The 122,913-nt window shown below is 35.4% G+C and overlaps 6 protein-coding genes and 1 long non-coding RNA gene across 7 annotated transcripts; 2 read left to right on the top strand and 5 right to left on the bottom strand.

The window, feature by feature from the left end:
• Window positions 1–8,471: 8,471 nt before the first annotated feature.
• Window positions 8,472–68,727, bottom strand: LOC131850296 (ATP-citrate synthase). The gene is made up of 23 exons (XM_059200505.1): window positions 68,543–68,727; window positions 26,545–26,660; window positions 25,189–25,294; window positions 24,392–24,577; window positions 24,046–24,159; window positions 23,427–23,506; window positions 22,605–22,863; window positions 21,737–21,949; window positions 21,038–21,195; window positions 20,535–20,697; window positions 20,012–20,179; window positions 19,039–19,162; window positions 18,409–18,506; window positions 16,967–17,065; window positions 16,262–16,377; window positions 15,440–15,580; window positions 14,459–14,598; window positions 13,576–13,814; window positions 12,647–12,789; window positions 11,348–11,510; window positions 10,671–10,804; window positions 9,832–10,038; window positions 8,472–9,008 (listed from the first exon to the last, which is right to left on the bottom strand). Exons 2-23 carry the CDS (start codon window positions 26,592–26,594, stop codon window positions 8,846–8,848), a joined length of 3,264 nt encoding a protein of 1,087 aa, XP_059056488.1. The 5' UTR covers window positions 26,595–26,660; window positions 68,543–68,727; the 3' UTR covers window positions 8,472–8,845.
• A 440-nt stretch (window positions 68,728–69,167) lies between these two features.
• LOC131850219 (zinc finger and SCAN domain-containing protein 21-like) lies at window positions 69,168–77,771 on the top strand. The gene is made up of 6 exons (XM_059200389.1): window positions 69,168–69,491; window positions 70,450–70,721; window positions 71,441–71,639; window positions 72,719–72,860; window positions 73,436–73,616; window positions 77,486–77,771. The coding sequence occupies exons 1-6, from the start codon at window positions 69,327–69,329 to the stop codon at window positions 77,652–77,654; spliced, it is 1,128 nt and encodes a 375-aa protein (XP_059056372.1). The 5' UTR covers window positions 69,168–69,326; the 3' UTR covers window positions 77,655–77,771.
• A 4,272-nt stretch (window positions 77,772–82,043) lies between these two features.
• Window positions 82,044–92,639, bottom strand: LOC131850237 (uncharacterized). Its single transcript, XM_059200407.1, has 9 exons — window positions 92,553–92,639; window positions 92,359–92,424; window positions 90,376–90,510; window positions 88,061–88,126; window positions 86,560–86,691; window positions 85,896–86,011; window positions 83,769–83,950; window positions 83,076–83,259; window positions 82,044–82,179 (listed from the first exon to the last, which is right to left on the bottom strand). The coding sequence occupies exons 1-9, from the start codon at window positions 92,637–92,639 to the stop codon at window positions 82,044–82,046; spliced, it is 1,104 nt and encodes a 367-aa protein (XP_059056390.1).
• Window positions 92,640–93,428: 789 nt separating this feature from the next.
• LOC131850216 (uncharacterized) lies at window positions 93,429–96,626 on the bottom strand. The gene is made up of 3 exons (XR_009357825.1): window positions 96,609–96,626; window positions 95,468–95,933; window positions 93,429–93,495 (listed from the first exon to the last, which is right to left on the bottom strand). It is a non-coding gene; the product is annotated as an uncharacterized LOC131850216 (long non-coding RNA).
• A 3,413-nt stretch (window positions 96,627–100,039) lies between these two features.
• Window positions 100,040–105,090, top strand: LOC131850215 (V-type proton ATPase subunit S1). Its single transcript, XM_059200385.1, has 3 exons — window positions 100,040–101,014; window positions 102,082–102,248; window positions 103,462–105,090. Exons 1-3 carry the CDS (start codon window positions 100,174–100,176, stop codon window positions 103,681–103,683), a joined length of 1,230 nt encoding a protein of 409 aa, XP_059056368.1. The 5' UTR covers window positions 100,040–100,173; the 3' UTR covers window positions 103,684–105,090.
• A 2,632-nt stretch (window positions 105,091–107,722) lies between these two features.
• On the bottom strand, window positions 107,723–111,631 carry LOC131850274 (uncharacterized). The gene is made up of 4 exons (XM_059200467.1): window positions 110,897–111,631; window positions 110,166–110,324; window positions 109,604–109,752; window positions 107,723–108,552 (listed from the first exon to the last, which is right to left on the bottom strand). The coding sequence occupies exons 1-4, from the start codon at window positions 111,567–111,569 to the stop codon at window positions 108,196–108,198; spliced, it is 1,338 nt and encodes a 445-aa protein (XP_059056450.1). The 5' UTR covers window positions 111,570–111,631; the 3' UTR covers window positions 107,723–108,195.
• A 2,477-nt stretch (window positions 111,632–114,108) lies between these two features.
• On the bottom strand, window positions 114,109–122,508 carry LOC131850275 (nuclear factor interleukin-3-regulated protein-like). The gene is made up of 4 exons (XM_059200468.1): window positions 122,341–122,508; window positions 117,288–117,389; window positions 115,939–116,099; window positions 114,109–114,314 (listed from the first exon to the last, which is right to left on the bottom strand). Exons 1-4 carry the CDS (start codon window positions 122,459–122,461, stop codon window positions 114,135–114,137), a joined length of 564 nt encoding a protein of 187 aa, XP_059056451.1. The 5' UTR covers window positions 122,462–122,508; the 3' UTR covers window positions 114,109–114,134.
• Between the last annotated feature and the right edge of the window lie 405 nt (window positions 122,509–122,913).

Genomic DNA, 122,913 nt, shown 5'->3' with positions numbered 1-122,913 from the left:
TAAATAGTTTAGCAGTTTTAAATAAATATAGTCTAAACTATAGAAAGACTGTTGTTTTTATATTTGCCATATGGCATAGGGAGGCAAAAGTTTGTTTAGTAGAAATTAAATAGTATATTGCATAGCAATGGGACTATTATACTTCGTCCTCCAAATTCGCTAGTAGGGTCCTCTCAGGATAGTTAGGTTTCCAGAGGGGACCGCGTGGAGGTCGACCAAGCATGGTGCAATGCTAGCAATGGGGCAGTATTCTCTATTATTACATCCCCAATCCTCATTCACTTGGCGTGTAAAATGTTTAGAATGTCCTAATGTCATATGGATGTATATGACCATTTCCTTCGCCTGTAAAAAGAACGAAATTATTATTATTTAAGTATGCCACATGTAGCTATAATATAAAAATAGGAATAATTTGTTTTATAGTAACTTTACACTCGTTGACAGAGACGGATTGTGTTTGATGCAGTAAGTGAGAGTGAGACAGTTATATCTTTCATTGTTGCTCCCGTTTCATTGTAAATAGTTAGTGTTAAATTAGATATAAGCATGTTAGAAGACCAAATTATACCGTACTAATATAAAAAAAATATTGTTTGTATGTGCTTAGAGTTAAAGAAATTGTGTATAAAAAAATATGTCATTTTTTACTGACACGCGTATTAAATATCGAAAAATATATTTTTAGTTATATAAAAATAGTATAGAATCAAGCCACATTTCCATAGATTCTAAACGAGTATTTTACTTTTTAGTATTAATAAATATTATATATATAAATATAATAAAAAACTCATTGTATATTTATCAATAATTGTAATATTTTAATTTAAAATGTTATATATTAGAATGTAATTCTTGCAGGTAATAATTTATATGAACTGATCTTATAAAATCAAACCAATAGTGAACTGATTATGTATATAAAATTATAATCAACACCCGAATCAAAACAGAGACTGTAATAAATTATTACTAAAAGTCACCTCGATTACGTTTAAAAAAAACGCATCATAATCGGTTTATTTAACAGCTACGATGACACGACATATTTTTTATTGGGTTGTTTGGACTATTGTTGGTGCTTGGACCTGTAGTACTGCAACCTACTATATATAGATCTATAGTGCTCGCCGTTTTTTAGAATACGTTGTCAAGGCCCGTCAGGGATAAGGATATATGACGCGTTTTTTTGAGTCGGGTGTTAAAACAAACATATAAAAAACTACATAAATTATTTTAAAAACAAGATATTTTTATGTTTCAATCCGAATTATATTGCGTGGCGTTAACTAAATCGTCATTATATATAACTTTAGTATAATATATATATATATTTGTATATTAACTATAGCGCTATAAAAATGTATAAGAACCGTCGTAAATATAAGTTATATAGGCTAATGTATAAAAAATGAATTATATTTATACATTCACTTGTTCCTCGGATGTCTTTTCTCAATTTTCTGATAGATCTAAGTGATATAACGGAACAACTTGCAGAATTGTATGTTTTTGTTCTGTTTTACAAGTTATTTTTGACGGCCTCGGTGGTCTAGCGGTTTAGCTCACCGCTTTATTTCCGATGGTCGCAGGTACAATACAAACATTTGTATTCATGAGTATGAACGTTTGTATCGGTCTGCGAGTTTTCTATGTATATTATGTATGCATTTACAAAATATATATTTAAGTATTTGTATCAGTTGTCTAGTACCCATACAGGCTCTACTTAGCTTAAGACTAGACGACGCTGTGTGAATTGTCAGGGTTATTTTTATTGTTATTTTTGAAAATAACTAAACGACTAATAACTACATCTTGACAGCAACCTACCTATTTTATAAATTGTCACTAAGACTCTGATTCCCAAAAATAATCTTTCGGGGACACGAGAAGAAACGAAAACTCTGACTCCAAAAACGAACAGTGATTTTGTGTTGCAAAGATTCTTTGCAGATCTTTGTCATACAATGTCACGGTTGGTCAGTACCCTCCTCTCCCTTAAAGTGTGACGATATTTATCAATGACACCTTATCTGTCCGTCTATTATAACATATATATAAAAACAAATAATTTTGTGAGTTGTACCGCTGTAAACAGAGTTCATAGTTATTCTTATATTTAAATAATAAATAACGGTTTTTATATAATTTCGGTCACAATATTAACTATAACTATTGCTTCCTTTCCGAAGTCGGTTAAACTCAATCGTCCAGTTCAATGTTTTGTAAAATTGAATTAATTTAATTCAATCTTATATGTTTATATATACCCTGTTAGCATAATAATAGAGTTCATACTTCATTGTATAAGAACGCTAAAAATAAATGCCATACATCGAAATGGTGAAATATGACTTCTATTATTTTGTGCATAAGGTATATAGTTTAATTTAAATGTTACACAAAGAAATGTAGAACTAAATTATTTACCAAAATAGGTGGACCTTCTCTGTTACATTGTATTTCTTTTTATAATTAATACGATAAAAAAATCAAAATTTTTAAGAATAATTTTTTTAATACTTTCGCTTACTGTGACCCAATTTTAACTTTTTTCATTTCCGTTAAGATATTTCAAGGAATATATTTGTTTCAATTATTAATTAAAAAATAATTTCTTTTTATACATATAATTAATAACAATCTCCTTTTTTTAGACGAAAATTAATAATCTTGTTCCATTTTACATTTATTGGAGAGTAAAATGTAATTGTATGAGGAGTCCATCTATCATACAACATTTTACTCTACTTAATTACGATAAAATCGTACGACATTATGACGTGCGATAAAACGTTTTAGAAGCGACCGATATTTCCTTTAATTACCTCGGTATTGCAATGGTCCATTTTATATGAAATTCATATATATATTGAAGTTTTTAGCCACATGACTAATTTCTACTATACTACTATATTTTTTCTAGAGGGTAGTCTGTACGCAGGTGAGGTGCGACCCCTAAAACCCACCCTGACCAATGTATTGTAAACATTATGAAACTATCCAACAATTGGATGTCTTGTACCAAATTGTCATATAAATTTAAGGTATACTTTCTAGTTGTTAAGTTCACTTGATATCGGTGGAGTGTGCTGCAGATATCATAAACAGCATTATTATATAATATTATTGCTAACAATGCTCAATTGTAACATTAAAATCGATCCAGTCGGTCCAGTTCAGCTAGCTATTTCACTTGAGAAGAACTATCAAGAAACTGACGAACGGAATATTTGTTTTTAATCAGTTTTTCTTATTATTTATGGATGGTTTCTTTTAATATAGAATTTTTGGTATATTCATAAAGTTATACTGAACTCTTTTGTACTATTATTTCGTGTATCGAAATAGGCTTTATTGTAATTAAAAAGGAAAATATGTAGTCGGGTCTTAACACAAATAATTTATGGTCAATAAATGTAGTTATCACAATGTTAGGTCCCGAGCTAACTACGGCAAGTGCAACCTAGTCGAAACATCGACTGATGTAAATAGTTTATTTAACATTATATTTGTATTAAGACCCGATGTTAATAAAAATAAATGAAATGTCAAGTCGGTCCATATGTTTTGTTTATTAATATGATATGTTATACTAAATTTATATATTATACTAAAAATTCTATTATGTAATAAAAAGAAATTAATTATAGTGTTAGTCCGCTGCAAGTGCACCGCCACCGAATCGAAATTATATTATAATTTTGTTATCGACTCATAGGCTATTATTATGATTGTTTTATTTATGAAAGTGATCGGCGACTATTCAATCGTTAGTATTTTTTATCGCTACAGGTAACTCATGTTAGTTTTATAATATTTTAAGTGGTGCCGCCATATTGTTGTCAGTAAAATGGCGGACGCAGAGTTTATGGTAATGGAACGTAATTTTAAATTGTTGTAGCTGTCCGTGTCAGATTTGCGCGCGAAACTTGGAGGCTCATAAAAGTATAGCTTTTGTTTATGTTTTATATATAAAATTAATTGAGAATTATGTAAAAATGTAGTTTTGTATTAAAATCTGCAATACTAATTATTAGAATTGCTTATATTGTGATCATAAAATGTTGGTCATGAATAATTTATTTTTGCCGAAGATAACCCTGAATTAAATTCACATTTTAGTTAGGATTGTCTCTAGATGTGTGGCAAAACTGTTCATTAATTAAGATTGAGTTTATGAGAATACGTTTTTTTTTATGATTAACCCATATAAACTACATTACATATGTTATATGATATACAAACGTAGATTAAAAGTTTAGTAATATAGAATTATTTATGAGGCTTTTAACAAAGATTATAAGTTCAACGAAGCCTTAAAAACCTAAAATGTATTTAATATCTTCACATCAGATCCGTTATGGGCTATGCAATGAGGCTTATAATAAAGTAGTATAATGGAAGTCCAAAAAACTTATAAAATTATATATATATGTCATGCGAAGTCCCTTACGGCGTAGATAGAGGTCTTATTATGCAAATTAAATATACTTTTAAAGGTTTTATTAAGGTATGAATGAGCCAAAGTATTTTTATAGCAATAAGTGGTACTGGAAGTCTGCGTCCGCCGTTCAGCGAGGCGTCACCTTAATTACCTGTTAGGAAATTTAAAAATAAAACTTTAATCAACATCTGTGTTTTATTTGTTCGTCAATTTCATGGTGCTGTTCATGATAATCGAATCTATACATATAAATAAAATGGGAGTGTCTGTTTGTTATATTGAAATAACCGTTTTTTACTACGTGCATATGAATATAAATACGGAACATACACCAAACTAACATTTTTTAAAATTGTTGTCTGTTTGTTTTTTCCGGCTGATCTCTGAAATGGTTGGACCGATTTTGACGAGACTTTTATTGGCAGGTAGCTGATGTAATAAGAATTAACTTAGGCAACTATTATTTTGCAAAAATAAAGTTAAATTCCACACAGACAAAGTCGCGGGTACAGCTAATATATTATAAAATTTACCTACATGCATCAAATATCTGCGTATTTATTATTCCAATTCTATAAAAGTTGACTACGAAGTTATGCGGGACACCTCAATCTCACCTATTTCAGCCGCTAGACAGCTAGCTTTGTAAGCTGTTTCGGCTGAAGGGTAAGTGAGATAGGAATGTCATCTTACTGTAACATGGTGATGTCATATCCATATATAGGCGATAACCTACAAGTGGACAGCTTGCATATAATTTCAATTACATAAAACATAGGTTTTAAAATATTATTAATGTATGTATTAGCTACAAGTTACTATAAATCTTCATAGTATATTGCTATAAAATAAAGAGACCGAATGCAGTAAATAAAAAAATATATTTCAAATAAGTTGACAAATTTCAAATATTTACAAATACCAACCATTTTCACAAATATACCAATAAATTAAGAGATAAAATACAAATATATAGAAACGTAACAACCGGGTCAACTACTTGTCTACATGTTTTTAAAATTGAAAATAACCAGTAATATTGACATTCTTGTGTTGAAATATAGTATAATTTTAATAGGCACTTTCTTAGCAGCCTGTGGGGCTAGATAGTACGTGATATTTGTTTTTATTACTTCAGCTCTACTATCTATGGTAATATAAATATTCTATAACGGTTTTCGAATATCTAACCAGCATGGTATTAAAGATTATATTTTTATCGTATACTGTATAACACAACGAATTTATAATTATTTAAAGTACGAAGTAAGAACGCAATCTATGAAGTTGGATGGTGTTCATGCTTCGTACTTGATAAAAAATAATATTTGAATATATTTGAATGAATATTTACATATTAATTTTTGGAGGGAAGAGTGTTACATTAATTTATTCTTTAGCTATCTAATTACTTTTTAAATTCGTTATAAAATATTTTCGAAAATATGTATTGTATAATGACGAGGAAATATTACAAAAATATATATAATTCTTGCTACAATCATATATAGTGATATAATGCATCAATAATTTAGCATAATTTCGAAGAGATATAGTATTTAGTATCGCTGTTTACACTACAAATATTCAGTGATATAATTTTTTTACATTTTCCATAGTTATATAAAATTCTATATTCATTTGCGATTTCTACAATTTAGATATTCAACTATTAGGCCACGCGTATAATATATCACATAGGCTAATGTTACGTCAAATTTCGTGATCGTATTTGTAATATGTTTTTATTTTTATATTTTGAGAATAATATTCTAAGCTCAGATATCACATATTATAATATGAATTTTATATTCAATTTAATTTGAAAAGGGATAAGAGCAGAGTTTGAATAGGTCTGGATGTTTTATATATCTGTATTCACAAAAAATCTAAGTATTTATATCAGCTGTCTAGTACCCATAACATACGCTGCTTACCTTGGCATTGTATAGTGGTGTGTGAATTGTACTGAGATATTATTATTAATAATATTTATTATGAAATAATATAGATAAAAAAAAGTAATAATACATTATTAGGAACAGTTGATATAATCGTGGTAGACTTGAATACATATTGATTTAATATAATATTACATACATTATGAGCGTTTACTGTACGACTAACAACGTCTGACTTCTTAGTAAAATTTTAACATACATTTTTTTATAACACAACGGTGGCAAACAAGCATACGGCCCGTCTGATAATAAACGATTTCAGTCACGTTGCCGATCATTAAGAAACCGTAAGGTATAAATACATCCTTTCATTCTGGGATGATTTTTGTTTGTAATAGCTACTCTAAAAAAACATTAATAGGTTATAAGGTCTTCACCTATAGAAAACTGCATTATCAGCGGGGCAGATAGAATTCCATACGTACGATGTGAACATAAATATTTGAATTGCATTTGCCACCACTTTGGTATAAAAAAAACATATATTTATATTGACTGCTAACCTTTTCTAGTAATCTTAATGTTTTATACACAATTACAAAGATAAAGGAACAAAGCTATACAGCCTAATCGTATGTAACTTTTTAAATTTAGCCAAGCAACAGACGTTGTCAGTCTCACATTACATTTTTCTATTCTATTAACAACTTTTGTCTACCAAATGACCAGTAACAATTATTCTACATTACAAACACACAATTCAACCCTAACATGCGATATCTCATTTTGTTCCTAAGAAAAAAACAACAAAATCCACCTTAATTATCCCTTGTGAGAAACGTACACAATATTCGCCGTCTCGCTCGCACATATAGGACAACCACATATATATTTAAGCTTAACAGATCTTTGTCGTACTTATAATAATTGACATATATATATATAAGACACATAAAGATTAGACGTAATAACATATCTTAGGCCAGTATTAGGGGTATACTACACTATCACAAATATAAGGGCCATCAGTTTAGGGTCCTACAGGTCCCAGTGATCAACGTCACATACGCCGAGTTACAAATGTTTTCCACGATGTTAAAAAGCACAATACGTATATTAATTTATAGGAAAAAATTCAACCCCTTGTAAGCACAGATTATTATATTAGAGCCCGTTAGTTTCTGTCCCCCCAGTTTCGTCCTTTACCTGTGACAGCACGGACCAGCAACAGTCTCGCGCGCGCACGTTCTCTAATTATAATAAAATTTAATTACAAACTGAGTGGAAAAGTGTGTAAAAGCTAGTAAAAACTTCACCTGGTCATCACCAGACTCGTATTAAGAAGATCCCAGGAATCCCGATCAGGAGTATACAGGTACGAGGCAGACGCTTTTACAATACAGTATTTTCCCTAACAGAAATTATAATCCTATACGTGTGATAATATAATACATCTAATAGTTTTTTTTCGTCCACAGTAAACTGTGATAGGTATTAATTTATTAATATTTTCTGTTATAATACGCAATTATATTATAATTTACGGGATATTTCGTACAAACAAATTATTCTCGTCTCGCACGCCATACAATACTTTCAATAAATAAATGAAATGGAATGAATTATGTTGTACATACACCCGTTTTTTATACAATGCTTAGAGCACAGTCTAGTGAATCTGCGGCTTACTTTTTAATTTGAGGATTGATAGACATCAATACCATACTTTATGAACGTAGTGTCTATGACAAATTTAATATTTTTTATATAAAATGCTATTTTCGATGCATGTTACAAAGCGTGGCAAATAGAACTCAAACACAACCTATTAAATATTTATCATCTGTAGTTATTATTAAATAATGAATTCGATTTTTAAAATTACACGTCTATAGCTCAACAATAACAATATATTTTATCTGTTTTCTTAACATCTGTGGAGACAATAAAAAACATAGTTTCATTATAGTGGGAAATGACATTCCTTTTTCGAAATTCAAAATTATAATTCAACGCTTACAATTTTTATCTGTACAGTTGAAAGAACTGTCAGCTGTCAAAATGACATTACCGCTCCGTCTGTGAGACCAATTACAGGGCTTCTCACAGATGGGGCTATAGTGTCCGACTACAATAATTGGCTCCTTCGCAGATGAGAGGTCAAAAACGACTGTGGTGACAAAAAAGCATAATTTTATTAATGACGGATATAACATTCTAAATTCGATTTTTAAACTTTATACAGCTGAAACCTTTCTGCACAGATAATATAGCTGTATGGCAGTGGCAAAACTTACATGCATGCAAATATCATTTACAGAATTTCATTTAAAATTACAATAGTCACATAAAAGCCCTACACAATTACTTATATTATAATAAAATTAAATAGTGTTATTTATCTACAGTCACGTAACCTAATATGAACTATATGAAACGGCGGCCTGCTAACCAAACCTGGGGCCGCCCGGTGCGCGTAACATGTCGCCGCTCAGTTGAGAGGCGACATGTAGGTGATATCGTCCCACGGATGGCGGTACAGTGGCTGCTTCATCCTCTTCTGGTCTAGATAGTGGCCCACGAGACCGATGGTGCGGCCAAGCACGAACAGCGCGTTGATTGTTCCCATGTTGATGTAATTGTTGCCTTCCTCACTGAAAATAAAGTTTATTTTATCAATTTACTGACAACTAAAAACTACATTTTAATTACGACCGCCTCGGTGGTCTAGGGGGTTTAACACACCGCCTTACTTCCGATGGTCGCGGGTTCGATTCCAGTGAGCGAGGAATCTAACCTGCACCTTATTCATCAATTACAAACACATAGCATACGTGAAATATAGAAAAATTAATTGTATGAATAAAAAAAACTGCAGCGCTGATATTTTGTTGTTCAAATATATTCAAGTATTTTTTATAAAACTAGAAAATGTTTCTGTGTAAACAAAGAAATGTTTTATTTTATTTTAAAAAAGCTTTTATTATTTAGTATATTAGATACTGAATAATACTTATAACTGACCTGTAAATAAAGAAGCGACATCATCATCATCTCGTTAACAGTCACAGTTATAGAAAAAACAGTAGTTATGAAATTGACTACAAAAAACATATTACTTTTTTTCGTAAAACTAATAGTTTGAATAGGCGGGGAAAAATGTTGGGGCACTTAATACGACACGACGAACTAATTAACAATATTATAGAAGGAAAAATAGATGGAAAGAGAGGAAGGGGAAGACCGAGACACAGCTATATCAAGCAAGTTAAAGAAAAAGATGGAGTCGTGTCGTATCACCAGCTAAAGGGACTGATAGAAGATCGTGGAAGGTGGCGGGAGCTCCACCGACAAGAGCACAGCTCTTAAATTATGAATGAATGAATTGTTTAAAAAAAAAATATTAAAAAATCCATCCTTTCCCCTAATTTTTCCATAGTACAACGTCTTCATTCCCTGTACTACATATAGACTCACGTGGTGAACAGCTGGCAGTGCCGGAACATGTCGACCATGGCTGCGGCCACGATCCCGTCCACGTTGAGGATGAGGTTGGGCTTCTTGCGCGTGGTGATGGCCTCCACGTCCAGCGCGTACCGCGTCACCGGCCAGGCCGGCCAGCGTGACGTCACGAACGACTTCAGCTCGCGCACGCGGGAGTCGGGGTTGTTGATCGACTTCACCCTGTATTGTTATGTCAGATTTAAAATTAGACTTATGTAATTTTGAAAATTATTTTTACGTAATTTTCAATCAATGATATGCCGGCCGATAGAGATCAGTGGAAGAGAGTGACATACTGGGCCGGCCCCAAATAATAGGGTAAATTAGTTTTTATGTTACTTTCAATTTATTTTTTATATACGTTCCAACAGGATTAGCGCGAAATCACGAACGACTTCAGGTCGCACACGAGCGAGTCAGGAGACTCACCCTGCATCATTATGTCTCAAAATGTATTTTATGTAATTTAAAAATTATTATAACATAATTTTCAATCAATATTTTTTTGCAATTTCTACACGGGCTATCGCGACGCCCTTAGTCGCGCGTCTGAGTTGTTGACTCTTATCTACATTTTTATACAATTTTAAAAATTGAATTGCAAACAGGCTTACGGCCCACCACGTGTCACATTCACCACGATAGTCGGACAAGGCCTGTGCTCGATGCCCTCACTCTCTCTCTATATATATATATGTAGTGTGTGTGTGAGTGTGTGTGTGAGTGTGTGTGTGTGTGTGTGTGATATATATATGTAGTGTGTGTGTGTGTGTGAGTGTGTGTGTGTGTGAGTGTGTGTGTGTGTGTGGTACCTGTGTCCGATGCCCATGATGAGTTCCCCGCGCGCGCGCTTGTCGTTGACGAACTCCTGCGGATGTAGTCCGCGGTCGTGCGCGGCGCAGAAGTCAGCCGCGGCGCGGTCCAACGCGCCTCCGAACCGGTCGCCCTGCACACACACATTCACATTTCATTCTTTACGAAAAGCACAAAATATATTTTCGTGCTATATAATACGACGACAGTAATGGAAACACTAGTTAGTATATGTCCGTAAATGTTGAAAATATCTTGTGGAAACTTCGTGTAAAAATTTAAACTAATATTTTGAAACGATAATTTACAATAACAAATCGGTATAACAGATACAGCACTACCCCACTATAGGTGGTAACGTTATATGGGAATTTGAAATTGACATATGTCTAATTTAGTCTCCGGGATTAAATAACAGAGTATAGATATTGTTTTTGGAAAATATATATTATACATAATATACATACCAGACCGATACAAACAATCATACTCATGAATACAAATGTTTGCACCGTGCGAAGAATCTAACCCGCGGCCATCGGAAACAAAACAATGTGCTAAACCGCTAGACCACCGAGCCCGTTATTTATTTAAACTTTATTGACTAATAAATTACAGTACAAAAGGCGGACTTGATTCGCGATGGCGAACAGATTTGTGTGTATGTTGTACTGACTATGGTGAGGAGTCCACTGACGACGGAGGAGATGAGGTCCTTCCCTGCGCGCGCGGTGACCATGGTGTTGTGTGCGCCGGACACGGCCGGCCCGTGGTCCGCCGTCACCATCAGCACCAGCTCGAAGAACTTGCACGCCCACTCCGGCAGCTCGCGCTGGAACCTGTGCACCGCCACCGTATATTTGTAAGGGGGCAGAACTCGCACGCTTCCACGCTGATAAATTTCTCGTGAACTTGGCCCGATTGGCTAACTGACCTGACCTCATGCTCAACTGGTGCCCCGCCAGCGTATACCATTAGGCGCAGGCGGGTGCACCATTCCATTATCATCCATAAGAAAATTTAATCACAGACTGTTTGCGATCGCAAATAGCTATATAATTACATTTAAAAAAAAATTATAAAATTCAAATTTGAAACGTCACGCATAGAACATCGATATTATCTTATATATAAAATTCTCGTGTCACAGTTTTCGTTCCCATACTCCTCCGAAACGGCTTGACCGATTCTCATGAAATTTTGTGAGCGTATTGAGTAGGTCTGAGAATCGGGCCAACATCTATTTTTCATCCCCCTAAATGTTAGGGGTAGTCCACCCCTAATTTTTTTTTTATTTTAAAGCTAAACAACGTTTGCCGGGACAGCTAGTTTTATATACATTTTGCAATTCTCGAACATTCCGTGGCGTCACTATTAAAATCAGTATACAATATATTTTCAATATTTTTTTATTTCAATTAAAACAAATTAAACATTGCAATATTCCTCCAGTAAACAGACTTACGCGGGTCTATATTATTCTGCCTGATTGTAAGCGGTAACCGTCGCCTATATACATGGTATAACGTGTCAGCCGTTGTAACTTTCTTAAAATAAAATTATTTATTGCAATAAACATGGCAATTATACAATGTTTTAAATTTGACGCGGTCATTATATATACGTATACTGACAGGATCTTACCACTTTATATTTTTATTGAGTTCCCGATATTTCAGCAGTGTTTCAACCGCCATGATCACGGGTAAACTGAAGAGCAGCGGGTAGACGGTAAATAAAATCTTTTTTATGTGCAGACATATGCGTCTACCTTCACACGTCTTCGTTTGTTGCTACTATTGAAATATCCTAAGTGATCCTGTGATTTTTAATAATCATACGTACATTAAATGTGTTTGTCTCGTCTGTAAACGACCAGTCGTCGTGGAAAGAGCTACCACTGCTTAACCTATTTGATGGAAAAAGGGTGATGTGATAATTATTATACATATTATGATGATGATATGATACTCACCACAGCAAACTGATAACACCGCCGACACCCAGCTGCCTCTCCAGCACCTGGCTGATGGGCACGCCGCAGTAGCTCAGCTCCTGGCCGCGCTCGTCGCATATCGTGCTGATGAACGCCGCTGGTTTGCGAATAATGCCTAATTTCTGTAAATCAAAAACATATCACTATAACACCATACATATACAAGATGGACATGGGATGAAAACAATATGTCAATGACTACTATAAAAGAAACTAGGCTATACGAGATGTTTATACGGTTACATGTTGATGGCATTAAAATAATATGTCAATTCTTTTGTGTGGTAAACGATTTACAAATTATTTTTTAAATGGAAGACAAAAAAAATAGCAAATCTGTTTTACTAGTGGTCGCCGCTTTTTATGTCTTCTACAATAATAATTTGTAGAATTTTTACAAAAAATTGCAGACAATTCTATAGACTTATAATATTAAAGACAAACGATATTGATCTACCAAAATTAATTTAACATTCAGTAACAATAAACAAATGATATTAAAGACCAATATTAATCTATCTCTCAATGATGGAACAGGTAAAGATCTGTAATCGTAATAAAAAAAGAGCACATATGCGTGTGTCAAATTTCTTTTTAATTGATTTCATGTATTTAGACCGTGGGAAATTGCCGTCACCAGTGGCGTGACCAAAGAGACAATTTTATATTAGTATTAAAATATTAATTCATATGTATGTTAGTATATACGGTATTTATAATATAGGTCATTTAGTATATAAAATAAATTAAAAATAATAAAAAAATAGCAATTTGCACTCCTTCTGTATATAAACAATGCAATTTTCGTAAAAAGGGGTACAAAATTTTTGCATCATGTATTAACTTAATAATCCTTATAGAGCCAAGCCTGATCGCCCAGATACTAATCAGTAGATTGACAAACTCACCCTCGCCCAGTCATAGTCCATGGGCACCTTCGGCGGTTCCACCTCCTCCTTGACGATGATCTTGCCGGCGTTCACCAGACTCTTGTACACGCTGTTGACTGCGTTGCCGAGACTGTCGAATGATTCCGGCACCGTGACGCCGTACGCTCGCAGGCCGGCGTTCTTGGCGGCGGCCTTCTCGAGTGCCGAGCCGGCGAGCGAACCCGCGTGCCCGAACTGTACCTCCGATGTGAACATATCTGAGGAAAGTTTACTTATTTTTAATTCTCCTCCGATTGACTCCTCATCAAATTCAAACGGGTATCGAAAGTACTACCTTAGTACTACTTTGAAAAGGTGGTAGGGTAGAAACGCCCACCCGTTACGACCCTACCACGCTTTCAAACATACACGACACCGTCCTCGTCGGCAAAGACAACGACCTCAACCACACTATACCGCGCAAACAGCCGGTCGCCCTTCCGATCCATCCCCCGTCCAATTCAAACGGGGATCGAAATTATGACAAATTATGGCTTGAGCTCGAACCACCAGAGTTGTTGGCTAAAGTCGTATATATGTGGGAGTTGGCCGATTCTCAGCCGCTCCATAAGTCCTTCCGCAAATTTCATGATTTGTATCGTCAAGTCTATTCGGAAGTACATATATCACGAAAACCAGCACACAGCGAATTTTATATATAAGATAGACGAACCCACGCTGACGACTTTGACCAAAGTCGCACCCACGCTGACAAAGTCAATTTGACCAAAGTTTACCTCGAAAACTCATCACTATGACGTTTTGTCAAAGTAACACTTTGGTCAAAGTCGCTTTGACCAAAGTCTCCCTCGAAAACTCATTACTATGACGTTTTGTGACTAGTAGTGAACATGTAACATACCGGAACAGGTGCCGATACACCAGGCCACCATGGGCTTGGTGATGAGTCCGTCGCGGATGGCCCTGCACACGTGATACTCTTCAACACCGCCCACCTCTCCCAGCAGAACCAGCATCTTCACCGCCGGGTCTGCTTCGAATCTACGGGACCACACATTCAAATATATTTTACTAGCTGTGCCCGCTACATCGACCACGTGGAATTCGTGACCTTGGACAGCATTTTTAATTATTTAAGCTTTATAAGAAGCCAAGGAAAAAAGTCTCATCTCTCTAGATTAAAAAAAGGACACAAATTTCTATACAAACTTTCATCCGCTATTTTATATTACCCCCATTAAAGGTAAATTTTTACAACCTCATCTCCCTTTTCAACCCTTTTTTCGCCATAAAACGTAGCGCCTATATCCTTTCTCAGGGTGACTATCTATGTACCAAATATCATTTCAATCTGTTTAGTAGTTTTGGCGTGAAAGCGCGACAGACAGGCAGACAGGCAGAATTACTTTCGCATTTATAATATTAATAAGGATTCGTGGTCCCGGGAAAAATACAAATTCAAAATAACTTTGTTCATGTAGGTCTATTACAGACTCTTATGATATGTCAACTTTACCGTCAGTTCGGAATGATTTCGAGATGAAAAGAACTGACAAGAAACTCAGCTCGTATTTTTATTTAAATAAATGTTGTACATATTTACAATAATACAGATTCCTTTAAATTCAAATTTGGGAGAATAGAGTGACCACCAGCATATTGCAAAAAGCAAAAAATCTAATCAGTGTTCGCAACCTGAACTGACCAGTCCCCACAAGCAGTACTCGTTCACGAGTATGACGGATGAGCCAGCCATCATTGCACTCAACCATATTAGAGGGAGCACATCGACCCGGTCCACCACGCATTTTACCTAACATTTGTACAACTATATAAAACAATATGAAATCAAAATTGTAATCTACCCATCTAAACTACTCACCTGAGCAGATGGTCGATGAAGGTCGTCCCTGGGTATCTGTCGCCGCCGATGGCGACCCCCTCGCAGACGCCGTCCGCATTCTTAGAAAGTATATTGTTGAGTTCGTTACTCATACCTCCCGAACGGGACACATATGCCACGCTGTAAATATATTTAAAAAAATCACTTCACTGCACTATCAATTACATTAAAAAAAGTACACATATAATAATTACAATAAAAATTTTACAAAATTTGAATAATAATAATAATAATCTCAAGACAATTCACACAGCGCCGTCTAGACCCAAGTTAAGCTAGCTAAAGCTTGTGTTATGGGTACTAGATAACTGATACAAATACATAGATTTTTTTTTTCGTAAATACATACATATTATACATAGAAAACACCCAGACCGACACAAACAAACTCATGAATACAAATGTTTGTGCCGTGCGAGGAATCGAACCCGCGACCATCGGACGTAATGCGGTGTGCTAAACCACTAGACCACCGAGGTCGTCAATGACGTCATGAATGTCATATTTATTTATATTTAATCAACAGCCCAAAAGATAAGTTTCAAGTTTCGAGTTTTAAAAATGATCATATCTCCATACAATGTTTCATCTTTCCTTTCAACTCCTTACATCCATTTTTTCGCATTAAAAAGTAGCCTATATCCTTTGTTAGGGTCTAGACTATGTGTGTAGCAAATTTCATTTAAATCGGTTCATTAGTTTCAGACACAGTTACATTATATATACAAATATAAGTAAGGAAGTAAGGAGTATATTTTCTCCCAAAATGCATGAAAGAAAATATAAGTCACGCTAGCGTACCTGCCGGCCCTGTACAGTTTGCTCTCCACAATGTTGTCGATCATTCCTGCTGTGTTACCGATCTTGAAACATCCCGGTTTGATGCCGCCCACAGTCGCCGGTCCTATTATGTTCACCTGAAAAACGTGAATAGTCACACTTTTATTTAGGCAACAGAAACGTTGGTTTGCATGTTGATTATTATTAAAAATAGTAATAATAATAATACAAATGAGTTATTTTTTCATTTTTTCACGCTCTTATTTACTGTTAAGAATTGGGTTAACGATTAAAAAATATCTGATAAATTATTTCGACCTTTTATGCAATTAGAAAGAAAGAGAAAACTTTTTCATGAATAACGGGTGTACAATTTTACCTATAAGAAGTATTTATTTATAATTTACATCAACGGTTATGGACAAAATATTTTAACAGCAAACTCTGCACTAAGCTCAAGGCTAGTGTCGCAGGAATCAGAAATATTTAATTACAGGAACTTTAACTTAAAACAGGCTCCAGTTTAACTAGTTATAAAATTAACCAATATTATATATTTAAGTAAGTAAGTAAGTAATTTACAAAGAATAATAAAAAATAAAATAACGGTATAGTATGTTATATTTTAACAAAATAATTTCAAATTCAAAAATAATATATATATTTTTTATATTATAATATTTTCCCTACCCTCCAGTTCAGTATATAGATACAATACCAACTCACCCCTCTGGCGTCTGCGAGTTTGATGAGCTTCCTCGTCATGTTCTCAGGTATACCTTCAGCTATGATCACCACCGTGTTGATCTGTGGATGCTGCATTGCCTAATTATAGAAAAGAAAAATACTTATAAAAATGATATACGAAAATTTTATTCCAAAACAATTTTTAAACATTGATAAGGAAGTAGACTTCAATAACATCAAATAATAATATATTTAGTCATGCAGGTATATTACAGACTTATGATATGTCTAATCTACCGTCAGTATTCCAATGCTCTCAAGCCTAAGAACTGATAAGAAACTCAGCTTTTATTCTTTTCAAATGAGCTTGTACACGATTACAAAAATTGAGATTTATTTTTAAATGTTGGCGCCACTGTGTATCTGTACCTGTATATATGCTGCCAATTTAATTTAATCTATGCTATTTGAAATGATGCTAATGTTAATCATTACATAGTATAAAAAAAAGTAGCTGTCGCTGTCTGTCATTCCCTATGTATGCTTAAATCTTTAAAACTACGCAACGGATTTTGAAGTGATTTTTTTCAATAGATAGAGTGATTCTAGACGAAGGTTTATATATATAATACATATACCCGAGCAAAGACGGGGCGAGTAGTTAGTTAAAAATATGTCATTTTGTATGGACAGTGACAGAGTCTTATCGAAAAAGAACAATATAAATCGGTTCATATCTAGTCTTATTTATAAAATTCTCGTCTCACAATATTAGTTATCCACTGAAACGGTTTAAACGATTTTTATTAAATTTTATATGCATATTCAGTAGGTTATTGCCTATAGATTGAGAATCGGCTACTCTCTACTTTTCACTCCTAAATGATAAGGGTTATATAATATATTGCCTATAGATTGAGAATCGGCTACTCTCTACTTTTCACCCCTAAATGATAAGGGTTATATAATATATTGCCTGTAGATTTAAAAAGTTTATCATATACGGATGATTTTAAACGCAAACTAAATGATTTTGTATTGAAGAAGTGTTATTATACAATTAATGAATTATAAAATAAGTGTAATAATGCACATGACATTTAAATTTATTATTATGAAATTGACATTTTTCCTTATTAGACGTGTATCTATTTTAGACATATAATGCATTAATTAAAATTATGACATGTAATAAAATTCAACACAATGTAAATTGTTATGAATAAATGAAATGAAGGGTTGTCCGTCCACCCGTAACGTTTAATTTTTATTTTTTGGACATTTTCTTTTTTTTTTAATTTTTTTATAACGTGGTATTAAAAATACATATAGCCCTAAATTTTCACCCTACCTTACCATCAACCCCGATTTAATTTATATGGCAAAACAACATTTGCGGGGTCAGCTAGTCACCATGTCACCATGTCAGTCAGTAGTCGGCATGTCACCATATACCATAACCATTCTCAATCACCAATTACCTGCAGCGTGGAGTCGTAGGCGGAACGCAGGGACGCGAAGTTAACAAGCACGGTGGCTTCTTGATGTTTACGCATTGCCACGTCCATATCCGAGAATACTATAAAACAATAAAATTACATCAATAGGCTAGGTTTTGGAACAAAATTATCTCATCATCGCCTTGTCTTCATCCCCATAGACAGCCTCGGTGGTTTATTGGTTTAACACAACACTTTACTTCCCACGGTCGTGGGTTGGTTTCCTCGCACAATTTTTGTGTGTTTTCTTGTCCATCTCTATAACGGGTGGACCGATTTTGACGGGACTTTCACTGGCAAATAGCTAATGTTATAAGGAGTAACCTAATTATATTTTAAAAATTGGTTTATTTTAATAAAAAAAAAAACTGTTCAAGTCGTCGATAACAGCTAGTTACAAAAAAATAGGCACTATTTATATTATTAAACGGATCTTAACTCGAATAACTTTAAGGTAAACATGTGCTAGTGCAACCTAGTCGAAATGTCGACAGGTAAATACCTTTATTTACCATAAAATTATACGTGTTAAAACCTTACTACAACAATATAAATAATGTATAATAAACATATAATAAAGTTTAAAAATAGCTAAAAACAATTGGTTCGTACCTGGTATGAAGACCTCTTTGTTCCCAAAGTAATACTTTTGTTTATGGTCAGCTGTGAATGGGTACACTATGGCCACGACGGACGGCTCCGACCGCCGGCATATGTAGTCGAAGTCGAGCATACCCTGGTCATTAAACAGATGGTAAGCGGTCACCGTCGAAGGTCAACATCACAGATATCATTTTTTTTCTACTACTCTAAGGCTGTTGGCCGCAGCTGGCCTTTACAGCTCCACTGGACGATAGGGGACGAGTGCAGATGGCACTTTAAACCCGCGGAAAAGAGGTAATGATGTGAAATGATTATCATACAAATATATGCAGTACACCATACTTTCAAGCCTAAGAACTGACAAGAAACTCAGCTCTTATTCTTTTTAAATGAGCTTGTACAAAAATTGAGATTTTTTTTAAAATGTTGGCGCGCATATATACCTGTAAATATACACACAGATATTTACATGTATATATGCTGCCAATTTAATTTAATCTATGCTATTTAAAATGATGCTAATGTCAATCATTACATAGTATAAAAGAAAGTCGCTGTCGCTGTCTTTCAGTCCCTATGTATGCTTAAATCTTTAAAACTACGCAACGGATTTTGAAGTGTTTTTTTTTTAATAGATAGAGTGATTCTAGACGAAAGTTTATATATATAATACATACACCCGAGCGAAGGCGGGGCGAGTAGTTAGTTAAAAATATGTTATTTTGTATGGAAAGTGGCAGAGCCTTATCGAAAAAGAACAATATAAATCTGTTCATGTCTCCAACCAAACCCACTCCAAACCTGCGGAAGGACTTATGGAGCGGCTGAAGGACAAATCCTATATTTTTCAACGCTCATATATTTTTCAACATCCTTGCTCGTACCCCTTCCGATCGATCCCCCGTTCAACGTTCTGACGGATACGACTTTAGTCTCAGTGTACCGCTAGGGTTTCGAGCCCCGACTCAGGCCGTCGTCTCACCTGTATGGCCCTGTTCTGCATGCCCCATATGATGGCCTTGGTGCGGTCCGAGAACAGCGGCTTAGCAGTGGAGGTCTGCTGGCCGAGGTCCATCTTGGTGGGCGCCTGCGAGCACACCAGGTCCAACAGCTTGTGCGTCAGTTCCGGGATCTCCAATTTCGGTTTGGGCTGCAATTACAATTGTTATATTAATTCAAATTCACAGTTCAAAATATCTTTATTCATGTAGGTCTATTCCAGACTTATATGTCAAATCTACTGTCAGTTCGAAATGATTTCGAGATGAGAAGAACTGACAAGAAACAGCTCGTATTATTTTCAAATAAATGTTGTACTTATTTACAATAATCAAGTAGTCGTTTATTTTATAATAAGCTTTATACTAACTCTATATATAAGGCATGTAAGTAAAGTGTACGTACGTGGGACTGCTGTCGCGTAGTCGAGCTGGTGCTCCTTAGGTATGGGTGAATAAAGCAGATGGCAATAGGGCAAACTCCTCAATAAAACAAAGTGTACGTACGTGGGGCTGCGGCCTGGGCAGCTGCTTGGGCGCGTAGTCGAGCTGGTGCTCCTTGGGTATGGGCGAGTGTCCGAGCGCGAGCCCCACGATGGCCGTCATGTTGCTCTCCGGGCCGAACACATACAGCGGGATGCGCAGCCGCTGGCCCACCTCGCGCATTTGTCTGCAACCGAAACAGAGGGGTGATTACATATTCAATTAAAATAATAAATAAATTAGAATATTTATGCATATGCAGTTGTAAATACTTTTTTTTTCGGACTACTCTAATGCTGTCGGCCGCAGCTGGCCTTTACAGCTTCACTGAACGATAAGGAGCGAGTGCAAACGGCACTCCAAGTCCCTGGAAGGACTTGTGAAGCGGCTGAAGCCCAACTCCTGCCTGACGGATACGACTTTAGACTGAGGGCACTGTTGGTGGTTCGAACCTCGGCTCAGGCTGTAGTAATTTCAATCCCCCTTTGAATTGGACAGGGGATCGATCGGAAGGGAGTCGTAAATACCTGAGTCCCTCCTGATAGTTGGGCCCCCCTCTCCTCACGAATATGGTGACATTGTACTGTATGAGCGCGTCCTTGTACGTCTCTATGGCCGTGATGATGCCGCGGAACGTATCCGCCACGTTCGTGAAGTTGGCAATACCGCCGCCTATTATTAGCACCTGAAAATATATTATTATTTTATTAGACATATGACATTTGCGTATTATTAACGGTATGCTCGCTATGTTTTACATTTATTTTTCAAACACATTTTGTATTGTATAATAAAAAAAACACAACTAAATTAAAATTAAAATAAATCCATAAATATAACTCTAGTACATTTAAATATAATAAATCTTACTTCTTTGTTGAGTCTTTGGACTTATTTTTTTATTCTACCACTCATTCGAAATTCAGTTTTGTCACAAGAAGAATGAGCAAGAAACTTGTTTTTATATGAAATTTCAAACACAAATTATTTGTGAAAAGCAGGTAATAAATTGTTGAATTGTTGGTGTAGAATGTTCATAAAAATTACAATGTGATGTACCTTGCCGTTGGGATGCTTTTCCCGGCACATAAGGATGAAGATGGTCAATGTATATCTCTATAATAACATCAGGAAGAGGTGTTCCTGATGGGGTGCTTCTCCCGGTACATGATACTGAGGATTGTCTACATATATATGGTACACTATGATGAGATGAGGTGTTGTACCTTCCCGTTGGGATGCTTCTCCCGGCACATGAGACTGAAGATGGTCTTGGCGTAGTCTGCGGTCTGCGTCTCCGTGGGCGCGCCCGAGTACTCGCCGTAGTTGGCGAGCTCTGCCGCGCCGCCCAGCTCGCACACCGTGTCCGTGTACACCACGGATGCGCCGCCGCCCGCCACCATCGTCCAGATCCGCCCGCACTTGTTGAGTACCGTCAGCTGAAATCCGGGGCAATAACAATTATAATAAGCAATCAAAATTATAAGGTCGGAAACGCGCACATGACACCCCTGGTGTTTCAGGCGTCCATAGGCTATGGTAAACGTTTACCATCAGATTCAAATTCATTTATAAAATAAATAATTTATTCATGCAGGACATTTTAGCCGCTTATGAATGGAATTATTTTTATATTATAATTTTCTCCCTACCGTCCAGTTCAGTAAACAGATCCAATTGAGAAGTACTGGCTAGAAACTCAATTGAATTACTAATTTTTTCAAAATCTTTTATAGCTTTATTTTTTATTTTAATAGTAAGTTTTTTTCAGATGGGCCGTATGCTTATTTGCCACATATGTGGTAAAAAAAATTAACATAACTGTACATATACAATGTTGAAAGTAATAATAATAATTATATCTCGGGACAATTCACACACTACCATCTAGACCCACGGTAAGTAGAGCTTGTGTTAAATATCTAGATACTTTTTTTTTGTAAATACATACATAACATATAGAAAACCCCAGACCGATAAAAACAATCATAGTCAAGAATACAAAATCTTTGCATCGTGCGAGGAATCGAACCCGCGACCATCGGATTTTTGGCCAAGGTAAAAATACTATACAACTTTTAGCCATCAACTGACCTTCAAACTGGCCCCACTCTTCGCATCCAGATCCGCTATATGCGCTTCCTCAGGGTACGCGTCCCGTCCGAACGGCGGCGGGAACACCACCGAGCCCCAACTCTTGGCGCATATGAAGTCTGCGGTCTGGTCCAGCTTTGCCGCCAGGTCTAGGAGGTAGATCCGCTCGTTGGTCACCACGATGGGATTTATCTCCATATATGTGAAGTACAGGTCCACATACACCCGGTATAGTGAATGTATGAACAGGGTTAGTATTCTGAAAGAAAAAAAAACAATAGAAAGAAATGTGACGACTGTACTGTGTATGTATGTGTACTATTTTATTAAACTTAGCAAGTATAGTCTGTTTCTTAAATGAGGAGACAAATTTGTCATTTACAATGTTGCTAGGTTTTTGCATTTTTAGAACAGAAAGATATACAGATTATTTTGAGGGTTATTGTTTACAAATAGTTTTTTTTATAAAACGCATGACCTTCGTATGGCATCATCTGTACATATAAATAAAATTGGAGTGTCTGTTTGTAATATTGAAATAACCGTTTTTTACTACATGCATGGTGTATATATACACCAAAATAATATTTTTAACATTAACATTTTTTACAATTTTTGTCTGTCTGTTTGTTCTGGCTAATCTCTGAAATGACTGGACCGATTCTGACGGGATTTGTTTTGGCAGGTAGCTAATGTAATAAGGAGTAACTTACGCTACTTTTATTTTAGAAAAATAAAGCTAAAAACCACACGATACGCGAAGTCGCGGGTACAGCTAGTAAATAAATAAAAATCGTATAAAAAATCATAATCTCGTCTCACCTTCTGACTGTTTGTGACTTGACGTTCTTGAGTAGGATCTGGTCGATCTCCTCGCCGGTAGGGAATGTGTCCACGGGCACCTGCGGAACACCAGCACCATTGTCTTAATTTGTGAATATTTATAATGCTACTTATTTTTAATCTACCACTCATTTGAAAGAAAGAAAGAAGAAAGAGAAATATTTATTTAGAGCTTTTCAACAATGTTATAATACAAAAAACAACAAACGAAAAAATATTAAATAAAATGTATATAAAATTAAAATGAATTCAACTTAATGGATTGGAAATCTATTTTTATATTAAACGTTTTTAAAATAAAATTAATATTTAAAAATGTTTCAATAGTCATACTTTTTTTAAATCTACCATTTATTTCAAAGAAAGAAAAAATATTTATTCAGTAAAAAGTTTAAAAAATGTATATATAATTAAACTTAATGGATTGGAAACATATTGTTATATTAAACGTTTTTAAAATAAAATATTGTTTACATAAAATATCACTTTGAGATATCAATAGAATGTCAGCTTTTATTCTATTGTATTCAATTCATCATTATGAATGTGACAGAGAGAAACAGAGTGACAAAACAAGCTAGAAGAAAGAGAGTGTCACCTCTAGCCTGACAGCGAGCGCGTCCACATCTCCTACGTCGACGCCTCCCTGATGGTGAAACAGAATGGTGTCCGACCGCCGCCCCGACTGGATGCACAGGTACATCTCCTCGTTCTGTGGGAATAATATATTTTATAATACGATAATAATAACAATAATCTCAGGACAATTCACACAGCGCCATCTAGACCCAAGTTAAGGTAGCTAAAGCATGTATTAGCTAACTGATAGAAACAAAATCTTGGCTGTCTGTCGTTGTTACTGTATTATTATACAACAATTTTAGAACCCATTTCTGTCAATAAACATATATTGTATTAAAAAAAGGTACGCTAGCCGTCCTCACCTGGTCATGTCTGACGAATGGCTCCACGATGAAGTGTCTCAGCTTGCCGACGGCGGCGCCCACCTGCTGCTCCCGGCCCATGAACTCTCCCAGCCACTTGCGGACCTCTGCCGCCGTCTTGTTCACACCCACCAGGCCCAACTTGCCGCGCCTCTTTATTAACTGGTCCGGCTTCACTACCAGTTGCTGTAATCGATTAATTCCTTTATATATAGATGACTAGCTATGCCCACGGTTTCATCCGTGTAAAATTTCAATAAAAATATAGTCTATGTGTTATTCTCATAAACTATATTACTGTGAAGTTTGAGGGTAAGTCTCAAGATAAGCAAAGCTTTTATTTTAATTACATTTTAGTGCGATCGACCGCAATCTCACTCGATTTTAAGTGAAGATACGGTTTAAGCTAGTATACGCAAATTAAAATAGTGCTCATTTACTCTTGAAAGATCCAATGTTGTAAGAAGGGGGATTGTTACTAATGTAGACTCATGACGCCATTACTAGCAATGTACATGTCAGGTTGACCTCTACGCAATTTCCCCTGGTAACCATCGTGATAAATTCCTCTTAAATGTGACACGATGGGCTAACTAACCTCACCTGTCATTGTAAACCTGATGTTCAGCTTATCATCCTCCACTGGTGCCCCACCTGCGTAGGCCGTTAGCGCAGGGTGGTGCACCATTATCATCCATAAAAAAAAATTGGAAGGGGCAGTAAACACTAACGCTGGGAGAGAGTTCCACTCCTTAGCTGCTGGCATAATAATAATACAAGTAGTACACAACGCTTACCTCCTTAGCGAGCCACGGGTTCTTCCCGAGTTCATCCTCCCACACGGTGCTCTGTTCGAAGGTGGCGAACCGGCTCGGCACCAGCGCTGTACCAGCCGCTATATGCCTATAATTGATAGAACCACAGATAAATAAAACACTATTAACAAAAAATGCTCCCGACGACCTCATAACGGCGGGAAACCTCCTACGAGTCCACCCGTTCTGTCCCTACCACGCTATCACACACACACACGACACCGTCCTCGTCGGTGAGGACGACGACCTCAACCACACCACTGCCTGCGTACGCTCGGGCGCCTCTCCGATCGATCCTCTGTCCAATTCGAACCTCTAGCAGTGCTCGCAGACTATAGACGTATCCGTTAGGCAGGGGTGACTTTCAGCGCTACATAAGTCCTTCCGCGGGTTTCGAGTACCATCTGCACTCGCCCCATATCATCGGGTGAAGCTGTAAAGGCCAGCTGCGGCCAACAGCACTAGAGTAGTTTGAAAAAATAAACAAATAATGCGTAGAACCTTAAAGGAAGCTCCAGCTTGACAGCCTTTTCTAGTTTTTATGTCATTGAAATGATAAACAAGCTATATACATGAACAGTAACAAGTGGCATCACGTTATCAGGAGACAGCCGTGATATCACTATTGCGTTACCATTTCAGAGCACTAAGATGTCAATGCATACGTTCTTAAAATGGAAACATCTACAAAGCAAGCTGATTCGCGACAGAGATACCTCACGTAAACGACTTTTGTCCAAAGTCTACTTCAGTAACGTGCGAACAATAATAATAATAAAAATATCACTGGACAATCTACACAGCGCCATCTAGTCCTAAGTTAAGCAGAGCCTGTATTATGGGTACTATATAGTATCCTTAACACAAGCTCTGCTTACAATACTATTAGATAACGCTAAATTGTCCTGAATTATTGTTATTATTATTATATCTTCACGGCAGAGCTTTTAAGGATAGGCAGAGTTACATGCCTCATCATTATTACATAGTATAAAACAAAGTCGCTGTCGCTGTCTGTCCCTATGTATGCTCATATCTTTAAACCTACGCAACGGATTTTGTAGCGAGTTTTTTTAACATATATTAATTTGTATAGATTTGACTCGGTTTCAAAAAGGTTTTCGTTTCGTGTAGGTATCATTACAGAGTATAAAACAAAGTCGCTGTCGCTGTTTGTCCCTATGTATGCTCATATCTTTAAAGCTACGCAACGGATTTTGAAGCGGTTTTTTTTAATAGATAGAGTGATTCAAGAGGAAGGTTTATAAATATAATACATGTACACCCGTGCGAAGCCGGCGCGAGTAGCTAGTATAATATATGTAGTGTAATATTTACCTGTTTATAAGGTCCTTGCCGGTTGCTTCGTGTATGGCCTTCGAGGACATGTTGTCTGTATTTGTTACTAGTTAGCAGATGTTACTGGCCTCGCGTCATATGGCTGTTGTTATTGTCTGCAAAAAAAAAGAAATATATGATTTTTTTTTATTATTATAGTAAAAACATGCCTGTACTTTGAACACGTGGGTTACGGTTTACGTAAATATTTGTTATTGTAAATACTCAAACAATTTGCGTATATTTAACGTCAAATAATTTATTAATGTATTTCTTTTAATGGATGATAATGGAAAGGTAGATCTGAATGTACTGCTGTCGGGGCATTATTGAAGGATGATAGGATGAGCATGAGCTCAGGTGTAGTGGCGAATTAGCAGGAACCAAAGACAATGGCTTTCAGGAGAGACCACGTGGAGGTCGACTTGTCATTATACAATGTTATCATTGGGGCCATTTGGTTACTAAGAATCCTCATCTTTTAGTGGCAAAGTGATACATTAATAAGGGATAGGAGATATCATTTCATCTTTGTGAAGGACAATACTATTACAAAAGGAATCAACAAAATTGAAGATGTAGAATAGACGAAGATATCACGTAAAAGAAATAGAAGTAGAAAAAAAACCATGTTTAAAACATCGTTCTGCAAACAATCTTTTTTGTTCTGCAAACTTATATCAAAAGGCCAGTAACTTTTGATATAAGTTTTCAGAACATAAAAGATAGTAAACTAAATAAAAATGCGATCTTTTTTGTAATACATTAAAAATTTTATTGCAATTTGAAGATGTTTCAGAACAATAACAAAAATATGTCAGAAAAAAACATGCAAACACAAAACCTCCTTTTATTAAATCAGCAAAATACCTATCCATACGGCTCGCAGTATTGAGAACACCTGAGCTTCTAGTATAGAGTCCAATTTTGAGAACAGTTAAGAAGTCTGAGACCTTCTCAGAGAATTCAAAAGAAGCAAACTTTTAAATCTGCTAATATTCTGGTTGTATTTGGGACAAATTTCGAGAAATAAAAAAAATAAAACACAGAACCTCCATATTTTGACATCGGCTAACTGCCTATGCATACGGCTCGCAGTTTCGAGAACGGCTGAGCTTGAGATACTCGGTAGTAATGGCGTCGGGGCGCCGTGATTGGCGGACGCGGATGGTGCAAAATAAATAAAACATCGTCATAATCAATACTCCCATTTTCCAAATTGGCTAAAATGGTCAGTTGCGTTTTATAGAAAGTTTAAGAACTCAAACCATTTTTAAATCCGTTAAAATTCTGGTTGCAATTAGAACAAGTTTTGAGGGCAGATACAGACAATAACGAATGAAATAAAAAATTAAAACTAAACCGTTTTTTCAAATCTGCTAATGGGTAAAATCAAAGATAAGATAAGCAAACTTGCTTCTTACTAAATTGGCTAAAAAGGCCGTTTGTGTTTGTAATAAGTTTCGCGAAAAAAACAGTGTTCAAACACAATCCCTCTCCTTTAAAATCGGCCAAATGCCTATTGCATACGGCTCGCAGTTTTGAGAACAGCTGAGCTTGAGGTAACCGGTAGTAATGGCGTCGGGGCGCCGTGATTGGCGGACGCGGATGGCGCGTCTCGTCGCGTGATCCCACCGGCCCAGTGTATCGACTGTACAGGCATTTAAGTAATAGGTTTGCCATTCTACAATTTTGTTTTATGACCCAAGCTGAGCTCGCGACTTCGTTCGTGTGAGACGACGAATAACGAATTTCCATACCAACTTTCATCCTCTATTTTATTTTAAGAAAGAAAGAAAAATATTTTATTCAGTGTAATGTAAAAAATACAATATAAACAACAAACGGAAAAAAAAGAGCAAATAAAATGTACATATAATTAAACTTAATTTACCATAATTAAAAAATAAACATTTTTTACATCCAATAATGCACTGAAATGGCTCCACTCAGCTTTAATGTATGTAAAGGGTAAAATTTTTATGACAAACTTTGAAAGTCATGTTTATTGATATTGAATCAACAGCCTAAATTTCTAGCTTTAAAAATAACGATACTCCCATACAACCTTTCATCTCCCTTTTCAACCCCTAACAACCCTTTTTCGCATTAAATGTCCTATGTACTCGGGATATAGACTGTATATCAAATTTCATTAGTATTCAGTAGTTTTGGAAGGAAATAAATCAAAATTCAAAATATCTTTATTCATGTAGGTCTATTACAGACTTATTATGTGTCAAATCTACCGTCAGTTCGGTATGATTTCGAGGTAAGAAGAACTGACAAGAAACTCAGCTCGTATTCTTTTCAAATAAATGTAGTACAAAGCGAGACAGACAGTCACACAGACTGAGGTACTTTTGCATTTATAATATTAGTAAGTATTATTAACCTAAAGGCCTCTGTTGAAAATTAGTGGTGTTTATTTGTTTTGCTATGTTGGTATGGCTGTGTGTATATGTACATATGTTGTTTATATATATACATGCTGCAAATTTAATTTAATATATGCTAATATCAATAATATTTGATAAATAAATATATATTATTATTATTCGTCCCGTTTTCTGTGCATTTGTCCTCTCTTGAAGGACTTTCCAAGTAGAAAGTTTTTTTTTTAATAATGGTATGGAGCACTTGCCTGCGCTACGGTTTACGCATGGTGGGGCACCAGTGGAGGATGATAAGATGAGTATGACATCAGGTCAGTTAGCCCATCATGGAAAATTCACCAGGAATTTAACATGTTGGTTTCCAGGGGGACGGGTTATTCATTTAATGTTAGACATATACACCAATATAAAAATAAATTGGCTTTAAAAAAAAAAGTAATTCAATTGAGTTTCTTGCCAGTTCCTCTCAATTGTATTTATATACTGAACTGGAAGGTAGGGAAAAAATATAAAAAAAAATGATGTTCATAAGCGGCTAAAATGTGCTACATGAATAAATCATTTTTTAATTTAAATTTAATACCATCTAGACACATAAATAAAATTGGAGTGTCTGTTTGTAATATTGAAATAACCGTTTTTTACTACATACATATGAATATAAATAAGGTACATACACCAAAATAACATTTTTTTACAATTTTGTCTGTCTGTCTGTTAGTTCCGGCTAATCTCTGAAATGGCTGGACCGATTTTGACGAACTTTTATTGGCAGATAGCTGGTGTAATAAGGAGTAACTTAGGCTACTTTTATTTTAGAAAAAATCTCTAATTAACCTTTTTGTTAAATTCCACGCGGACAAAGTCGCGGGTACAACTATAGAGTATCCATATAACAGCGTAGTCCGTCATAAAACCCGTCGGAGTACCGTACGCGGGCCGTGCGTCACGTCACGGCTAGCGGGATGAACGACCGGCCTACATACGGGCCGGCCGGCCTTGATCTTCACTGTTACACCACGGCCATGCTGGCAGGCAGAGACGTCTTTGTAAAGTCTGCCTCTTCTAAATTATTATAATGACCCCGCAAACGTTTTGCCATATAAATTAAAATTGCTATTAAAAAATAGGGGTTGATTGATTGAGGGTAGAAGTGTGAAAATTTAGGGTTGTATGTATTTTTTAATGTCACATTGTCAACCTTAACACTTAGGGGTATAAAAATTAGTTATAAACCCATTCTCAGATTTATTGAATATACATATAAAATTTCATCAAAATCGGTCAAGCCGTTTCGGAGGAGTATGGTAACTAACATTGTGACACGAGAATTTTGTATATAAGATTTAAAAAGGGGTACGGAATTGTCAATAACGGGAGCTAGGACTCCGTTGCTAGCAATGTATTAAAAAAAACATCACTATAACGGGCCGGCTTTGATTACACGGCCGTATGCAGGCCAGCAGCGGAAAGCAAGCAAACCTACGGTTTTGGATGGTTATTGAAAAGTCTGTGTTCCGTATTCCGAACCTCCCTAGTCTAAGCAGGTTGTATCACCGGCTTGCTTACTGAAACAAAGGGCGCTTGCTAATACTGGCCACAAATAAATACATGTGGTCACTCAAATTTCGAATTTAGAAAAAAAAACAATTGAAAATAAGAATTGGAATAAAAAGGACGCTCCGTAATTAAAACTATAAAAAACAAAAAATTATCGATTTAATTATTGCAATATAATTGTTTCTATGAAAATATACACTGCGTGGCCACTAAACAATACTACACTTTGGGACTTTCCTGAGCAAATGTGAGTAAGTTTGGTGTTACATTGCTTACTTTGAAATCGTATTTCTCCTGTCCTTTCCATTTTCAATAAATACATCCCGATCTCTATTTTATTTATTACTTTATAAGGATTCGTAATCCCTGTGGAATTTCGTTGAGAACGTTTTAGCTCTTTTGAACCAGTAAATACATGTGTAAAATTTTAATTTTAAATTAGGAATTCCGTACTAACACAAATAAAAGATTCCTACGCAAAACGGAGGTAAGCAGATATTAAAAAAAAAAAATTCTTACTGAATACAGGTCGCAGTGTTACAGCACCTGACAATAGCCCAAACTCCAAATAAAAATTAAAAAAAAAACTGAATAGTGTTTGCCAGACTATCAAAAAGAATAGTTCTGGCGTTAAAAATTAAAGCCTCCAAACAAATTTTCTCCTTAGTAACATATACTATACCACTTTCGATCAGGTGGGCCGTAAACTTGACTTACCAGTATTATAAAAAAAACGGGACCGACCAGTTCCATTGAGATTCGATAATAGTTTTTTTTAAGTAACTGGAATCTCGATGTGGCTACCGTCACGTATTATTTTTATACATAAAAAAATTACATGTCACGTTGTTTGTCCGCGATGGACTCCTAAACTGCTACTGAAACGATTGCAAATTTGATTTGCACATTGTGTGCAATTTCATCCAAGTTGAAAGATAGGATAAATTACATTTCAATTTATAGTCGTAATATTATTTTATTCAAGAACCTTAGCCTCAGCATCTTGTGGAAGAGTCTGCTAGTACTGGTATATAATACTTACTAATATCATATATATGAAAGTAACTCTGTCTGCCTGTCTATCTATCTCGCTTTCGCCAAAACTACTGAACCGATTTAAATGAAATTTGATAGACAGATAGTCTAGACCATGAGAAAGGACATACTTTTTAATGCATAAAAATGGGTTATAAGAAGTTGAAAAATAGGACTTAAAATGTATGGAATTATCGTTATTTTTTAGACCGTTGATTAAATATAAATAAAAATCTTGCCCTTAAGCGGGTAAAATAAAATAGGGGATGAAAGTTATTGTTGCTGCAGTTCTTTGGTTATTTGAGTTAGATTTTGAGATTATTGAATATTTTTTCTTTATTTGATCAAGGTCACTATAACACGTGGAGGAAGTCGCGTCTGTAAATGACATAACTATAATTTTAAAACTGTTTAATTGGGTCGATGTGCTCCCTCAAATATGGTTGAGTACAATGATGGCTGGCTCATACGTCATACTCGTGAACGGGTGCTGCTTGGGGACTGGTCTGTTCAGGTTGTGAACACTGATTAATTTTTTGTTCTTTGCGATAGCATATGCTGGTGGTCATTCTATTCTCCCAAATTTGAATTTTAATGACTGTATATTATTATAAACATGTTCCACTATTATTTGAAAAAAATACGAGCTGAGTTTCTTGTCAGTTCTTCTCATCTCGATATCATTCCGAACTGACGGTAGATTTGACATATCATAAGAGTCTGTAATAGACCTACATGAATAAAGATATTTTGAATTTGAATTTGGAAAACCGCTTAAGGGAAACCCTTAGATTAATAATTCGTGGTCCCTTGAGATCCCAATTAACCAGATTTCACAGTAATTTCAATTATAATTGAACCTGTATGAAGCCGGGAAGGCTAGCTGGTTATTTTTACATATCTGTGACGCTTCTGTTGTAACATATAATAATGTCACGTCACACTGTTAGTTCTACGTAATGTCACAAGTTCATGGGTCATTGTCACTCGCTGTGTAGAAAATATCTAGTGACGTCACACGAACGTCGCTCGTGTAGTACCTACATATAGGTACAGTTTATTTTTTCATTATAAATAAATCCTTAATCCTTAATAATGTTATAAATATGAAAAAAACAAACATACCTTATGTTTGTTACGGATTCAAGCAAAAACTATTGAACCGATCATCATAAAATTTTGTACACATGTTCTTGGAGGTTTTAAAATAAACATAGGATACTTTTTATTAAAAAAAAAATTGTTTGATACAATGCGAGCGAAGCCGCGTGTAAAAGCTAGTATTAAATAAAATAGAGGTCCACTTGACAATTAATAAAATAGCTATATAGTTAATTTATATGCGGTCGAAGTAGGATCGAGAATCCTAGCGAAATCTCTATAATCTTCTAAAAGATATTTTACAAGATTATGGATTCTAAAGGATGTTACGACGGCCTCGATGGTCTACTGGTTTAGCACACCGCCTTACTTTCGGTGGTCGCGGGTTCGATTCCGCACAAAAAATATATCTATGTATTTGTATCAGTTAACTAGTACCCATAACACAAATTTTAGCTAGCTTAACTTGGGTCTAGATGGCGTTGTTGATTGTCCTAAAAAAAGATCTTGACCTATCCAGAACTGCAGTGATTTCTATAGTACAAGTGTGTCTATAGCTGCACTAGCAGGCTCCTACCATATTTGGCTAGGCAGGGAGAGAAACGCGAGCAGTGAAAGTGAGTTTTGACATACGTCCGCAAGGGCCCCTTAAACTCCTTATCCTATAGCAAGTTCTGGAAACTGCTCGGAGTTTCTCACACTACCACACGATGGACCGGTGCCAACATGGTGAATCCAAGGTATGATAAGAAGTTCGTCTCTTTATAACCATCGTTTGAACCAGTCATTTTGTTTCAGTCGACGGGTGAGACATGGTCGTCAAATTTAAGGTCTCCTTTCATTTCAATGGCAACTAAATGTACTTTCTCCAGAATTGCCGTATTTTAATCGCATAGACAATAGACAAAGCAGATCCCCAATATCATGTAATTCGTCGGTTATTTTTTTTTGTATCCAAGTTGCATTTTACATTTTTTTTTATTTATATATGCCGCAACGCAATAAATGCTTTATAATGCAATGCACAATGCAAACATAATAATTAGCCTATCTATATTTGTTTATATGAATCTGAAGTGATAAAAACGTAGTAGATAGTGATAATTAAATTATTGAACACTGATTATTGGTTTATATTTATAGACCAATAACAATAAAAAATAACTGATAAACAAATTAAATTTAAGGACCGTCCATAAATTTGGTCACACGTTATTTCTTTATGTATGAAAATGGAACAGTGTACCCACCTGCGGTAACGGTGTACGCTGGCGGGGCACCAGTGAAGCAAAATAAGATGAGCATGAGCTCAGGTCAGTTAGCCCATCCTGACAAATTCACAAAGACTATAAATTCTTTGTGAATTTGTCAAGATGGGCTAACTATTGTGATAACACAATAGTTTCTAGGGGGAATCGCGTGAGGTCAACTTGACATGGTACATTGCTAGTAATAAGATCATCAGTCCACATTACTAACAATCCCCTTACAAAGTGTGACAAAATGTGACATAGTATGACAAGGGGGTAGGATGTGTTACAAAAATCATGTAAAAAATCATAAACTCTAGGGCCTCCCCAATCCTATCCTCCTGGGAAGAGCCGTTACTTGCTGTAATGGGGTATCGCTAACCAGAAGCTAAACCTTGTCCTATCACCTATAGTGCTTAGTGTCTTGCACGAAGATTTGGACAAGGCAACTAATAGTGCCATTCAAGTTTCTAAGTTCTATTCTAAACATACATACTTAGGTTTACCATTGACAGGAAAGAAGAATGGAGACTTCTTCTTCGTCTTAGATTTTGTGCCAACATATTTTAATTTCAGTAAGAAATCACAAAATGTTAACAATTAAAATGTGACCAGATGTGACAGAAAAACTGTTAACCCAAATAACAGACGAGGGAAGAAGGATGTTGTCAGTAATGTGGATTAATATTGCAAGCAATTTATCAAGTCAAGTTGATCACCACGCAGTTTTCCCTGGGAAACATCGTGGTAAATTAGCCAGGGTGGGCTAAACGCCTGACATCTTGCTCATCCTATTATCCTCCACTGGTGCCTTGCCAGGGTAAACCGTTAGCGCAGGCGACATTTCATAATTATCAACCAAAAACAAACTATTCAAAAGTTACCAGCTGTGACAGAAAAATGACTGTTATTGTTATGGATGCCCCAAATAACAGATGAGGTCATATACGTTTTTTTTACGGACTACTCAAATGCTGTTGGCCGCAGGTGGCCTTTACAGCTTCACTGGACGACCGGAGGTGAGGCGAGTGGCACTCCAAATCACGGAAAAACTTATGGAGCGGCTGAATGCCAACTCCCGCCGGACGTATACGACTTTAGTCCGAGGGCACCGCTAGGGTTTCGAACCTCGGCTCAAGCTGTCATAATTTCGATCCTCGTTTGAAGTGGACGGGTCATATACGTGTATATACAGGTATTCCATACGCCGTATCTCCTACTATTATGCAAATTTGAGCATCCTTGACACTGTTGACGTGGAATTTACGAAGATGACTGTCACGCAGTACACATCATACACTTAACAACGAACTGCATTAACTCAATAACAAATACATTTCAAAATCGACTTTGAAGAGTTAACGTTAAAGTCATTATCCAATATTTTTAAGTTAACGCATTTAGTTAGGCGGTGATCAAGTATTGCGAACTTTAATGAACCACAGTTTGCACGTGTGATTTACAAACGCCATGTTTGCACTTCGTACTGTTTGTAGAGAAACAACGATTTTCCTCTCAAACAGTGGCTTGATTGCGTAACGAAGTCACATAGTTAGTAGATGGGGAAGGTGATAATAAGGCCCTTTTTTCAGGGGCGATAATGTAATGGTGCACTCGCTTGCGCTAACGGTGTTCCCGGACCAGTGAAGGATGACAGGATGAGAATGAAGTCACATCAACTTGCTTGCAGTAAGATCCAAATTTAACCATGTAGGAATAAAATAAATAAATGATTATGGTGGCAAATTTACCAGAAATTTACCACCACGATGTAGACCAAATGTCCAAGAGGGGACATCGACCAGACATAGTACATTGCTAGCAATGGGGTCATTAGTCCACATTACTAACAATCCTTTCCCCCCTTTTATTTGATGCTGGACATACTTCATCTAAATAAGTAAATTATGTTAAGAAAGTATATTAAGAAAAAGGATATTCATATTCAATTCTGAACTGGATGGCAGGGAAAAAGTATTAATAACAAAATCTTGACTTGCTTGAATAAGTGACTAAAAAGTCCTACATGAATGAAATATTTTTGATTTGATTTTCAGAATGTCTTTAAACGTAGATTAACATGTACTCATAGGATACGAGAAGCTGAGAAAAATACTCATCGAAGATATTAAATATTTAAAAAGTAATTTATTGAGGAACTTGAATAAAAAAAAATACAGTGGAATTGCGAGATGATTTTTTTGAAGTTGGTTTAGTAACTTAAATTTTAAAAAAACTGTCGAATTGAGAGATTACATTTTTTTTAAGTTGGTTGAAAAGAGCGGTGCGCGTGCGCATAACAACGTGACTGTACGTTTTTGAACGCTGCTGGGTAAGTGTCGCGTCGGTGTGTACGATAGGGTTGCCAGATGGTCGCGTAATTCGGGGCTATAAGTTTATATATTTATTTTTTAATGTCATTTATTTTATTTTAATATCGTATATTCACTCATGTGCCGCCTACTTTATTTTTATTAATACTCTCTTTCATAAGGTTGTCTAAGAGAGGTTGCGTTAGCGATAAGACCGCCATTGTTCTTCTTCTTTCTTTTATGTATTGTTATATATATTGGTGCAATAAAGAATTATAAATAAATTGTCCCGGAATTTCGCGTCTTGTCCCGTGTCCAGTAATTAGACCAATATGTCCCGAATTTTGAAGTTATTTGTTTATTTCAAGTTCGTACGCGAATTAAGTTTGAGTAATTAGGCTCTTGTTTTTAACTTATTTCAATTTTGTTATACCTATCTAATAAAAGTATGTATTTGAAAATATATGGCATTTTCCCTTTCAAATCTATATAAATAAAATTGGAGTGTCTGTTTGTAATATTGAAATAACCGTTTTTTATTACATGGATATTAATATAAATAGTAACTTAGGCTACTTTAATTTTTAGAAAAAAAAAATATTTTAGATCAATGTAGTCAAATTCTACACGGACAAAGTCGCAGGAAAAGCTAGCACAAATATAAATCCTTTCAAAATAAAAAAAAAACAAAACACTTTTTACTATGGCCACGAGTCGACACCGTTGTCCTAGAATTGTACAGGATAAGTTTCTATCTGGCAACCCTAGTGTACGAGTACATGTAGTGTGCCGTGTAGTGGCAGTTTTAAATGTCACCTTTGACACTGACGCACCTAACGCACCTAATGTTCACGTGACGCGACGGAGGCGTATGTGATTTTTTTTTATTCGACGGCCTCGGTGGTCTAATACCACACCGGTTTACCTCCAATAGTCGCGGGTTCGATTTCTCGCTCGGTGCAAACATTAGTGCCCCGCCAGCATAAAGCGTTAGCATAGGCGGGTGCATTATTCCCTTATCCTTAAAAAAAACATCAAATGACAATAAACGTGGAGGAACAACTATTAATAATAATAATAATAACCTATCCTGGGTTATCGAATGTACAAAATCGTCTGCGTGTGTGTACCTCAGTCTCACATATTTCAGCTATCAACCAGCTTGCTTTGTAAGTTGTGTTTCGGTTGAAGCAGGGCCGTCTTTCATATATTAGAGGCCCTCGGCACATTAAGATAATGGGGTCTCTATGACCACAGTAATAAAGCACTATTTTGTTAGAACAAACAAAGTAATTTTTGAACATGCCTCTTTAGAGATGTATATGGGGATGCTCTACCTTCAAAACAAACCAGGCAAAAATAATTATAAAAGTCGTTAAGCGATGAGGGTTTCAAGGTCTTGCTAGACATTTATAATTTTTTTTACAAAAACGAACATAGCGTCGGTAAGCATTTGTTAAGACGTACTTTCAGGCGAAAGTAGAGTAGTTATCGGTTGTCGTTTGGTAATGGAGTAGGGACTAGACTAGACTAGGAGGACCCAATTCATCGCGGGGCCCTAGGCACGTGCCTAGTGTGCCCAGTGGGGAAGAGGGGCCTGGGTTGAAGGTCTGGGTTGAACACCTTTTCTTCAGTCCTTCGGAATGGCAACACAAGACTACCACGGACCTTAAATGATAACGTGATATCCATAGTTCTAATAACGCATCAACATTCAAATCATATCAAAACAAAATTCATTTATCCATATAGTGTAGTGCTAATAACGTATCGAAATTCAAATTTGAAGCCCTCGGTCTATCGGTTTAGCACACCGCCTTCGCACAAGCACCAAGCACAAGTTCGATTCCGCGGGTTCGATTCCAAGCACGGCACACACATTTGTATTCATGAGTACGATTGTTTGTATCGTTCTGGGTGTTTTCTATATATAATATATATGTATTTACGAAAAAACACATATCTATGTATTTGTATCAGTTATCTAGTACCTATTACAAAAGCTTTAGCTAGCTTAACTTGGGATTAGATGGAGCTGGGTGAATTGTCCTGAGATTATTACTATTGAATCCAATCAATAATCATTAATTCATGTAGAGGACATGATTCAAAGGCTAAAATGTTTAGCCGCTTATGAACGTCAAGTTATTTGTCTTAATATTTCTTCCACGTCTAGTTCAGTATATAGATTCCATTGAGAACTAGTATTTGTAAATAGCTAAACTGTTATCAGTTACAAAAAAATAACATTGGAAGATCACGGGTTGCTTAGTGGACAATTGTCAGTTTGCGTGCTTGCGGGAAATATCCATTGTTGAATAGTTATGGTGTAATTGTTTATAATACTGTTAGTTGTATAAATAAACGACTCCTATTATTACGCTGTTGATTTATAATATGATATATTCTATTTATAACGGCAATTTGTTTTTATATTCTAAGAAAACTTGCTATTTATGTCAACTATGCTATTTGGCAGTTTTTATTCACACAAAATTCTTAATAGTATAAATCTGGACAATATTTATTTCAATGAGCAACACGCAAGTTTTTTGCTTGTTCTTGTGATGAGTCTGCGTTCCGAAAGAATAGTCATATAAAAAAATATGACTATTCAAAAGTGCTTATATCAAGTTTATTTATTACGGCAGCTTCACTGAACGAAAGTAGTGGCAAGTGTAGAGGGCTCTCCAAACCCGCGGAAGGACTTAGGAAGGGGCAGAAGGCCGTGTTTTCAAATCAAAATATCTTTATTCATGTAGGTCTAATACAGACTCTTGGGGGGAAAGGAGACTGTTAGTAATGTGGACTGATGATTTTATTGCTTGCAATGATTTGGGTACCATGTCAGGTTGACCTCCATTCGGTTCCTCCTGGAAACCATCGTGATCAATTCTTGGTGAATTTGTCACGATGGGCTAACTGACCTGACCTCATGCTCATCTTACCATGCTCCACTGGTGCTCCACCAGCGTAAACCGTTAGGGCAGGTAGGAGCACCATTCCATTATCATCAATAAAAAACAGACTTCAAATCTACCGTCGGTCCAGTGCTTTCGAGGAAAGAAGAAATGGAGAGTAGAAATCAAATCAAATCGACACAAAAAAAGTGTATATTTATATTTCTCAAGATTTCCCAGTGAGATATATAAATTGACATATAAATATAAATAGAAAGAAAAGAAGAAAGAAAGAATGGGTAAATATAATGGGTACACCAATAAAAATGTCCCAAGCCACAAATACCTTATTTTGTCTGAAAAATTACATTCATTAAATTCATTTTAGTCAAGTTCAAGAAACACGTGTTTTGAATTTTTATTACTCGTACCTTACGGGGATGAAAGTTGACATGGAAATATGCTATTTTTAAACTTCACCCGTATGAAGCCGGGCGAAACATGTAAACTAGTATAGAATACAATTACTAAATATACTTTCGTATTACGACTATTTTTATTCTGTTTAGCTAACACTGTATGCATTTGAAATCATTTTTGAATAATGCATGGCGTTGTGCTTCTGAAAGAAACCTATATAGATTTATAACAAAAACGTGCCAAGGTCGACTTTGTTCATTTTTTTTTATAAATTATATGTATAATGGTAATAACTCAGAAAAGTTCACCTAACGTCGTCTATAACCTAAGCAAAGCTTATGTTATGGATACTAGATAATTAATAGAAATATTTAACTACTAGAAATAATAGAAATTTCATAATCTTCCGGCCGCGAAATTTTCTTAAAAAGGGGTAAAAATTGTTGCTTTAAGTGTTAATACTATGATACCCCTGGATGATAATCATTTAGTCTAACAACGCCATCTAGTACCAAGAGGGGACAGTTCTTGCTAAAAATATTAATATAATGATAATAATGTCACCCCTGGAAAATTAACACAGCGCCATCCAGACCCACGGTAAGTAGAACTCTACTTAGCGTGGGTCTGGATGGCGCTGTGTTAATGTGCTAGACGACTGATATAAAAACTTAGATTTTTTGCTAATACATACGTAATAATCATAGAAAGTGTTTTCTATGATTATGAGACCGATACAAACAATAATACGATCGATATAGACCAACCATGTATAAAGAACAAAGTAGTTACTATAAAAAAACTATAGAAATAATTTATTTTTATATCGCAATATTCAACATAAACATGTAAAGTTACAAATATTTAAAATAGCAACACACCAATTAGGTTCTTTCTCGTTCTTCTTATGATAAGACACCTTTCCGAATGAGCAGTAGATAAAAAAAAATAAGTTTATTACAATAAAGAATTTTCTATTCTATTTTCAGCTCTACCAATGTACGGATATAATATAATAATATTTTGTGACGATCAAAAGTATTTAAATTTATATTTATTTGAATAACGATTTTTCTATTCTATTCTGTTCTATTCTCAGCTCTACCAACATATGGACAAAATCTTACGCAACGATCAAATCTGTTTAAATATATATTTATTTGAATAACGAATTTTCTATTCTATTCTCAGCTCTACCAACGTATGGACAAAATGTTATGTGACGATTAAAAGTGCTTAAATTTATATTTATTTGAATAACGAATTTTCTATTCTATTCTCAGCTCTACCAACATATGGACAAAATCTTATGTAACGATCAAAAGTGCTTAAATTTATATTTATTTGAATAACGAATTTTCTATTCTATTCTCAGCTCTACCAACACATGGACAAAATCTTATGTGACGATCAAAACTGCTGAAATTTATATTTATTTGAATAACGAATTTTCTATTCTATTCTATTCTATTCTCAGCTCTACCAACATATGGACAAAATCTTATGTGACGATCAAAACTGCTGAAATTTATATTTATTTGAATAACGAATTTTCTATTCTATTCTATTCTATTCTCAGCTCTACCAGTATATGGATAAAATCTTTTATGACGTATTCACGTCCGTGTTCTTGTTTTGTCAATGAACAATGATGCAATTTAATAATTATCATTACATTTATGATCATTAATGATTAATGTACATCATTATTTAATGATAAGGTGCAGTGAGTCTGACCACGTTGCGGCGGTCACGTCTTCATTCCTCGTACCAATCGACACTTACCGAAGCATACTTTGTATCTATAAAGTTATAGCGAATTAATTACGATCGTCCGGCAACACTGTTGCATAGTTTCCCCTCCGATCGATCCTCGTTCAATTCCAATAGTGATTGAAATTACGACGGCCTGAGCCGAGGTTCGAACCCCTAGCGGTGCCCTCAGACTAAAGTCGTATCCGTCAGGCGGGACTTGGCCTTCAGCCGCTCCATAAGTCCTTCCACGAGTTTGGAGTGCCATCTGTGCTCGCCCCCTATCCTCCGGTAAAGCTGTAAATGTCACCTGCAGCCAACAGCATTAGAGTAGTCCGAAAAAAAATGTTGCTAGTATCGACGCGAATAAGAAAAACAAAGTTAGATAGATAGGTAAAATGTTTATTGCCAAAATTAAACAAATTACAGAGAATACAGGAAACAAAAAAAAACATATAAAGTTGGCAATAGGATTGATTAGCAATAGCTGTTGCTGGTATAAGCACAACTTCAATGAGGAGCAACTTATACAGAACTGGTTTTCAGGCAGCCCCCATTACTCATTATAAACGACATTACAGACCTGCAGGGTTTATTAATTTCACAGTCACTATACATATACATTTAAGATATTCACAAAAAAAAATATTAAATAAGACCTGGGATATATACACAACTAGCTGTCCCCGCGGTTTCGCCCGCATGAAATTTGTAGCTTATATGTTATTCTGATGTATAAGCAATATTACTGTAAAGTTTCATCTAAATCCATTCAGTAGTTTTTGCGTGAAAGAGTAACAGACATCCATACTCATAAACTTTCGTATTTATAATATTAATAAGATATATATTATGAGCATAAATAAATCAGTTGTTATTCGTTACCGAATCTCTTTCTTTCGAGATATAATCTGGACAGCCTCGGTGGTATAGTTATTTAGCACACCGTCTTACTTCCGTCATCCGATTCCTCGCAAAACAAACATTTGTATTCATAAGTATGACCGTTTGTATCGGTCTGAGTGTTTTCTATGTATGTTAGGTATGTATTTACAAAAATATCTAAGTATGTGTATCAGTTGTCTAGTACCTATAACACAAGCAGAGCTGCTTGCCTTGGGACTAGGTAACGTTGTGTGAATTGTCCAGGGGTATAATTATTATTTTTCTCTTTTATTTGTTATAGAAGAAGCTAATACTCTCCCATAGAGAGGAAAGGGGATTGTTAGTAATGTGGACTGATGATCTTATTGCTAGCAATGTAACATGTCAGGTTGACCTCCAAGCGGTTCCCCCTGGAAACTATCATGACAAATTCCTGGAGAATTTTTCATGATGGGCCAACTAATGATCTCATATTCATCTTATCATCCTCCACTGGTGCCCCGCCAGCATAAACCGTTAACGCACCATTTCATTATTATCAATAAAAAATTAAATTAAAAAAATACTCACCCACACGGGCCTTAGCCAAGTGTGAGAGAGGTTGCGAATTATTACTACATCTTTGTTCTCTGGAACGAACCGCATGAGTCATGAGCGTCACCAGTAGATGTCTTAAGTCCTTCATATATACAGGTGACGGTTACCACTCACCATCAAATGGTACGTGAGCTCGTTGCATTTGCGGTATTGCACCAAAAATTGCCGCAACGCATAACAAAATATATCTACCGTTCCAGGGAGGATATGTGAAAACGAATATTGTCGGCAATTCATTTGAAACATTCAGTGCTATGTTGCAATCATTTACGCAGTCACGCCACTATCATTGCCGTGATTATTGAACGATTTACCGTAGATCCGGCTCAGAATTTTGTACCTTTATTTGCTTCGTATTTTATTTATTTTTAAATACCTTTATGTATTTAAAAATAAATTAAAGAGGTTGTTGATTGACAAACGTTATTATAGTATATCGGAATTTTTAGATGATAAATTTGACGAAATGTTGTATTAGTTTTATATTATTGTACATATACTTAAGTTGTAGTTTTTGTATTATTATATCATCATTCTTTTTTATTATTGTTTAACATTTAAATTTAATATTTTATTGTAGCATTTAAATATATGGTATGCCATCTAGGCTACACATGTCGGACAAATTCCTTATATGTATATCATCTCTTTATGTAATCACGCATGTTTTACAAATAAAGAATCTTGAATCTTGAATCTTCTTAAAGTACGTACGTAGAACCTTCTATACTATACATCGTAAAAGCCATTTGCTAATAGCAGAAGACAACTTGAATTCGGTTCATACTATTTACTTCTATTTTTGCTTTGTAGTTCGTAGGTTTACGATTATTATTTTTACTGAGTAAAAGTACTAGAGGACAACCCTTAGGACAATTCACACAGCGCCATCTAGTCCCAAGTTAAGCTAACAAAAGCTTATGTTATGGGTACTAGATAACTAAGACAAATACATAAATATACTTTTCTTCGTAAATACATACATACAATACATAGAAAACACCGAGACCGATACAAACAATCATAGTCATGAATACAAATGTTTGCATCGTGCGAGGAATCGAACCCGCGACCATCGGAAGTAAAGCGGTGTAATAACAATTTGCTTAACAGAAAACAAATTGATCCCATTTAATACAATTTACTTCTTTACATATAAGAGCAAGTCGCTTCCGCTGTCTATTCACTTAGATCTTTTAAACTGCGCAACGGATTTTAATGCAGATTTTTTATTGTTAGAATATACTTTACTTGTAACATACAGAAAAGAAAACAATATATTAAAGAACAATGGTATAGTGGTAAATTTTAGGAATAGGTAGAGTGATTCAAGGTAGGTTTATATGTATAAGACGGAGCGGGTCGCTAGTCAATTCAATAAATCATTTACTTAAAGCAACTTGCATTAGCTAGTTTTGTTCACTATAGCTAGCTGTTTTTAAATCTGGTGATCAAAGCTGAAATTATCACCTCGGATAAACAATTAGTGCAATGGACACTAAACCCGCGGAGAAGCTAAGCAAAGCTGGAGAACCGAAGCTAACTCCATCCTGACGGATACGACTGCACCGCTAGTCCGAGTGCACCGCTAGAGGTTCGAACCGCGGCACAGGCCGCCGTAATTTTTATTTCTCTTTAGAATGGTACAGGTTATAAATCGAAGGGGTCCTTGTTTTTAAGGTCCTTGTTCTACCAAGGTAGTGGTAGATATAAAAATCATATTCTAACCTTTAAAAAATAGCTACTGACTTCATAGAACCGTTTTCACTATCCTAACTAATAATAAATGTGAAAGTGAGTTTGTTACGCTTTCATGCCTTAAACAATCATCATGAAATCTGACAAGGTATAGCATTTGGAATTGAGAAGGATATAGGCATTTTTTATTCGAACGAAGACGCGGGATGTATGCTAGTTGGTTACAAATATATTACAATTGCTAATAGAGTTCCAAATCCGCCTTCCTTTGTTTTTATCTCACGCATTTCAACTTAAAAATGTAAAGATACAAAAGGTACAAATATTTAAAAGAGCATCAAGCTAGTTTCTTTCCTGTTCGTCTTGTGATAAGGCACCTTTCCGAATGAGCAGTAGATAAAAAAAAAAATAAGTAAAATGACTATTCTAAAGTGCTTAATTTAAGTTTATTTGAATAAAGAATTTTCTATTCTATTCTAAAATCTTGTGACGAAGTCACGTCAATGATGCAATAGTATAATTATCATTACTTTTATGATCATTAATGATTATTCATTCATCATTAGTGATTATATTTATTTATGATTATTCCAAATCCTCCTTCCAATCACTCCAAGACGCAATGTTCTTGATTCAGATTGGATTCAAATATACCGAGCGAAATGTGGTCGAGTGGTGCTTTCACCAAAACATAGACAGTTAACAATAATAATAATATCTCAGGACAATTCACACAGCGCCATCTAGTCTCAAGCTAAGCAGATCTTGTATTATGGGTACAAGACAACTGATATAAATAGTTATATACGTTTTTCTAGACCGCCAGACCGATACGAACAACTTTACTCTTGTTTTCAGCGTGTGAGGAATCGAATGACCATCGAAAGTAAAGCGATGTGCTAAATTGCTAGACAACAATGGAAAACAGTAGCATCGGTACCTCTGCTTTTATTTTCTAAAATCAAATTCATTACATGGGACATTTTAGTTGACTTATGTAAGTCAAGCTTTTTGTATTATCACCACCTTCATAATGGTGGATGGTGTATCGGCGTTACCGTGACAGATTGCCGTCATCACCGTCGCGACCACACAGACACTTTATATTTTATAACTATTTCAGACTAGCCGTGCCCTAGGGCACATCCGCGTGAAATTTATAGTCTATACGTTACTGATGTAGCTATATTACTGTAAGTTTTATCAAAATCCGTTCAGTAGTTTTTGCATGAAAGAGTAACAAACATCCATAGTAATCCATACATACAAACTTTCGTGTTTATAATAGTAATAAGATACATACATATATACTACGTTATTTCTTTTCGTTACAGTGTTATATATCTACAAGTAAATAATTATTATGTATATATTACTTTGTAGCTAGGGGGGGAAGAATGGCATATATGTGGGTACATTGTTATTAATATTTTATGTTCACCGTCAATATAATAAAGAATCAGTCTCGTAAAGTGTCTTGTCATTATAACATCCTAGTTAACAGTTGTGCACTATAATATAATACATACCAATTAGTCTATAATGAATTTATAATACTGGCCATTAGTAGCCTGAACTAAATAAATAAAATATTTTTCCCTACTTTCAGTTCAGTTTACAGCCGTAAATAAATTGTTTGTTCAAATCTGAAATAATCTCCGTAACTTATGACAAATACTCTATATGTTATCGACTCCACTATCACAGAGAATTAGGGTATTGTTATTTGACACTGTTATCTAAACACCTCTTAAGAATATTGGCATTTGAGATGGATGTGCGCCGTGACAAGAATAGACAAGATTAAGGAACGTATATTTTTTATCATAATTATGCAATAGTGTTACAAATAAACAAAACAAGTATATTTAGAACATTTTTTTAAATGTTTTATCCTGTTTTACGGTTTTTGTATTGATATTATATATACATTTTTTTTTTTAATAACCAGAAAATACCATAGGCATTTTGGTAGGCGGGATGTTTCGTCGCGAACTTTCTAGATTAATTTTATCGTTAGTTTTTTTTTTATATATACCCTCAATATCGATGTTTATTACTCGCAACGCATAGCAATAGCAGTCGTACAAGCTGCCATGCACCACGCCCAGTTGTATCTGTGACTACGGCGCGAGTGTATGTCTATCGTTTCGAAAATTATCTCTGCATTCAACCTCACCTCACGTCTTCAAAGACCGGATCTACCGAAGGTGGATGTTCATCGAAGGCATTAGCAGAACAAGGTACGTGTGTGCATTATATTTGCTATTGTCAACGAGTTTTTAGAACATCGATTTATTCGTATACGTAATAGTCCCTATGTAGCATAAAGCCACCGCTATTTCGGATTGGTGCGAATGCTACATATGTATTTACATCATACTAAGCTGTACAGAAATAGAAATATTCTGTATTCAAATAAAATAAATAAAAGCACTTTTGAATAGTCATATTTTTTTGTTCCACCATTCATTAGGAACACAGTCATCACAAGAAGAATGAGCAAGAAACTTGTGTGTTGCTCTTTTGAATAACTGTTAAATAATTTTAAATGAATTAACTCAATAACAAGTAAGAGGCTTGCGACAATCAACATAGAAACCGCTACGCAACGTTCTTAATGCAATCAGATAATATTGTTCAGCGCTATGAATTTTAAGTTTTTTCTATAAAATTATCATTCATAAACTCATCAATTTTATAACAAGGATTTTTGGGGAGAAAGTATTTTATATGACATTTTAATCTTTTTTCAGTCAGATCCAGAACGGATTCTGGTAGTTTGTTGTAAAACCTTACGCAATTATCATAAAACTTTGTGGTCTAGCGATTTACGCTGGTCCTAATGGAGAAGGGGATAGGACTAAACTACCATATGTACTGCCCCATTGACGTTGATTTACATTAACATCATTCGCACAGCCTTACGAGTGTTATACAACGTGTTTACAAAAAATCTATGACTTGAACGAATCCTTGAAAAGCAAAAATGAACTTTGGATTAGTAATGCCATGATCTATTCTTATTTGGCTAAATAATTATGTTCATATTATGAAAAAAACCGGTGACGTCAATCGACTTGTTCGATTGCTTCTCGTGGTTATAACAAATAAGATTACGGTTCATCTTTTGTTGTTAAAATTAAATTTCCGATTAATTTATATGTTAATCGCTATTATAGTTTCAGGTGAACAAACAGATACATTTCCTATTTCCTATATGTACATTCATTTCTTCATCATTTATATTATAATTATGTATTCAAGTGTTAATAGTAAAATAAATAACTCTGGACAATTAACACAGCGCCATCTAGGCCCGCGGTAAGCAGATCTTAAGTTATAGGTACTGGACAACTGATATAAATACTTAATTTTTTTTTAACATATATATAATATACATTAGAAAACACCCAAACTGATACAAACAACCATACTTATGAATACAAATATTTGCACCGTGCGAGGAATCGAACGCGCAACCATCGCAAGTAAAGCACATTGCTTCACTTTCGATTCTTACTAAACAGCTAGACCGCCAGTAAATTTCATATATTTAATTTATGTACGTGAATTTGATTATATTTATTTAATTAGGCATATTTATTTAGTATTTCTACGTGTATGTATTTAGTATAGATAGAGCCAACATTGTTTGTTGCAATGGTTTGCGATTTTATGAATTTCATAATTACAGATGCAAATTGTAGGGTTTGCAATTGAAACTGAAGTGGTAATTTATTTATAATGGGAATTTGTATCCTTTGTTTATGTAATTCTATTAATAACTCCTATGACATGTCACATCTATCAGTTCGGAAGGATTTCGATCTTAGAAGAACTGTAAAACTCGACTTTTATTCTTTTAAAATAAGCTTGTACATGATTATAAAAATATAGATTATTTTTTTAATTTCATTAGGGAGAATGTAGTTACCACCAGCATATGCTATTGCATATTTATTAAGGAAAAGATCTAAGCAGTGGCGTTAACCCTTACGGACATGTCCCCATAAGAATAATGAAGCCCATAAGTGGGAAATAGCGATCATAATAGACTTGTATTCTTGGTGTAACAAGAATGGATAAAATAAAGAATGAATACATTAGAGGAAGTATGAAAGTGGCACGGTGTCAGAGAGGTTACAAATGAATGTGGATGGTTATAAAGGCAGAGGAAGGCCGAAAAAGAGATGGATGGACTGTGTGAAATATGATATGGTAAGAAAGGAAGTAAATAACGAGATGACTGCGAACAGAGATGAATGGAAGCGAAAAACATATTACGCCGACTCCAAATAAATGGGATAAGGAAGAAGCAGATGATGATGAATAGACTTATATTCTTGTATTAATACTTTTAATAATTAATAGATTATTACTAATACAGGGAGGGAACATCCTAATCCTAATCCTAACATCCTCCACTGGTGCCCCGTCAGCGTAAACCGTTAGCGCAGGCTGGTGCACAATTTCATTATCTTTCCTAAAAAAATTGCAAAATGATGTTTGTGATTTTTTTTCTTCGCAGTTTAGTATTGCAGTAAAATATACATTTATAATAGGTTTATCATTTTTCTTACTGTTAATAGATTCATCAGAAGAAATGGCTATCTAATAGGATGATAGAGATAGTAAAATTTAGGATGTGCAAAAAATATTGACTTATGACTGAACGGTCCTATGTGAAAAAATGATTTTGAGTTTGGGTCCTAATAAATAGAATATAACCCAGGCATCTTTATTATTTTATTACTCTTTTTTAAGCAATTCCAAAAAAGTAGGATCACGAGGAGGTACTCAATACGGCTGTATCTGTTAATATATTTAGGTATACTTCATAACTCCGTCTTCTAAAAATCGATAAGAATTTATTTTTATATTTTAATTGGACAGTGTGTATTTTGAGATGGGTCCCTATTTTTAGTGTTTGGAATTGGTTTCTTTTAGGAAAAATATTTTTTATTCAATTTGGACACATTTGAACTTAAGGTTATTTTAGATATTATATTATGTTTGAGATGGATATAATTTTTTTAAAGTAATATCTGTCGCTTCCTCTGTATCGACATCCTTTTGACCTGTCTTATTATTATAACAGGATAATATGTGTATTCCGAATTTTTTTAAATTATTTTTAAGATGGATTTTATTCTTTTGATACGATCTAGTTTAAGGTCCAGTATTTCTAAATTTTTTTAAATATCATAATTGCACATAAGAAGTATAAAACTTTATGTGAAATTTGTGGAGAAATAAATATTCATTTATTCATTCAATATATGTACATAGGTAATAATAGAAAGAGAGAACAGAGTATGTAAGGTTATCGATAAATACATAATTAATAAAATAATATAATCATTACATAATTGAAGCATTTCCTATATTTAAAACTAGCTTTTTCTCGCGACTTCGTCCACGACAAATGTAAATTTTGTTTTTATATTATAGTCTTGTCAAAATCGGACCAATCATTTCATACATTAGTAAGAACAAACAAACTTTTATAATTGATTTTTTGATGCAAGCACCGTACATACTTTCATATGCATTTATTGAAAAGATGTTAGTTTGAAATTAGAAAAGACACTTTAATTTTAGTTTTTTGTATAGATATCCAAAAATGACAAGATTAAGAATGTATAAAATCCTTAATTCTTTTGATTAAGTTGTAGATTAGAATGTATATATTAAACACACATTTTAATAAATGAAATGTACTTGAACGGTGTTTATTACTTTCACTGGCATTATTCTCTAACCATTTAGTATAAATTAGCGAAAAGACCGCAACAGTCAGCTACGTACGTAAACCGTACAAACTCCACTGCGCATTCATTTAAATATATTAATTGAAATTCTTTACTTCATAGATAAACATAACGGTCCGCTAAATAGAGCATAGAACGGAGGAACGGCACAAACCTGACCAAAGACAATAAACAGAAAATCAAAGACAAACTTCACCGATGCCCCAGCTTGGCAACACTAGCCACAAAACCCGCCGGAGCACACTTTCGCCTGAACCACGCAAACTCATTTACATACAAAATATTATAAAATAAAATGGCCTTAATATAAGGTGACACTCACTTCGGAGCGTTGGCGGCTGCTTTATGCAAATTCCTGATAAAGTAACAGATAGAGACCACGCGCGTTTTAACACTCGCGAATATCGATTCGAGAATCGAATTTGTGAATGAACGCGTGCAGTAACGGCGGCACTCGGCGAATGACTGATTAGCTGTGGCACTTCGTAATCGGTCTGACACAGGTTGACTGTTACACTCGTTTCCGAGTGGTAGCGATGTCACAGCGAAATCGAGTTATCGCTTTTTTAAAATCACATTTACATGCGATATATATAAGGATGTACATGTTTGATTAATACTTAGATTGCTGTTTAATCACTATTAGCTACATATCATTAAACGTAACCACTGACCGTTTAAGAGATGATGATAAAGAAAACATATATTTTAGACAAAACCATTCTCTATGCCGAGCCTATATGCTTGGAGTATTTTGCGAGGGTTTTCTTTATCATCACCATCATCAGGCCACTGCTGGACATAGGCCTCTCCCAAGGCCCGTCACTGGGCACGATCGTCAGCCGGTCTCATCCAGTCACTATCCGCTACCCTACGTATGTTCTCGCTTCACCTAGCTGCGGGGCGTCCTACACTACGTTTGCCAATTCGCGGTCTCCACTCTAGAATATGTCTACTCCAGCGAGTATCATTTCTGCGACAGGTTTTATTTATGCATAATTAAATGTTGCCATAACGTAAATATATAAAAATTTAAATTAAAAAAAAAGATTAATAACATTTAATTTTATTTAAAAAACAGAATAGATGTTAGTTTGTATAAAATATGTAGTTTGAAATAATGCAAATACAGGCGTACTTCAAGGCTCGATATTGGGTCTTTTGCTTATTGTTATAAAAATATTAGTTACATTAAAAACTTCATTCACACCGACTTTCAAACTGATTACTAACAATACTTAGGTCATTAATCTTTAAACTTCAGCAACAAATACAGAAACAGAACACCAAACGATAATAAAGTTTGTAAATGAGAAGCTTAGCGTTTCTGCTATAAGAAGATTAACATAATCGAATTCACAAGATTTTAAATTATATTTACAAGAAAACAATAGTGCTATATATACATATTTTAATAATTAATAGATTTATATTATTTTTTTTGTTTAATTCGTTAATGACTTCCGTAAAATAACACGTAATTCGATTGCAGTCTCTTCCAGACAACCTTTGGGTAGAGGAGAGAAAACAGAAGGTAGATGTCGCAAGAATGGGCTAGAGAAATAAAATGACATAGCAATACTAAATAATTAATTTAGATATATTACTTGCATATATATACTTACATTTTATACATAAATACACAACCCACACTTAAATGAAAGGAATGCAAAAATATTTGCACATTACAATCTATAATTACAATGTAATTATAATAATGACTAGATTCGAACAAATTACTATAAGTGAGTTTGTGGAAATTTTAAATTACTGGAGGTCTGTATCACTTTCAAAAGCGCAACACACAAGTTTCTTACTCATTCTTCTTATGATGAATCTGCGTTCCGAATGAGTGGTAGAATAAAAAATATGACTATTCAAAAGTGTTTGTATTGAGTTTATTTGAATAAAGATTATGTCTATTTTTATTACAGTACTAATTTATTTTTCTGTTGTGCTGTTTAAATGTTTTTGGTAACAGCTTTACATCTTCACCAGACTAATATAGCGAGCGTAGAGGGTACTTCAAACTCGCAGCAAGACTTATGGCTGAAGGCCAATTACTCCCCGACACTACGTCCCATCCATGCTGATTTTAAAATAAATAACCATGGACAATTAACACAGCGCCATCTAGTCCCATGGTAAGAAGAGCTTGTGTTATGGACAACTGATATAATTACTTAGATTTTTTATTTGTAAATACAAGACCGATACAAACAATTCTACTCGGATATACAGCGGAATATATAAAAATAAATAAATATATAAAATGCATAATCATACAATGGAATCGAACCCCGACCATCGGAAGTAAAGCGGTGTGGTTAACCGTTAGACCGAGGCCGTCATTTAAAAGTTTATTAACTTTCAGGCGCCTTTTCAATCGACTTTAAAAACCTTCTTATAAGCTTGTATTTTGTGAGTAGCTCTTTAGAGGTTCGACCCTCAGCACAACTTTTGTAATCTCGATCTACATTAAAGTGGGGATTGTTAGGAATAGGAACTAAACAGTTACCATCTATTGTTAACAATATACTTAGTAACAATAGCCGATGGTCATAGTATAATAAATTATGATAAAAACATAGTGTAATAAAGTTTTTTTTTTCCAATTATTATTAACTATCTGACCCGAGCATCACTAAGGAGATAAGGCGCATCTAAGCGAGTGTAATGTTGACCATTTTTTCTTTACTCGAACTATTGTTATGCTGTTGAGCGTAGCTGGACTTTACAGCTTCACTGAGCGATATGAGGCGAGTAAAAATGACACGTAACGGGTAATAATAACGGGTGAAGGGGTCTATTAGTAACGTGGACTGCTAACCCCATTGCTAGCAATGAACCATGTCAGGTTGACCTCCTGCAGTTCCCCCCTGCATTCCTGGTGAATTTGTCGCGATTAGGGTTCATGATTTCTCGAGCTTTTCAATTTCTCGGGTCTCGAGAATTCTCGAGGTCAATTTCTCGGGTCTTCTCGGGTTGTCGAGATATTTACATTTATGTACGTTTTCTCATATTATTTGGTTCCAATAACGTCAAAAAATTCAGTGGTTTTCCTCTCAAATAAAAGTATCAAATTAAACTTTTATTGAGTATATTTAAAAACATTAATATTTTTTTTTAAATAGAGAAATAATATTAGATCCTTACATATGAAATTGGCGTTTTGTCGTACTGGTCACTTTGATCTCAAATATCTCCTCTTTGGTTAGGAATTCCATTTCCAAATTTATACAGCTATTCACTTTGGGTCACTCACAGCATACAAAATGAAAAAACTTCAAATATCGCGTTATTTACGAGTACGAGTTCCGCTGTGGCACCAGTGCTACACGGTGCTAAACGGCTCGAAGTATTAATGATGTGTATGGCAGTGGTCTCGCAAAAGAAAACACGTGCATTTTTGGTTCCAACGTTTTCGTTCTGGAAATTTCGACGAACCAACCAAATCCTGCCCCAAGCGAAATATGGCTCAAAAAATGTTACTTGTGAACGTTTGGTGGACTATTTCCGATGTTGTTCACTTCGGCTTTCTTAAATCTGGTCAGACGATTACGGCAAATGTGTATTGTCAGCAATTGAGAAACCATGATGGAAAAGCTAGCTGCTAAACAACCGAGGCTGGTCAATCGCCAAGAACGCTTAACCATATAGTGCACAACAGACAGTTACCAAATTAAAAGAGCTTCAATTGGAATGTCTAAGACAACCACCGTACTTCCCGGACCTTGCACCAACAGATTACCATTTTTTTTCGAAATTTGGATAACTTCTTGCAAGGGAAAAAATTACATTCCGATGGGACAGTCCAAAGTGCAAAAACAAAAGGCAAAAGTGCATAAATAGAAATGGTACATACTTTGATTAAATAAATATATATTATATATTATTTACTTTTAATTATAATACTTTAATTTTATTCCCTTACAAAACGCCAATTTCAATTTTTTAGGACCTAATTATTCAGACTTATATTTATAATGATAGCACCATTTTTGGCTGCTTATTTAGATAAAAAAAAAACAATGTAAACAAATATAGTTTCTACAAAATAAAAAAATAACACGAAAGAAAACAAAAACGTTAATATCTTAAGTTATTGCGCCGCCACGCAACAAAACAAAGGGCAATTTAATTTCTATTTAGGTACATGATTTCTCGAGTTCTCGACTTTTCTCGAGCTTGATTTCCCGGGAACAAAACCCATGAATTTCCCGGGAATGAACCCTAGTCGCGATGGGCTAACTGACCCTGAGCTCATGCTCATTCTATACCCTTCACTGCGCCTTTTTTCGGACTACTCTAATGCTGTTGGCCGCAGCTGGCCTTTACAGCTTCTCCGGACGATAGGGGGCGAGTGCAGATGGCACTCCAAACTAAAGGAAGGACTAATGGAGCGGCTGAAGGCTAACTCCCGTCTGAGGGATACGACTTTAGTCTGAGGGCACCGGTAGGGAAACCTGAACCTCGGCTCAGGCCGTCGTAATATCGATCTTCGGTTGAATTGGACGGGGGATCGATCGGAGAGGCACTGGTGCGCCGCAAGCATAAACCAAGCGCAGACGGGAGCACCAATACCAGCCGAAAAAAAGCCACGAAAAATCACGTTATTATACTTACTTATGTATACTAGTGTAGTACAAATTTTTAATTTACATAAACGATCTCCCTAAAATTGTACAAGAGCCCTGTGTTCTTTTCGCGGATGATGTCTCTCAGCTTACATCGTGCCAAAGTGGTACAGACTTAGATGCCCAACTTAATTCGATTCTTGATAGAACGTCTAATTGGATGCGCGACCATAACTTAGATATTAACTATAATAAAACTAAATTAATGACCTTCCACCCATGTCAAAGAAGACCACTTGACGTTGACTTCGTGTATAACGGAATGCAATTGGAAGTGGTCAATGAATTCACGCTCCTCGGTATATCCATTGACTCACAAATAAATTGGAAATCGCATATCAAGAAAATAAAAAGTAAAGTGTCTAGGTTTGTATATGCATTTCGGGAAGTTAAAAGAACCACTAACTTGCAAACCGCTCTCACCACTTACTATGCATATGCGTACGCATGGTTGAGTTATGGGATAATAATGTGGGGAAACAGTACCGATGCACCTACTCTCTTTACCTTACAAAAGAAACTAATTAGAATACTGGTAAATATTGACAATCGTAAAAGCTGTAAACCATATTTCCAAAAACATAATATTCTTACTTTGACTTGCATTTATATTTTAGAAACCAGTAAATTCGTCCGAAAATACCCCAATTTCTATAAAACACGCGAAGAAAGGTGTGAAAAATATAATTTACGACACAGAAACAGGCTCCTTCTTCCATCCTCCACGTTAGCACTACATTCAAGTGGTCCTCTGGTGTCATCCATAAACATATATAACCACCTACCACTTTCTTTAAAAGAGATAAAAAATAATAAAATATTTATAAGAAATCTCAAGACATTATTGATTAAAAAATGTTATTATACAATTTTAGAATATAAAAATGACATATTGAATTAAATATTATACAATTTTAGTAATTAAATATATACAATCTCAAATTATTAATTATTATTACTATTTTTTTATTATTATTATATATTATAAAAAAAAAAAAAAATATTCGTCCTCCTCTCCTCTCTTCCGCTTGCTGTGCCCAACAGGGTCCATAATTAACCTACCTTGAAATGTACCTGTCTATCTATTTACTGTAAAATTATGGAATGCAAAGCTTAAATAAATAAATAAATAAATAAATAAAATTTGAATAATCAAATTTAGACCACCGACTGACCATTAGTTATTATTACATAGTACAGGCAATATAGTAAATATACGCAATATATCACTGAATATACACAAACAATATTATATCTATTTTCAGTTTTCTAAGTAGTAACTTGAACTCGTTTACAGTCCTACAATGTCACAATCTCATAGACGTAATTATGTGGCAAATATTGCAAGCATTTCATATTGTATACAGTATACAATATGAAACCGAACCGACTTCGCTCGCATTACAAATCTTTGCTATAAGCTATACATATAAAATTAAAGTGTCTGTTTGTAATATTGAAATAACCGTTTTTTACTAACATGCATATGAATTACGAATACGGAACATACACCAAACTAACATTTTTAAAATTTTTGTCTATCTATCTGAAATGGCTGAAAACGATTTTGACGGGACTTTTATTGGCAGGTAGCTGATGTAATAATAAGAGTAACTTAGGCTACTTTTATTTAAGCAAAATAAAGTTAAATTCCACGCGAAGTCGCGAGAACATTTTTTTTGTAAGAAAACACCCAGACAAACAATCATACTCATGATAAGGATTATATATTTTTTTATATAGCTGACTAACTCGGTCGAAATGACAATTGACTTCTAGTATTACTATGTATGTATGTGTGACATTCACTTGTAATATTGCAAATGGCTTTGCAATGGTATTGTAGCATGATTGTCTCGGGGTCGCGGCTCGGACCTTACGGACGGCGTGCTGACCCAATATCAGCCGCGTTAGACCACTGAAGGTCATCAAATACAATACTAATGCAATGCATGTACCAATGTTATCATAGATAACAACTTAGGCGAATTACGGACTAATAACATTGCTAGCAATTGTTAACTATCGTGTGACGCACCATTAATTAAAAAATGGTAAAGTCAATAATCATGTAACCTGAAACGGAACGTCAGAGGTCAGACCCAAAATAATCTGTGTGACATTGACAAGTAGACGGACGGATGATTGAACGTAGACAGCGGGAGTTTTGGAGCGAAAAAGTTGGAGTGTATATATATTATTATAAAAACAAATAAGAGATAGGTAATTGTGAATATTGTAGGCATTGAGGTGTTTCTCTCCCTGACCAACCGGCATTACGTAAGTCGTCTGTTTAACGGATCCAATAAAATAATACCACTTCCTTTCATCCACTAGTGTTTAATATTAAGTAATTTACAAAATAAAAAATGAATTATTAATACGCCATGTTATGGTATCAAACTTTTTTTATAATAATTTTCAAATTTCGAATTTCGAATCATTACGTAAATAAAAAGTAAAATATACTTAGATGGCCAAGGAGGTTTTATATTCATACTTAATCACGTCAGGATACTAGTGATTTTAATACAATGTAGCTAGAACCTCCACTTAGTTCCCCCTGGAACCATCTTGGTAAAATCTTGTTAAATTTACCACACTGACCTGACTCATCTTATCATCCTCCACTAGTTTCCCACCAGCGAAATCCCTTAGCGCAAGCGGTTGCACCATTCCATTATCATCAAATAAAAAATAATAAACCAAATAATATCAAATAAATAACTTAGTGGGATTGTTAGTAATGTGAACTAATAAGCACATTGCTGCCAATCAACCTTTCAGGGTTGACCTCCACTTCATCTTATCATCTTCCACTGGTGCCCTGCCAGCGTAAACGCAGCGCAGGCGGGAGCACTATTCCATTATCATTCACTCAAAAAAAAGTTAGGGAACGTATGAATTATAGATTACATTCAACCTGTTCTGAGACTTGAAGGTGGGAACGGGCTGGAATGGAATGGGTTTTATACGCCTTTCGCAATTTTCTGTATTAATTTATACAAATGTTCTAATACAATTGTTCTAATAACAAGCGGACATACAGACAAGCGAACAACACTATTTAGAAAAACAATTAATCAATAAAAATAAATATCTCCTATCACCGTGTTTATCATAGTACTCCTCCGAAACGGCTTAACAGATTTATGACAATAGGTCGTAGAATATTATTCATATGTGTTAAGAGTATTAAGAAGTAATCCATCTGGCAAAACAGCATTTGCCTGGTTACCTAGTAAAAAAATATAATTAAAGATACCCGATAACCTCGTGTTAAACGGTCGCTGATAACCTGAACCGAGATGATCAACGCGTGACCGTGATCATCAAATATTCTTGCATGCTCTGATAAGATTGTAATATTGGTTTATTTGTTGGGTTACGAAATCATAGGTCAAAACTCAAAGGTCGTAAAGTCTAATTTAGCAAACACAAATACTTTATAAATCATTTTATATTACAAATCCCGTGCATGAACTACTATTGCCTGCTTGGCATTTTCATTTAATGTTAGACATAGACACCTACATAAGTACAGAATGTCAAATTGGAAATATACTAAAAAAAAGAAATTCAGTTGAGTTTCTAGCCAGTTCTTCTCAATTGATTCTGTATACCGAACTGGACGCTAGTGAAAAAATATGAATACAAAAAATTTTACGTTCAGAAGCGGCTAAAATGTCCTAAAAGAATAGATGATTTTTGATTTCATTTGTTTTGATATATTTTTACTAACTCTACGGTGATGCAAATAGCAAACAAAATTAATCCTAGAGACGGTGGTACGGTCAACATCTGACAAATTGAATTCAAGTATATAGGGCGGAATATGGGCAAGTTAAGGGTTGAATTTACCACGACATCGACAGTCGAGAATGCTAATACCCCAATTGCTAGGTCTAGTACGCGCCCTTCACCATTTACAGGGCGGCTTAAGGCCGCAGGAGGCACGGTAGTTACTGTAGCGTGATCTCGCGACTCCGGCACTGGCGCTCGTAGGTACACCGTGTGGTTTTTTAGTGGGTCAAAATCCTACACACCCCTTAGTCCTCTCCGGTGGGAGGACGATCTTTTAAAGATTTTTCTACAAAGGTCTAATAATTCCTGGCAAATTTTCTATGATAGGCTAACTAACTCGAATTTATCACCGTCCTAAAACCGCTATTGTTATCTCGCCAGTATATAAGGTTAGCATTTTTATGTCATTTTCATATATGTAAAACAAAATGTGTGGTCTAGCTGATCAGTACACACACATCAGGCCTCAGTATCCAGACGATTCTGCATATACCTCTTCGGTTATAATAATAATCCCAGTTAATTTAGGCAGTGCCATCTAGGCCCAAACTAAGCAAAGCTTGTGTTATGGATACTAAACAACTGTGCGAGGAATCGTACATCGATACAGGCGATCACCATCGAAAGGCGGTGTGGCAAACCGCTAGACCACTGTGGCCGTCATAGAAAAAGTAAACGTGTAAAGGACCTTTAGCCGCTAATATCGTGACAATAGTGATTTTTATTAAGGTCAGGAGTCACAATGGGACATGATAGTGAGTAGGTCGTACCATTCACACTTGTGATTGGTAGTACTGTGAATACTTTTTAACGCGTGGTAAATTTTAGCTTAAATCATGAGCCGCGGAGAGAAGTTTTAATATGTGGCAGTTTAATTTAAAAAAAAACCTCACACCCAAACACAGGCATGTGTCTACATAAAGGTAAGATACATTGAAGAGCTACATTTTCACCTGGATTATAACCTAGGTAAAAATGTACATTTTCGTATATTATAAACGCAAAAGTTTGTGAGTATGGATGTTTGTTACTCTTTCACGCAAAAACTACTGAACGGATTTTGAAGAACCTTTACAACATAGCTTATGCATCAGAATAACACATAGGATATATTTTTTATTGAAACTTGTATATTTAAATTCAACGCAAGTAAAACCGCGGACACAGCTAGTAATCCATATCTGTCATTTTTATTCAATAAAAACCACCCATATATATCTTTGGCCGCAGTCAGAGTTATGAGGGGTTATAGTGTTAGAGCAGTGATTCCCAAAGTAATCTATATCGACCCGCAGGGGTCATATGCAGGGGTATGACAAACTGCAAGGGGTCTGTAACAGCGGTCATCTTGTTTTTACTTGTTTTTAACACTAAACTTTTATGTTTTTACATTAACCTTAACTACAGTTAGAAATTTACAAAAAATTAATACCAGGTAAGAATGGGGGGTCTACCCAAAACCGAAAGTTATGGCAAGGAGTCTACGAAACAAAAAGGTTGGGGTTAGAGGGTAGAGTCAGAGCTACAGTTAGTAATGGAGACTGGTGACACCACTGCCAACGTTAGGTTGACTTCCGCGCGGTCCCATATGAAAATCCTTCTTGTTAATTCCCGATGAATTCAACATGATGGGCTAACTGCCCTGAGCTCATGCTATGCTCATATTATCATCCTCCACTGGTGCCCCGCCAGCGTGCATCGTTAGAGCAGGTCGGTGTACCATTTCATTATCATCTATTCCAAAAAACTAAATAACAAAGATAATATAATAATAGAATACCAAAAAACTTAGACAATGCACCGTCTATATCTAAATTAGAAATTATTTTTTAAATGTATATAACAGTTAGATAATGGTAATATGTCTAGGTAATAATATTATTAACAATGTTTAACTGACCATATTTATGGGCATGCAAATGAAAATGTTAAAATTAAATAATATATTATGTATACTATAATATAATTTAAAATTAATGTTTATGCACTATGATAATTATATATAGAAAATAAGTAAACAGCAACGTTTGTACTATGGAGACTACACAACTGATAGACATACAATATGTTTTTAAAATAAATTACGCAATATATGTACATAAAAACACTGAAGACCAATGCAAACAGATATATGTTGAATATACGTATTTGTATATATTTATTTATATCACTGGAATGACAAACAAGCTGACGGTCAACCTGATGGTAAATGGTTACCATTTACCATCAGGTTGATCGTCGCGTATATATTTATTAACAGCAGTACGAACATCACGTTATTATGTGACACCAGTGAGACTCATCACTATCATGTCACTGCATAATCTGCACACTACAACAGCTTACAAAGTATCCTGCTTGGAGGCTGAATATGTGAGAGAGACGCATGGGTGGTTCATGCGTTACCTTTCTAGAAGACTAAAAGGTCATGGGCTCTAGACAGTAAAAAGTTGTCTGTCAGCTGCCAAGGAGCTTGGTTTGTAACGTCTGTTTCGGCTGCATGTTGCGATAAGAGATCAAGAGATACCTTAGTGGCATGACATCTTAGTCCGCTGCAATAGCAATGCTTGATGATAATATCTGTAGTGCTGTCACATAACAAAAAAAAACTATATTTACAAAGCCAGCTGCTTGGTTACATTAGGCGAGACCGAACTTTTCATTCTAACTATGCATAATTACATTTTGTATTGTAAAAGGATCCAAACCACGATCGGAAGTAAGCCAGTTAAAAATACACATGGCCTGTTGTGCTTAATAAAAAAATACAAATTTTGCCAAGCTGAAGAGGAAATGCTATTACACATCCTATGTTGGTTGCCCAATCATGTATAAACGAAATATCTCCTTTGGAAAGTATCCGCCATCCTGAGGAGATAAAAATCATCGCGCCTAAGAATATCCTTCAAATCTTGCGTCTGACAGGTCTAGCGAACTTTGAAAAAGGGCGAGCACAATATATTTCTGCTGGTTGCAGTGTTACAGATCTAACACACACCACACACACCACCTGGCTATAGCCCAAATCCCTCAATAAAAAAGAATAATTAAAAGCTAGTTAGACCACTACACCGAGGTCATCAGAGAATCACAGCAGAGATAAACGAGTGTGCAACCCATGCGGCCACAGTCGTAAGAAACTGCATGACTATCATTCAGATCGATGTGTTCACATTAACCCTGTGACTTAAGAAAAGGACGGACCGTCATTGAAGCGACATTGACAAGTCGGAGGCTATCTCGCTCGGGTCAGTCGGGGTTAGAAGAGTGGCTATCAGGAAGCGTTGCTAGCTGCTTTCAGATGAACGATTTTTACTGAAGTCTGACCAATTTTCCAGAGCAATATAATTTTTTTTAATATTTAACAACTAGCTGAGCTTACAAAATAAAACAAACACAATTTTTTAGTAATAATAATCTAGACCCAAGTTAAGCTAAATCTTATGTTATGGGTATCCACGACTTTGTATAAGTTGTGGATACCTCTTTCTATCTGTCGCCAATCAGCTTGCTTTGTAAGCTATGATAAAGATTGTAGGACAGTGAAATTACCAGGTATGGATGCATCGCGCCTTAGTCCACAGGAATGTCAAGGAATAAGCACATAGTAAAGGCGTCACCCGCTGACGCAACGTCCGTAATGCTGTTCATATTTATAAGAGAGGGTTACTATGCGTTAAAAAAGAAGGAATTGCAGGCAATAATAAAACATTCTTTTATATTGGTTATGGGTACCAGCTTTAAAGCGTGATAATGGAATGATATTCCGGTGACTCACAGGCCAATAAAAAAGTATATATATATATTATATAAATGTGAAACTAGGGTTGTTTGTTACGCTTTCATGCAAAAACTACTGAACCGATCATCATGAAATTTTGTACACATGTTCTTGGAGCTATTAGAATGAACATAGGATACTTTTTATTAAAAAACAAATATTTTTTATTCAATGCGAGTGAAGCCGCGGGTAAAAACTAGTAATTATAAAAAAAACATTCTGCACTTCTGCATGCTGTCAGACTTCACAGGATTATGTGCACGTAACTGGCCGTTAACATGTTGTAACAAAAAAACATTGGTTTGTTTATTATCGTACAGACTATAAATATCGAATCATCTATTTTAAATATCAGCCACAGTTCGCGACTTATAAAGATAAGACGAGTGATTCTAATTTTTTACAAAGTAAACAAAAATATTTTTATAAGTATTTATTTACAAAACAACAAATGCTGATTCAATAACTGATATTTACCATGTGGCATGTAAATAAACAAATAAATATAGTGGAGCTAGACTTTGTTCAAAGTTGTTTTTGGTTTTTTTCGGACTACTCCAGTGGTGGTGACCGCAACTGGCCTTTTAGCTTCACCGAACGATAACGAGTGCAGATAATAATAATAATAATCTCAGGACAATTCACACAGCGCCATCTAGTTAAGCTAGCTAAAGCTTGTGTTACGGGTACTAGATAACTGATACGATTCGATTCCTCGCACGGTACAAACATTTGTATTCATGAGTATGATTGTTTGTATCGGTCTGGGTGTTTTCTATGTATAATATGTATCTATTTAAAAAAAAAATCCATGAATATATACCAGTTGTCTAGTACCCATACGCTCTGCTTAGCTTGGGACTAGATGGCACTGTGTGAATTGTCGTGAGATATTATTATTATAAATAATTTTTTTTTCGTAAATACATACATATTATATATAGAAAATACCTAGACCGATTCAAACAATCATACTCATGAATACAAATGTTTGTGCCGCGCGAGGAATCGAACCCGCGACCATCGGCCGTAAAGAGGTGTGCTAGACCGCTAGACCACCGAGGTAGTCAAACTCTCCAAAGATCTCCTCTCAAAAGATGACACTCCAAACCAAACGAAGAACTTATGGAGTGGCTGACGGATACGACTTTTGCTTGAGGGTACCGCTAGGGATTCGCATCTCGGCTCAGGCCGTCGTAATTTTGAACCCCGTATGAATTGGACGGGGGATCGATAGGAGGGAACCAGAGAGAGAGGGGATCGGAGGGGGATTTTATTAAAAATATCATTAACAATATTATTATAAATATCACACTATTTTTATTTTAACAATCATTCTCTGATCTACCTATGGTTGATATTGTTGTAAGTTCGACAAATGTATTGTTATATTTTGTACCGTGGCCATAAATAAAAAAATACATATACTAAATAACCCGGCAAACGTTGCTATATAAATAAAAAAACACCACTATTGAAAAATAGGGAACGATTGTAGAAGGGTGAAAATTTAGTGAAAAATTAGGGCCCGCTATCCACCATCACTATCAAAGCGCTAGTTTGTCTGAAAGAGATCTCTTTCAGAGATAAGTCCACTAGTGTAGCGGCGCGGCGTGTAAATAGCTAGCACACGTGCGAACTTATCCGAACCTATTACATGGCGTCCTTCCACAAAGTTATATGGTCTTTGAATACCCTACAGCAAATACCCAAACAATAACGGTAAGTATCCACTGACTTGCAATCCTATCCAGAGTACTGTTAAAAAACAATGCGCAAATTGGGTCCAGGCAGAAGACGTCCGGATAGCAGGAAGAACAGAGAAGATAATTATTTAATATAGAAAAAGGGGAACACCATGTATAATTCACACATATAGTTTTTTCTTATGACTACCTGTCTCGGTGACTTCGTCCGGAATTTTATTTCATTTTTCTAAAATAAAAGTAGCCTAAGTTACTCCTTATTACAACAGCTACCTGCCAAAAAAAGTTCCGTCAAAATAGGTCCAGCCATTTCAGAGATTAGCCGGAACAAATAGACAGACAGACAAAAATTGGAGAAAATGATATTTTGGTGTATGTACCGTATTTATATTCATCTGCATGTAGTAAAAAAACTGTTATTTTAATATTACAAACAGACACTCCAAGTTCATTTATATGTATAGATAATGGAACGGTGCACCCGCCTTCGCTAACGGTTTACGCTGGAGGGGCATCAGTGGAGGATAATAAGATGAGTATGAGGTCAGGTCACTTAGCCTATCGTGACAAATTCAACAAGAATCTATCAAGTTGGTTGGACATCAACCTAACATGGTACATTGTAGCAATAAGATCATCATTCCACATTACTAACGATCCTCCTTCCCCCCACATGTATAGTTTATACCGTGAGAAAGGACATAGATAGTCTATGTTTATGTTTTGGGTTAGAATTTAGATTAAATAATATTTTTTCTTTATTTGGTCAAGGTCACTATTCCACGTGTATGAAGTCGTGAGCACGGCTGGTAACAATATATAGATATATATATAGGAGGAATACTAAACAATTACTGCGTCATAATATGCAAATTAATTAGTATTTTTTGGGACAGACTGTAAAACAATCGTGTATATAAAAGGTCGAACTTGTATAATGTAACAAAACTAATGAAATGTGATGACCTAGTCTCAAACTAAGCAGAGCTTGTAAAAAAAGAAATAAATTGGGGTATTGTCAGGTGCTAAAACCTGTAATAATGCAACCTGTATAGATCTATTGTGCTCGTCCTTATCAAAGTTCGCTACCTAGACCCGTGAGGTAGAAGAATTGAAGGATATTCTCAGGAGCGATGGTTTTTATATCTTCAGGATAGAGTGTGTACTTTCCAAAGGAGATATTTCGTTTATGCATGAATGGGGTACAACCACATAAAATGTGTAGATTCGTTTCCTCTTCAGCTTGGCAAAATTTGGAGATTGATGTTAAACTAAGGCCTAACTTCGCCATGTGTTTATTCAATTTGCAGTGTCTAGTGAGGGGCCTAGTCATAGTGGATATATTGTACTATTAGAATTAAAAAAAAAACAATCTTTATTCAAATTTCTTTTTCTTATTCTACCACTCATACACATAAACAAACATGCGTGTTGCTATTTTCCCTCTGTATACATCTATAGTTACAAATAACTAAAAACGGTGATGTGGTTAATATATCGGACCGAAGTGGGGGCGAGAGGTATACCAGTGAAATCTCTCTACAATCTACTAAGTTCTAAAAGATCTTGGTCTGTTTAAAACTATAATGTGTATGGAAAGCAGTACAAGCAGGCTCCTATCAGATTCGACTCGGCAGGGGGGAGCACGAGTGGTGAAGGTGAGTGTTGACGTATGTTGGGTTACAAGTCCCGGGAACTGCTCTGAGTTTCCCTCTCTGGCCAAAACTTCTGGGGCTTACCCAGAAATTTTGGATCAATCAAGAATCATCTGGCAACCCTGACCCATATAGGAAATTGTTGAATTGTATGTGGACTGATGATCCCATTGCTAGCAATGTACCATGCCAGTTTGATTTCCACGCGGAAATCATCGTGATAAATTCTTGGTGAATATGTCACTATAAACACACACACCTTATCATTGTCCACTGGTGCCCCGCCAGCGTAAACCGTTAGTGCAGGCGGGTGAACCATTATCATCCATTAAAAAATCTCTGACCCGAGGCCATCGTAAGATGCACTATCAAGTTCATAAAAAAAATTTATAAAAACAATCAAGAAGTCATTGATATGACTCTGTGGACTTTGCCTGTTCTTCTTTGAACATAAATGTAAGTTCGTCATAATAATAAACAAATTTACTTATGTATCACCACCATTGCAAAGTCTAAATGTATTTTTAACCTCTGGTAAAAAAGGTTCTCTGTTCGTTTAATGTTCGAAAAATGAGCATTATTTGTATATCAACTCTATTGCTTTATATAAAAAATATACTTCTAGACTCGTGCGATTCAAATTATATTTTTTTTATTGTAAACGGTCAATGGTAGGGAAAAAATTATACTATAATATAAAAATTTTGATATTTATATAAAAATTTTGAGCGGTTAAAATGTCCTACATGAATACATTATTTTTGTATTTGAATTTGCTATTAGCCTGTGTTAAAAAAGAAGGATCTTCATTGATTTACATACATAATATACATACATACATACATAGCAAACACCCAGACCTATGCCAACATTCATACTCATGAATAGAAATGTTTGTATCATGCACGGAATCAAACCAGCAACCATCGGAAGAAAAGCAGTATCCTATACCGCTAGATCACTGAGGCCATTCTAATAATAAAAATAATGTTAATTACTCATTACTCAATACTTATTGCATTTCATAATATTACAGTGAAAGATGTTCATAATAGGTATTAGATCATTATAGACCCTGATACGGCTCGCAAACAACAAAATTATTATTATTATAACTAATTATAATATATAATTTAATATTATTCGTTATTATATGTTTACCTATAATAATATGATATTAATTAAATATTATAATATTACATAAAAACTATAGAATATAAATTAAATATTAGCTTATAATATAATACTGTTTATTAAATAGTAAATCTTTTATAAATAGGCTATGCTCATTATGTATGGACAGCCACTATCTAGTACTATGTACCACATTTAAAATTAATTCCATCAGTAGTTTTTGCTATATAAGGGGGTATGATAAACAAATGGACAAGAAAAGTCCACACATTTTATATTTCTGGTTCTAAATTGTATTGGTTAAAATGTACATTAACTAAGTACTGTGATTAATCTGTTTAATAATGTAATTTAATACCAACCTATTTTTAATCACAAACCCTAAAAGTGGTGGCAGCAATTTAAGATAAAGAAGAACAACAACCCAAATGGGTCGGGGTCCGTTCAAGTATTATGTAAGCACTATGTGGGGCTGGGGGTCTTTGCTTTGCCTATTTTGGATGACATGGGGGGTAAGGGTCTAGATGATAATTATCTCATTGGTAGTTATTTACTTTTTTACATGAATGGCAACACTCACATTGTCTTTGCTAAAAAAACAATATATGATTGATGAATTGAAAAATGTTTACGTAAGCATGGGGAGAGGGGGTAAGAGCTTTACTTACTTTTACTGACAAGTGGGATGGGGGGTAAATAATCGTAAAAAATCTGCTTATGTAATACTTGGACGGCCCCTTGTGGGTAAGTTTATTATCACTAAAATTTTAAATGGAGATTTTTGGAGGAGGCCTATGTCTTAGGGGAAGCTGATGAACCTAGACAGAGAAATAAAAATATACAAAACCAACTCTAATTTTATAAAATAAAATAAATAAAATTTTAAATAAAATGAGCCAGTTTTCATTGTTATTCTTCTAAATGGATGAATATGGAATGGCACCCTGCCTGTGCCAATGGTATTCTCTGGTGGGTCACCAGTAGAGGATGATATGATAAAGATGAAGATAGGCCACTTCACCAGGAATTAAGTATGACAGTTTCCAGTTAAGGCAGCATGGAGGTCAACCTGTCATGACATGACAGCTTGGAGTCACTTCATCTATTACTAACAACCCCTTATCCTTAAGAGCAGTATGTCACTTTCACTCAGATTAACAAACCAGTTTTTAAAAAAAATAAAAAATAGTATAAAATCTAAAATATTATTTGAAATTTTTACATATTAAAATAATTTTTGTTACATTTTTATTTATAGGTCAGGCCTATTTATGTATGTTGTTTCTTTAAGAAAGTATTGGAAAACTGGACAATTTACAGGTCCTTATATCAAGTAAATTGTAATAAGTATATATTATATAAACACTGCTTTAAGGTTTAATTAAAATAAATAAAAATTTCACAAAAATGAAAATAATTGCGGCACGCTAGAAATCATATTCTTAACACGTCAACGTCAATCAATAAGCCGCAATCAGTGAATGAAGCACATATTATTAGTAATAACACGCTGATATGTTCAAATCAATTGAAATCAATAGTATAAATTGATAATCTTTATCTTAAGCTATGTTTGTAATTAAATGTAGAAAATAACTCACAGTAATAATTCGCCGCTGCACTGAAGAGCTTGACGAGTATAATGCACCGATTGTCCGATATAATCTTTAGCGATAAGATTATTTTCAATGGATAAAATTAACAAAACTGAATAGACTATAGTCACAAAACGTTATAGAACAATAATTGAATCTGTGGAAGTGAACGATACGAGAAATAAGAAATATTGAACATTAAAAGAAAAACGATGGAATACAGAATTCCGAATCGCGTGAATTGGCAAATGTGACATTTGATTGACAACTTGACAATTGACATTTGGCGTAACTCTTTACAATTTTTGTATGATAGATGGCTGTATAGACGTAGTGCCCTTTGTCTTTTATTTAAAGGATATATGTGCCAAAAAAAATTTTTGTACCTTTTTATTTTTTGTTCTGTGATTTACCGCAAATTTATTAAAATGGAATTATTTAAACTTGGTTTCACTGACTTTACATACTGAAATAACTGAAATAAACTTAAATACTTATGCTTTTAATAAAAACACATGATATTGTAAGTTTGGCTCTTATTCATATATTTTTTTCTAGTGGCAATATTGATAATTGCCAATTTTGACAGATTAATTGAGGAAAACACAGATAACACACATTTTACATTGAAAATGAAACAAAACACAATGAAAATAATAAATAAATTTATATTAAGATATTTTTATTAAAACTTGAAATATTTACAATGCGTATATTATTCCTAATTTAATGTTAAGAATATTAATTAATGCACTTTCAATAGTAGTCATTGTATAAAGTGCTAAATAAAATGGAATCTTCGGAATCAACAAGTGTTATTTCTACCTCGGTGCCAGAGGTTGACGAAATTAAACAGTCTTGTAGAGTTTGTATGGCTAAAAAGGTTAATATGAGTCGAATTTTCGATACGGAATCGAATCTTATCGCTCAAATTGAATTCTGCACTGGAATTCAGGTAAGTCTATATTAGAGTGAGCGCCAGGAGTTCTATGATAAACAGATAAAAACTACATCTCTTTATATAAAGATCGCAATTTAACTCTTTTATGATACATATAAAGATCAAAATCTTCATATATCAGTTTACAAACCCTGCAACCTTCAAATCTGATTAGTGTGCAGTGTTAAACCACTACGCCGGGGGGAAAGGGGATTGTTAGTAATGTGGACTGATGGTCTTATTACTAGCAATGTACCATGTCAGGTTAACCTCCACGCGGTTCCCCCTGAAAACAATCGTGATAAATTTTGGTGAATTTGTCACAATGGGTTAACTAATCTGACCTCATGCTAATCTTATCGTCCTCCATTCCATTATCATCCATAAAAAAAACACTACATCACCAAGACAACCAAGGTAGGGGGAGGAGGGTCAACAATGTAGAACAAGAGGTTCATATACTTTATTTAAAAATCATGAACTCTACTTTGCCATTATCCAATGGCTGGGGTTTCAGTTTTTGTATTACATAAGTTCCATATTTGTATTAAAACATAAAACTTTAACTGTTTAACTGTAATCAGCCAAGACAGGGGGTTAAAATTATAGATATTGGTCACAATAATCTCATCTTTTGTTTAAATAAATATTGACCTTGCACAATTAACACAGCGCCAAAATACAATCTCTGCTTACTGTGGGTCTGCTTACTAGTCCCATGATAAGCAGAGATTGTGTTATGGGTGCTAGACTACTGGTATTAATACTTATATAATTTGTTTAATAACATAATATACATAGAGAACACCCAGACCAATACCAACAATCATACTCATGAATACAAATGTTTGCATCATGTGAGGAATCAAACCCACAACCATTGGCAGACAATCAGGTTGCTAAACGGCTAGACCAAAGGCTTGTTAAAGCGAAAGCTTTTATTTTAATTAAAATCATGTCTATTTATCCACAGCTTACAAAAGAAGATGATCTGCCATCACAAATATGCAATGTATGCATCACAGATCTCTCTGTTGCACACAAGTTCAAAACTAGGTACATACATGCAGACAATATGTTCCGGAAACTCCTAGCTAATGTAAAGATTGAAGCCAGCGATGATGAAACCAACAATGAATCTTATAATATAAATGATGACGATGTAAAAGAAGAAACTCTGGACAATCAGATTGGTGATGAAGCAATAAAAAGTGATGTAAAAGTGATGACAAATGTTGATAAAAGGTATTATTTTTAGCCCATTATCCCAATACTGGGTATTGCTTTTAAAAGGCCTACAATTATAAGTATTTTTTAACTGACACAATATGGATGTAATCTGAATTAAAATTAAATAAATAAATTACAATGGCAGTCAGATATCTGAACTTTTCAGTTGAGGGGAACTTAAAAATTCCAAAAATTAGTTATAGTTGTGTGTAGATATGTTTCAAACTGAAATATTTGCACAGATAAATATAGAAAAACTTACAAAAGTATAAGTCATCAAACATCAAATGCTATACAAACTAAACAAGACTGTTTAATTTGAATTTGTATCTATAGCCCTTTTTGACCTGAGGATTTTGTCTGCTGCTCATTTCAGAAACAGCTTGACCTATTTGGATGTAGTTTTCACTAATGTGTTGTAGTGAGCTTCACTTAAAATTAACATTTATTTTATTATAATCTCTTTGTAAACAAAAAATATGTGGTTCACACTTATGTTTGTGTCCCATCCAATTCAATGGGGGTCAACAGTGCCCTCAGATTAGAGACATATCCTTTAGGCAGGAGTTAGCTGTCAGCTGCTCCATAATAATATGCAATAATTCTTCCACGGATTTCAAGTGCCATCTGTCCTCTCGATAAAGCTGTAAAGGCCACCTGCAACCAACAGCATTAGAATGGTTTAAAAAAACTCAACTAAATAAAAATGACTGAAGTAGTTTTTTCTTTTGCAGTAAGATAGTTATACAAAATATACCACAAGTGCGGAAAACGCGTGGTCCATATAGAAAGAGTGAACAACCAAAGCGACTTCGGAAGTATAAGTTCAAAAGGCTGCAATGTGAACCATGTGGTATCAAGTTCGCATCCAGAGAACTGTCGGATGAACACAAAAGGAACATACATAAAGAGAATGAGAGTTGGGTGTGTGAAGTAAGTATAATAATAATGTAAGAATAGTCACCATTCAAATAAACTTAATATAAGCAATTTTGAATAATCATATTTTATTCTACCACTCATTCGGAAGGCAGACTCATCACAAGAAGAATGAGAAAGAAACTTGCATGTTGCTGTTTTAAATAAATATTGTTTTATCTAATTAGACATTAATAGTGTAAGATGTAGACAGCAGAATGGGCCACCTGATGCTGCCCCGGATCTTCAACTTTTCGAGGCTGGGCAAAAATTAATAAATTGCATTACACAATTTTAAACAATTCATAACAAACAACTTAGTTCAGTCTATAAGTACTAGATGGCGCTATATACAATATTTGTAATAATCGTTACATTTAATACTTCATTATGTTAAATATTAAATAACAGTGATTTGATCAATATAGGCCGAATATAATTAAATTAATCAATTAACAATTAAAATAGTCATTGTATTGAACTTGCGCTATCATATATATACATACCGCCACTTCAACATAGTAAAATTATAATTAAAACTAATGTTTTTAATTTTTGCTGAAAATCTAATCATTTGCAGCAGAGACCTTAAAGTAAGATTATTAATTCCAGTCAGTAAAATGACATTTCCAGTGTTGCAGGTTTTTAGTCCCAAATAAATAGTGATGTGGTAGAATCGAGTTTTTACAATTAAAAGTTAGTCGAGATTACGTTTTTTTTATTCAATATCAAATTGCCTTTATATAAATAAAAATTCTAGTATTAATTCCTCTGAATCTCTGTTTACATTTTTTCCCAGCTTTTATAATAATGTTATAGTGAGAAATTTTAATATGCTGGTAAGGTCCATATTTCTAAATTCGTATTATTTAATACGATATGTATTAAATATTTAAAATTAAAAAAAAGTCTTCCATACCTAATAAAAGGAAGCATGACTAAATGTCTAAGTCTATTGATTGCCGAACATCACTATTGTAGCGGGTCACCCTTTTTTGTATCAGTGACAGTTGCACTTGTCATTTCACTGACTGGAATTAATAATGGTACTTTAGGTTAAATAATAGCACATAATTTGTCACATGTTTCTGTAGATATGCGGTAAGATGTTCATCCACCGGGCGTCGCTGTATACCCACACGCGGTCGCACCTACCACCGCAGTACGGCTGCGAGAAGTGCGACTACCGCACCTGGCACAAACACGATCTCGTCAAACACTTGAGGATACACACTGGTAATATAACTTGATTAAAGCTATCATTCACAACACAAATCGACGGCCTCGGTAGTCTAGTAGTTTACTTCAGATGGTCGTGGGTTCGATTCCTCCCACAGCACAAACATTTGTATTCATGACTATGATTGAATCAGTCTGAGTGTTTGCTATGTATAATATGTGTAATTGTATCAATTGTCTAGTACCCATGACACAAGCTTTAGCTAGCTGAACTTGGGTCTAGATGGCGCTGTTTGAAATATACTATGATTATTATTATACGGTATCATACGGCCTATCTGATGGTAAACAGTTACTGTAGCCCATGGACGCCTGAAACACCAGGAGTGTCACGTGCGCGTTGCCGACCCTTTGGATAGAGGACCTTAATATATTCTTGAAAAACCCCATGCTGTAATCTCATGAGAAAACCTCAACAGGAATTTCTTCCGCAATCTAAGTGTACGCGGAAGTCAAGCAAGTTTAACAGTCAAATTAGCATTGGTACGGCGACCAGAGAGATGATAATAATATTATGTTGATAGGTTCCAAAATAGATTATAGGTTTTCAAAACTGAATTAACCTATTGCAGGGGAGAAGCAGTACCAATGTCATTTCTGTACATCATCATACCACACGTCTTCGAACCTGACGGGCCACATCCGCCGGTTCCACGAGGGCCTGAAGAGGTTCCAATGTCACCTGTGCGACCGGAAGTTCTTCGACCGCACCAAACTCAACAGACACGTCGATTCGCACAATGAAATAAGACGGTTAGTTATTTAGAATTAGTAAGAGGAAATGTCTGAAATAGAGGTATATAATAGGTTGAAGAGTAATCGTTTGTCGTGGTATGGGCATGTAATGCATAGGAATGAAGATCATATCTTAAGAAAGTTGTTATATATGAATGTGGATGGTTATAAGGACAGAGGAAGGCCGAAAAAGAGATGGATGGACTGTGTGAAAGATGATATGGTAAGAAAGGGAGTAAATAATGAATGGAAAAGAAACATATTACGCCGACCACAAATAAATGGGACAAGGAAGAAGCAGATGATGAAGAGGAAACGCCACTACACATCCTATGCGGTTATAGCCCAGCCAAGCATATAGGAAATATCTCCCGAGGAGAATTTACACTCTATATATAAAATTAGTATATATAAATTTCATTACTTTTTAGTTTGTTTTTGTTTCTATTGTAAATAATGAATAAAGATTTTTCCTTTCTTAATCTTAAGAGGCCTTTCACATTTTTTGGCCTAAAAGCAGGGTCTTTGGGGTTCTGGTTCTAAGAAATTAAGAGTCGGATATACATTTTGATTCCTGAATTATATAGATAGATATCTAATCTTAAAAACAACATCTTTGAAATGTTAATTTTCTCTTTGTTAGTCTTCATAATTTCTAAAATAGTTTATTCAAAAACGCTAAATGACAGAAGTTTGGGGTCGTCGTTCATTAATAAACAAACATAAATTGATATGATATCTTTACTAAAACTTGATAATTACTTTATAAATTGAGACAGCATCGTCCTTTTTTTCATTTTCAACTTAAATATCTAAAAAATTGATCATAATTAAACCCGAAATTTCAACAAAACTTTGCCATAATCATTTCTAATTTTCTCATAAATACAACGAAATTTTTGCATAAAAAAAACATAATAATAAAGTTAATATACTTGTAAATTAGAAATATGAAAAAAAAATATAAGTTTCTAAGAAAAAAATAAACAATAATAATAATTTAAAGTTGTATAAATTCCGTTGCGCCAAAAGTAAATTCTCAGTGCTGCGCTAGCGCTCGTCGAGGTAGGACCTATGCCATTTTTTACAACACCGCTACGATAAGACATTCGTCAGTGAACATTAGTATAGAGCGACTAAACAATTTTGATAATTTAAGTAATATTTAATTAATTTTGCTAATATATACTTATTTCTACGAATATTAATTTAAAGTTGTTGTTAAATATATATATATAGATATATAATATTTATTTTAGCATGCCAAGACAAAAGTACAGTTATGCTACAAATAAAACCTACCTACCCTGCTGGACTATGAAAAGCACAAGAGCATGGTATTTCGTCACACTAATGGCAATTAATTGTTAAAATTAAAAAAGTATGGCGTTATTTTTAAAATTTAACAATTAGTTGCCATTGTTAAATTTTAAAAATAACGCTTATCTGAGAGAAAAATGTAAGTAAAATGTAAACCAATTTTACTTTATGTTTATTTTGTAGTTTTTTTCTAAATTAAAATAGGGTTATTGTTTATAAAAATACCATTATTATTTTTACGTACATTTGTCTTGTGTTATATAGTGTATATCATCTAGTATGCAATGTGGATTGTAAATAAATTACCAAATTATATGTAAATTATATTCCTTAATGTTTAGAGATATTTTATCCAATTTTATTTTATTTTACACAATACAGATATTTCTAAATTGCAGCTATTCTGTTATTATACTCGTTGGACTTTCATTACTGTACAGTTATGTCAAATAATTATGCGTGTTTGGGTGAAAAGTCAACAACATTATAAATGTTTTTATTTAGAGACTAGCTTTTAGCTCGCGGCTTCGCCCGCGTGAATATGGGATATATAGGTTATCGCGCGTTTAAAGATCCGTGTACAGTATTGGGACGTTATATATAAACCTTCCTCTTGAGTCTATCTATTCTGTCTATTAAATAACAACGAATCAAAATCTGCGTAGTTTTTTAAGATCAAAACATACATAGATCTATTACATGTGTAGATGATATTTTAACCGGAAATTGAAGCCGTTAAAATGGTATTGGCAGATCAGTTGGAATCATCGGTATTCTTGGTATATAAACTGGTTGCCCAGCTAACGTACCGGTTATAATGGTCTACAATTAAATTGTCTTTCAATTCTTTAGTAAGCAATATATCCAATGGGACGCCATTGCACATGTTCGGCGGGCTTAAATTTCATGACTGGATCATGCTTTTGAGAAATTCCTTCCTCAAGTTTGAGCAGTTAGTGTGGGAAATCACTATCTGTGCTTCCATAAAAATGAGCTTTCAAATTTGTCAGTAATTTTAAACTTTCAATTAAAGTCCATAAGGGAGACGATGTTAATGACACAGAGTCTTTCAGAAATCTCCAGCAAAAGTATAAAAGTAATCCCGCCAATGAGAGCAGAGGTGTTTCTAAGGTCTTTTAAGGTTCTGTCCAAAATCTATATAGCTCATGGTGATTTCATTACATATAATCAATGAGGCGTCTTATAATAATTTATAAAAAGGTTTGACATTAACAATTAATTATTTATCAAGAATCAAGAATCGGCCAACCAAGAACGAGAAGCAGCAATATCAGCCAATATCATGTGGCGACGTCAATGATGCAGGAACAGCCATGATAGCAGTTGAAGCTTTTTTTTTACAACTTAGAATGGCAAACAAGCGGCTCTCCTGATGGAAAGGGGTAACCGTCGCCTATATACATGAGCAGTACCTGACATGTTCATATCAGCATATTGTTTCCCTCATGCCTTGCCATTCCTGAAAACTCGGGTGTTATTCCCCTGTACCTTGTAAATTCACTACCATATATATACACAGGTAGTCTATATAGATAGATATACATATACCCTGAGAAAGGTCATAGACTACTTTATAGTGCGAAAAAAGTATTGTAAGGGATTAAAAGCAGAGATGAAAGGTTGTATAAAAGTATCGTCATTGTTTAAGTGAAACAAAGAAACTTTTTTAGGTTATAATCTAAATATATTTCCTTTATTTGGTCAATTTCATTATACTACGCTGACGAAGTCGCGGACACACCTAATATACATATAAGGATGGGACCTTTAAATCAAAACAAAGCCTTGAAAACACAACTATCATATATAAATAAAATAATTATTTGCTAAGTATAATATTTAGAACAAGTGAATATGGCAATAATGTATCCGACTCTTATCATAAATTATATTGTATCTATTAATAAATAAACTGAATTAATATGTAAGAAGAATTAATTAGTAAATTTATGTTATAGTAATTTCATCTTCCTGTCCTTATCTCAATTATTTGTTACTCATATTACTTAAGGTTTTGGCTTTTAGTTGTACAATCGGCCAGCATCCTGACATCAACCCTCTAGAAATAATATAATAAAAAAATATGGTCATTATTAGCACTATTAACATTATTAGCACTTTGATAATTAAGATAAATCACGTTATTTAAAAAAATCCAATAAGTAGTTTATGTTACTCAGTTAAGTAGAAACATATCACATTATTAATTAAAATATTACAAGGATCAAAATGGTTCATACTAAATCCACACCGATTGAGCTACACGGTTATTTGCGTCTGTGTGCGTGTATTACTGTGTGTGTGCGTAAATCCATGCGATTAAACCTAAAGTTGAGCGGCATCATTTTGTAATAGGCCTCTTAATGTTTGCCAGAAATTTAGCTATTTGTTGATATCAGTTATGCTCGTTTTATCATCATTCTGTCCAAAATTAGACATAAAAAAGTTTCCCCCTTTCCGCCATTTTTGGAGCATTCAAGTCGAATAGTACAGGATCCGTTTCGTTTAGTACTAGATATGCTAAAGTCCATTTTACTGGTTTACAGATTTGAATGTGATATATGTCATTCATTCTTCACACGCCGCTGTTACTGGAAGAAGCACCTTCATCGGCAGCACAATGTGGAGATACCACCACAGCGGCCCGGGAGACGACCCACATGGTCTGCGGAGAAGCTGGTCACTACCCCTCAGGAGCCAACTGACCCATCATAGGGGCTATCCGTAAAAATAATGTGTGACAAAGTATGACCAAGTGTAACAATGGGGTGAGAATGGGCCCTATATTTCAAACTATATGACTAGTAAAACACGAAATATCCCTAAAAACAAAGTGTGACATCGTGTGACAAGGGGTCAGATTGGGTCCTAAATTTCGTGACGTCATATTTCAAACTATATGAATAGTAATCCACGAAATTTACGTTAAAAAAAGTGTGACTAAGTGTGACATTGTGTGACAAGGGATTACAGCGGGCCCTAAATTCCGTGACGTCATATTATATCAAACTGTATGAGTATTAAAACACGAAATTTTGAACTATTAACGAAAAGCTTAATATTTCCCTATAATCGTATTTCTCTATAATCGTAAGGTTTAAATTGTTTTGTTGACGAGTTTACACTCGGTTTACTAGAGTACAAGTTGATAATATGTGACGTCACACTAGGGATTGTGGTGTCCTCTCTCTCCCCTCTCCTTGTCACAACTGGTGACAATTCACCAGTTGTGACAAGGAGAGGGGTTGAAAAAACATGAAATTCATATGAAATACTTCATGTATATCCCCATAGCACGAATGTGTTCATGTTGAAGTCACTCACAGGGAATTTTATTGTTTAAAAGATGGAAAATGGTGTTTATTTTTCGAAGATTTTATTTAATTTACAATAATAGTAATAATAATGTCACTGGACAATTCACGCGGCGGCATGCAGTAACAAGATAAGCAGAGCTTGTGTTATAGGTACTAGACAATTCAGAGATACTTAGATACGTTTTTTAAATACATACGTAATATACAAAACACCCAGACCGATACAAACAATTACACTCATGAATACAAATGTTTGTACCGTGCAAGGAATCGAACTCGCGACTAACGGCAGTAAATCACTAAGCCTGTTAAATATCCGTATAGACTTGAGACAGAAATTTGTTAATAATTATTATTTCTAAAGCAATCTGTCTGTTCGGTTAGATCTTTTAAACTACGCAACGGATTTTAAGGCAGTATATAGAATGATACAAGAAGAATGTTTATTGTATAATACATGTACACCCGTGCGAAGCCGGGGCGGGTAGGTAGTATAATATAAAATTATGTATGGCAATAATAAAACCGTAAGTGCAATATTTAATAGAATAGTTGGAGGGAAGAATGTTAAAAATTTGGACTGTTGACTACATTGCTAGCCTTGTACCATGTCAGGGTGACATCCACGTGTTCCCCCTGGAAATCATGATAGGTTCCTGGTGAATTTGTCACGATAACCGACCTGACTTCATACTCATCTTATCTCATCAGTCACTAGTGCCCCGCCAGCGTATACCGTTAGCGCAGGAGGATGAACCGTAACCATCAGCCCAACGTGGCGAATTCATTCGAAATTAACCACGATTCAGGGGTTACCGCGTGGAGGTCGACCTACATGGTGCATTGAGGCCACTAACCCCCACGTATTGAGGCCACAGGATTATTAGTAGCGGGGGTTGTTACTAATAATCCTTCTCCCTTTATATAATATATTAGTATAGATAATTTAAATAAAAATCAGCATGAGTTACTTGTGCCTGTGTATTAAAAAAACAAAAAATGTTAACATAGTATAACGTGAAGTTTTCGCTGTCTGTTCGCTTAGATCTTTTAAACTACGCAACGGATTTTAATGCAGTATTTAGCAATAGATAGAGTGATTCAAAAGGTAGGTTTATATATACAATGTACACTCGTGCAAAGCCGGGGTCGGTAGCTAGTTATCTATATTACGACTATATCTATATGTGTATATGATATTGTAATAAACCCTTATATGTATGGGACCATACAAGTATGTGTTACTATTAGTAAGTACTATTTATCTCCAGTAACTTATTTATGTATATATTTTAGAAATATTAGTAAATTATATGTAATGTGATTTTCGAATCAATACGGTATTGAAACCTTCATGAAAGAGCTTATTCCTTCTTAAAAGACCTTGCAATTTCCCTGGTGTTGCGGGTGCTTATGGGCAGGGGTAATCACTTACCTTCAGGTGGGCCTCAAGCTCCTTTGACCTCTTTAACCTCACGGGGTTCCCCCTGGAAACCATCATGATAAATTCCTAGTGAAATCATGATGCGCTAACTGACTTGACTTCATGCGTATCTTATCATCTTCCACTGGTGCCCCGCCAGCGTAAACGGTTAGCGCAGGCGGGTGCACCATTCCATAATATCCATTAAAAAAAAGGTCTGTTCATCCACTTATTCAGGACGGGACGGACAGAAGAAGTCTGTTTCTTGTTCTATAATCTATACCACAGATAAGATAATATTACATATCTATACAGATAAATAAAATTGGAGTATCTGTTTGTAATATTGAAATAACCGTTTTTTGCTACATGCATATGAATATAAATACGGTACATACATCAAAATAACATTTGTTACCATTTTTGTCTGTCTGTCTGTTTGTTCCGGCTAATCTCTGAAATGGCTGGACCGATTTTTACGGGACTTTTTTTGGCAGGTGGCTGAAGTAATAAGGAGTAACTTAGGCTACTTTTATTTTAGAAAATAAAATTATACACCACGCGGTATTCCACGCGGACGGAGTCACGAGATCAGCTAGTATATATAGCTATATATATTCTCAAACATAAAATGTATGATTTTGTACTGAATTTGCTATTATATTTACTAACTGTTATTTACATTAAAATTGTATGAGAGTTATACACAACAGTATTACATGAAGCAATGATCTGTTGATATATTAAATATAAATATATTAATATAAATAAATTGTTTATACAGACTGGGTTTTATTTTTATACACTGAGCAGTGTTTTTAAATCTTTTTCATTACGCTATCCCTTTACAGGTAAAAATATTCTGGCCTTGTGACATAGAAAACGAAAGAAATAATTTAATTATAAGCGTACATACGTTAGCTGGGTAAAAAATTGTTTTCATTTGTTATTTTTATGAAATTTGTGTTTATATTGTATATTTACCTAGACTTTTTCTTTCAGCCGACGACCCCCGAGTGAGACTTAAGTGACCCACAGATTGAAAAACACTGCATTTGAGCATCATTACCAAATTTCCTAAAAATAATAGTAATAACTGCTATCAAACGGCAACAGTAACGACACAAAGAATATAAACTTTTACTTAGATGGTACGGGTCATTGGGCTCCCTAAAATGTGGTCGAGCGCAGTGATGGCTGGCTCTTCCGTCATACACGTGAACGAGTGCTGCTTGTAGGGACTGGTCGGCTCTTATCACTACGACTGATTTAATCTTATTGTGTACTTATATTTAACCCTAATAAATTAGTGCTGGTTGGTAGTTTGTATTCACACGTTTCGAATTGTATAATGTGAACTTACAAGGATTGTTTAAAAGAGCAACACACAAGTTTCTTGGTTGTTCTTGTTATGAGACGACTTTCCGAATGAGCGGTAGATTTAAAAAAACATTGTTATGACCCATCTGCACTCGCCCCCTATCGTCCGGTGAAGCTGTAAGCAGCGGCAGCCAACAGCATTAGAGTAGTCCAGAACAAAAAAATAACAATATAAGTGAGATATCACGTGCGTCATATGATAACGACCATGGTGCTGTTCACGTATATAGGCGACGAATTAAGTTTATTTGAATAAATAATAATAATAATAATCTCAGGACAATTCACACAGAGCCATCTAGACCCAAGTTAAGCTAGCTAGAGCTTGTGTTATGAGTACTAGATAACTGATACATATACATAGATATTTTTTTTTGTAAATACATACATATTATACATAGAAAACACCCAGACCGGTACAAACAATCATACTCATGAATACAAATGTATGTGCCGTGCGAGGAATCGAACCCATCGCGACCATCGGTCGTAAAGCAGTGTGCTTGACCGCTAGACCACCGAGGTCGTCAATAAATGATTTTCTATTCTTTTCTACTCTACTTTATACTTCTGTTTTTGGTATATCTACTCTTTGGTTTAAACCGAACTGGGCTGTCCACACAATATGGTAGTTCTATATTTAAAGTCAGTAGGTAGGTAGGATTGTTATGGTCAAATCAGAACTTATATCTTGTACTCAAAAATAAACATTATTATATCTTCTAGAACATACATTTTATATCATAATTATAATTAGATTTAATCTTTACTAAAGTTTATAAGCATAAATCATGTTAATTAATTAAAAATATATTGTGGTGGTTATCACACTCAAACTAGATGGCGTTGTAATCACTGAAATCTGCTTTAACAGAAATAAAGAGGCATGCTAAACAGCTTAACCACTGAGCCTGTCTAAAAATAAAATTAAATAAAAAACAGTATTTTTATGTTACAATTATATTTTTTAACCGTTAAAAGTGGTCAGTCCGATCTTAGGCAGCGGTCGGAGCATCGTTTGAGACAGTCGACGTCGTTCCGACAGTGTGCGCGGCAGCTGGCTTGACAGCGAGTCACTGTACGGACGTTTGTACGTGCTAGTCGCTCATCAAACATTACGCTGTATTAAAAATAAGCAAAAATAAAAATTATTAACACCCCTCTGATTGTCCAATTCAAACGGGGATCGAAATTACGACGGCCTGAGCTAAGGTTCGAAACCCTAGCGGTGCCCTCAGACTCAAATCGTTTCCGTCAGGTGGGAGTTGGGCTACGATTGCTCCATAAGTCCATCCGCGTGTTTGGAGTGCCATCTGCACTCGCTCCCTATCGTCCGGTGAAGCTGTAAAGGTCAGTTTTTTTTTTGTTAAATTGACAATGTAAGTGGGATATCACGTACGTCACATGATAACGACCATGATGCTGTTCATGTATATAGGCGACGGATACCATTTACCATCAGGTGGGCTGTCAGCTTGTTTGCCATTAGAGATAAATTCTAAAGATATAGAAAATATAGTTTATAGGTTACACTAGCCGTGGTCACGAGGAACGCCGAAAGTTGCAGAGTGTATCACCAACCCAAGGTGTGCTCTTTGCGCGTCACTGGGCCGTCCAGTGGGTTGGGATTTCAGAAATACACCCCGCCCAAGAGTAAAGCCAGGAGACAGCCAGGTACTCAGATACAAAACCGTACAACCCAGAACGAGGAGGGGATGGACACCAGTTCGATGCCTTGATTTCGGCATATATGAGTGAGGGACATATCGGAGTTTTTAGTGACGAGGAGTCTCACAGTACTCCTTTGTCTCCCCCGGGGTGGGCGGGTCTCCATGAAAGATTTTCTCCAAGTAAAAAAAAGGTACCCTACAGGTAAGTGTCAGCGTAGCGCAAGCGCCTCACCCTGGCCCAGTGTGGCTACGCCCATGAGTCTCGCCTTTTTTAATTTTAATTACCTTGTTTCCTTCCAAATTCCTAAAAATATTCAAACCATAGACAATAAAATATAGAGCGTACCTGTCTATGAAAGGTACGGAGGTGCAGGTGGCGGCGTCGCAGTGCAGCACGGGGGGCGCCACCGCCGCCATCAGGGAGCTGTCCTCGCCCACCACGTATGGTATGTGGTCGATGTATACGTTATCAAATAGACACATCCGCTTCATGTACTCCTCCGTGTGGGTGAACATTGTTGGAGGAATTCCTGATGAGGTAATCTAATAATAATCTCAGGATTCACACAGCGCCATCTAAACCCAAGTTAAGCTAGCTAAAGATTGTGTTCTGGGTATATAGGAGATATTTCATTTACACATGGCTGGGCTACGACCACATAGGATGTGTAGTGCCGTTTCCTCTTCATCAACTGCTTCTTCCTAACAAATAAATGGGATACATTTATTAAATGGGATACATTTATTTGTGATAGGCGTAATATGTTTTTCTCTTCCATTCATCCCTGTTCGCAGTCATCTCTTTATTTACTCCCTTTCTTACCATATCATCTTTCACACAGTCCATCCATCTCTTTTTCGGTATTCCTCTGTCCATAACCATCTACATTCATATGTAACACCTACCTTAAGATATGATCTTCATTTCTACGCATTACATGGCCATACCACGGCAGACGATTACTCTTTAGCCTCTCTGATAATATAATTGCTTGTTTTCTACCGTTGTGGTATAAAAAAACTTCATATATATTCTTACCAACAGTATAGTATCTGGTGTTACACATGTGCTCCTGGATCAGTTCTGAGCGGTTGTTGAACCATCCAATCAGCCACTTGAGGTCCTCAAACTTGGTGATCTCATCATTGATGACTTTTCTCGTGAGACGCAAATATTCCACGTCCGCTTCTATCACGGACTCATCTTTGTCTTCCCCGTAACTGAGGATAAACGAACATAAATATAAGATTACTAGCTGTGCTGTATAAGCTATATTACTGTAAAGTTTCATTAAAGATTAGTAGTTTTTTGCGTGAAAGAGTAACAAACGTCCGTACTCACAAACTTTCGCTTATATTATATTAGTAGCTGTACCCGCGGCTTCGCTCGCATTGAATAAAAAATATTTGCTATCGTCGTCGTTGATCTCATATTGTATTATTTTACTGATAAAGGCTATAACAGAATAGCAGAGAGGGTGGACTCACTGCCCTCACTGAGATATAGACCGTTTTGTGTCATTCATTAGTTTATATTATTGTATGTTTATTTTATATTATTGTATGGGCAACAGTTGTATTGTGTGAAAAGTTTTTGTTTGAAATAATAAAAATTATTATTATTATTATTTCTCTTTTTAAATAAAAAGTATCTGTTCAAAATCTACCCTGTACCATCGTAAGCACAGATTATTATATTAGAGTCCGTTAGTTTGTGTTCCCGCGGTTTCTGTTCCCCTCTCTTACCTACAGTACTGAACTGACCGTACAGCGGCCTTGACGCGCGCGCGCCTTTATTGTGAATTAAAACAAATTAGAACTGTGTTAAACCTACTGTGAAACTGGAAGGCTAGCGAAGATACCTTCGAGACCCTGAAGCCCAAGAAATCCGCAGAACCATACAGGTACGTGACAGACGCTTCCACATCTTTTTCCCTATATATATATACATAGTACTTTCCCTAACATTTTGGTAGCAGAGAGTAAATTCCCTAACAGTATCCTATGTTAATTCTAATACCTCCAAGAGCATGTGTACACAATTTCATGATGATCGGTTCAGTAGTTTTTACGTGAAGCGTAACAAACATCCCTTTTTTCCCATTTATAATATTAGTGAGGAATAAATATTATTTATCTAATAAATTAACGCGGATAAAACCGCGGGCACAGCTAGTATTAAATAATGTAACCAAATATTATTAAAAAATAAATTATTAAACTTTTTGGTACATTGTGTGGCACAAGATACCTGGTTCTACGTAATATGTTTATATAGGGTGGAAACGGGATTGTTAGTAATGTGGACTGGTGATCTTATTGCTAGCAATGTACCATGTCAGGTTGACCTCCACGCGGTTCCCCCTGGAAACCATCGTGATAAATTCTTGGCGAATTTGTCACGATGGGCTAACTGACCTGACCTCATGCTCATCTTATCATCCTCCACTGGTGCCACGCCAGCGTATACCGGTAGCGCAGATTAATAGAATTCCATCAAAAAAAATGATTATGTGAATATATATAGGTGTGTATGTATATGTATATATATGCATATAAGTTAGTGTTAAGCGCTTTTGCTACAGATTCCGGGTTACTGATTCTATTTTGATTGTAATATTACTTACTTCCTAATTTATAATATTACAAATGCGAAAGTAACTCTGTTGTCTGCCTGTCTCGCTTTTACACCAAAACTACTAAACCAAATAACTGAAACTTGGTGCACAAATAGTCTAGACATTGAGAAAGAACATATGTTACTTTTTAACGATAAAATGGTTGTAAAGGGTTGAAATGGGAAATGCAAGTTTGTATGAAGTTACATTTAAAAGTTTTTACATAATTATAAAAAAAAAAACTCTGCTAGTTAAAGTATGGCCCTATAGTGGAGAATGGTTAAGGCCGTCTGAAAAGAAGGTAGCACTCCTAAATGGACCAGATGAATGTCAAGTATGATGCAGTTAGTCATTCCATAGTATAAAACAAAGTCGCTGTCGCTGTCGCTGTATGTCTCTATGTATGCTTAAATCTTTAAAACTACGCAACGGATTTTGAAGCGATTTTTTTAATAGATAGAGTGATTCAAGAGGAAGGTTTATATGTATAATATATGTACACCCGTGCGAAGCCGGGGCGAGTAGCTAGTAATAAATAAAGCTCATACTTGCGATACTGCATCTTGAGTATGGCTTCTGACATATGTATGCGGAAGATTACGCCGGGACGCAGGTGAGCCTGGTAGAGGTCCTTCGGCATCTCCACGAAACCGGACTCCCACTCCTGTACACAGATTGATGATGATGAAGCCTTTTATTTCCATATCTATCAGTAATTTTTTTCTATTCTATTATATTCTAATTTTTAAAGCGAAAAAGGGTTGTAAGGGGTTCAAAGGGGAGATGAAAGGTTGTATAGAAGTAACGTTATTTTTAAAGCTAGAATTTTGAAAGTTAGTTTTTAGGCTGTTATGTTATTTATTTAATTAAAATAAATATGACATTCAAACTTTATAAAAGTTTTACCCTTAAGGGGGTAATAAAATAAATTAGGGATGAAAGTATGTATAGAAAATAGTAATTATTGAGGCTAGAACGATGAAACTTTTTTCTTTCTTAGGTTAGATTATTAAATATTTTTGCAATATTTGTCCAAGGTATTCCACGCGAACGAGGTCGTGGCACAGCTAGTTATAACAACACTCATAATTTTATGAGTATGTTATGCCCGAGCTAGTCGAGGCGAACCAGTAATATTGAGGAAAATGAAAGGCAATGAGGATAAAGTAACACATTTTAAGGCAAGGCATTTAGAAAATTATGTTATCTCACCTTTACAGGAGGCTCATACGTGTCATAGTTCGGCTTCTCTTTCCTAGACTTCTTCTTCTTTTTCTTCTGCTGCTGCGTCTCCCACTTGTTGCTGCGTCGGGACGGCATTTCTGTTGTGCTCGCGTTCTTTCCCTGTTTATTAACATACAATCACAACTGATATCTTAGATGGAGTAGACAGGCATTGTCAACTGTCGACTGCGTAATAAACATCAAAAGTACCGAGAAAAATGGCCTATTTTTCTTAACCTAAAGCAGCCTACACCGAGCAAAATAGCCCACACTAATCTAAGAGAGTCTTCTCTCGGATTATTTTTTGGTTTGTTGTCACAGTTTACTTCTACGGTCCGTCAGAAATTTAAATTGACATATTTATTAATGTCGGTCTGAACTCAAGTCCCGGGTAAGTTATATTAGAACGTCTATCTAAAGTAGCACTAGCAGGCTCCTACCAGATGTCTGGGCAGGGAGCGAAACACGAGCGGTGAAATGAGTGTTGATGTACTTCGGCAAGGAGTTCCTTTAAACCTACACCCGGATCACAAGTCGCGGTTAAGGTCTTTGCTAGAAGATGTATCTAAAGTAGCACTAGCAGACTCCTACCAGATGTCTGGGCAGGGAGCGAAACACGAGCGGTGAAATGAGTGTTGATGTACTTCGGCAAGGAGTTCCTTTAAACCTACACCCGGATCACAAGTCGCGGTTAAGGTCTTTGCTAGAAGATGTATCTAAAGTAGCACTAGCAGACTCCTACCAGATGTCTGGGCAGGGAGAGAAACGAGCGGTGAAGTGAGTGGTGATGTACTGCGGCAAGGAGTTCCTTTAAACCTACACCCGGATCACAAGTCCCGGGTAAGTTCTATGCTAGAAGATGTATCTAAAGTAGCACTAGCAGGCTCCTACCAGATGTCTGGGCAGGGAGAGAAACACGAGCGGTGAAGTGAGTGTTGACGTACTTCGGCAAGGAATTCCTTTAAACCTACACCCGGATCACAAATCCCGGGTAAGTTCTATGCTAGAAGAAGTATCTAAAGCGGCACTAGTAGATTTGAACCAGATTTGACTGGACAGGGAGAGAAACAGTCGTGAAGGTGAGTGTTGACGTACGCCGGGAAGGGGGCCACTTAAACCTACTCCCGGGTCACACACGGAACTGCTCTGAGTTTCCCTCTCTGTCATACGATGGAACCACCTTACGTACGGCGAATTCATGGAGTTCTATTTTTTATACGTTGTTTGGGCTATTGTCTGCGCTTGGACCTGTAACACTGCGACTTACATATCTCTATTGTGCTCGCCCTTTTTCAGAGATCACTACCTAGACCCGTCAGGGACAAGAATTGAGAATATTATTAGGCGCGTTTTAATCAGGATACAGTGTATACTTTCCAAAGAGATATTACGTTTATACATGAGTGGGCTACAACCACATAGGATGTGTAGTGGGGTTCTAAACAGTTCGTCTCTCCCATATTCATCGTTTTTTTTTATATATACGTACCTCATCATCAACGGATACCGAAGTCGCAAGTGGTTTGTTGCGTCGCTTATTGTAACCGCGGCGCCTCTGCTAATATAAGAATAATCATTACTAATATAACAAATGTGAAAGTAGGGATGTTTGTTACGCTTTCACGCAAAAACTACTGAACCGATCATCATGAAATTTTGTATACATGATCTTGGAGGTAGTAGAATGAACATAGGATACTTTTTAAATAAAAAATAAAATATATTTCAGCGCCATCTAGCGGCCAGTAATGAAGTTATTTAGTGGATTCAATGCGAGCGGAGTAGCTGGTAAAAGCTAGTAAACTATATAAAAATCGTCTATGTAAGTACGGGTATCTTATAGGTATCAGACGACCTCGTTGGTCTAATTATTTAGCACGCTACTACGGATGGTCGCGGGTTCGATTCCTCGCATGTTGCAAACATTTGTATTCATAAGTACGAATGTTTGTATCGGTCTGTGTGTTTTCTATGTATATTACGTATGTATTTATAAAAAAATATATATTTATATCAGTTGTTTAGTACCCATAATACAAGCTCTGCTTACTGTTGGACATGATGGCGCTGTGTTAATTGTCCAGGGTTATTTATTATTATTTCAGAAGCCTATGCACTTGCTTTGTAAGCAGCTTTAATTGAAGGGCACAAAAGGATTACAAAATTATAGGATAATAACAATAATTATCTCCAGACACACACAGCGCCATCTAGACTCAAGTTAAGCTAGCTAAAGCTTGTGTTATAGTTACTGGATAATTGATACAAATACATACATATTGTACATAGAATACACCCAGACCGATACAAACAATCATATAAATATTTGTACCGTGCGAGGAATCAAACCCACGAGCATCGGCTAGTAAAGCGGTATGCTAAACCACTAGACCACCGAGGCTCTCAAGAGATTAAGGATAAAGAAATAACTTTGCAATGAAAACTTTATTAAACTCCAAAATACAATCTTATTCATCAACATCCTTAGGTTCTGTTATAGAATCCACATACACTATCGAGTTGCATTCTGCTGCATCACACTGCAGCATTGGAGGCGCTTCTACAGGAGTCACTGAATACTCATCACCAATTACATATGGATTACCATCAATCCATAGCGCATCGAACAGACAGTAAATATGAACTTTTATCGTCATATAACTTATAAATTTGTAGATTCTTCCGCCACATTCCCCCAAGTGCTCCTTTATACTCCGATCCGTCTTGTACATCAACAGCAAGTTGTGGAACTTCGTTATCTCATCCATGACTACCTTTTTAATTAGATTTGTATATATTATATCGGCTTCTATATGCCGTTCTGGGTCTTCGTACATACGTTGCTTGATCCTGAGGATAGCATCAGACATTCTAACACGGAAAATAACGCCCGGATTCATCTGGTCGGGGAGTATGCCCGGCTTTTTGGTGCTAGTTGTGAATTCGAGGATCCTGTCTTTAACCGGCTCTGGATAGAGGTAGTGGTGTGGTCTTTCCCGGATTTTCGGACCGCTCAGTGTGTCAAATCTCCTCGTGTTCTGCGGAAGAGGAAGCCGGTTAAAACTTCTCGAGTATTCAGATTCTTATTGGTATTTTATACGCAGGATGTAGGTTATCATGAGACTTTTTGGGCTGGTGTGCTGTGTCAAACTCCTTGTACTTTTCTTTTGACGTCTTACGGCTATATGTCCCCGACCTTTCTCCATACAAAACGGATTACTATGAATTATTTTCTACACTAAATAACCATGAAACTTTGTCCATAGGATAAAGCTACTAATATCAATATTTCACAATTAACTGAAAACATTTTGCTGTATGTAGTGAACGATCTGAAATACGCGAAAATAACCAAAAAAGCACTCTGTTTAGCTGTTTCGAAAGAACAATATAAGATCGTACGAAAATTTAAAAAATATTCAAGGCATTGGAATTTTAATGAATTTTCAGAATAACAAAAAAATATATTTATATTAGCCGATTAAAGCGAAACTTAGAAAGTAAAGAAAGAGAAGTTTAGTTTATAGTATGCACTTATAAAATGTATTTAAGTTTACCTATCAGCTGTCTGGTACTCAAAACCCAAGCTCTGATCATCTTGGAACTAGACGGCGCTGTGTAAATTGTCTTGGGTTATTGTAGTGTATGTGGGAAAGTGAAAGGAGCATTATGTCTTCTCTATCGCACATTGCTGGCGTCATGTAGGCATTAAGGCGTGAAAGGCAAGTGAAAACAGTAGAGTACAGCCACACACTATATTTGGTCGCGTTAATTTGTGGATAATTAGTAACGAGTAAGATCAACCTTAGGGCTTCGCCGGATCCTGTTATGTTCGGTATCTCCTTCCCTATGTGAGTCCAGGTATGCTTCGATCTTCGACATGTCATATGGAGACCAGGTATCCTCTTCGGCACGGTACCCGTAATCAGGCACTGAATTCTGTAATATAAAGAACTTAGTTTTAGGATAGCGTGGAAAAGAATATAAATAACATTTACATTTTTTGTTAACTATTCTATTGCTGTTGGCCATAGCTGGCCTTTACAGCTTCACCGGACGATAGGGGGCGACTGCAGATGGCATTCCAAACCCGCGGAAGATCTTCTGGAAGCTACTAAAGGCCAACTCCTCCCTGACGGATATGGCGTTATAATGAAGGTACAGCTAAGGGTTCGAACCTCGGCTCAGACCGTCACCATTTCGATCCCCGTTTGAATTGTATCTATCGGAGGATTACTGGCTTTAGTTTATGGAATGTCAAACAAGCTGACTGTCCACCTGATGGTAAGTGGTAACCGTCGCCTATATACATGAATAGTAACACAGACATCACTTTATTATGACACTCTATTTCCATTTTGATAGGTGTTTATTATCAATGGATGATAATGGAATGGTGCACCCGCCTGCGCTAACGGTATACGTTGGCGGGGCACCAGTGGAGGATGATAGGATGAACATGAAGTCAGATCAGTTAGCCCAACATGACAAATTCATCAGGAATTTATCACGATGGTTTCCAGGGGGAACCGCGTGGAGGTCGACCAGACATGGTACATTGCTAGCAATGGGATCATTAGTGCACATTACTAACAATCACCTCCCCCCTCTATTTGATAGGTAGGAACAGGTACAGTTTCAAGTTTAATAATAATAAACTAAAAAAATCTACGAATAGGGCGTTAGTGGAAGATAGGTTAGGTAGGATAGGACAAGGATAATGTCCGGTGCTTTATAACTTAGCATATAGGTATATATAAAAGCGTAATTATGTGTGAGTAATAAGCAAATAAACGATTTATATATCTAAATAATTTATTTATCTATATCATGACATAATCCAGGAGAAATCGCGGAAGTCGAAATGATATGGTAAAGCAATGGGGCAACTAGTTTCCATTATTATGTCATTCCACTGTTATGTTATCTGTGATACTACTGCCACAGATAATATATATTGTTACTAAAATGTATAATCGTATAACAATACATTTTAATCGTTGTCATAAAAAAATTTATGAACTGTATGGGACACAGTTACCTAGATATATCGCTGTAATAATTGTAGTTAATAATGGCTAATAAGACAAATCGAATATTGTCTACTAAGCACTGCAGTGTCTAAACTGTATCACCCCATCTTTGATTTTACTATTGTTATTTAGTATATAAGATCAATATTTTTATCTGACACTCGCACTGCCAACTCTCAATAAAATAGCAGAAACAACATTGTATGTTATATGTTATATTAACGAATATGTATAATCTATATTATACATATTCGTTAATATAACATATAACACAAGCCAAATACAATAGTGTATCTAATTCTATAATTAGATACACTATTGTATTTGGCTTAGGCCTGTAATAATAGTTGTGTAAGTAAATAAATAAATAAATGTACATGATTGATCCCTCGTTCAATTCAAACGGGGATCGATATTACGACGGCCTGAGCCGAGGTTCGAACTCCTAGCGGTGCTCTCAGACTAAAGTCGTAATCCGTCAGGCGGGAGTTGGCCTTCAGTCGCTCCATAAGTCCATCCGCGGGTTTGTAGTGCCATCTGTACTCGCCCCTTATCGTCCGGTGAAGCTGTAAAGGCCAGCTGCGGCCAATAGCATTAGAATAGTCGAAAAAAAATGTACATGTTGTCAGTCTATTATCATCTGTATATACATCGTCTCAATCGACAACATCGTATTATTACCCCGCAACAAACTGCATGACCCGATTTGCTTGCAGCCATTAATACAAATAGGCGCGAAAACCAATTAACTAACCTTGTCGTGTGGAGATTTTTTGGGTGCCATCATGTTGACTGGTTGCTCATAGATGTCATCTTGAACCTGAAATTGAAATTAAAATAACATTTTTATTCCCGCCGTTTTTTATTCTTTTTTATGTTATGTCCCGTCGTCTCTTTAGTAGGTGAGGCAATGGTCGTTTGGGAGTACAGCTTTCGTAGTCTGTATACAGCTATCCATGCTTTTTTCTTTTCTGTGACGTCAATACACATTATATTGTTGTTAGGTTTAGGACAATCACGAAACCATAATGTCATATCTTATTCTTGAAAATTCGTTTTGCATACTGATACTGAATACTTATTTTTTAATTTTTTTAGTTTTAATTTTTTTTTTACTTTTATTCTGTTGTTTCTTTCTCTAAACGACAATGGATATTTATGACGTTTTTTTATTATCATTTAGATATTTTGTTCCGGAAATTTTATATGTAAGTATGAGTATAAAACATGTATATGATAGTGTAATACATGTATAAGATGTCTACCTTACCTTACAGCATCCTAATAGCTTTCCATATTTCCTTTGCTATGGACATATTTTTTATACCATTGGAATGGCATTCAACCGATGGTATGCCAATTGATGGTAAACCGTAACCGATGCCTAATTATTATATATAACATGAATAGCATTACAGGTATCATGCCATCACGTGATATCCGTGAGACCACTCACCATTATAATATCACTGCCTAATTGGCAGCCTACAACCGGCAGCCGAAACGGCTTCCAAAGCAATCTGGATAAGTGAGAGAGAGGTATTCACGCAATCGATCCCCCGTCCAATTCAAATGGGGATCGATATTACGACGGCCCGAGGTTCGAACCTAGGGGTCCTCTCAGACTAAAATCGTATTCGTCAGGCGGGAGTTGGCCTTCAGCCGCTCCATAAGTCCTTCCGCGGGTTTGGAGTGTCATCTGCACTCGCTCCCTATCGTCCGGTGAAGCTGTAAAGGCCAGCTGCGGCCAACAGGATTAGAGTAGTCCGAAAATATTTAAAAAAAAGACTAGTATAGTTGTATAATCTATTATAATATAACTTACATTCGGATAATTAAAGTCAAAAGTTGCACTCTGGTCCGATTTTGCAATCGATGCTGCAGACAGGAGCTGTAAAAGATTTGTATAAGATCTCTCAAAAATACAATAAAATGCAAATTTTATCGTATTTTTCAAATTCAAAAATAATTTATTCATGTAGAACATTCTAGCCGCTTATGAACGGAAAATTTTTTATATTATAATATTTTTCCTACCGTCCAGTTCAGTATATAGATTCAGAATCAGATTTCAGATTTATCTATTTAAAGGTTTAGTGCGTTAGTTACAAACTTATACGAGACAATAGTAAATATTAAGATTAATATAAATTTGACATTAATGTGATACAATATATTAAAAAATTTACTAAAGTTCTTCTAGATTTCAAAATTGATTAATCGACTATTCCTTTTGACAATTTATTATAGGTATATCATTAATAGCAATGGAATGCAGCGTTCTGCGCTAAAGATAAGGCTGGTCTCGAGAAACCCTCGAAACTCAGAAGCTAGATAACCCTAAAAACTCGTGATCCATCATTCCATTTAAACATGGATCATAAGACATCTTTTTCCGAGGTCTGTACAGTGGTATCCCCCAGTCGTCAGTTGACTTAGCATTCAGCCACTTCAGTGAAGCTAATGTAGTCCGAAATAAAATATTAGTGTACATTATTTATATTATTAACCGGGTCTTAACACGAATAATTTTATGGCAAATAAAGGTATTTATATACTCTCTCTACATTTCGACTATTTCGCACTAGCCATGGTTACGAGCTGACTGAGGTAACAGCGATGTCAATGTAGATAGCTGACAGCAGTTTTTTCATCTACCGTCACAAGATTGTTCAACGAAAGTTCGCGGCACACAGCACTAGTATCCGTACCGTACACTTATTGACTGTTGATGCTATTGAACTTTGCTTGAATTTATTTAGGACTGGTTTCTACGAAGAAGATAATTTTAAACCATCGTCTCTGTTGAAATTGGAAAGTTTATTGTTTTAATTTTAATCGCTTCCCGGACCATTAGTGGATAATAGTGGAGACCAGTAGAGAGGAACTTAGGCGCATGTGGTTCAATCCCGGTTAATAATTAAATAATATAATAATAATAATAATATCTCAGGACAATTCACACAGCGCCATCTAGTCCCAAGCAAAGCAGAGCTTGTGTTATGGGTACTAGACAACTGATATAAATATATGGATATTTTTTTTATAAATAAATATATATTATACATAGAAAACACCTAGACCGATACAAACAATCATACTCATGAATACAAATGTTTGTACCGTGCGAGGAATCGAACCCACGACCATCGGATACTAAAGCGGTGTGCTAAACCACTAGACCACCGAGGCCGTCAATAATAAACAAGTTTAAATAAAATAGTAAATTGATTCATCAAATATTAATATTCTTTCTCACCAATCCAAATAAAAACATTAAAAACATTTTCCATTAAAAACTGTACCCGTCGCTCGATGGAAAGCGACTGATTGCCAACTCTCGTAAACAAATGGTCACAAAGTAATTGGTTATTAGTTAAATTGATTCCATTGTTATTATATAAACCACAATAAAACTGGGGAATAAATTTTACACAGCAACGCTTTTTTGTATTTTTTAACAACTTTTCAACTTCACTAGTTTAGCCCTTGACTTCGAACGCCTAGCTGAGCGAGTGCGTATATAAAACACAAAATATAAGTTATATAACATTTTTTTTTTGTCTACTCCAATGCTGTTAGACAGATGGGAAGGGAATTGTTAGTAATGTGGTCTCATGAACCCGTTACTCTCAATGTACCATGTCAGGTTGACCTCCACGCGGTTCCCCCTGGAAACCGTGATAAATTCCTGGTGAATTTGTCACGATGGGCTAACTGACCTGACCTCATGCTCATCTTATCATCCTCCACTGGTGCCCTGCCAGCGTAAACCGTTAGCGCAGGCGGGTGCACCATCCCATTATCATCTATAAAAAAATGCTGTTAGCCGCAGCTGGCCTTTACATTCCTTTGGTATTTACTCTTTGACATTACAGCTTAACCGGACGATAGGGGGCGAGCGCAGATGGCACTCCAAACACGTGGAAGGACTTATGGAGCGGCTGAAGGTCGACTTCAACCTGACGTGTGCTTGACATGAAAAAAAACGAATTCATTGGTATTATTATACATATAAAAAAGAGCTCTGAAGTAAAATTACAAGAAAATACAGTAGACTTGTGAGTATCCTACTATTTTTGCTCGTCGTCGGTCGAAAATACAAATATTCAGTCGGCCATTTTGCATTTCTGAAACACTGCACGCTCTTACAAGGAAAGTGGGAAGTCGGAGAAATTAAAAACGAAGGATACAAAAATATATTTACTAATAAGGAGCAAAATACATATATTCATAGACTGCTTAGACTGCGAGCTTCGGGCGTAGAGTTTAACTGAATCCTAGATGAAAATCTGTCCCGCCATGCTGCTCTCTTGTTGGCAGGTGTATCTGAAAACATAGACAATATTTTTTTATTTAACTGAAACGGCAAAAGAGCTAACGGCCCACTATGTGGTAAGAAGCAATCTTCATATATAATTTTTAGTGGAATATTGCACCCGTCTGTGCTAACACTTCATCAACCGCCGTATTCGCATCTTCGGCCCCTTATGCTTATACTTTTTTAATAACCCTACCATCCAGTACGGACAGCTACTTCAGTTGAGAAGAACTGACAAAAAATCAACTGGTACATTTTTTCACCTATTTTTTTTAACACTGGACAATTAGCACAGCGCCATCTAGTCCCACGGTAAGCAAAACTTGTGTTATGGGTATTAGACAACTGATATACTTACGTTTTTTTTTTTGTAAATACATACATTATATATACAGAAAACACCCAGACCGATACAAACAATCATACTCATGAATACAAATGTTTGCATCGTGCGAGGAATCGAGTCCGCGACCACCGGAAGTAAAGCGGTGCAATGTGCTAAACCGCTAGATCACGGAGGCCGTCAACTATGATTTTTGTGATTACTTTCGATATTTAAAAATGTACATAGCATTCAAATAGTGTAAAACTATTATATTTAATGTATCGAAAATCCCTTATCTAAACAAATAACAACAGGAATTTATACAATTTTAAACCATTTTACAAGTAGAAATACGTACCTTTTTGTTTTCCCATAGCACAGATAACATAATATTACATACCCATAGGAAATATAGGGAAACCACGGTCGATATTCCCTCGTTCGCCATTCACTTTGATCAGTTTAACTCGTCGTGTGGTCAACTGAAAGGATAATCGAGAGAACTTTGGCGATAGCATCACTTAAATTACCTTCAAATTTGAAGACTGTTTGACATTTGAAAATGGAAAAAATATTTTTTTTAATTACACGAGCAAATCGTTTGATTACTTACTTGTATATAATATAATTTCAATATAGAAATATAGATTTTTTTTAATCTGTGGGTTTTTGAAAAATGTAGTTATTATATTTTAGAAGACTATAAAAACAAATTATATTATATTGTTATCTGTCTTCTAAAATCGGTCTCTTATGATGGGCATCGTATTAATCGAGAACAAGAGACCTCACTGTTAGCAATGCATCTGATCTGATGCAATCCTTAAACAAAACTTCTCCAGGAAATCATTCTTCCATTGGAACTGCACAGCTCAGGCGGAATTATCATTCCATATTAGATTGCATTAAAAACTCTTACTCTTTCATGTTCAAATTGAAAATAAGATACCAAACACTTAGGCATTATAGTCCAATCAAAAATTCTTGCGCATTTATAAAAAAATTGCCGCGAAAATTATTCGTCATTTTTTTTTCTTTCGTAATGGCTTGGCACTATAGTGCATTTGGCAACATTAAAGTTTGGGAAACTATAGGATTTGGTATAGGCACAGATAATATAATATTACATAGTATAGGATAATTTTGGATTTTGGGATACGGATCAGAGAAGTTAAGGAGAGATATGAAATAAATATTTGAAGATTAAGTATATATTTACAATATGTGCCATTTTAAATCTTGTCTATGGTTTGAAAGCAATAAAATGTGTGGTTTGGGTACGTTTATTCTTATCAGAGAATTAGGTATTAACAATGCTATTAAAATGAAATATTGTAATTACGGAATATCTATATTTGAGGAAATTACAATTTAGATAAGGTGGAGCTACTTATTTTACTAATAAGTAATGTGTATTCGATTGTTACGTTACGGCGTTAAATAAAGAAAATTGCGTAAGTAGGTATCTCAGATATGTTTTTTATATACATAATAACAAAATTGTAGACATTGTACGATGGCTTTCGATTCAGGAATAAGATAAGGTAGTAAAAATCATGGGGAGCATGACGGCTTAGTTCTGTGGAATAATAATAATAAGAAGACGACACGTTCTATCCACAGAACAGGGAAATTCTATTGATGTGTGATTTAACAAGAATATGAATATGAAATGTAAATTAATTGAGAATAGTTAAGGTACTGTACTGTACTTTTAGATCTATAACATGTGATATGATTGTGTGAATAGGATGTTTTTTATGTTTAAGAAAAGAAATCCTAATTCAACAGAAGAATTCCTATTTTTAGCTAAATATTTCCATAATTAATTATAATGATATAAATGCCTAGTTTTATTATAATGGCACGTAGATAGACTGGATAATAATATTTAATCTTTAATCTTAAAAATTAATAGAGTCGGCTATATATATTTTATAAACTGCAATCAATTCTTAATTTATGTACTGTACGCATAATTTTTCTTTTTTTTGTTTCAGTTTCATGTTAAGCACCATAGATAAAGCCTCGCAAACCTAAGAATTTCGGTATGATCTGGAAATATATAATCATTGTGATAATTTACCTTCTACTAAACGTTACAAATATTAAATCATATGAAGAATACAGCATCGAGAAAGACCTATACAACATACTATATCCGAACTATATGAATTTTAGCGACGTATATATGCTACCTCTGGATAATAAGGTCGAAAAAGTCGATAACAATAAAGGACCGGAACCTATTCATCTCTTAGAAATGAAGGTACTTTCTCAATTGATGACATCAAACAGTACCGATATTGTATCTAATGATTTAGACAAATACATGACTTTATCGACTATAATGAACAACACTAGACGTGGCGGTTTCGCCATCGACTACGGCGACCATGATCGTGAAGATCCCGGCCCTATGGAGGACGAAAAAAAACAGATTCTGATAAACATTAATCTGCAGTTTATAATACACACAAGATATATAATCGCCAAAGCTATGAAGCTCAAGGAACAGATCAGAACAGACAAACGGTACCGATTGGGATACTTATTTAACAGGATGAGACGACTTAAATATGAGCAATTGAAGGTTATGACAAGTGCAAGAGACCAAAACACGAGCGAGTCGCGTCGATTAGAGTCGGCACTACGGTTCTATGAGAAAGTAATTCGTTTTGATATCGATATGAGAGACACAGCGGCACATATTAAAGAGGTATTTAAAGAGAAGGCATTATTCGATACATTGTAATTGCTGTGTTTATGTTTTAGAAGAAACAAGTCCTTACTCTATAAAAACCTAAATGATACGCGCGTGACTTACAATTTTAAAATGTTCAGACGGCGAACACTTGAAATTCCTTAACATAGCATGATGAAATAAAATGGCAATATTAAGTTTTGGACTTTATTTTTTTTGTAACGGCAACACTCTCTGCAGTTTGTGGTTAAAATTATAGCTCTTGAGTAGTATTATATATTCTTTGCATTATAGTTATTACAAATATTAGTCAGATATATAATATTAGGTAATAAAATTTTATGCCTTGTTAACTAGCCTTATTCATAATAATAAAACATCAATACATGAACTGACAGTACATTTATAATGCTGTCGTTCCAGTAGCACTTGTACTTAGGTGATACAGTTCATATGTGTACATGCAAGAGTGTTTTAGTATAAATAATAAAAACGTAATTAAACTAAAACAAAAAAGAATTAATATATCTATTATAGATGACATAATTAAGGCGAAACATGACTTTCGCTGGATATATTTAAATGCAAAAATACTTATGAGCATTGCAACGATAGAACTAGCGCACTTTTAATATTACAAACTGACATATAGACAGACATAATTTCGCATTAATAATACTAAGCCATCCGTATTTTGTATTAAAATAAATATTTGGCTAATTGTAGTATAATTTTATAGTTGTAGTATAACCTAAAAGAGATTCAGTAAGTATGAAATGACAAGTTAAAAGTAATTTATTAATCTTATTTATTCTCTTTACTTGAAAGTATTTATACCATTGAACAATATATATAATAAGTCTATTACATAACTTCATATCGCTTCTCACTTACCAGATATATCTATATAAGAAATTTGTCGTATCTATACATAATCGCTTATTGAATAATTCATTATTAAGCTACAAAGTACCTTTATATATGTAGTTAGACCATACAAACGTAGTGATAAGTTGCTTAGTATCGTAGTTTTTTTCTAATACAATAATAATGGCAACATTATAAAACCATAGACAAAGCGTCAAACACCAAATCATATGATCGCTTTTCACATGACCGATGGTCATTCGACATCTTTCATTTTTCATCTTTTTATGACAAATCGGGACCGAAAACTTAATTTTTAGTCCACAAACGTCCATTAGTGTAGTTAATCAAAATGGCGCGCAGCCATATAGTGTTCCTTACGTTAGTTTTAAGTGTGGTGTCTACTTTGAGTACGGAGGTGCCTGTATTTCTTTGGGGCGATTTGCCTAAAACTTCCTTGAAATCCAACCCCTTATCGACGGTTAGCGCCAGCGAATTCGGCACCATCCTGAAGCAGGAGCTACTTAATGATCCTTTCACTGTGATTTTTGTAGAGGAGAACTTGTCAGTTGAGGATTTCTCAAGGAGAGACTTAGAACTCGGCGGTGATACTTCGTATCCATATTTACATGCAAATCTGCCTGATTCCTACTACCTACCATCAGTGGAAGATCCCATTAAAGTGCTGAATAGTCTAGCCGACCCCGAGAAAGTGAGTCATGTGATATTGACAGAAAATGGATTGTCTGCGGATATCGAATCAGATAGCGGCAGATTCCTATTTATTAACATGAATGATGCACGGGAAGGCGAGTCGAGGGCGAGCCTGCTCCGTCGCCACAACAATTTCTTGGAAAACACAATCACTAAACTGCAGGATAGGTACAATTCTGTTATTGCAGTATACACAGCCCACTATCCATCATGGACGGTTCCAGAAAGCCACTCGCGTGTCCGTCGTCAGGCGCAGCCAGGGTCACCCAATGACTTCATCTTGGACGGCCTTCGTTTCTATGTTAACGCAATTCAGGTCACCAATGCAAACAGTGTTAAGAACCTCACTACATTGACGAACAGTTCAAGCATTTTTGAGAACACGAATGGCACTTCAATGACCACTACACTTGACTTTTTGAATGAAAATACAAAAATTACGTTGAATTTCAAATCTGCGTCTGGGTATTGGTCCCTTGGTAAGTGTTTCGTCTAAACCAATAGAAAATATGCAGTTATACTCCTTAAACATATGGTTTGGCTACAGCTATTGTTACTCTTGGGGATGAGTTGCACCATCCAAGGCAGTATTCCCCAACCTTTTAGTGCTATGCTCCTCTTTAGCCTATCTAAAATTCTTATGACAGACATCTTTTGTTAATTGAATTTTTACGTGTATTTATATACATAGCTATTTTTAGTATACTAGTTGTACTCACGGTTTCGCCCACATGAAATTTATAGCCCATATGTTATTCTGATGTATAAGATATATTACTGTAAAGTTTCAACAAAACCCATTCAGTAGTTTTTGCATGAAAGATCCATGTAGGTCCAGCCACAGTTGGTATATCATCCGCCCACCATATTGAAGCTAAGCATAGAACCAGCTGTTAACATTTTGTCCTGATGTGAATAAAAATCCAATTAGTTAAATATAAACTAACAGGAACACAGTTACTGCAAAATATATGTATAGCTAGAAAAATTTGTAAACGTAAAAGTTACCAGTAATAAAGGCTATTATTACAGTGGAACCCTGGTAATCTGGCCCCTGTCTATCCGGCCTATTCGGCCTATCTGGCCCCCCTTGCAATTTGACATGGTCTATTATTTATTATTGTTTTTTTTTATAATATTCCCTAAAGCATTACTAAACACGTTTGAACTTGTACGCATCACCACTGTACAGACGTGTAGGGTATTGTTTTGATTATGATTGCTTAGTTTGAATTTAATATGAGATGAAGATAGCGGAAAATACTGACAATTAAAGAAAAATATGATATATTAGACCACCTACATCCTAAAGAAACTTTTCCAGTGTATTATTATTTTTCTGTTATATATGTTTTATATATCCCTTTTTACAGGGGTAATACATTCAAACTCGCGGGTCTATTATTATTATTGTTATAGTATGGTTTATTTTCACTACTTTTGCTGGGTTATTATATATATATATTTTATATATCTCCCTTTGATGGGGTGTTCCACTCGTCTATTATTATCACCCTCATTATTCAGGTTTTCTTTTTTTTTACAGATTCAGTGTTATTGGATGCTGACAATGTTAAAACCAACTTGATATCTGGTGATGGATTCAACACAGAGGTGTATGCTCTCACTAACTTCTCATACAGATGCGCTGACAATGTCGCCTTCAGACATAGAAATGACACCAAGCTTGGAGTTAACTTTTTGAATTTGAAGGTAAGTCTCAGCAGTCTAGCAGTTTAGAATACTGCTTTATTTCTGGTGGTCAGAAGTTTGATACATGATGACCTTGCATGTATGCATCACATTTATATTTATACTAGTTGATCCTGCAAATGTTGTTTTGCCATATAAATTAAATCAGTATTAAATAATAGGGGTTGGCGATAGAAGAGTGAAATTTAGGGTTGTATGTGTTTTTTATGCCGCTTTATAAAAAAAAAACAAAAAATAAATGTTAGGAGTGGATAACATTTATCAATTAGGGATATGAGAAATAGATAGTCGATTCTCAAACCTGCTGAAAATGCATATAAAATTTTAATAAAAGTCGGTCAAGCCGTTTTAGAGGAGTATGGTAGCTTGCATTGGTCTGGGTTTATTCTATCTATGTTACATAGGCATTTATAAAATAAAATGTATGTATTTATATCAGTTGTCTAATACCCGTAACAAAAACTGCTTAGTTTGCGACGAGATAGCAGTGTGTGAATTTTCTTGGGTTATTATTCCACTTAAATAAAAAGAAAAATATTATTGGCTATGCATCTGCACAGGCTCTACAGTATACCTCTGGCTTCATATGGATTACTAATACTGTTTTTAAATATAGAATAACTATTGTTTCGGAATACTTAAGTAACATTTTATCTAGGACCCTATACTAGGCTCTGCCTGTATAGTGGAAGTCAATTTTGATATTTCTTCTTTTAATTTGAATGGCTTCCACCAATTGAAGTCGGTGATTTTGCCAACGTAGTGGTTAGCGAAACAGTGGTGTGGTTTACTGTTTAATGTGAAATAGAAATAATCTTTATTCAAATAAACTCATTACAAGCACTTTTGAATATTTTGATTCTACCACTCATTCGAAATGCAGATTCACAAGAAGAATGAGCAAGAAACTTGGTGTTGCTCTTTTTAATAGATGTTTTTTTATATAAATAATTACAGTATAACAAGTAAGAGGCATGCGATAATCAACATAGAAAACGCTACGCACTCATTATTAGTGTAATCAGATAATATTGTCAGTGCTATAGATTTAAAGTTTTTCTATAAAAGTTTTTTTGACTGTTCGTAAAAGTTACGACTGTTTCATTTGGCTGAGAATGCTAAAAATAAGGACAACACAACATATGGTAGCTTACAGATTTTGATATTTGTAATGTTAGTTGTGTTCACTCATGATTTTTTTAATAATTCCCAGATACAACCCTTCTTTGCCACTTTGAATGCCTCCGACATGAACTATGGTGACTCTTTCAACTGCTCCGGATTCTTCTCCGCACCGATATGGTCCGGTTTGTTTGTGGTGTTCATCCTCCTGATCATCACCTTCTACGGCATCATGAACATGATGGACATCAGGACCATGGACCGCTTCGACGACCCCAAGGGCAAAACCATAACGGTCAATGCTCTTGAGTAAAAAAGTGTCTATGGGATTTTCAGCTTTTGCGCTAAGGTTTTATTTTATATAGCAATTTTTAAAACTCTATTAAAATTCCTGATAGATAAGTGGTAATAATGGTGGATCTATCAGGATTTTTCCTGTTAGATAAATAAACACAAAATAGCAACATTTGAATGCCTTAATCGTTAATATAATAATTTCTGTGAAAAATAAATAAATGTAAGACTAATATATAAAATGTAGAGTATTATAAGATTAAAAGTAATATTGTGCTTTATGAAAATATAACCTAAAGTTTAGATTCAGTTGTATATAGAATATACACTGAAGGCCTAATTTATCGCTGAATATCCCAAGCGGTTAATGTAATATAGTATTTATTTAATATACATTAAGATATAAAGTGATTTGTATATCCAATGTTATTTCCAACAAGATGGTTTAATAAAATGTAATAGAGTAATTGTTATGTATAGGGCCAGAACATAGCTTGAAAAACTAACAAGAACTACATGTCTGCATTCCAAACTGCGGTCAAGTTTAGCTTAGATATATACATTAAAAGAACCTCTTGAATACCCTTTTTTTGTATAAAAACCGATAAAAAGAACCTTTTGAATATCCTTTTTGTATAAAAATGGATCAAAAGAACCTCTTGAATATCCTTTTTGTATAAAAGCGGATTAAAACAACCTCTTGAATGCAGTATTAGTATTTCCTAACTTTTGTTTAATTGATTATGGCTGACTTTAATTGCTTATTGTATGAGTGTTTTGATATTTTAAGAACCATAGACAAATTTGTGTTGCTTGACGCTCATATGATTTCAATTTTGTCACTCATTTTTTTTTTGTTATGTGTGAAAGTTACTAATAAGTCATTCTATCTATCTAAGCTGTAAGTTTGGACTACGAACAATAATTCATGTAATTTGAAATTTGAATTGTTATCTAATTGTGCAATCGTTTCTAACTCACTAATAATCATATAAGTTAAAATGAGACGAATATATAAAGTTTTGTTGCTATTTTCGTCCGGTTTTATATTGCCTTAATTATTGTTCTTAGGTTGAGGCTATGTTTGGCTCTATCGCTCTTATGAGGTCAATAATTCCAAAACCATTTTACAGCTTGAGTCGTTTTATGCACTGACTTTTTGCACACACTATGCCGCTTTGAAAGTATTATTCCACTTTGGAATAACACTTTCAAAGTTTTGATCGTTTGTTACTGTTCAAAAAGTGGCCGCATAATTTCTCGTTAGTGTAATTGTTATTAATTCTTAATTAAAGTATATATTATAAATGAACGGTGCCTCTTTTCATAATATAGACAATATTCCGATGGTAGGTTTGTTACCACTGAGGCGTAGATATAGCTCGTTATATTGTAAATAAACGAAATAAATACAAAACGAAACGAAGTGATCAATAAATAATATAAACAGTATATTTTTCTTTTTTTTCTGTTCTGTGATGTTCTCGTAACTTTCGCCGTATAATTAAAATGTACGCGGAAAGTTTTTTCAATTTTGATTCCGATCGAATTAAAATTGTGTTCGTAATAGTATTTTTTTGTTTGGTGATTAGAAAAATTCCTTCCAATTATAGTATTATTATGGACCAATTTTTTTTTCTAACAAAATATGTATTCCATAACCTGACTTTCGATATGACATCCTGTTTACCAGTAACTATCTATATAATTATTTGTCTGCAATTATATTCATATTAACTATGGGTTAATGGTAAACATCAACCCGAAAATCAGGTAGAATATATATTCTACCTGATTCAGTTACATAACTGAACCTCTTCCAGAAAGGACTAAAAAACATGAAAAGTATTTCTAAAAGTTTCCATAACACATTGATCACACTCCTCATTTCAATTTACCACTTTATAATTATCGGATTAGAGTAGAAAAGTTCTTTATTCAAATAAATTTATATTTGAGCACTTGAATAGGTGACACTTTTTTTTAATCTACCACATTCGGAAAGCACAAGATGAACGAGAAAAAGTCTTGCATGTTTACACTTTTAAAAAAATATGACAAGATTTTTAAATGAAATTACACATGAATGAAAACTACCAAAATAGCACATTATTAGACTTAAAATATTAAATAACTAAAAATATTCAGTTGAATGAATAGGTACATACTATCACTTGTTAGCGATTGTAAATAGGCTTTTAATGCTTCTTAAAATATATTATTTTTGAAAATAGAACGTCACGCATAAAACTTTTTTTTTTTTCCCATGTTCGTCCATCTAACACACGCATAAAACTTCGTATTTGTTTTGTTTTTTTTTACACATTCTCGAACATTTGCGACTTTAGGTACAAACAAATATAACCAGGGGAAAAAGTATTTAACAATTCTTTTTTTTTTCTAAAATAAGAGTCTGCAATGTTTGCGTTTTATTAACAGTCGTTGATAAAGGATACATGTATCCTTTTGCAATATAAGAGGAGTTATTTTGAAGTACTGCAGTAAATAATTTGAAATTGTATATAGAACTTTATCATAATATTATATTGAACATGAAATATAGTTAAGGATAGTACAAGAATTTTCACGGTAATAAAATCCATCCATATTGGTGCCAATCTGATATTACGAGTGATTCCAATCGATTTAATTATTCTATTGTATGTCTAAATTAGGGGTCATACATACATTTCATCACACATTAATTGTCCACGAAGTGTGACGAATAATGGCACGTTTTTTTATGGATGATAATGGAGTGGTGCACGTGCCTGCGCTAACGGTTTACGCTGCCGGGGCACCAGTGGAGGATAATAAGATGAATATGAGATCAGGTCAGTTAGCTCAATGTGGTAAATTCACCAATAATTTATCACGATGGTTTCCTGTGTACCACGTGGAGGTCGACCTGACATTGCTAGCAGATTGCTACACAGTACTATGTAATATTATGTTATCTGTGACAGTACTAACAATCCTCTTCATCCGAATAATGACATGTTTGGTCAAGGCACAATTCAATTTAAGATCTAAATAAAAAAAATATTAAAAACATCGACGGAAGAAAGTCAAAAAACTGTTTCAAAAATTCGTAAGTCATATATTTATCGAGATAGAAAGTTGAATATTGGTATGTGAAATGTATAATAATACTTGACCAATTTATGAATTTTTGAAAGAAAAGGATATAAAATAATTTTAGTAAGTTGGGATTTTCATGTTACGACAATTTCACTTTCTTACGTCGATATGTAGTTCTACTTAAATGACAGTAAGGTTTAAATTGTTTTTAAAATATGTTATGTCACACTAGGAGGCGAATTAGTGACAAATGTGACGAGACGCGAGTAAGCCGAGGAGATTATACATATATAGATCTATTATCCTTTTTCAGAGTTCGCTACTATTCGTTTTATTCTCAGAAGCGATGGTTTTTATCTCTTCAGGATAGAATGCAAAGTGTGTCGAGGGTATTATATGTAAATATGCAATGTACGAGTATGTATGGCCTCTCACAACTCAATTTATGATAATGTACTATTATTAAGTGACCCTTACAATTATTATTAAATATATAATTTTAACAGTTTTAGATATATAAGATGCTTATAGCTGAAAGTATTAAAAATATATTTATAACGCTAAAAATAAAACTTTACTCGCTGTAAATGTATTTTAATGTACCTACCAAACTGTATATATTAAAAATTATTACAAGTAAAATTACAGTAATAATAATCCTGGATAATTCACACAGCGCCATCTAGTCGTCAAGGTAAGCAGAGTTTGTGTTAAGGGTGCTAGACGGCTGATATATATACAAAGATCGATCGATTTTTTTTAAATACATACATAATATACGTAGAAAACAAAGACTGATACAAACTATCATATTAATAAATACATACCTTTGCACCGTGCGAGGAATCGAATCCTCGTCCAACGGAAGTAAAGCTGTGTGCTTATTGCGTCAGGTCGACACCCATGGATATCATCGTGGTTAACTTTTCTATTAATTAATTATTTACATATGTATATTCCGATTTAAACAAACAATTAAAGCTTTTTAAGTACTTTTATTTCAATTATATTATAACAAACATTGCGACTTATTCGCTATGCATTCACTTAAAATCAACTGGGTGTGTTATATTTTCACGGCTAAAACGACTCAACTGATCATAATTTTGAAATGAAAATAAAACTCTACTACAACAGACATAAAGTATCTATAGTAAAGTAATCTGGTAGCGGCTGAAATAGGGATCAAAGTTTATACACTTACACAAACTTTGATCCCCAATTTTGCTCCTAGTTTAAAAACAGAATAGGGGATCAAACTTTATCCACTTACACAAACATTGTTCTCCTATTTCCACCCTTAGTTTAAAAATAGAATAGGGATCAAAATTTATCCACTTACACAAATTTTGATTCCCAATTTCGCCCCTAGTTTAAAAACAAAATAGGAATCAAAATTTATTCATTAAACAAACTTCGATCACCTATTTCACTCCTAGTTTCTAAACAATTAATGTTGATCTGTCATCACCAACGGCCGTCCGTATGGATCATCAAATCTGTCGTTAGATGCACAATTATATAGTGAAACTACACCGTAAATTAAAACAATTAGGCAAATGCCAGTTATAAAGAAAGCAGATAAAATGTGGATATTAAAGTACGGTCCACAATTGACCGTCTTTCCGAAGCCTTTGCTCTCGTCTGAGGGTATTTTGTCACCACCCCTAGCAATAACAGGGCCTTGACTATTATTGTCGTAGATCCTTGCCAAGTTTCTCATAGATCGTGTGGTGCTCCAGCGGCGAAGTGGCTGTTTGTAGCAGTCCTCACCAGGGTAGCATAGGTCAGATTTAAATGGTTGGATCTGTGGAATTTATATCCAAATATATTAGAGAAAGGGGATTGTTAGTTAATGTGGACTGATGACCCTATTTGTAGCAGTATCCATGTCAGGTAGACCTCCAAAGAAATCTAGAATAATGAAGTTTTTAAACTGTGAGCGAGTACACGAGCATTTGCTCAGATTTGTTGGCATACTAGCGCCCCCTACGATGGGAACAAAGTCTTCTTGTACTCGGACAAGGTTGAGATTGGTTGGAGGTGGAGGCAGTTATCGCAGAGCCATGTAAAGAATCATGTCTGCTTAAAAATAATAATATTGTTTACTTAATAAATTAAATAATATGAAACCCTTTAGCTTAGCCTATCTACGAGTTAAATAAGTGAGATAGGATGGATGAGAATAACAAAGTAATGAGGGGGGAGGGGTTAGTAATGTGAACTAATAACCCCATTGAGGGGGAAAGGGGATTGTTAGTAATGTGGATTGATAACCCCATTGCTAGCAATGTACAATGTCAGGTCGACCTCCACGCGGTCCCCCCTGGAAACCATCGTAACAAATCCTGGTGAGCTTGTCACGATGGGCTAACTGACCTGACCTCATGCTCATCTTATAATCTTCCACTGGTGCCCCGCCAGCGTAAACCGTTAACGCAGGTGGGTGCACCATTCCATTATCATCCAAAAAAAAAATAACCCCATTGCTAACAATGTACCATGTCAGGTTGACCTCCACGTGGTTCCTCCTGGTAACCATCGTGCTAAATTCCTGGTGAATTTACCACGATGGGCTAACTGACCTAACCTCATGTTCAACTTATGATCCTGAAATGGTGCCGCCTCAGTATAAACCGTTAGCGCAGGCGGGTGCACCAATCCATTGTCATAAGAAAAAAATAGTGGTGCCGCCTCAGTATAAACCGTTAGCGCAGGCGGGTGCACCAATCCATTGTCATAAGAAAAAAATAGTGACGTCAGTCTAGCTGGCGTCACTATATCTAAAACCTAATTCCTGTGTCTGCTTCGACATAGGTATATATAAAATAAAAAATTAAATATTAATATTTTTCTACCTTGTACTGTTCAATGGTGACCGCGCTGCCATCCCTCGAGTTCAGGAGTACGAGCGGCTCCCCACAATAGTACGCCCACCTCCACGGAGCACCCACCGCCATCTCTGTACGACCCACTTCCTCACCCCCTTCCAGTAGTGCAACACTCTCTGAAAGACAGTTTTTTTTCGTGACCGACTGAAAATCAGCATTGCAAAAGTTATGTTCAAAGCATCTGCTGAGTCAGCCTCTTTTGCCAATAAATAAATCTATACCGCAGATAAAATAAATAAAATATCTAAAAAGAGAAATAAATTTAAAATAAAAGTATATAAAATAAAATAAAATAAAAAATAAAAGTAAATAAAATAAAAGTAGCCTAAATTACTGCTTACAATATTAGCTATCTGCCAGTGAAAGTATTGTCAAAATCTTTGGACCGGTCCAAATATTAGCAAGAACAAACAGACAGTTTTTTTTTACTTACCGAAAAGCTGTAATTTCAAATTACAGAGACTTTAATTTTATTTATTTCCATAGATTGTAAAACCAAAAACCAATGAGAAAAAGATCACAGTCTTACCGAGCAACCATCCATCTTTTTGGAAGCTAAAATTGAAGAGCAGGTCGAAATCCGTGTATGCCATTTTCGTGACAAGCTTCTCCCTCGTCCAGGTCTCGTCTGTCACCGCCGGCAGCTGGTTGAAGGTGGCGCGACGCGTCTGTGTTGCCATGTAAACCTCTGCCATAAATAAAAAGATTTAGACGGCCTCGGTGGTCTAGCGGTCTAGCACAGCTCCTTACTTCCGACGGGTTTGATTACTCGCACGGCACATTCATTTGTATTCATGAGTAGGAATTTTTGTATCGCGTGTTTCTATATAAAATACTCGCCCCGGCTTTGCACGGGTGTACATGTATTATACATAAACCTTCCTCTTGAATCACTTTATGTATCAAAGATACGCTTCAATATCCGTTGCGTAGTTTTAAAGATTTAAGCATAATACATAGGGACGGACAGACAGCGACAGCCACTTTATTTTATACTATGTAACGATAATGAGGTATGTCTTTCTGAAAAAAAAAATCCAGTATAGTACCCATAAGACAAGCTTTAGCTAGCTTAACTTGGGTCTAGATGGCGCTGTGCGAATTGTCCTTAGATTATTATAATTAAAAACTAAAAAAATAATTAGTATTATAGTACAGAACAAGCCGAGAAATTCAAAGATTCGTAATGCATCTGTGCAGAGCTGGTACACCCGTACCAGCTCTGCACAGCACGCTAATAATTTGTAAAAATGAATTTACCAGTGAACCGGAACAAAGCGCCATCAGTCTCGATCGTGACCCCGTTCCTTGCAGGTGGAGACGGTGAGATCGGGAAGAAGTACAACTTCTCAATTTCCACCGGATTAACTTTCCCCGTATAGAAAGCGAGTACAGGACCATTGGCCAATTGTCTGACAACAAAATACACTTCTGTCATGATCAAATCATGACGTCTAAGCATTTCCGCGCGCGTCTCGTTTACGCCATCATGGAAAAAAACGTAAATATATTTAAAACGTCCATCAAAAGTCTGCAGTTTCGCGCCAGAACTTAGGTGGTAAACGTTAAATTGTTGGGGACGGAAAACCTGGTACAGAAGTTTGTACGGCTCCACTACGCCGGGAAAATATTTCACTTTACTTTCTTGGATGCCCTTTCTTAGATGCAGATATGGCGTCCCCAATTTATCCTTTGTGGAAACATCTTCAATACAAAATAACTCTTCAACGAATAAAATGACCACTTCACTGAGTTTTATTGCTTCACGGACAACATTGGCGAAATAAGTTGTGCTTGTTTTAATAAATGGATTTGTATTCACAAATAAATGATCCATAACACCTTCATGGTCGATCAGGAATACTGGAATTGTATCTTTGTGGGCTAAATTTACTTTCGCCGATAGAACTATAATGAAATACATTAAAAACATTTTCCCGTTGTGTTATTTTGAAATGAAAATCAATTTTCTACAATACTGTAGCAAAAATAGACTTTCTTTTACTCTGCTACCTACTTATATGTCAAACAGATTATTCTTTTTATTAATTTGTTTATTTTTAATTAAAAGAGAATTTAATTTTAATAGTCAGTAGTTTATTTGAAAAAAATATCTTCTGACAGTAATAATATTTTTATTTATGTAGTTAATTGGTTCTTAAACAAGATTTTTTGTGTAAATCGATATTTACATTTTTCGACTAAAGTACTGATTACTAAAATAAATTTCTCTTTTACTTTGGAAACGGAAAGAGTCTAACCGTTTCTTACCGTTTCTTACCTTAAGGTTGCTTGTTGTAGGTCGATAGGTGTCAGCAGGTTGTTCAACTACCGTCACTAGATTATTCTTGTTAAGGGCTACTAATACAAGAGCATATAACCTCAAAGGTTTTTAATATTTTGACGTTGATCGTCACTATACTTTTTGTATTACAAGTTTACTAATGTTCATTAAGTGTGAGAATACACTATGATATGCTCATCATTTGTAGGCTTTGGAAAATTCAAATCGGAAGTTAATAAGTGAATTTATAAAAATTAAACTCTTACAAGATTTGCAACGAAATAACAATAGTCGAGAACGGATTTAAAAGGTCTTAGAAGCCTAACATCGTCAAAAGCAGGTAAAATGTTTTCAATGTAAGAAACTTTGGCATTTTATTATTTTTTTAGACTACTTTTGATGTGTCATTCGCAATCATTAAACACTTACGTAATGACACTAGCTGATCCGCGCAACTTCGCCTACGTTTCGTTTCCCCACCTTTTGCAATATTTTTCATTGCAGCTCCGCTCCTATTGGTCGTAGCGTAATGTTATATATGTAGCTTAAAGCCTTCCTCGACAAATGGACTATTCAACACAGAAAGAATTTTTCAATTCATTCCTGAGATTAGCGTGTTCAAACAAGCAAACTCTTCAGCTTTTCACTATATATTGTAGTCAGTTTAACTTAAAATTTTGTGTATATTTTATTCAAAGTAATAAGTTTTTTTTATTCACTATCATGTCTCATGAAGTCTCGGTTCAATTCTCATCTATACATCATCATCATCATCATCATCATCGCAGCCCGGAAGACGTCCACTGCTGGACATAGGCCTCCCCCAAAGATCTCCACGACGATCGGTCCTGCGCTGCTCGCATCCAATGCCTTCCCGCGATCTTGACCAGATCGTCGGTCCACCTTGCTGGAGGCCTTCCCACACTGCGTCTTCCGGTCCGTCTATACATATAAATAAAATTGTAGTGTCTGTTTGTAATATTGAAATAACCGTTTTACTACATGCATATGAACATAAATGCGGTACATATACCAAAAAACCACTTTTTACAATTTATGTCTGTCTGTCTGTCGGTCTGTTTGTTCCGGCTAATCTCTGAAATGGCTGGACCGATTTAAACGGGACTTTTTTGGCAGGTAGCTGAAGTAAGAAAAAGGTGTACATAGATAACTTAGGCTACTTTAATTTTGAAAAATTATTTTATTTTAGAAAAATAAAGTTAAATTCCACGCGGACGAAGACGCGGAAACAGCTAGTTAATTAATAAAAATGCAAATAATTTAGAAAATACTTTATTTATGAACACTCGTTGTATAATGGAAACAATTTAAACTTAATAATTAATATTTAATTTATGGTATATAAATTTAATAAAGCACACTTGCATAATCCTTACAATATATAAAACAAAGTCGCCGCCGTTGTCTATATGCTTACAACTTTTAAATTAAGCAACGGATTCCAATCGCCCGGTTGTTGCGCTGTATCATGTGATTGAGGTCGTCGTCTTCGCCGGCGAGGACAGTGTCGTGTGTGTGTATCATAGCGTGTCATAGCGTCGGGAAGCAGAGGTTAGCTGCTCTTATGACATCGGGATCGAGTTACAGTATTTGTAACAAAGCTCCTCCGAAACAGATTTACCGATTCTTATGAAATTTCATGTGTTTATTCAGTAGATCTGAGAATAGGAAATAAGCTAACACGAAGTCATGATTATTTGTATCGCTCTGAGTTTTTTTTATATATATTATATGTGTATTTACAGTATTTCTGTCAGTTATTTAGTAGCATACAAGCTTTGCATAGATTGGGTCTAGATGGCGCTGTGTGAATTGTCTAATTGATTATAGTGTATTACGATATAAGTGCGTTATGATTACGAGGCGGAATTTCAGCCCGAGTCAAAGTCCAGGGCGCAATAGAGCCCAGCGTGTTATACACACACGTATATTGTACGACGTTTTTCAACACACTTGATTTTAAATAAACTCAACAAAATAACCGTGATGCACACTTTTGTTATCTCGCCATTTTACTAAATAGAAAATAGTGTTATTATGGAATATAACTTCACTATTTGCGTTTATAACGCACGCGTCATTTATGAGCTGCTTTATATATCGAAAATCGGTGAAATTGGGTCTACTTTGCGATCAAATGTTCAACACATTAATAAGTACAAGTAATAAGTATTATATGTTAGAAAGTCTGTTCTAATCGCTGGTGGTGGATGTAGGAGCGGGTTGCGCGTGCGACGCCGGGTGAGCGAGCACGGCGTGGGGAGCCTGCGCAGTGAGCAGAGCCCGCAGAGCGAGCGCCTCCTGCCTCAGCGCGGCGATGTGCGCGCGTAAGGATGCGTTCTCTTGCTCAAGCACGCATGCGCGCCACGCTATCTGTATAGTACAACAATTTACATATTAATACGTGATACGAACACTTTGTAGACTTCTTTACAAAAATGACGCGGATATAGATAATTTCGTATCTATATTATTAATATTATAAAGCTGAAGAGTCTGTTTGTTTGAATGCGCTAATCTCAGGAACTACTGCTTCGAAGGGAAAAATATTTTTGTGTTTTATAGTTTATTTTTCGAGAAAGGCTTTAGATAGATAATTTATTTGCTTCAACATTTACAACAATAGTACAAATGTTCGCCTCATATTCAAGGGGCATGCAAATTACGATTCATAACAATTACCTTTACTATTAAATTACATTATAAATAAGAATATCAGATGTCAGGTCAATTCCCGCAAAGAGTAACAGTATATTTTAACGAGCCATTGGTGTAATTCTTTTTTAAATCTATTTAACGCCATCTCTCGAATTACCCTGTGGTATTTTATTATATTGTATATATTTGTATGGAACTGAAGTGTGAGTTAATTTTTTGCAAGTTAGTAAGTTAGTTCTACACGGTTTTTTTTTAAGACTGAGAAATTCTTAGGGATACTCAATGCGTTAGCGTTTGCGCCTGTGGTTTACGCTCGCTTCGGCAGAGTTTATATTGATTTAAGAAGTTATGATTTTAGTAGAGGTGTAATTTTAATATAGTTATTGTGATATATACATTTTTAGAAATATATACAATTATTTATATAAGAGAACATAAGACAAAATTAACGAATTACCAAAAAAAAAAACAATCAAAACTAAAAAATAACGAAGACAATCAAAACAATATACAACAGAAATAAAAGAACAAAACAAAGCAACAATATAGGTAAAACAAAACAACAAAAGATTAAACAAAATAACAAAACGGAAAGCAAAATAAAGACGTTGGTGGTTTGGATGACGATGGTATGGATATGATGATGGTATGAGAATGTTGATGATGGAGGTATGGGAATGATGGTGATGATGATTATGTCTGATTAAAATTTTTGAGGTTGTGAATGATGTATGATATGTGTGATGTGAAAGTGTCGATGGTTGATTGATGTTTGATGATGGATGGAAGATGGAATGGTTCTGAGACCCGAACCATGCTACAGGCCGTCTCATGGTCGAGCCTCGTGGGACCAAACCTCGGACACTCCTTGACGAGATGCTCCATAGTTTGCGGAGCATCATCGTTGCAAGGGCATTTGTCGTCCGAGGTGATCCCGAACCGTTTGAGGTATGATTTGCAGTATGAATGACCGGTGAGAAGATGGGTGACGGTTGTACTATGTAACATTACGCTACGACCAGTGAAAAATGTTGCAAAAACGGAGAAAATCCGAGGGCTTCCGTTGCGTCCGCTGCTTAAACGGTTCAAGTTACCTAAAATATATGTATGAAAGAATTATTCCTCTTTAAATGAATAAAAAAAATGCCTGCGACTATTCGCGATAGTGTTTTTGATTACCACGTGAACAAAGTCGCGGGCACAGCTAGTGCAGAATGAAAATTCGTATACTTATACTTTATATAGAGGAGTGCAGAATGTAAATTTTTATACATAATTGTATATGTATCTGCATTTTTTATGAAGGGAATAATAAAGAGTTTCATTCATTCATTCGTACCTGGTCCTCGCGCATGCGTCGCGCGTCACGTGACTTCTTGGCGGCCTGGTTGTTGCGGCGGCGCCGCTCGAAGTACTTCTCGTCCTTGAGCTCGGCGGGGATGGGCCGCTTCTCGCCGCGGCGGCGGTACACCTCCCCCTCACATGAAACCGGGCTCAGTACTGCAACAGTCCATGATTTTGTCGGACTACTCTAATGCTGTTGGCCGCAGCTGGCCTGTACAGCTTCACCGGATGATAGGGGGCGAGTGCAGATGGCACCAAAGGAAGGACTTATGGAGCGGTTGAAGGCCAACTCCTGCCTGACGGATAAAACTATAATCAGTGGGACTGCTGGGGTTTCGAATGGGACGGGGGATCGATCTGAGGGGGACAGTCCATATATCATCGTCATATATTTATTGGAACCACTATCACAGATGTAAAGAGTACGGCCAACCGCACATGTTTGTTTACTGTGCACTACCCAATTGCCGACAGTCAATTTCACCTCACTATATATAAGTGTTCAAAATCTACCCTGTAACATCGTAAGCACAGATTATTATATTAGAGTCCGTTAGTTTTCTGTTCCCGCGCCTTTGCCTCCCCTCCCTTACCTAGTAACAAACGGACCGTACAGCGGCCTTGACGCGCGCGCGCATTTGTTGTGAATTAAAATAAATTAGAACTGTGTTAAACCTACTGTGAAACTGTGAAAGTGTGTGAAAGCTAGCGAAGATATCTTCGAGACCCTGAAGCCCAAGAAATCCGCAGAACCATACAGGTACGTGACTGACGCTTACACACTAAATTCCCCTATAGATGTGCAGAGAGTAAATTCCCAAACAATAAGATAAGAGAAGTAATATTCAAAGGTAAACATTGGTATTTGTAAGACAATCAATATTAATCTATAAATTCTATTCATATTGTTTCTCTTTAATATTATTTCTCTATAGTCATATCTACTGAATATTTAATTATAATCAAATTTCGACCACTGGGCAACCATTACTACATAGAAAACATCCAGACCCAGACTGTACAAACACTATTCTTAAATAGAAATCTTTGAATCGTGCGAGGAATCAAACCCGCCATTAACCGGTGGGAAGGGGATTAGTAATGTGGATTGATAACCCCATTGCTAGCAATGTACCATGTCAGGTCGACCTCCACGCGGTTCCCCCTGGAAACCATCGTGTTAAATTCCTGGTGAATTTGTCACGATGGGCTAACTGACCTGACCTCATGCTCATCTTATCATCATCCACTGGTGCCCCGCCAGCGTAAACCGTTAGCGCAGGCGGGCGCACCATTCCATTATCATCCACAATAATATTAATAGTTCTGTGTTGTGTAACTCACGGGGCGCGCTGGGCGCGGTGAGCGGCGCGTGGGAGCGGCAGCAGCCAGCGAGGCATGGCGGCGGCAGCGCCGACAGCAGCCCGCCCAATGTACCACGCACATCTGTACAACACAAACATTGGTGATAAATAGTTATAAAACTGTCTGTCTGGGGGGCAGCGGTGAGAGGGGAGGAGTTAGTAATATGGACAGCAACCCGCCCAATGTACCACGCACATCTGTACAACACAAGCATTGGTGATAAATAGTTATAAAACTGTCTGTCTGGGGGGCAGCGGTAAGAGGGGAGGAGTTAGTAATATGGACAGCAAATGTACCACGCATATCTACACATGTACAACATTTATTACAAAAGAATATGAGCTGAGTTTAGTTCAGTTTTTCTCTCGAAATTATTCAAAACCTACGGTAGATTTGACATATCATAAGAGTCTGTAATAGACCTACATGAATAAATATATTCTGAATTTGAATAACTGTCTGTTTAGGAGGGGAAGCGATAGTTATAAATTTTATTTATTATTCCTCGCGGACCGAGTCGCAGGTAACAGCTAGTCCTACTAACTGCGCAGATGAAGTCGCAGGCACCAACTGGTTTTTTTTTGTAACACAGGGAACAAACGAGCATGCGGCTCACCTGATGGTAAGTGATTACCGCCGCCCATGAGCACCCGCAACACCAGGGGAATTGCAAGTACGTTGTCGGCCTTTTATAAAGGAATAAGCTCATTTCTTGAAGGTTAGATAATCTTAGTTAATTAGTACTTAGATAATCGTTCTTATTCTGATGGCACTCCAAACCCGCGGAAGGACTTATAAGGAATGAATACCAATCTCTGTGTGGCTGATACGACTTTAGTCTGAGGTCACCGCCAGGCAAAAACTAGTCTCTAACAAAATGAAGTACACAGACCAAACAAAGCCTAACATTGTAGTATATATAGTCTTTGAAAGAATGAAAAGTTACAACTTGTATCAGATTATGATTGTGGAAAGTCACGTGATGAACTGTGTAGGGAGAATAACAAACCAAAGTCAATCCTGTATATATAATCTAGAACTTCTAAAAATGGAGTAGCGGTACATTTCGACTTCTATAAACGGGAGCCTCTCTAAATGAGACCACTATAATTTTAAACCTTCTTAATTGGAAAACTGGATTAATGGAAACTCTTAATAATTGCTACATGATTCCTAGTCCCTAGAGATCCCAATTAATCATGTTTCACTATATAATATATACAGAATACTCACTACGCTACTAGCTACTGTTTTCTTTTCCACATTTCACACCCCTTTGTACATATTGATTTAACTAATTACCTATTGCAGGTGAACTGTAATCGGCCGCAGGTGGTAGTGCCACTTAATCGAGGACACGCGATGCGTTCTACTCATTAAACGATCGGCAAACATGGGGTGAAAGGGACCAAATAGGGCTAATTTGTCAAAGGGCTGACAAATAGTTGTAATCTGTGCACATTTTAATTATCACTGTCTATGGTCGATTTAAATGTAGACTAGGCTGTACGGTCTATGATCTTTAAAAGCTGCAATAGTTTGAGGACATACATCTGTTTCTAGGGAAATTTGTCCACTAACATATACCCATAAATCGGCTTTTATAAGCACAGTCAGCAACAAAGTCGAGGTCACTGTCTATCCGTCCCTATGTATGCTTAAATTTTTAAAACTACGCAACGGATTTTGAAGCGGTTTTTTTAATAGATACGAGTCATTCAAGAGGAAGGTTTATATGTACACCCGGGCGAAGCCGGGGCGAGTTAGTGCTAGTGCTAGTTTTTTATATTATATGTATCTATTTATTTCATAACTTTATCTAATTTTTTTTACCATCTGCTCTGCTACCATTTGCTTGATCGAAGGAAAAACGACTTGTTTTGAAGAAATAGTTTATTTCGTGTAGGTATATAATATTATGACATACAATAAAGTTTTTGATAATATTATATTTTTATATTAAAAACAGTGATGGAGTAAATAGCGATGTGCCAGTGTCACCTACAGTCTGTTCCATCATTGAAAAGGAAATGGACAGGGCTAATTGTGAAAGGGCTGGTAAAAAAATCTTTGCACATTTTAATTACCATAGTCTATGGTCGATTTAAAAGTAGACTTGGCTGTATGGGCTAAGGATCTTTGCCTGTTAAATCATTGAAATGAAAATGGAGGAATATGTGAACAAAATGTCTATGGTCGTAATTAATCTGGATATCTATGAGAAGGATTCCTCTCCTTCTTTATCGTACACATCGTTTGATAAAACCGGAATGGTAAAACTGTTAAGGTTAAATAGCACTGTTTGTTATCTGTGCGTTGGTTACACACCAGGTCATATGTTGAGCGGAGCGCGTTTCTTATTAAAAACTCGACTTTGACCGATCGGATTTTTTTTGTAAACGATGGAGTCCCATAGGTCAACCATCGATGAAATTTTAGTTTCGATAAGTCACGTCATTTCGGAGGAATATCGTTACAAAAATTGCAAATCTGATCTCTATATTACGATGGTGGTAAACAAGCATACGGACAATCTGATGGTAAACGATTACCGTAGTCAATGGACGCTTGAAACACCAGGGATGTCCCGTGCCCCTTGCTGACTAAAACCTTAATATACCCTTGAGAAACCCCATGCTGTAGTCTCGTGAGAAAACCTTTGTTCATTCCACAGTTCCTTCTCGGAACCATCGTGATAAGCTGGTGAATTGGTCACGATGTTCAAATGACCTAACCTCATGTTTATCTTATCTTCCACCACTGGTGCCCCACCAGCGTGACCGTTAGCGCAGGCGGGTGTACCATTCCATTATCAATTCTAAAAAGTCCATTTTACCTCATCTTTTTACCATTTAGCTGGACCGTGGTTATGTTTGCCATTTTAATTTGTTTAAATGTTTATTTTTTAAAGTACAGCAAATATAGTTAATGTTGGGGTTAAACGGTCATGCACCGAAGCCTCCCCATCGATATTGGGTACAGTTAATTATTTATTTATTGAATTACCCCAGTCCCACGTGACCACGGCACGGTGAGAAGTGTGCCACCTGCACTACAACACTATGCGTTCACGCACTATTGCAATTAGACAGGTAAAGCTAAGCGTTGATAATCTTAATCTATACTAATATTATATAGCTGAAGAGTTTGTCTGTTTGGTTGTTTGAACGCGCTATTTTCAAGAACTACTGGTTCGAATTGAAAAATTTATTTTGTGTTCGATAGTCCATTTGTCGAGGATGACGAATAGGAACTGTGGCTGTGCGCCATGTAATATTGTGTATCTCATTATGTTTGCGCGGGAAAATAAAAAACTATGAAATTAATTTTCTTCTGCTTCAAATTCCTATTTGTTTTATTCTATTGATTATACGTTTATATGTCTGCAATTTACTTCTAATATAATTAACTACTTAGATACAAAAAAAACCTTCGATACAGCCCCTACTAACCTACCTGACACTTATAAATCAGAATAGCATATAGGTTATAAATTTTAAGAGGATGAAACCGCTAGCATCAAAAAATATAGGTAGTTGACTATTATTTACATGATCGACCTTGGTAGAGATTATAAAAATGCAATAATTAACTTAAAATAAGATGGAAATTATGATTACGACTGAATTTCTATTGCTCCCACAAAGGATAGAAGTAGAGGGATTAATACTCATTTCAAATAATTTCTTTACGTAATTGGAAACGCAAACAACATACAAACTTTACCTCTTCATATTATTAGTAGATATAGATTTTGATTATTTATTTAAAGTTTCAAGGAATTCACATGATAACGTTCCACTACGTGCGCTGCATAAACGTTGAACGTTACACATAAAATATATATCTAAGACGGAATTGTTGGCCTTCAAAAGTTCTAAAAAAAACGCCTCTACGATATATGTCTATCTTTTAAGCTTAACTCACTATAACTTTTTTTTATGGTAATCAAATTTCATCTAAACTAAATAATCATTATTTGCGAAGGTGTTTTTATAAACTTGATATTACATTATTTATTACTAGCTATTGGCCCTGGCTTCGCCCAGGTGTATCTACATGTATTATATATATAAACCTTCCTCTAGAATCTATCTATTAAAAAAAACCGCTTAAAAATCCGTTGCGTAGTTTTAAAGATTTAAGCATACATAGAGACGGACAGACAGCGACAGCGACTTTGTTTTATACTATGGAATGACTAGCTGACCTGCGCAACTTTGTCTGCATCATACTTGACATTCATCTGGTCCATTTAGGAGTGCTAGACGGCCCTAACCATCCTCCACTATAGGGCCATACTTGAACTTGATAAGTATTACATTTTAAACAAAATTGTTTTAATTTTTATTATTTGTTATTAGTAAAGTGTTAGTTGAAATCAAACTATGTATAGCGTTTGATTTCAACTACTAATAATACAAGCAGAACCTCAAATATAGGGCCCGTGCGTAGCCGGGTGGGATGCTAGTTTTAAATAATATTCGACTCAAACATTCATTACATACATTTGAATGAAAGTTTTGCACTAAACATTCTATAATTGCTGGGGATGAGAATAAACAGGTGCGCCGGCACCGCGTCGGGTTGTATGAATGACGGCTGAGGTCGGGGATTGGTACAATTGCGCATGCAAATTACAAAGAAAGAAAGAAAGAAAAATATTTTATTCAGTGGTTTTCAACAAAAAAAAAATACAATCATACAATATAAAAAACAAACGAAGAAAAAGATCAAATAAAATGTACCTACATATAATTAATTTACCATGTAGATAATAAAAAACAAAACATAAAATAATCATTTTTTACATCCATACCTATATGCACTGAAACGGCTCTACTCGGCTTTAATGTATGTTCTATGTGAAAATCGGTCCAACCGTTGGACCGATTTTGACGATTTTGATTTAGAGAAAAACTGTTGATTTGAAATTAGCTCGAAAGCACTCGACAGTAAATTTGACATATCATAAGAGTCTGTAATAGACCTACATGAATAAAGATATTTTGATATGATTTCATATACTCACCAGTTGGTGCCAGTAGCTGATTGTAGCTACTCAGTAGGGTGAGCGCAGCCAAAGCACCACTCCGACTCTGCTGAGAGACGCATCCAGGATCCGCGTCGTAACGGAATACTGTTTGATCCATTTTACTATTACACTTACACTTTTTGTGACCACTAAACTTATTATAGTCCTCTCTTGTCACTAACTAAACTTTAAACGATACGCAAGTGCAAGTTTCTTGCTCATTCTTCTCGACTCTGTTCCGAATGAGTGGCAGAATAAAATATGACTATATTCAAAAGTTCTTGTATTAATAATAATCTCACGATAATTCACACAGTGCCATCTACCAATTACCAAGTTAAGCTAGCTAAAGCTTGTTTTATAGGCACTAGATAACTGATACAAATACATATTTTGTATTGTAAATACATACATAATATACATAAAAAACACCCAAACCGATACAAACAATTATACACTCATGAATGTTTGTGCCGTGCGAGGAATCGAACCGCGACCATTGGAAGAAATGCGTGTGTTAAACCGCTAGACACCGAGGCCGTCAATATAATAATCTATATATATTTGAAA

The sequence above is a fragment of the Achroia grisella genome, unplaced genomic scaffold, assembly GCF_030625045.1.
Source record: "Achroia grisella isolate CSIRO2021 unplaced genomic scaffold, CSIRO_AGI_Agris_v1 utg719, whole genome shotgun sequence".
Classification (NCBI taxonomy): Eukaryota; Metazoa; Arthropoda; class Insecta; order Lepidoptera; family Pyralidae; genus Achroia; species Achroia grisella.
The sequence above is the reverse complement of the archived record's forward strand: the minus strand, read 5'-3'. Positions and strand labels throughout refer to the sequence as shown.

Coding starts and splice junctions, on each gene's coding strand:
- LOC131850275 (XM_059200468.1), bottom strand. CDS start 122,461: ATGGATCAAACAGTATTCCGTTACGACGCGGATCCTGGATGCGTCTCT. Junction 117,390..122,340: donor TCAGCTACTGGCACCAACTG/GTGAGTATATGA, acceptor TGTGTTGTACAG/ATGTGCGTGGTACATTGGGC. Junction 116,100..117,287: donor CACCGCGCCCAGCGCGCCCC/GTGAGTTACACA, acceptor GGACTGTTGCAG/TACTGAGCCCGGTTTCATGT.
- LOC131850296 (XM_059200505.1), bottom strand. CDS start 26,594: ATGTCCTCGAAGGCCATACACGAAGCAACCGGCAAGGACCTTATAAAC. Junction 22,864..23,426: donor AAGTCACAAACAGTCAGAAG/GTGAGACGAGAT, acceptor TTTTTCTTTCAG/AATACTAACCCTGTTCATAC. Junction 14,599..15,439: donor TTCATCGACCATCTGCTCAG/GTGAGTAGTTTA, acceptor GTGGTCCCGTAG/ATTCGAAGCAGACCCGGCGG.
- LOC131850237 (XM_059200407.1), bottom strand. CDS start 92,639: ATGACATTATGGTTTCGTGATTGTCCTAAACCTAACAACAATATAATG. Junction 92,425..92,552: donor AGAAAAAAGCATGGATAGCT/GTATACAGACTA, acceptor TTTCAATTTCAG/GTTCAAGATGACATCTATGA. Junction 82,180..83,075: donor TCCGTACCTTTCATAGACAG/GTACGCTCTATA, acceptor TTTTTAATACAG/CGTAATGTTTGATGAGCGAC.
- LOC131850219 (XM_059200389.1), top strand. CDS start 69,327: ATGGAATCTTCGGAATCAACAAGTGTTATTTCTACCTCGGTGCCAGAG. Junction 69,492..70,449: donor AATTCTGCACTGGAATTCAG/GTAAGTCTATAT, acceptor ATTTATCCACAG/CTTACAAAAGAAGATGATCT. Junction 73,617..77,485: donor TCGCACAATGAAATAAGACG/GTTAGTTATTTA, acceptor ACTGGTTTACAG/ATTTGAATGTGATATATGTC.
- LOC131850274 (XM_059200467.1), bottom strand. CDS start 111,569: ATGTTTTTAATGTATTTCATTATAGTTCTATCGGCGAAAGTAAATTTA. Junction 109,753..110,165: donor AAAAGATGGATGGTTGCTCG/GTAAGACTGTGA, acceptor ACTGTCTTTCAG/AGAGTGTTGCACTACTGGAA. Junction 108,553..109,603: donor TCACCATTGAACAGTACAAG/GTAGAAAAATAT, acceptor TAAATTCCACAG/ATCCAACCATTTAAATCTGA.
- LOC131850215 (XM_059200385.1), top strand. CDS start 100,174: ATGGCGCGCAGCCATATAGTGTTCCTTACGTTAGTTTTAAGTGTGGTG. Junction 101,015..102,081: donor GTCTGGGTATTGGTCCCTTG/GTAAGTGTTTCG, acceptor TTTTTTTTACAG/ATTCAGTGTTATTGGATGCT. Junction 102,249..103,461: donor TTAACTTTTTGAATTTGAAG/GTAAGTCTCAGC, acceptor AATAATTCCCAG/ATACAACCCTTCTTTGCCAC.